Below are 144,179 nucleotides of genomic sequence, written 5' to 3'. Positions count from 1 at the left end.
CATTAACAATCACCCGCCAGGCCATCCAATCCATTGATTTTATAAATACGCCCATTCTAATTTTTCAGGTAGTGTAATCGACATTACAAAACAATGGAGGACTGGAAGGTGATCGTCCCTCTCTGAATGGGGGTACACTAATGCGAATCATTGCGATCTTTTGCAAAAAAAAACGTTTAAGTCTAGTGCAACAAGGCTCTGATACCAATGGTTAGAATTGGTGTATTCCCAAGAGGGGGCTGAATTGGGTATTTAAAAATTTATCTTCTAGATCAAATTAACCAGCAACAGTAATGCATAAACCTAGGGTTTGTCTATGCAATTATAAACTTAATCATTCACAATGATAAATCACAAACAATCAAGTGCTAAAATTTAACTTGTAGAAATTAAAAACAGGCACAAAAAATGTTATCGGGGTTCAGCCAATACTACATACATCCCCGCCTCAAGCTAACAAGCAAAAGGATTCACTAAGTTGCTCACTTCATGGGTGGACCGACACCGTTTACAACATCTTACCAGGATGGTGTACTTAGTTCTATTAACTGGTTCTGAACTAGTTTGGGATTATTCACAGGGTTAGTCTCCATCTTTCGACCATACGTCGGGAATATAATAGATAATCAAATAAAATATTGTGTACAACAAAATATGCTTCTAATACAAGCAGAAGTGTACAACACTATAGCTCAAAATACACTCACATATGATATGAAAATAAGCTCAATGTGAGAATATGATTTTCACAAAAATAATCTTTGAATAAAAATGTGTATAATGAGTGCTCAAATATTTTATGCTCAAATAAAACTTTTTCTCCAAAAATATTTTTCCAAATGAAGTGCTGGAGAGTCTAGGGTTATGGCTCAAAATATTTTTGCAAACACGAGCACGTGAGCCTTTAAATCTTGCAATGGATGTGTAAGATCACAAGTCAAGAATGATTTACTCCCAAGGATATTTATCAAATAAAATATGTGGGAGAAACTATGGATTTACTCTCAAAAGATATGATTTGAAAAATGAATGCAAGATAAGAGTAAAACAAAATGGCCAATATAAATAAAACACGCTCTTTGAAAATGATTTTCCAAATAAACAACTAAGAGAGGATGAAAAAATGAGTATAAAAATTTGAGAGGATTTTTCTTAATGATTTTTCTAATCTCACACTAATTAAGACAAATGAACGGGTATTTATAGACTTGAGGAAAAATATAATTGTTGGGGACACGGTGGGTATTTTGAAAAAAGATTAAGTGAGTTTAATTAAAAATAACCCAGTTTAACCTTGGTAAAAATTGACCAACCCGAGAGGTTCGGTCGACCAAGTTGCTTAGTTCGGACGATCAGGGTGTTTTTGAACTGCAGTAATGGTCGACCAGACTTGAGGCAATTACAAAACCTCCGAGGTTCGGTTGACCGAAGTTGAACGTTCAGTCGACTAGGCTATTTTACAACTGAGAGTTCGATCGACTAGGGCGTTGGGATTTTCCAAGTGCCAGTTCGGTCGGCCAGAGCGTTGAAGTTCATTTTAAGGACAGTCGACCAAATGGTCAAACTTTTGACCCTAGGGAGGTTTGGTTGACCGAAGTGCTTTGTGTGTTGGGGTTTGGTCGACCGAACACACCAACTGTAACGCCCCAGAAAATAATATACTTAGGAATGTAAAATAAAATAAAAAATAAGAAAATAAATAAATAAATAAAATTTAAATTAAGTATTAATTAATTAATTAATTAAACATTATTAAATTGAATTAATTAATTAAATAATATGGTGGTTATATATATAAATATATAAGGATAAGATATATATATATATATATATAAGTATATAATATAAAATTATGATAATATAAGTAATATATATATATATATACATCTCCTAAAGCATCATCAAGCTTCAGGAGACATTTCTTACTGAGATTGAATCAATCTCAGGGACACTATATTGTGAGCACGGTACTGTTGCTAGTTAGATCATGTGCACCCACACTGTTCTGGATAGAAGTGTATGGGGTCCAGCCGACTGCCTGCGTGAGGTTGAAGTAAAGGCGTCGGAACTGCAGCTTTGCTGTGGATGCCTGTAGATGTGTTTGCAGAGGATGTTGTTTTTTTTACCTTGTTTGGGTTGATCATTCAGGCTTAATCCAGCTTTCGGGCCGCATAACCCGTGTCATAGGGGAAGTAAATGGCGTGTTTGTCACATGGATTGTCTTATATGCATATTTGTTAATTTATGTGAATACAGATAATTAATAAGATAACTTCGAGGGTTTACTGAGAAAGGCGAATGCCCTAATAGTAGTAATGGTATTAGAGCAGAGGAAAGCTACTTGTATGGGCGTACAATCTTCCCTATCCTCGGCTAATTGTGTGTGTGAGTGTAAAATAAAAATGATTTAATAAATGTGTTTATCTACTTAGTGAACTGGTTATTTTCTGTACACTAAATGCATGTTGGCCACACACTGACATTAACTTAATCTTTCCCTTACTGAGTTGTGCCTCACCCCTTCTTCACAAACTGTCTTTCCAGGAAATCCTAGAGATCGGCTCTAGCAAGCTATAGGAGTCGGGTGGTGGTGTAAATTTATGTAGGTAGAGTGTATAGATAGAGATTTTATTTTTGTTTAGTTTTATGGGATGTAATTATGAGAAAATGGATTTATTTGTGTATAAAGGTAGTATAGAACTCTGGTAATGGATTTTTGGAGATTGTATCTTTTATTTCTGTTACATTTTATATGATGAATTTGGTATCAGGTACATAGGCGTCACTAAAGTAGCACCCGGGGCCCACGTGGTGGGTCAAGGCGTTACAGGTGGTATCAGAGCCTAGTTTTGCTAGGTTCTGTAAACTTTGATAGTTGATAATTACTAGATATAGGTTGAGATATGATAAGGATGAAAGTGGGTAGATTAGGTTGGGTTTTGGTTTGGAAGCTTAGAGACGGAGTTCCTTAATGGTTTTCTGTGTTTTTCCTGGAATGACAATTTCAGGAAAACCATGGTAAATCCATCGATAGTTTTGTTTCTGAGTTGAGAGACTGGAGCTTAGAAATTTAGGTTAGAACGTTAGGGCGGTCGAGTACATGTGTGGAGTTAGTGTTATGTTGGAGACTGGTATCTTGTCGGTTTTGTGACAGAACTAGGGGAATGAATCTTTAAACTGAGAATTCATATGTATTAGTAATCTCTTCATTTCATACTTGCTTCAATTAGGATAAATGAGGAGTTTTTAAGTCAGTTTCTATTCTATCTTCGAGATGGATTCTAAGGGAAATAACATCGTAGCTGGAGAGGATAATCACGTGGATACTTCTAGTGAGGATGATGTCGATGCTTTGGTAGTGCTGCGAAGTATAGCACAACAGGGTTGGAAGGGCAATCAGAGGGACTTTAGAGAGCAGGATCAGCCACCGGTTGGTCGGAGCTGCACTTTTCAGTAGTTTACCCGGATGAATCTACCAGTTTTTGTAGAAGATGCGAACCCAGTCACAACTAAAGATTAGGTTCAGGAAATAGAGGAACTGTTGGATGTACTAGAGTGCGCAGAGGAGTAGAAGGTGTGGTTTGCCACCTTTAAATTGGTAGGGGAAGCAAAGAGGTGGCGGAGATCGGCATAGATGGTTGAGGAACAGCATCCAAGGCATACATCTATCACCTAGAGCTGTTTTAGGGAGGTCTTCTTCAACAGATACTTCCCTACTACCACCTGAGAGGCAAAGGCTCAGGAGTTCCTGCCATCTGACCCAGGGACCCATGACTGTACAGCTATATACGGCTATGTTTGTGGAGCTAGTCTGTTTTGCGCCTCATATGGTCCTCGATGAGCTGAGGAAAGCTCGAAGGTTCGATAGAGGTTTGAGGTAGGGAATACGTGCACAGGTGGTGGCGTTGTTGACTTAGAGTTTCTCTGAACTGGTGGATAGGACCATGACAGCTGAGGCTAGTATTCAAAAGGAGGAGAGAGGCGCAAACCAGAATAAGAGGCTTTTGCCTTAGGGGTTTCAAACCAGCACTAGTCAGGGCTCATGGAGACGACCTAGTAATTTCTCGGGCCAGCGATAGGATACGAGATCTCAAGCTCGTCAGGGAAGTTTGCAGCGTCCAATCTGTTCTAGATGCCGATTAGAGGCATTAGGGTAAGTGCAGGGGAGGACCAGCTGTCTGTTATCGGTGCAGTAGGCCTAGAAATATGGCGCGGGACTACCGCGCAACATTGAACTATTCACCTCCATAGCATTAGTACCGAGGAGATAATCAGGCACCCCGAGGAGGTCACCATAAGGGGAGTTGAGATTAGAGGATATCCCGATAGTGACGGATTTTCTTGATGTATTCCCCGAGGATTTGCCGGGACCACCTCCTGATCGTAAGGTAAAGGTTACTATTGATCTAGTTCCGAGAAAAGCACCAATTTCTAAAGCGATGTACAGAGTGACACCAGTAGAATTAAAAGAGTTAAATGAACGGTTACACGAATTATTAGATAAGGGTTTATTAGGCCCAACGTGTATCTTGAGAAGCGCTGGTATTGTTTATGGAAAAGAAAGATGGGTCGATGAGAATGCGCATCGACTACATATTTACATATTTCCATAAGTCAACCAAAATAGTGGGGACAGTTTAATCCTAAAATTAACATGCCCATAAGAATATAAGATACTAAGTGAGCAACAATTAGACTCCTATGTTTTAGGGAAATTCTTTTTTCCCTGGGAAGTGGTGTTATCACCATAACCTAAAAACAAACATAAGAATAAGATGTCATGGGCATTACATTGCCAAGTATTCCGAAGGATCCTGTGAACCAAATAACACCTAACAGAATCATCTTTAGTAACTTACCTAGAGGAAAAATCATAATGATACTCAGACCTTTAGCAAACTGCTATCCAGAAGGAAAACCACACATGCTAGGACCTGGAGCTTTATCTCTTTTCTCTATCCTGTGCAAATCCAACTTGGCAATGGGACACTAATTTAACTGCTTAGGCATTGGCTCGGTTGGGTTTTGATTTGTATACGGACTAATGTGAAATCTTCTGTTGTTGTCTGCAATTGATTGTAGCTTTTGGAGCTATCTCCAGAATCTAATCCTTCTACCATTAGCAACTCTCTAGTACAAATAAATGTCACAATTTCCTTCCTAGTCCATTTCACATAAGATTCATGCCGTCAGGTAATGTTCGATCACTAATCATAGCTGACTAAACAACTTCATTAGTATTGTATTCTGTACCAAGAACCAAAACACGTGTTTATTGCATATTGTCCAGTCACTGGAGCCAGATCAGGGTTGGCTTGAGTTAGTATACCAGGACTTAAACTTGTCAAAATTGCAATCCTTGTTTTTCATTGAAGATATTTTCCAACTATATTTTGATATTTAATGTTTGTCAACATAGGTTAGAAGTTGAGTCTTAAAAACTATTGGAAGCAAGAAAAATTTAGAAACCAATTTGGTAGGAAAATGATATTTCACCTTGATTTAAAGGTGTAAGCATGTGTATTAGTTTAGCATTAAAAAGGAATTGGGTGATTAGAATTATAGGGAATGTTTAGAAGCTCATATAATTTTTACTCAAACAAGTCACAAGTTATGATGAGAGTTTGAAGTGCTTTTTATACATTTGATCTGACAGGCTAATGATTGCACATTATGGTCTGAGATGTCCCAATAGGCATGGTCCTTGAAGAGTACGAATCATCATTGCAAGTTCTCTGTTTAAGAATGAGGCTAACCATTGGTGGTTATTTATTGATCATATACCTAGTTGATTGTTTTCAAAAGAAAATAGTACTCATGGATCCAAATGGAGTGAGGGCTTTCTTTCTAACTAACCAACTCTCATATTTGACATCTTGAGTGCTTGTGAAAGGATAGAATGTGGGCACGTGTATAGAGTTGTAACAGCAATGAAGGAAATATACGAGTTAACGAATTCCAAACTTCTTTACCCATAGGTGATGAATTTTTAGATATTATTCCCAGATGATTTATTGGGGCTACCTCCAAGATGAGATTGAATTTAATATTGATTTGGTGTTAGGAACGGAGTCTATGTCAACTGCTTCATATAGAACGACATTAACGGAACTAAGGCAACTTAGGGTGCAACTAGAAGATTTTCTCGATGAGGAATTTGTTTGACCTGGTACATCATCATAGGTTGCATTTGTGCTATTCACCAAGAGACATAATGAGGCTTTGAGGTTATGCACTAATCATTAGAAGTTGAATCACATTATAGTAGGAATTGGTATCAACTTCCAGGGATTGGTGGATTATTTGATTAATTCGTAAATCCAAAAAAAATTTAGGGTTGATTTGCAATTAAATTATCACTAATTAATATTTGAGAATTACACATTTCAAAGACAGAATTGAGTACACAGTAAGATTGCTATAAGTTTCTGGTGTTACCAATCGGGGTTACCAATGCACCTTACATTTTCATGGATATGGTGAATCAAGTTATTCAATCATACTTGGATCAATTCATTATAATTTTTATGGATGATTTTGGGGGTGTTCAAAGACTCAAGAAGAGCATGAACAACATTTGCGGTTAATTTTACAAACATTACGAGAGCATCAATCATATGCTAAATGGTAAATGTGAGTTCTGGACAACTAATACGAAATGTTTGGGTCATGTTATAATCAAAGGAAAGTTATCTATTGATTTTTCTAAGGTTATACCGGTATTAGGTTTTGGAAGATTGGAGATAGGAATTGAAGTTGTTGAGTGTTGTTCTATAGCAAGGGATATTAGAGCAAGATATCAATCTAATCCATCTATCAATGTTAGCTATCAATCTTGATAGGATTGTTTACGAGTTTTAACTCAAAACTTGTTAAGTTAATAATGGATCTTACTTGGGGTGGTATCTAACAAATTTCGAGGGCGAAATTTTTATAAGGAGGGGAGAATGTAACGCCCCAGAAAATGATATACTTAGGAATGTAAAATAAAATAAAATAAAGAAAATAAATAAATAAAATTTAAATTAAGTATTAATTAATTAATTAATTAAACATTATTAAATTGAATTAATTATTTAAATAATATGGTGGTTCTATATATAAATATATAAGGATATATAAGGATAAGATATATATATATATATATATATATAATATTATTATTATAAGTAATACATATATACATCTCCTAAAGCATCATCAAGCTTCATGAGACATTTGTTACTAAGATTGAATCAATCTCAGAGACACGCCCCCCCAGATGTCTCTTCCATCTCCTCTCTCTCTCTCTACTCGATTTCTTTGGCCAAACGGGTGCTGATCGGAAATCCAAAGATACCATCAGGTTTCTACCTCCGCCATCGACATTCCTACTTAAGCGAATTTGTCATGGGAGGGGCGTAAACATATCTCTTGGGGTAAGGTCAATTTTCACGCTTACCTCAATTTTTCTTAAATCTTACGCCCAATTAACGAACGAAAATTGCCAAGAGATTCATGGGTAGATTCTCTACAATCTAGTTGGAGCGAGTTTTCGAGTTGGAGCTTCGAGACACCAATCCTAAATTGGGGGTAAGTTTAACAATTTAGGCTTTTAATAGGCTATTTAGGGTATTCAGAATTTAAGGAAATTTTAAGAAAAATTACTCTGAGGATTGTGATGAATAATATGGTAAAGTTTGAATTTCAGGGTTTCAAGGGTTTTGAACGTTGTAAGGCGTAGGTCGAGGTTTTATCGGTCTCTTCAAGAATCAGGTAAGGTGGATTAAGTTAAGTTAGGATTTTTTTAAATATGAATTTATTAAACTGTTATATGTTTTATTTATTTATTTATTTATTTATTTCAGAAATTAAAGGTTATTTTGAAAACCAACCGTTCGAAATGGATTTTACAAACCTAGGATATTTGGTATGGTATTTTTAAATAAAATGAACGGTGGAAAGCTTGTTTGTTTATATGGTTATGTTAAAATGTGGGAAATCGTGTAACAGGTGATTTAATTGATATGAATTATTATATATCTAGATTTGAGATTTTGAAATACTGAATTATTGTGAAATATTGAATTATTCGAGAAATACTAAAAATGCTTGCGAAAATACTGGAACTGTTTATGAAATGCAGGAGTGTGAAATAACGGCCAGTGGCCAGGTATTGTTTGATTGGCCAAGGGTTATGATTATTATTTGACGGCCGAGGACCGAGTTTTAATTGACGGTTATATGTCGGATTGTATTTGTGGTCAGGGCCAGGTTTTTGGAATAACAGGAAATATATGTGAATTGATATTTTAAATGATGATTTTTATTATCTAAATTGCATGATATGCTTTAGGAACGCTGGGGACCAATGTATTGTGAGCACGGTACCGTTGCTAGTTAGATCATGTGCACCCACATTGTTCTGGATAGAAGTGTAGGGGGTCCAGCCGACTGCCTGCGTGAGGTTGAAGTAAGGGCGTCAAACTTGTAGCTTTGTTGTGGATGTCTGCAAATGTGTTTACAAAGGATGTTATTTTTTTAACCTTGTTTGGGCTAATCACTCAAGCTTAGTCCATCCTTCGGGTTGCACAACCCTTGCCATGGGGGGAGTAAATGGTGTGTTTGTTACAGGAATTGTCTTATTTGCATATTTGTTAATTTATATGAATACGGATAATTAATAAGATAACTTCAAGGGCTTACTGAGAAAGGTGAGTGTCCTAATAGTAGTAATAGTATTAGAGCAGAGGGAAATTACTTGTATGTGCGGATAATCTTTTCTATCATCGGCTAATTATGCGTGTAAGTGTAAAATAAGAATGATTTCATAAATGTATTTATCTACTTAGTAAACTGGCTATTTTTTGTATACTAAATGCATGCTAGCCACACACTGACATTAACTTAATCTTTCCCTTACTAAGCTATGCCTCACCCCTACTTTACAAACTATCTTTTTAGAAAATCCTAGAGATCGGGTCTAGTAAGCTAGAGGAGGCGGGCTAGTGGTATAAATTTATATAAGTAGTGTGTATAGATACAGATTTTATTTTTGTTTAGTTTTATGGGATGTAATTATGAGAAAATTGATTTATTTGTGTATAAAGGTAGTATATAACTCTAGTAATGGATTTTTGGAGATTGTATCTTTTATTTCTGCTGCATTTTATATGATGAGTTTGGTATCAGGTACACACACGTCACTAAAGTAGCACCTTGGGCTCACGTGGCGGGTCGGGAAACTTTGTGCAATTTAGTCTCTAACACCCTTTTAAAGACACCCCTAATCACATATTTGTTAATGCTAAGTTTTAGGGGCTTTTTCATGTAATATATTGGGACCTATGGTCAGCTTATGGTCTTTTGAGCTTACCCTAAAAACCCGGCGTCGATCCACCTTCCTAAGGTCCTGTTGTTCCCTATGGCCAGTCTACGGTCATCATTGAGCTTTTATCCTTATCATGCATGCCATGCAATTATTACTGACCAAAATAAAAAATAAAATGCAATACAATGAAATTCAAATGTCTTCTTCTTGATCTTTTGCTCCTCTTCATGGAGTACGCTAGGTATATGTGCATTAAGATCCGTCTTGGCCTCCATTTCCCTTAAACCTTATGTGTGTGCTGAAATATGAATCTGTTCACAAACTAAGAACACACATAAGATACAGATGCTTTGTCAACATCAAAACAGGGATCGGACTCAAAAAGTCAACAATCTCCCGCTTTTTGATGATGACAAACGCATCAGAGTAAAATGGGACAAGCCTGAAAAGGCTCCCCCTAAGAATATGCATAACTTGAAAATAAACCATATAGGTCAAGCATATTCACAAAAGAAGACATCTCAAATACTATGCATTTAGTTTTATCATTATAGCACAAACACATGCATGCATACAACTCAGATATTTTACCCCATTAAACTATTTACCTTAAACAAAATCCCCCTTTTGGTCAAGCATTTTGCTCTCATATAAATTCTCCCCCTTTTGTCATCAACAAAAGGGTTAAGTAAACGAAATGTGGTCATTTAAAACAAACTTAGCCAAAAGAAACTTCCCAAGCCAAGCACAACATAAGCACGTGAGCCTTTAAATCTTGCAATAGATGTGCAAGATTCTCAAGCCAAAAATGATTTACTCCCAAGGATATTTATCAAATAAAATATATGGGAGAAACTATAGATTTACTCTCAAAAGATATGATTTGAAAAATGAATGCAAGATAAGAGTAAAACAAAATGCCCAATATAAATAAAACACTCTCTTTGAAAATGATTTTCCAAATAAACAACTAAGAGAGGATGAAAAAATGAGTATAAAAACTTGAGAGGATTTTTCTTTATGATGTTTCTAATCTCACACTAATTAAGACAAATGATGGGGTATTTATAGACTTGAGGAAAAATATAACCATTGGGGACACCATGGTTATTTTAGAAAAAGATTAAGTGAGTTTAATTAAAAATAACCCAGTTTAACCTCAGTAAAAATCAACCAACCTGAGAGGTTCAGTCGACCACTTTTGAGGTTCGGTCGACCAAGTTGCTTAGTTCGGTCGACTAGGGTGTTTTTGAACTGAAGTGATGGTCGACCAGACTTGAGGCGATTTCAGAACCTCCGAAATTCGGTCAACCGGGCTATTTTACAACTGGGAGTTCAGTTGACCAGGAAATTGGGATTTCCCACGTGCCAGTTCAGTCAACCAAGGCTTTGGACTTCATTTTAAGACGGTCGACCAAATGGTCAAACTTTTGACCCTGGGGGGGGGGGGGTTCAGTCAACCAAAGTGCTCTGTGTGTTGGGGTTCAGTTGACTGAACACACCAACTTTGTGCAATTTAGCCTCTAACATCCTTTTAAAGACACCTCTAATCACATATTTGTTAATGCTAAGTTATAGGGAGCTTTTTCATGCAATATGTTGGGACTTATGGTCTTTTGAGCTTACCCTAAAAATCCGACATCGGTCGACCTTCCTAAGGTCATGTGGTTCCTTATGGTCAGTATATGGTCATCACTGAGCTTTTATCCATATCATGCATGTCATGCAATTATTACAGACCAAAATAAAAAATTAAATGCAATACAATGAAATTCAAATGTTATCTTCTTAATCTTTTGCTCTTCTTTTCATGGAGTACGCCACGTATATGTGCATTAAGATCCGTCTTGGCCTTCATTTCCCTTAAATCTTATGTGTGTGTTGAAATATGAACCTGTTCACAAACTAAGAACACACATAAGATACAGATGCTTTGTCAGCATCAAAACAGTGATAGGACTCAAAAAGTCAACATTACGCGTCAAAGTTACGTAATTAGGCATTTAAATTCAAGCATTAAAGATTATAATTTTAATTAAATGCCTAATTATGTTCCACATTTTAACATTGAGCTCATCTGATAATTTTAAGATAATTATCCTAGTTTTGTCGAAAAATTTACAGACATTCGTGTTTTATTTTTTTAGGATAATTTTTGGACATTGAGGCAGAAATTAAAAATGTACATGCGTTTGGAGAGGCCGTGTACTTTTAATTTTGGAAGGAATTTAAGCTTGTAATTTGGAGTACAACATCAAATTAAATAACACATGCAAAGTGGGCTTTTGAATGATCAAATTACGTTGTCAATTGCAAGTTAATTGCATTGGACATGCCAATAGGGCCATGAGCCCATGCAAGCATGGGCATATGGGTTGACCGTGAGAGTTACTAAGGAGCTGGGCTTTGAACTCGCTAAGCTGCCCGTGTTTTCTTTGGGTGACAAGACCACGTAGGTCATGCGTGCATTGAAGAGGCGCGGGTTTAAAGGATAAAATAAAATCATGCCTGGGAGGGGGTTTCCTTAGGGGTTGGTTGCCTTTATAAAAGAGGCTTTAGTAGGTATTCTATGGTAACAACTTTTGTAGACAAGAGTAGGGTTTTATAATAGTTTTTTTTAAGTCTTTCTTTTCTTCCCTTGGGAAGTCGTGCGCGGCAGAAGGAGCTTCTTCACATCAATACGACTTTCTCTCTCTCTCTCTCTCTCTCTCTCTCTCTCTCTCTCTCTCTCTCTCTCTCTCTCTCGTCTAATTAGTTGTTTTATTTAACTGTTATTTAATTTTCATTGTCATTTAAATACAACTTTAAATATTTAATTTGTTTTAATTCTTGCATTGAGTATTGGGTTAATCTTTCTCTCTCTCTCTCTCTCTCTCTCTCTCTCTCTCTCTCTCTCTCTCTCTCTCTCTCTCTCTCTCTCTCTCTCTCTCTCTCTCTCTCTCTCTCTTTCATTCTCTCTTTTCTTTTGAATAATTGTTTAACTTAATATTGCTTATTTGAGTTGTGTTTTAACTAAAGTCCTGGAATTTTTAATTTCTGTTTCGTATTTATTAAAGTTCAGTATTAATTTGCATTTTGTTAAGTTCTTGATTGTGTTAAAAATTTAGTTTTGGTTGCGTTAGTGTTTTATCGATGATTTTAGGGTTGCTTGCTTCAGTTAGGTAATAAAGTTTTTGTTTTTAGGCGTTTGCCCGAATATTCAAACATAGGATTATTTTCCGCAGTTAATTTTGTTATCTTCTATTTTATTGTGTTTGTTTTCCATTTCTTGTGGTTAATTTTATGTGTGTTAGGTTTATAGTTTAGTTTTTGTGTCATTTCAATTGCATCACTAATATCTCAAAAATCCCCCAAACTGAATTTGAACCATGTTTAGTAAACTTTTTACACGAGTTTGAAATTAAACTACATTCCCTAAGGAGGCGATCTGACCTTTGGGCTAAGTATTACATGACAGAATTCCTATACTTAGGATAACATTTGTGCTGCTCATTTTTAGAGTGAGTCAATTTTTTGGCGCCGTTGCCGGGGAATGTCAGTTTTAGTTTCAAACTAGTATTTTTCCCTTTTATTTTGTTTTTTCTCCTGGAAATTAAAAAGAAGAAAAAGAAAAAATATTGAAAAAAAAATTACGACTGCACCTGCACCACGCACGCTTATGAATTTTTTGTAGCCCACACGAATCACTGCACTGTCTTACACTGCTTTACATAATGATGCACTTAATTTCCCAATTAAGCATGGGAGGATGTGAATGATACCTCAATTCGAGGGGACAGAATTTGAGTGTCCTTATCAGCACCTAGCGGATTTTGAGTTGACTTGCAATACTGTTATTACTAGAGTTGGAATTGATGATTTACTAAACTTCGTTTATTTCCTGCCTCTTTTAAGGATAAAGCGAAGATGTGGTTTAATTCTATGAGACCTCACTCTATCTCTAATTGGGCTTATATGGAACGTGAATTTTTACATAAGTTTTTTCCCTCATTCAAAACTCGATTTTTGTAGGAACAAATCAATCAGTTTATGCAGAAGGGTGACGATACTTTCCAGGCTTGCTAGGAGAGGTTCAAGGATTTGATTAATATTTGTCCACATCATGAGATTGAATCTTGGAGGTTAGTCAACTATTTTTATACAACTCTTACTCCTGATTGCAAACAATTTGTCCAGACTATGTGCAATGGAGAATTCTTTAGAAAGTAACCGGATCAGACACTTTCATTCTTTGACTACTTAGCTGAAAGTGCCAAACAATGGAATACACAATATGATTGGGAACCAATGACAGTACAACCTCTCAGAGCAATCGGTGGTGGAGGTAAATATGAGGTTAAAGAGGAGATTGATCTCCAAGCTCATGTTGCTGCGCTGGAAAGGAGGGTAGAAGTTATGGAATTAGAAAAGGAGAGTAAGTCTAATCAGATGCAATCAACAAATTGGGTTAACAAAGCTCCAAACTAGCCATTGTTGAACACCTACGATCCAGAATGGAGGAATCACCCGAATTTCTCATGGAGGAATGATCAATTTGATCCATCTTCTTCACAGTTTCAGCAGCCTCCTCAATCTTATGCACCACCTTTGCAGCCAACATATTATATAATTACTCCTTTGCATCAGTATCAACTACAACAAATCTATCGGAGCTACACACTTCCAGGATTTCAATCTAATGAAGCTCCTATTCCACCGACGACGTCTTTTGAGGATAGCACGGCACAGATGGCTAATACAATTCAAGAATTTATACAGATTAACACTTAGACCATAAATGCATTGCAGCACACCATTAATGAGTTGAGTATGCAATTGAGTACCCTAGAAAAATAGAAATTTTTGGCACAACCTTAGCCTGATCCTCAGGTCTACCGGCAACAACATTAACAAGTACATAATGTCTCAAAGGATTCTCTTGAGATAGAGAAGGTTGTTAGTACTCTCAGAAGTGAAAAATAAGTTTTCTGACCTGAGATACCCATTGATGGACAAATAGTTGTCTTGACACCTGATGTTGCAACTAAGACACACGAAGTTAAAGAAGAATTAGAGAAAGCGTTCCCGGAATTGAAGAAGTCAAGCCCAGCCAAATATTCAAGTGCAAGTGACAACCATGGAACCATCATTACCTACTGTAGTAAATGTCAAGGATTGCAATGTCGAAGCAAATCTTTACAACTGTAAGGTAATTGGTGCACCACATGAAGAAGTTGAGCAGAATGGTGAGAGTTCAATTTTCAAGGAACTAGGTAAAAATTTTAATGTTGATGCTTCTGAAGAACTAAAGGTAATTGTTCTGACAACTTTTCCTTAAAAACCAATTCTTAAAGAAGTTTCCTTGAAAGCATACTAAATAAAGATCATTTCTTATCAAAACAAGAAAGTCAAGTTACACATGTATTGTCTGGTATTTTGAAGAGCATTAATTTATTTGCGGCTAACTTTCGTGCAGGTAATAAGACTGATTCATTGTGGTGACTCAAATTTGGAGACCCACTGTTCAATTTATAAAACTGCACCCTCCAAATGAAATTCCTCAAAAGCCTTTGTCAAACAGACTATGATGTTTTTCTTTTCTTTCTTTTCATTTTGTTTTATTTTGCTTTCTTTTTAGGTACATTTTTCCTTAGTTTCAGTTTTTATTTTCCTTTACTTCTCTACCTAGGTATGTCTCTACTTCCATCCTTATGCTTTCACATTGAAGACAATGTTTCACTTTAGTTTGGGGGGTGAGAATTTGCATGTGACACTGTGTGCTTCCATTTGATGATATCCTTATGCACACAAAAAAAAAAAATTATTGAATATGGATGATTAGACCATGATTAACACTGACTTATACCCTTTACATACTTGCATATAACCTAGGAGTTGCACACTTAGGTTATTTATATGTAGTTTCTCTTTATATGGCTAATTTAGGAATTGTAACTCTATGTAGATTGACTAGTAGTTCATTCGTGTTAATCCGATTATATAAACTCTTGTATTTACATGATATCTCATGAGGCTAAAAACACATGTTCATGTGACTCATAGCATTTAGGATTCCTTATGAGCAGTGAGAGAGCACTCGTGGCAACTATGACACCTTGTAAGGTATTCTTGAGCCATTTATCGTTCTTTTGAGTTTTGACGTCAACTCAAAGTTTATGAAAATCAACTTTTCCTTTTTCTGGATATTCTTTGTACACTAGTCTCAATTTTTGATTTGCTAACCTAGAGGTGACATCTAGTAGGGAGATAAAAACCTAGGCCTTGTAGCCTATTTAAGAGAAGGTCACCCCTAGAAATAAACTTATTTCATGAAATTGTATTCGAGCTTAATTCACATGGGTGGTTTGAAGACAATAAAAGAAGTGTAATGATTGTCCTAACTGACCATGAAAAGAGAGAAATTGAAAAATGAACAGAAGAAAGAAAAAAATAAATAGAAATGCATCAGAATGAGGTGAAAGATTAATACCTATTCCACACAACTACAAAAAAAAAAAAGGTCAAGGACACGACACATGTTCTCCACATATGAAGACTTTTCAACTGCTTAATGCCACATATGTATTCAAGGCTGGTTTGTGAATAAGCTGATTTAGGGTGATCTTGGTACATGACAAGTAGGTGAGAAGATGCTACGGTGAAGGACTCGACACATCACAAATAGGTTAGATCCTGTATGTGGAATGGTATGATTGTGTTTCATGTGCATTCATTTAATATTCATCAGAATTGGTGTTTGTGGATGTCACCCTGGAAGCCCTCACGAGACTACAACTCGTCCACTTGGATCGACCTATGTGTTTAAAGCCTTGTTACATTTGGTAAATGCAACCGTGTTTCCCGCAAAAAAGGAGATTGATAGGATTTGGTAGTTTTCTTAGTTTTTGGTTTGCTCAAAGACTAGCAAAACATTATAGCATGTGGTTTTCATGAGTATTGAAATTTTAGTTGCTACTCTCCTAGTCTGATTGCATTCACGTTATTTGCTAGAGACTAGCAAAACGTTAGTTGAGGGGTGCAATTACGCATCAATGTTATGTAATTAGGTGTTTAATTTCATGCATTAAAGATTACAATTTTAAGTAAATGCCTAATTATGTCACATATTTTAATATTGAGTTCATCTGATAATTTTAAAATAATTATCCTATTTTTGTCAAAAAATTTACAGACATTCGTGTTTTATTTTTGCAGGATAATTTTTGGACATTGAGGCCAAAATAAAAAATGTACGTGCGTGTAGAGAGGTCGTGTACTTTTAATTTTGGAAGAAATTTAAGCTTGTAAATTGAAGGACGGCAGCAAATTAAATAACACATGCAAAGTGGGATTTTGAATGATCAAATTACATTTTCAATTGCAAGTTAATTGCATGGGACATGCCAAGAGGGTCGTGAGCCCATGCGAGCATGGGCATATGGGCTGGCCATGAGAGTTACTAAGGAGCTGGGCTTTGAACTCGCTAAGCTGGCCATGTTTTCTTTGGGTGACAAGACCACGTAGGCCATGCATGCGTTGAAGAGGCGCGGGCTTAAAGGATAAAACATAGTCGTGCCTAGGAGGGGGTTTCCTTAGGGATTGGTTGCCTTTATAAAAAAGGCTTTAGTAGGTTTTCTAGGGTAGCAGCTTTTGTATGCAAGAGTAAGGTTTTAGAATAGTTTTTTTTTAGTCTTTCTTTTCTTCCCTTGGGAAGTCATGCGCAGCAAAAGGAGCTTTTTCACATCAGTACAACTCTCTCTCTCTCTCTCTCTCTCTCTCTCTCTCTCTCTCTCTCTCTCTCTCTCTCTCTCTCTCTTTCTTGTTTAATTAGTTGTTTTATTTACTTGTTATTTAATTTTCATTGTCATTTAAATACAGCTTTAAATATTTATTTTGAGTTAATTCTTGCGTTGAGTATTGGGTTAATCTCTCTCTCTCTCTCTCTCTCTCTCTCTCTCTCTCTCTCTCTCTCTCTCTCTCTCTCTCTCTTTCATTCTCTCTTTTCTTTTAAATAATTGTTTAAGTTAATATTGCTTATTTGAGTTGTGTTTTAATTAAAGTCTTGAAATTTTTAATTTCTATTTGGTTTTTTATTAAAGTTCAGTTTTTAGTTTGCGTTTTGTTAAGTTCTTGATTGTGTTAAAAATTTAGTTTTGGTCGTGTTAGTGTTTGATTGATGATTTTAGGGTTGCTTGCTTCAGTTACGTAATAAAGTTTTTAATTTTAGGCGTTTGCCCGAAATTTCAAACGTAGGTTTTATTCCCTATCTGAATGGTTAAACATAGGATTATTTTCTGCAGTTAATTTTGTTATCGTCTATTTTATTTTTCTTGTTTCCCGTTTCTTTTCGTTAATTTTATACATGTTAGGTTTATAGTTTAGTTTTTGTATCGTTTCAATCGAATCACAAATATCTTAAAAATCCCCAAAACTGAATCTGAACCATGTTTAGTAAACTTTTTATACGAGTTTGGAATTTAGCTGCATTCCCTGAGGAGATAATCTGGCCTTTGGGCTAAATATTACATGACAGAATTCCTATACTTGGGATAACCTTTGTGCTGCTCATTTTTAGAGTGAGTCGGATCCCGTTTAAAATTTAATTCAAATCCTAATTTGTTTTCAATCATAATAACTTCCCCTTTCTTTTAAAATCTCACATCTCAAAATTTTCAAAATTAGTTCCTGGCTTACTTTGTAGGGATTACAAGGCCATGTTTACCTCTCTTTTTTTTTTAAATCATTTCCTTTAAATATAAGCTTTTTATAAAGACATGATGTTTATTTTTTGAGTCCGATCCCTGATTTTGATAATGACAAACCGTAAGTTACTAATGTGTGTGCCTAAGTACTTGAATAGATTAATCATTTAGAACACACATATGAAAGTGAAGTGGATGCCAAAAAGACCTTAAAGAGCACATATTCCTAGCATATTCAATGAGAAAATGAAGAGCAAAAGAAGAGACATGTTGTGTTTCATTGTATTACATTTTGATTTCATATTTGAGTCTGTAATAATTACATTGCATGCATGATGGGATGTATAAGCTCAAGAGGTCGTAGTCTGACCATAGGAAAAATCAAAAGACCATAGACAGACTTCGATCGACCGTTGGTTTTTGGGCTTAATTAAAAGTCTCGGTCAACCAAACCCTTAAACTAAAATGTCATAAGCTTGTTCACCAAGGTTTAAAAAGCACAAGGGCTAAACAAAACCATAAATGCTCATTTTTAAGTAGCCTCGGTCGACCGACCGACTTGCATTATAAACACTTCGGTTGACCGAACTAGGTTGAAGTCAATATGTTGATCAAGCATCAGCCAACCGTTCTGTTTTGAACGTACATCCCTCGGTCGACTGAATCATAAAGTGTCTGACTCCCCAATTACTTGGTCGACCAAATATGTTGTTCAAGTTAGGCTTGGTCGACTGAACCTAGATGAGTAGCCGACCAAACCTTTGTCTTGGTCGATCGAACCCACGAAGGGTTCAAAATCGCCTTGAGACGGTCGACCAAACCTATAGCTGAAATTTGCCTTGGTTGACCAAACTTATTAAAGTGCTTGACCGAACCCTATCCTTGGTCAACCGAACCTCTCGGGTTGGTCAAATTTTTACCGTAGTTTAACAAGGTTAATTTTTATTAAACATAATTAAACAATTCTAAAAATGCCTTTTATGTCCTCAACAGTTATATTTTTCTAAAAGGCTATATATAGCCTTTCATTTGGAGAAATTAGCAAGCAATTAACATATTGATTAGCAAAAAATCCTCTGAAATTTTTATACTCCCATTGCTCATACTCTTTCAAATCTGTAAAGCATATTGTTCATTCTCCTGACACTCTTATTTGAAAAATCATTTTGAGGAGAATCATTTGTTATACTCATTGTTTGCAAATTAATTGCAACTTGAGACGGGATTTTGATTTTCATATTATTGTGCATATATTCGTACATCATTCTTGAAGCTTACACTCTCATTGCATATACTTGTTTGATATTGATTTTATTGAGAGTGAGCTAGAGTTTTCCCTTGTGATTTAATTCATAAATTTATTTTGGGAAAACTTTCTTAAGCTTGTGAGTCATTGCATTCTTGTTGCAAGACTCAAGAGTTTGTCTTGTGATTTTAGCAAAATATTTTTGACAAGCTACATTTCCAAATATCTTTTGTGCTTGATTTTTGAAAATCATTTTTGAGATATTTGCTTATGTGTTTAAGATCTTTGATATTACACTTTATGATTGATATAGTTATCTTGATTCAAAGATCCTCACACAAACTCTCTCACATACTGATTGCTATATTTGCATTATACTGAGAGTTGACTTTTAAACTTCATTAAGCTTATAAATCCTATCATACTGAAGTGCAATTAATTGTGTTGTGCGTATTGATACATATTTTCTTATTGAAGAAGCACGTATATTGTACATGGAAATTTATATTTCATCATCAGTTGTATTCTAGGCATGGCCAGAGGGGGTTTTGATCTAACCCGTAAAGATCGATTGTATAGGTTGGGGTTAACCCTGTGAATGTGATTTTGGGGTATTCCTCGCCCAGTAAGGAGAGGTGATCTTGTAAATGGTGTCGCTCCACCCGGTAAGCGAGCATTAGTGGAATCCTCTTACTTGTGAGCTTGAGGCGGGGACGTAGGCAGTATTGACCGAACCCCGATATCATATCGTGTGTTGCCTTATTTTCTGCACTTCAATTTTCGTACATGTATGCTATTATTTATTATTTTGATTATTTTACATACATGGTTTGAATGGTTGAGAAATACTGAGATTGGTTTATTTGTTTAAATATTTGCTCAGTAGTTTTTCTATAATATTGGGAAAAACATAGACAGACCGTAGGTTGTGTATTACTGCTACTAGCTTAGCTAAACCTAGGAATAAATTTTAAATTTCCAATTCACCCATCTCTTGGGATTACACCAAAGTCAACAAATGAGTTGATCTTTTCATCTCAAATTACATCATTTATTGATGTTGATTCTGATGATCAAGAGAAACAAACTCATTCAATTTTAAATAGTTTTTGTGTTTAAGCCTTTGGGTTAATAGGGAAGGTATTTGGACCACCCTCTTCCATCCTAAGAAAACATCACTCATGAAATTAGGTTTGGGTGCACAAAAATAAGTGCTTAGGATCTCCTTTCCAAATACTAATTAGATATTTTTGCTTGCCTTTTTCTCTTTGAACTTTTTTTCTTTCTTTTAGTAGCCAATGATGTTACCTAAATAAAGTTATATAATTTTCAAACATTTTGGATTTTCCTTCATATTTCAAAATTTAATTTTAATTCTGCAAATCATATCTTAAAGATCCCTTTTAAAATTTAATTCAAATCCCATTTTTTTTTTCAATCACAATAACTTTCTCTTTCTTTTAACATTCAGATCTCATAATTTTAAAAATCAGTTCCTGGCTTACTTTTTAGGGATTCTGAGGCCATATTTATTTCTTTTTTCTTTTCAAAATCATTTCCTTTAAAAATATAAAATTTTTATAAAGACATGAGTTGATCTTTACATCTCAAATTACATCATTTATTGATGTTAATTGTGATGATCAAGAGAAACAAACTCATTCAATTTTAAATAGTTTTTGTGTTTAAGCCTTTGGGTTAACAAGGAAGGTCTTTGAACCACCCTTTTCCATCTCAAGAACAAATCACTCGTGAAATTAGGTTTGGGTGCACAAAGGGGATATTCCATCCTCTCACCCTCTTCCTTTTTTTATTTTAGAAGTATAAGGCAAGCATTCAACCATTGATAACTACCATTCCTAGAATGGATGTTGTAGGGTGTCTAATACCTTCCTTATGCATAACCAGACTCCCAAACCCTCAATATTTCAATACGTAGATCATAGGGTTCTTACTCGTAGGGTACTTGGGTTTCCTCGTCTTATCTCTTCCTTAAAAGATGAGGTGGCGACTTCGATTTATCCTTCCAATCTATTCTTTCTAGATTGCATGTCAGACGAAATTTGGTGTTGACTGCTTGGCAACTCCGTTGGGGTTCACTAGAGAGTCTAGGTCATCGCTTTGGTTGATTGTTTGTCCTCTAGTTTATATAGTTTTCTTTACTTGTTTGTTTGTTTTTGTTCATTCTTGTTTCTTTTTTTTAGCTATGTATAGAATCTCGAACAATTAATTATTACTTTTATATAGTAAATATGCATGCCTTTTTTTGTAAATTCTTAAGATTAATTTTTATGATTTAATGTAATGAAAGATTGTAGATTTCTTACACACATCATTCACACATTCTACCACACATTTAACTCTACAGCTGAGTTCACCCCATTAGGTTAGATAGAGGGATGAATAATGGTACTCATAGGGCATCTTGCCCTAGGCTGTATTCACAAAAGTCTTTTCTTGAATTGGAACTTCCTTCACAAGGAATAGTGACTGTGGGGATTTACCTCCATCATCACTAAGACTATTGTAACGCCCTGAACCCAAAACTAGGGTCCGGAGTGTTATTTAAAAAAAATAAATCTCTAATACCAAATAATTATATAGCGTAAGATCTCAATATTTACATACCAGAGTACTAAAAATCTTTTATTACAAGAATATCTCTAATAACAAATTTAAATACATTCTTAGAAATTCTAAGATAAATCATAAATAACAATTTTAATTATTAATCTAAACTACTATTTCTAATCCCACCCACTGTAACGACCTGAAAAAAAAAATGATATTTAAATAATAAAGAGAGAGAGAAATGGAAACAGTCACAGAAGGAGGCAGTCGACGACATCGTACTTTGAGAAAATACTCCAATAATTTATCAAGGCCTCATCAACGAATACAGAGGATTCATTGACGAGGGTACAATAGGACCTCATCGACGAGGATGAGCTTCGTCGACTAGAAAATACCGAGAGAGGTTTTGGGGCAGCCTGTAATTTGTCGACGAGGGAGGAAGTTAGTCGACTAAATTCCTTAAAGACTCATCGACGAGATGACGTGTCTCATCGATGAACCCAGGGCTATAAATTGCCAAAAGTCAAATTTTTTATGGGAATTGGCGCAAGAAACTCCTCTCTCTCTCTCTAAAAACATCTTCCATCAATACTTAGATCAATTTGTGGTGGTGTTTATCGATGATATACTGGTCTATTCAAGAAGTTTCGAGGACCACGAGCATCATTTGAGACTGGTGTTGCGGGTATTAAGGGAAAGGAAATTATATGCAAAATTCAAGAAATGTGAATTCTGGTTAAGACAGGTTACTTTTCTCGGCCATGTGATCTCATAAACATGAGTATCAGTTGATCCAAGCAAAATAGAGGCAGTGGTGATTTGGGAAAGGCCGGGAAATGTTCAGGAAGTCAGAAGTTTTCTGGGATTAGCAGGTTATACCGGAGTTTTGTGGATGGTTTCTCCGAGCTATCAAATCCATTAACACAACTTACGAGGAAAAATGTAAAATTTGAATGGACTGATGATTGTGAGCAGAATTTTCAAGAGTTAAAGCAGTGGTTAGTTTCAGCTCCAATACTGGCTATTCCTTCAGGGGAGGATGGGTTCGTAATATACAGTGACGCCTCTTTGAAGGGTCTTGGATGTGTGTTGATGCAGTAAAGTAGGGTCATTGCATATGCATCCAAAAAGCTTAAAGAATATGAGAATAATTATCCTGTCCATGAATTAGAGCTTGCTGCAGTGGTGTATGCTCTCAAGATCTGGAGGCATTATTTATATGGTGGAAAGTGTGAGATTTTCATGGATCATAAGAGTTTGAAATATTTGTGAGATTTTCACGGATCATAAGAGTTTGAAATATTTCTTTACCCAGAAAGAGTTGAATATGAGGCAAAGAAGGTGGCTAGAGCTTATTAAATATTATGAATGCTCGATTAGTTACCACCCAGAAAAAGCAAATGTAGTGGCAGATGCTCTGAGCAGGAAATCAGGGGGATCTATACTGGCAGCTGTGGAGATTCAGCATGCAATTCTGGTGGATTTGGAGAGATTCAGTATAGAATTGGTAGAGAAGAGTCCTCGGGCAGTTATTGCCAGTCTAATAGTTCAGCCTACACTATACGAGAGGATTAAAGCAGCTCAGGGCGATGATGCAGAATTGGCAGAGGTAATGGCTAGAGTGCGGGATGGTCAGGGAGAGGAGTTTAGCATATTAGATGACGGAGCTATGCGATTCCGTACTAGGCTATGTGTTCCTGCAGATACTAAGATCAGGAGAACTATACTGGAAGAGGCTCATAGATCCCTATACACAATCCATCCCGGCAGTACAAAAATGTACAGGGACCTGCGAGAGTATTTCTGGTGAAGAGGAATGAAGAGGGAGATAGCCGAATTTGTTCAGTAATGCTTGACGTGTCAGCAGGTTAAAGTTGAGCACCAGAGACCGGCAATACAGTTGCAGCCACTGTTCATTCCAGAATGGAAATGGGACCACGTTTCGATGGACTTCGTTACAGGGTTACCACCAGTACGACAGGGATTGAATGCGACTTGGGTGGTCGTAGATCGTCTGACGAAAATCGCTCATTTTGTCCCTATTAAAATTAGTTATTCCATGAACAGACTGACAGAGATATATGTTCAGGAGATAGTTCGTGTTCATGGAGTACCAATATCCATAGTCTCGGACCGAGATCCCCGATTTACTTCACAATTCTGGAAAAGTTTTCAGGAGGCTATGGGTACCCAGTTAGCTTTTAGCACTGCTTTTCATCCCCAGACAAATGGTCAGACTGAGATGATGATTCAGACACTAGAGGATATGTTTCGTGCTTGTGTACTTGATTTCGGAGGCAGCTAGATTCAGTTTTTGCCGTTAGTTGAATTTGCTTATAATAACAGCTACCAGGCTAGTATCGGCATGGCTCCATACGAGGCATTGTATAGTAGGAGATGTCGTTCTCCTCTCTTCTAGGACGAGGTAGGCGAAATGCGAGTTTTGGGACCAGAGATAGTACAACAGGCTTGTGACAAGGTCCGACTAATTAAAGAAAAAATTAGTACAACACAAAGTCAGCAGAAAAGCTACGCAGATACTCGTCGTCGAGAGTTAGAATTTGACGTGGGAGATCGAGTATTTTTGAAGATAGAACCTCTGAAAGGAGTTATGAGGTTTGGAAATAATGGCAAGTTAAGCCCTAAGTATATTGGTCCTTTTGAGATACTTGAGAGAATAGGATCAGTTGCCTATAGGCTAGCTTTGCCGCCAGCTTTGACTTGAATTCATGACTTGTTTCATGTTGCCATGTTAAGGAAGTACGTCCCAGAACCATCCCACATCATTAGCTATGCAGAGATAGAGCTTAAGGATTCATTGGCATATGAAGAAGTACTAGTACAGATTTTGGACAGAAAGGTTCAAACTTTACGCGCTAAAGAAATACAATTAGTTAAAGTTTTGTGGAGGAATCACGCGATAGAGGAAGCTTCTTGGGAACTCGAGAAGCAGATCAGACAGAGATACCCGAAGTTGTTCCAAGAGGTATAGAAGTACTCAGGTAAAGTATAATAGTTAGATAAGTTTCTTTTACAGGTACATGTATTGATTTTAGTTAGTAGATAGTTTTTAGTTTTATATGTGTAATTTCCCAGAAGATAAATGTAACCACGGTATTCATCCGCCACAAGTGAGGGCAGGTAATAAAATAAGTAGACCATTTGCCTTTATGAGATGATAGATGGAGATACAGATAGTAAATTTCGATGACAAAATTTTATAAGGAGGGGAGAATGTACCAACCCAAAAAAATAATGATATTTAAATAATAAAGAGGGAGAGAAATGGAAATAGTAACTAAAGGAGGCAGTCAACGACATTGTACTTTAAGAAAATACCCCAATAATTTATTAGGGCCTTGTCGACGAATACATGGGATTCGTCGATGAGGGTACAACGAGACCTCATCGACGAGGACGAGCTTCGTCGAGGAGAAAATACCGAGAGAGGTTTTGGGGCAGCCTGAAATTCGTCGACGAGGGAAGAAGTTCATCGACGGAATTCCTTAAAGACTCATCGACGAACCCAAAGCTATAAATTGCTAAAACCTAGATTTTTTATGGGAATTGGCGCAAGAAACTCCTCTCTCTCTCTTTAAAAACGTCTTCCACCCCTTCTCTCTTCGATTCCGGCTCTGTTTCTCGCCAGATTGAAGATCTGAGGCCACCACGACGCTCTTGGTGAAGTTCTCTACAAGTTTTCCGGAGCTGATCGTGGGGGAAGTCGGTTTGAAAATCATCCCAAATTCAAGGTAAGGCATTTTATTTAGATTATGCCTTTCTCGTAGTTATAAGAAATGTTGTAGGTAAGAAAATACTGATGTTTTGTTCTGAGGGAATTGATTTTCAGGGTGTTGAGTGGAGAACTCTACGGGTATAGGGCTAGAATTTAGTAGGGGTCTTTCAAAGCTAAGGTAAGGGAAATATGCTATGCTAGGAATTGTTGTAATGTTAACAGAGATTTTTCACATATGTATATACCAGCTTATTACCTAGTTTTACAAAATATGTGTTTTAAATGCTTGTGTGGCCTGAGTGGATATTTATGTGATGAAGAACGTATATAGTTTTTACAGTGTATCATAATATACTGAATACACAGATATAGACAGTATATATAGTTTATATAGTTTTTCCAGTATATGGAGTTATACAGAATATATAGATATAGTTTTATATTCATAGAGATTATACAGAAAGATATTCATGTATATATAGCTTTTATACGAATAGTTTCATAAAATAGATCTATATATATATATATATATATATATACATATACATGTATACAGTTTTACTCAGATCAGTATATATATTACAACTTTATATAGAATAGTATATATAGTGTTTATAGTATGTCATGTTTCCTATTACCATAACATACAAAGTATACAAATAGAGTATATAGACAGAGAATATAGACAGATATACAGAGATAACATTAAGATGCTACAGATACAGTATACAAAGATTACAGTATTTTCAATACAGAAAGATAGTATTATGGTAATTTTAGAAACATGATGAAAATAGTAAAAGAATATATATATATATATATATATATATATATATGTGTGTGTGTGTGTGTGTGTGTGTGTGTGTGTGTGTGTGTGTATGTATGTATATAGTATTAGATCCCTGAGGAAAGATTACAGACAGAAAAAGAATACAGAGCACGGTACCGTTGCTATATACAGATAGAGTGCAACCACATATCTCAGATAGTGTGTGGGTACCGTCAACTGTGCTCGGAGAGTATGCAGCTCCCCAGTTCACTGGGTGGAGGGGGCTGGTTTGACGAGGTAGCAGCCAGTCTCGAGCTTAGGAGTGGATGCAGTTTGACCAGGCTGAGGTAGTGTAGAGTATATTGACTTATCTGGAGGGCTGACCAGATTAAGTCCCTCCTACAGGCCGCACAACCCCATCATGAGGGGTCAAATCATGACATACAGAGTTCCAGGGATAAAATACAGTTATATATATGTATACAGCTTTACAGTATATGATGAGTATAATATGATATTAGCAGTATGAAAAGTAGAAAACACAGATGATACAGTTATATTTTAAATTGTGAAAAGAAAGATATGATTTACGGATTATTTATTGTATTACAATTCAGTTGTTATTTAAAAAAAAAAGTATTCTTAACTTAGTTACCACACACTAGTAATAGCATATTTCCACTTACTGAGCGTCGACTCACCCTATAACTTTAACATTTTTCAGGTGAGCCAGCTGGGCGAGCAGATCAAGCTCACGGATAGAGAGTATATTGACTACCCTGGTTTAAAGGGTAAGTTTGTGTAGGGTTTTGTGCTTTGGGACAGATATTTTGGAGAGAGATGTATTATATAGTTATGGTATAGAAATACGGATTTCTGGTATTGTATGATGTGTATGGATGTGTGGATTACATTTTTGTTGCATAGGTATGATTTTATATTCATATTCACCCTGGTGCCTTCCGAGGCTTGAGTTCCATAGTAGGGGGTATCAAAACAGTTAATATATGTATATAATAATAATAATAAATACAAAGGTCGTTACACCCACGCTTCCGCTGTGCTACTCTGATTCCTGTTTCTCTCCATAGGGCATTTAAAAACTATTTGGTAATGTTGGGGTGAGACACTTTTCAGTAAGGATGGAATAAATTATTATCAGTGTGTGACAGATGAGTTTTAGTGTATACAAAATATAATCATTTGTTAAACGATAACAACTGTTAAAACACTTATAGATTGTATTCACATATGCAACAATATTTTAAAAGCAAGAGTTCCCGAGGATTGGGGAGATTACATGCCCATACATGTAATGCCCCTTTACTTTGGTACCTTATGTAACCTTGCCCATTTAGTCTAGGTGTGGCTACAACTGGTACCTATCAGGGCACTCGCCTTACTTAGTAAGCCCTCGAGTGGAGAGAGTCTTACCTCGTCGTAATTTGTTTATGCATTTTAATTCACATATATGTACTCACACACATTCATCATCAATCATACCACAGAATCCGCATACACGTACTTTTCATAATAACACAGCATATCCAAAATCATAATGTAATCAATTCACCTACACATACTCACACCCACCAAGGTTAATGCACAAGCATTTCAGTATTCATCATTCTCACTGCGTACCGAGCAGATCTCAATACGTGGCCCACACAAGGACTTTCACAGATACAATACACACAACATTATTCATAGCACATCGACAAAAATGAACTCCTCATCCATCTTGCCAACGTTTTTGCCTCATTTATATAAATGAAAATATAACAGACTCCTCATAATCCTACCAACGTTATATCGCAACTTATATCATGGACAATATAACGAACTCCTGCCCCCAAGGTGTGGTTCAGGTGGCAAGGCGTTTCCTGGGAGTGCCGCTTGACGGCTAGCTTGTCAAAAGCCTCATAGGTTCGATTCTTGCCCTTGGGCTCCTGAATTTACCTTCCCTGTGGTGTTGTGGGGCCAGCTCCACAGGGTGTGGGAATAGTCACAGAGTGTAAAACGCACGTGGACACCCGGCAATATTCAAAATATACATATATAAAATGAACTCCTCATTTGCCTACCAACGTTATATTGCGATATGCATGAAGGAAATTAAATCACACAAACATATAAGTAATCACACCATAGCAATCACAGTCGGTTTATTAAAATAAAATATTAATCTTATGCTACATGATTTGAGTGTTTCTCATAATTATATAAACTATTGGAAAATCGGTCGTTTCATACCCAATATCTGTTTTACCGAAAATATAGGTTTAATCATCTCCAAAATTTATTTAACTCAAAATATGTATTTAAAGGAAAAACGGAGATAATTAACCCTACTCACTTTAATTCTTTACAAAATACGTATAATAAATCAAACCAATAATTTTAACCGGTCAAATCATTCAGAAAATCTTCTATAATAATCAAGAAATCAAATACTTTAATTCAATCAGTTCAAATTTAAAATAACAATTATTATAAAATCTCTAAGCTCATAAACACTATTTTAATTATTTCCTAATAATAATAATAATCCAAAATCCAATTTTCATATGCTAGAATATTCAGAAAAATATGTATATAATTCATGTAATTTCATATTACAATTTAATCGGTTAAATTATAAAAATTCCTGACATAATTTATTCCCCTTATCTCACCCCACAAGTGGGGCCTATGACGCTCCTACGACAAATCCACTCTTGTTAAAATGTCGGTGGTGGAGATAGGAATCTAGTGGTATTTTCCGTTCTCCAATCGGCCGAGAATTCTTTGAGAAATCGATAAGAGATAGAGAGAGAGAGAGAGAGAGAGAGAGAGCGAGAGAGAGAGAGAGAGAGAGAGAGAGAGAGAGAGAGAGAGAGAGAGAGAGAGAGAGGAAAGAGAGAGAGGGTCTCTCGAGGGCCTTTTGAAATCTCAATTTGAGATTTCCAATCTCAATCTCTCAAGAAAGTAACTTTCCTGATTTCAGGAAAGTTACTTTTATATAAATTATTATTATTATTATTATTATTATTATTATTATTATTATATTATATATTTATACTAAATAATATTATATTAATATATACCATTATACTATATTCTAGTACTTACTTAATAATTATTCTTATTATGTTAATTAATCACCTAATTCATTAATTAATAATATTTCATTTATTTATTATAATTAATGAATTAATAATATTTCATTTATTTATTTATTATATATTCTTTTCTTTTCTTTTCTTGGGCCAAGTTACTACAACTATGATGGAAGGTTCAGTTGTCCTTCATGGATAGCTAAGATTGATTCAAGACCTTAAGGCCCATATAAAAAAAGATGGAGCGAGAACTTTGCACTAGCATCCATGAATCTATCTTACCCTTAAGACTAGATTCTTTATAGGTGACCTTTATATCACACAATCTTATCCTATTAGGACAATAAAATCCACATATGCAACCTTTTGTTATTTTTTACTACACTTGATCATAATGTTGTATATTCTAGTTTTTGTGCTTCTCCTTCCACTAATAACACTATCCCTCACTTAATCCCATTCATATCAAGCATAACTAGTGTTCATCTTCTCCTTTTCCCTTTCCAATCTCCAAAGCATAGACTTAAAAGTCTAATTTCTCCAAATGCAAATTTACTTTCCATGTACTTAATATCTCCATTTTCTTTCCCTTTTTGGTTATGAATTTTTTTTTGAAAAAAAAACATGATTTTATAAATGTCTTTTCAAATTTTAGGTTTTATCACCAAACTCCTCTATTTTCAAAAAAAAAAATGTTTTTACAACACTTTTAGCCAATTTTTGGGAGGAAATCAAATCGAGTCATTTTCTAGACCCCATTATCTTGAAAGAAAGGCCTATGCATGGACACCATCAATAGCAGTTTTTGTGAGATTCTAGTCTCCGTTTAGATTGTTAGACATATGAATAAGTGTAGTATGGATCCCTATGGGATCTTGTCCCTGTTTAGGGTTTGTTGTATATTCAATTTGGCTTTATTCTCCAATCTTTTATTTGTGGAGTTTTCTCGCAATCCAAGTCACAAAGTATGCATCTACTTGAACTAAATAAGGAAGGAAAGTCTCATGTCAATGAACGACTTGAATCATTGGAGAGAACATTGTCAGAGTTGGCTTCATTGGTCAATATGGTCATCCCAACCACATCAACTTCTAATTTGACTAAGACAAATTTGCAACAATCCACCAAGAAGGAACCAATGTTTGAAAAGATGCAACCGTCGATTGATCAAGATACTCAAGTTCCAAATGGATAGTCAAGGGAACCCAACCATGAAGATTAACTCACTAGTAGAAATTAAGAAACCTCATTGAGCATTCACAACACTATTGATACCTCTACTAGAGCTCTATAGAAAATTACTTGCTTAGGGAAATATAGCACTTCTCTCGTTCAAGCCACAACATCCATCCATTTGGCAGAACTTGAAGGCCTCCTGTGAGTATCATATGGGTGCCTTAGGCCTCGCTAGAGAAAACCACATTATTCTAAAGCACAGGATTCAAAACCTAATTAATGCTAGTCTCCTCATTTTTTGAAGTTACGCGGATTCATGGGATTAAGCATTGGTCTATTAATTGATTAAGCAAAATGGCTTTGCCTTTTCTATATTAAGTTGTCGGGATGATAGTATTGATGAGTTATTTTTTGAATTATAGCTCTTTTTCCTTTGTTTCAAACATTTGTTAACACTACACCTTCACAAGCTTTGCCTATGGCTATAAGGGGACTTGATGTTGACAAGCATCTTTTCTTGAATGAAAATATGAGCTTATTTTTATGCATAATTCCTCTATTTACATCATATTGTCTCACTATCTCACCTCTAATCTCATTCAAACTTACTTACTTGCAAAAAATAAAGAAAAAAAATATATCTTAATGAGTGTGTAGTATGACCATGATTACAAATTAAAGACCCTGGTTAAAGGTACTAAAAGCAACAAATGTATTAGACAAGACAGGAAAGGAATTTCCAAAGGGATTATATGCCAAAGAATGTGAATTTTGAAATTTCTAAGCATTGCACATGTCATCCAGATTGCAAATCAATTTTCAAAAATCTTCAAGACATTTACATTGCAAAATTTTGAGCAAACCCAAGAGTACCATGTTAAGGCTATGTATAAGTGATAGGTGGCCATCATTTGGTCAACCAATAATTCCCTTTTACCCTGCATTACATAGAGTTATCATTTGCTAGCCTATTGTGTAATAACCCGGAAATTTAAATAATTAGAAAATATAATGAATAAAATGGATTAAAAGAAAATAAGGGGAAGAAAGGAATAATTTTTAAGAAAATTACAGGCCTCGTCGATGAATGTCTTGTATTCATCGACGAGTGTCCTTCTAAGATCGTCAACGAACTCAATTTCTCGTCGACGAAGAAATCCCGAGAGACAATTTTGGACACCCTGAATTTCATCGATGAAGGTATCTTCTCGTTGACGAAGACTCTACAGTGCCTCGTCGACGAACCTACGTGTCTCGTCGTCGAAGCCCTACGTATAAAAAGGGTTTTTCTTCATTTTTAGCGTGAAAACTCGGCAATTTCTCCTCTCTCTCTCTCTCTCTCTCTCTCTCTCTCTCTCTCCAAAAAACGACCTCACAGCCTTCTCTCTTTGATTTCGAGCCGATCTTGACCCAGTTTGACGATCCAACCACCACAAGGTTTGTGGGATCATTCTCTTCAAGGCTGTAGGAGCTGATCGTTGGGTTGTGAGGTTTGGGAAACATCCCAAAATCAAGGTAAGTAAGTTATTTTGGGATTTTCTTAAGGAATAATGTTATTTAGAGCATAGAAAGTAGTAAATAAGTATTTTTCTTAAGATTTAAGTTAATTGGAATTTATTTAAATTAAGTTTGGATTTTTGGATTCAAGGTCCAGGTGATTGCCGTGTGGGTATCAGTTCGGGGATCCTACAGGCGTAGTTGAAAGTCAAGTAAGGGAGAAATTTATATATTAAATCAGGTTTTCATGAATTAAAATGGATTATGTGTTATTTATGTATATATGGTTATATGTGGGTTTAAAATGTCAGCCATGAAATTTATGATTTATGAGCCTAGGGATGTTTATATAATTATGTATATGTGAAAGTAAACGAATGAAAGTGAAAGATATTTTCTGAGGAATTAAGTAAGTGATGAAATGTATTTTCAGTATATCAATGTTAATTATGGGTTGGCTTATTTTGTAAGAAATGTATATGAATTTTATTGTTAAATTGTGTGGCATGAGATTATGTGTGAATATATGTTAAATACACGAGATGTAAGTTAAGTAAGTAAAGCTTTATGAATAAAATATGATATGGACAACGTTGTTTGTGTATGTTAAATGCAATCATGTAAATGTAAGACAACTAAAAGACAATCATGTTAGCAGATTCTAGCCCATTTCTATGTGGAAACTAACTGTAGCAGATTCTAGCGCATTTCTATGTGGAAACTAACTAATGATGGCTAAAGACCAGCTGTAATACGAAGGAATGAAATGAAATGTTATACAATGAAATGACAATGAAATGAAATGACAAATGTGAATGATGTAAATGGGAAAGAGTCACTTAAAGTGAAATGAAATGCATAATTAAGCTATGAACATGAATGAATGTGTATGAATGTATAATGATAGAGAGGAATGATGTATTATGATATTAGAAGTTTGTATGTATATAGAACATGTTACGATTGGGCAAGGTGAGCTCTTTGCCCGAGGGCTTGTTGAGAAAGGTGAGTGCACTAGTAACTTCAGATGTAGCAATAGCTGCATAACATACTAGGGCAGAGGGAACCTATTTGTATAGGCGGGTAGATTACCCTATCCTTAAGGCCTTTGCCGATAAACTATTATTGAACGCATGGGTATGAGATTAATCTAATACTTGAGGGCTTACTGAGTAAGGTAAGTGCCCTGGTATGCTTTAGTTGTGACCTTAGGGTTACCTATGTATCAAAGTAGAGGCGTGCTACTTGTATGAATCACCCATATCCTTAAGTAATCTCGTGGGTTAAATTTCTACATGTGGTTGATTAGGTTCAGAAAATAATTTTTGAGTTATGTTAATGATTTGCAAATGTAATTAAAATGATATTTATATACCTCATGTTAGCCACACGCTGTTTTAATATATATGTTTCTTCCCTTACTGAAATGTGTCTCACCCAAATATGAATGTTTCCTTTTTTTTTTCAGGACATCCTCGAGGTCGGCCCAAAGAGCTCAAGTGTTTTAGCATTTTTGAGGATTGTAAAAGAGAAAGGGTATATTATGATAAACTCTGGGGATGTAAATATTCTATGTTTTACGTTTTTATGTTTAAAGGATATTGAGTAGAGAATGGAATGATTGTGAATATACTAGAATGTTTTGGAGATGTATGTATCTATGGAAAATGTAGGTGATGGATAAATTTTATGGATTTCTAGTTAGGACATAGCAAACTCTGGTATTATGAAATGTTGGTATTGTAGAACTATGTTTATGGAGATTATGGTTATGTTTTCCGCTGCGAATGTATGTAAGGATTATGATTTATCAAATTATTATTAGGCATAACGCACCAGACCCGGGGTTAGGGGTTCCGGGCATTACATATTGAGCCTCTTATGAGTCTTTATTTGATTCACCCCTATCTGCTAATAGCCTTGGGTAAGCCCTTAGTATCTCACTTTGTTATAGAAAATATGGAAATCAAAATGAAAAGAGATCATCATTATGCTATCCTTTTATATATAATATATCCATTGCTACTTATTTCAAGCCTAAAGTTTGTTCTTCCAACCTTGGTCAAAGGATCACTCCCATACTGGGGCAAATTATAGATGATTCACCTTTTAAACTGGGAAAACTATTTTTTCAAGAAAGGAAACGTGAAAGAAGAAAAAGAAGTCAAGGAAAATATGAAATGAAAACAAGGAGAAATGGAAAAAATAAAAATAAGAAGAGATGGGAAGAGAAAGGAAAGAAAAGGAAAAAAGGCATGAACAAAAAAAAAAGGTGATCTTGACCAATTTTTACCTAAAGTATAATGAATTTGAGCCTAAAAATTTCTTTGTTTCTTAACCTGAACACCCCTGCCACGTTACAACCAAAGAGAAATTCCTCTCATATAATTGGGACATCCATCAAATTTTTAGCAAAGCACACATGGAATTGATCCTACAATAGGTACATAGGCAACTTGTTAAAGAAAGTAAGTTCAATCCCAACTTTTCAAAATGCAGTTATCTTTTGTACAAGGGCTTTGGGTTTAATATTGAGTTTTTAGCCTAGTTTCTCATTATTTTTATTACCCTAAACTAGCCTACATTTCATATCAACATCGAATTTTGAGGATCTGTTTAGATTGCCAATATTTGGTAACCATTTTGAAATCAATCAAGTATAGAGTACCAAATCATTGGTGCACCTAGCTTGTCCATTTTATCTTTGAAAATGGAATCACCACTTTATTTTAATTTTTAATAAGGAAAAATAAAGGAAAACCTTTTTGAAAGAGATTAGATTTGGGAGTACAATTGTGCATAGAAAGGTAACACTCTAAATTCCATTTCTTGAGAATTCAAAGAGTTAGCACCTAAAACACTCATTCTCATAAATGGCTGCCGCACTTACCTTGTAAGCATGTGTACATCCCTTTTAAATGATTTATTTTAAAAATTTTCAATCTTTGTTTCTTTTAAAAAGAATTTTGTAGGACTTGTGAAATCCTACTACTTTACTGCCTAATCAAACAAACATGCATAATACATACAATGCACAAATAATAAAGGAAAATGAAGAAGAGATGAAGGAGGGATTTAGGTTTTTTTTTTTGGTATGGTTGGATCTACAAAGTAGACTGCCTATATATCCTCAAAAGAGTAATTAAGCCATCTTCCCAAAAAAACATTTGTAATTCAAGTTTTAAAACTTTTTTGGGTTATTTATAAAAAAAATTGGAATTTGCATGATTTTGGTTTCCTTGGAAGGAAAATTATAAAATCCAACTTAAAATCTTAAGCTTTATCTACTAGAAAATAGGCTTTTTAATCCATTTAATAATCACATCATGAATGGTTCATTAAAAAGTTAAATTTTCTAAAAGATATGTTTGGTTTATTTAAGGAGATAACCATAAAAAACTACTTTGAAATGCATGTATTTTTGGAAGGAGAGCCACAAACCCGACTTGACCGTCATTGAAAATATTGCAAGAACCGCTTTTTGGATGTATGACCACAAATAATTTGAAAACTATGCAAAAATATTGATAATTTTTTTAGAAAACTCGTGCAATTCCATTTGTTTTTTTTTTTTTTTTTAATTTTTTACTGTGAAACATTGATTTTCTTTTGTAAAGAAATCATAAAATCTCTCTAAAAAAAATATCAACCAATATCAATCAAAGGTGTTCTATGATGTGTAGAGACACTAAGACACTTGGAATCACCAAAGAAATCAAGAAAGAGTGCAAAATAAGCACTCTCAAGAATTGGCGGTCAACCACATGTAGGGGTCGGTCGACCGCTTGTAGCCAACAACTATAATTTGAAAATGAAAAGAGGTTAGTCAACCGCATACATAAGTCGATCAACCACCTGAAGAAGAAATTCAACATACACGTGATCTTGACAATCTAGCATGCACTTTCTTATGTAATTTTGATAGAAACATGTCTTACTACTATTAACATGCAATTTTAACATAAGAAAGTGGAGAAATCATGAAGCACAAATCATAACATTCAAACAAACACATATATGCTTCAATATATCATAATCAATCATATTCATGAAAATAAACAAAGAAAAGGGCTTGGCATTGACCTTTTTGAAGAAAAAAACTGTTAGGAACCTTTGAGCATTCAGAAAGATGTGACACCAGAAATTTAACGTGGTTCGGTCAATATCAACCTACTTCCACGAAGCACACACCACAAATTCACTATTCGCCGGAAAATCACAATTCTCACACTCTCTCTCCCTCTCTTCCTCCTCTTTCTCCTCTATGCTCTCTGAGCTTCTCACTTGTGCATCTCTTGTATTCCTCAGCCCTCTATTTAGAGAGCTGATATTTAAATCACTATTTAATCACAATTAAACATAATCAATCATAAATGGGAAGTTTACAATCATGGGATAAATGGGGATTAATTGCAAACAGCGTTCCAACTCATCACGCGTCTCCAGCTTCTAGCTCTCCTGTCTCCAGCTACAACAATCTCCCACTTGGAGACGGAGACGCCTCCTCAATCAGTATCATGAATAAATGATGCGCTCAAAATATGTCTTCAGGCATGAACCACGTTAAATTTCTAGTGTCACATCTTTCTGGATGCTCATAGGTTCCTAACAAGTGGTATCAGAGCCCGGTTGGAGTAGAAAATCCAGATCGAAAGTGATCCCAAAATCAGAGCTCTACCAAGTGGCTCGAAACTAAGTTTTGAGGTCATCATCATATTCAGCTCACCAAGACGAAGAGAACTGTGCAAGCCAGAGCTCAAACGGAGTCCGAACGAAGGCTCACGCGCCCTCTCGTGCCTTGCCAGAGTAAGGCGCTTCAACACGCGTCGGTCACGTACCGGTGGCCAGCTCCTCATGCGCCGCACAAGTCTTCTTCTCCTAGACCGTCTCAACCCGACCGAGGGGAAACCCAACCCGATCCGGATACACTCTCACACCGGGTCAAACTGAGAATCGGTTCCCCGACCTGGATCCGACCCACCTCCTCAACGCCATATCAACTGCCACGTCATCCAGTGGCCCCCACCGCCATGTCAGCAGGTGGACCCCACAACCACGTTAACAAGTGGACCCCACGGCCACGTCAACACTGCCACGTCAGCGTGCCACGTTGGCAAAGTTGACCAAGTTGACCAGGTTTGACCTAAAACTTTGACTAAACTTTTCGGAGTCGTTTTGGGTCCGTTTTTCGAGTGACTTGAACCATTTCTAGGGTTTTCAATCGTTCTGGATCCAACAGTGCTATCTATTTAAGCTAATTCCATCTCTAGATTAGCGAATCAAGATGTTGAATGAAAAAAGCTCAAAAATCGAAATGTTCAATGGCAACAATTTTAGTTTCTAAAAGATGGAGATAGAAGATTATTTGTTTGGGAAGGAATTGCACTTACTGTTGAAGGGTAAGCTAGCATCCATGAATGAGGACGAGTGGGAGTTGCTTGATCGAAAAGCCCTCGAAGCCATCAGAATGATGTTGTCAAAATCTATGGCGTTCAATATCAAGCATATAACATTCACCAAGTCTCTGATGGATGTGCTCTCTAATATGTACGAGCATCCTTCAGTCGCAAACAAGGTACATCTTATGAAAAGACTATTCACGATGAGCATGTCTTCAGGTGAAAGTGTCAGCAGGCATTTGAATAATTTCAATGAGTTGTCTGATCAACTCGCCTCAATCGGGATAACGTTTGATAATGAGATTCAAGCCTTACTGATTCTCAATCAGTTGCCTGAAAGTTGGAATGGTGTCGTTACTGCCATCAGTAGCTCCGCAGGAAAATCGAAGCTTGTATACGATGAGGTCGTCAGCGTGATTTTGACAGAGGAAATCAGAATGTAGTCGAACCATGGCTCCACTTTGTGTTCAGCCTTGAATATGGAGAGTCGAGGCAGAGGAAACAGGCATGGACGATCAAACAACCACGGTAGATCTAGGCCCAGGCAGTCTAAATCCAGAAATCCAAGAGGTACTCAGGACACAGGTTCCCAGAGCACAAAAGTTTTTGAGTGCTGGAACTGTGGAAAAACTGGTTATTATAAGAACCTAGTAGAAGTCAGAAGAAAGAATACGAGACGAGGGAAAAGACAAACGCAAATATTGCTTCCGAAAATGATGAGATGTTGATTTTCTCTTTGGAGAGCAAGCAAGAGTCTTGGGTCTTAGACTCCGGAGCCTCATTTCATGCCACTTGCGGTAGAGATTGCCTAGAGGAGTACACACCAGGTAATTTTGGTAAGGTGTACCTTGACAATGATCAGCCTTGTGATGTAACCGACAAGGGAGTTGTGAAGATCAATATAAACGAGTCAGTATGGAAGCTGAAGGATGTCAAATATATTCTAGACCTGAGAAAGAATTTGATCTTAGTTGGTCAGCCGGCAGATGAGGGATACACGACGAAATTCATTGGCGATGAATGGAAAGTTTCAAAGGGTGTACTAACGATTGCGCGATGTAACAATAGTGGAACACTTTTTTTAACCTCCAATACCTCCATGTCTATTTCAGTTGCTGCAAGAAATGATGATAGCAACATCTGGCATCAACGACTCGGACACCTGAGTGAGAAAGGACTCAGGGTGATGCACTCAAAATGTAAGTTGAGTGATTTACAGTCGGTGAAGATTGATACATGTGAGGATTGCATATTTAGGAAACATAAGAGAGTCAATTTCCAGACAAACATTAGTACCCTGAAGAAGGAGAGACTTGAGCTAGTCCATTCAGATATATGGAGACCAATAACCATTTCGTCTACATGAGGAAAGCATTACTTCGTCACGTTTATTGATGATCATTCATGAAAGGAATGGGTTTACTTCCTGAAGTATAAATCTAATGTTTTTTATGCTTTTAAAATTTGGAAAGTGATGGTAGAAAATGAAACTGGTTTGAAAATCAAGAAGCTGAGAACAGATAATGGTGGTGAGTATGTTGACACCGAGTTTAAGAAATTCTGCTATGAGCATGGTATCAAAATGGAAAGAACTGTGTCAGGTACGCCTCAACACAACGATGTAGCTGAGCGGATGAACAAAAAGTTAACAGAAAAAACCAGAAGCATGTGTATGCAGTCAGGCTTATTAAAGATGTTTTGGGCAGAAGCAGTCAACACAGCAGCTTATTTGATTAATAGAAATCCTTCAGTACCATTGGACTATAGTCTACCTGAAGAATTGGAGTAACAAAGAGGTAAGACTTTCACATTTGAAATTTTTTGGTTGGGTCGTATATGTACATGATCATGTTAGGAATAAGTTAGATCTGAAATCCCGAAAATGCACTTTCATCGGTTATGGTAGAGATGAATTTGGATATCACATTTGGGATGATGAAAACAAAAAGGTGATCAGAAGCAGAGATGTGATTTTTTATGAAAAGATGATGTACAAGGATAGACACACAACAGAGTCTACAAAGTCTGAAACAACCTTTCTAGATGTGGATGATGTTTTAGAAGGTGTAAGGACACGTCAGCAGAACACAGAGAATCCTCAGCAGACTACCGAGATTCCTCAGGCAAAGGAACATGTGGAGCAGATTGTTGCACCACCACCTCCTACTCCAGCACCAGAGCTTAGGAGATCTTCTCGGCAGCACATACCAAACAGGAGGTATGTGAACCATTTACTTCTTACAGATGGAGGAGAACCTGAGTGCTATGTTAAAGCATATTAGGCAGGAGATGCGAGCAAGTGGGATTACCCAGCCAGAAGTGTGATGAGATTCACATCGCTTGGGTTTGGAAATGTGGGTTCGCAATGAGGACGTTGCGTTCTATAAGTGGGGAAGAATGTGATACCCCATGGAAGAAAGGCTTAAAAGGATTAGATGTTACTACCCATATCAACAAAGTGCACCTTTCTTTTCTTGTTAGGACCAGAGGAGCCCATGGGTGGGCTTGATACACATGGGTGAACACCAACTTGACCCAAAAGCTCAAGCCATTTGGGTCTCGGGCCCATCCATGTATATAAGCACCTATCATCCACTTTAATTTTCCAATGTGGGACAAGCTCACAAGTGGAATTCTCAACAATCTCCCCCTCACTTGTGAGTTCCAGCTGCTCCCTCTTGAACGAAAATCGTCTCCCTTCTGGGACAACTCTCCAACAGTTGCTCAAGTAGGCCCTACCACTGGCACCTTATGTGCATCATATTGCATTCCATGTGCCTCCGAACCAATCCTACCTCTCACGTCTTGACCCTATTTGGATCCATCCGCAGCCTGGATGATCCTTATTGGCCTTAGCCACACACTTGGTCCTCCAACTGTTAGCACATCAGGAGAATTAGCTTCCTGTCTCGGTTTTTACGATGTCGCTCACCCAAAGTTACGAACTGTCAGCTCTGATACCACTTGTTAGGACCGGAGGAGCCCATGGGTGGGCTTGATACATATGGGTGAACACCAACTTGACCCAAAAGCTCAAGCCATTTGGGTCTTGGGTCCATCCATGTATATAAGCACCTATCATCCACTTTAATTTTTCAATATGGGACAAGCTCACAAGTGGAATTCTTAACAAAAACCTCAATAGATCTAGTGGAAGGTCTCTCACTTAAAAAAAAAAAAAAAAATCACTCCCAAAGCCTCTTTGCAAAAGGAAAGGATTGTGGAATCTCTTGTTTTTCAGGAATTGGCGATCGACCACTTGCAGGTTCGGTTGATTACTTGTAACAAATGACTAAAACATCAAAATTAAGAGAGCTTAGTCGCTTGCTTAATTGCATAGGTTGGTCTACCACCTGAAGAAGAAATTCAATATGCAAATGTGATTTTGATATCCGAGCACGTTTTTTCATATGCAATTATGATAGAAACACATCCTACTACTCCTAACATGCAATTTAACATAAAAAACTATAGAAATCATGAAACACAAATCACAACATTCAAAGAAACACATATATACTTCAACATGACAAAATCAATTATATGCATGGAAATGAACGAAATAAAGGGTTTGACACTGACCTTTTTGAAGAAAAACCCTCTCCAGATCAAGTTGAAGGCCCTTTACTTCGAATCACACTCCCAAAGCCCCTTTATAAAAGGAAATTATTATGGAGTCCCTTCTTTCTCGGGAATTAGCGATCAACCTCATGAAGGGGTTGGCCAACTATCTATAGCCAATGAATACAATTTCAAAATGAAAAGAGACTGGTCAATTGCCTATATAGGGCGGTTGACTGCCTGAAGAAGAAATTCAATATACACATGTGACTTTGACTTCCTAGCATGCTTTTTCTTATGCAATCATGATAGAAACATGTCTTACTACTCCTAACATGCAATTTTGACATAGGAAAGTAAAAAATTCATGAAACACAAATCATAACATTCAAAGAAACACATATATGCTTCAATATGCTAAAATCAACCATGTGCATGGAAACGAACGAAGTAAAGGGTTTGAAAATGATCTTTTTGAAGAAAAACCCTTTGTAGATCAAGTGGAAGGCCCCTCACTTTGAATCACACTCCCAAAGCCCCTTTGCAAAAGGAAATTAAGATAGAATCTCTTCTTTCTCTTCTTCAATAGAAATCCTTCATGAAACTCGTGAATTGATCTTGAAAACCTCACTTTGCCCCCACTTGGACGTGCCCCAAAATCTCCAATAGGAGGTCCTTTTACGGACTTTCAATGGAAGGGATGGAAAACCATTTTTGAATTTGAATTTAAAAAATTTAAATTTACAAATAACTACCAATAACCGCCAATAACTACCAATCATTAACCGCTGTGGACAACAATTGACATGTGACATCAATGGAACATGTTGTTGGCCTAAAATCTCTAGACAATCGTGTGAAAGCAAGTCAAAAACTCAAATTTTAGTCATACCAGTGATGACTAGTTTGACCACCTTGAGGGGTCGATTAACCACCTACAAGATAGCATGAATACAAAAAAAAAAAATGAGGGAGGGTCAGTTGACCATTGTTGAACGATCACCTCATGAAATTTTTGCCTTTTCTCTTTATTTCCTGAAAAGTAAGGTGTAGTCCCAAGAGGGAAGGGTGAATTGGATTTTAAAACTTTATTTTAATTCCTATGAGAATTTCTTCTTGATTAATTAATTTTAGACTTGTTTGTTTAATTCACCAATCACACAAGAACTTAGTTCCTTTATTTAATCCATAACCACACAACTATTCAATCATTCAAGTAATCAATCAACCACAATTTGAAAAGAAAACAACTAATTGATTTGCCAAGTATAGGTCAACTACAACACTATTAGATTGATGAAAGCTTTGCAAGATTCAGCACTCACACATATCAATCAATATCAACCTTTAAACCATTCAACAACAATATATTAGATTCAATTTTCAGCTTTTGTTGTCAGCCCTGGATATGTAAATTTGAATCAAGCCCTGTATTTAATGCAATCCACATCTCAAATCCCAAACAACTCAGTATTTAAATAATCTCTTGGTTAATTTTTCTTTGAGTGTTAACCAACTAACGTACTTCCTTTTGAGGTTTCCACAAAAGTTTGATCAACCAATGTCCTCCCTTTCGATTTTTGCAATCTCAAATCAAAATTAAACATTAAGTTTATTTAACTTTCAAATTATGTAGTTTGTATGATTATCAATTAAACCATCCACGCAATTTAAATATGCTGAAAATAAAGAGTAAGGGAAAGAGAGAGTGAGACCGGGATTTTTATGAGGTTTGGCTTATATCCAACCTACGTCCTCGCCTTTGGAAAACCACCAAAGGATTCACTAAACCAGTTCCTTTAATGGGCGGAACAATACATTTACAACACTCCTTGGGTAAGGCTAGAGCCCGCCTTCTCCAAACGATATCCCCTCGTTCAGTCACTCCTTAACTAGGTTAGAGCCCACCTCTCTAAGCAATATCCCCTTGCTTAGCCAACGATCCAAACAATCCTTGGAATCATCAATCTATAAGAAATAAATCAAATAGATGAGTACAAAGAATTTGCTTCTCAAAGAGTTGATTAGTACAACAATTCAGAACTATATACTTCAAAGTAAATAACAATATGGAATTTAACTTGAAACTTAATAAAGTATATCACTGACTAATTCTTTCAATGATTGAAAGATTTAGAATTTGTAGCACAATTTCGGTGGAAAAAGGTCAGCAAAAACTCAGTTGAATTTGTGCAAGTTTAGAGCAAGAGAGAACCTTGAGAATTTGAGAGCAATTGAGAGAGATTTTGAATTTTTATTGAATTGAATTCTTGGTTCCTTGATTCAATGATCTTTGAGGCTTATTTATAGATTTTAAAAAGTATGTAATTTGATCCCCAAGTGACTTGGGGTATTCCCTAAGTTTTCACAAAGTTTGAGCCCCAAGCAACCTCATTTAAAAAAATTTGATTGTTATAAAAATTTCAAAACAGTCACGTGACAATTGACTATCCATTTTTGGCAGTCAGCTGTCTAGTTAAATTAAAGGGACAGCAAGGTGGCATTCTCCTATCTAAATATGGACAAGCGTCTCAAAATGCACAGACAGTCATCTATCAAGTACTTGACAGTCATCTGTCATGCTGTTAGCTTCGAGCACCCTTCAGTCTTTTTATCATAAATTTTTTATGTGTAACTCCAAATTTAACGTTCTTGGTGTCAAATGAAATCTAAGAGAGAATCCTAAAAATTTCATGTTGAACACATTTTAAAATAAAGATTGCTTGATGGAAAAAAATTGTACATCAATGCGGATATAGAAAAATTGACAGCAATTGATAAATCCTCTTTTTGGTGCTTTTCATTCCAAAAATGATTCTAACCTTTTTGAAACAATTTTTGACCTTATAAAAATATTTTCCAAGTATGTTAAAAGGTATCTAGGTCTAATAAATTAACCTAAGAGGATCATGCATCCATATTGAAATTCTTTGAAGTACTTACATGAAATTTCCTAGACTCTTTCGAATTTTCAATTCTTGAATTCCTTGAGGCTTTTATACTTGTTTCATCTTTCTTTGAGCTTTCATCAAGTTCTCTTTAATCCTCATGCACTCATGATCTTCAAGCTTTATCTTTAAATCCATTTTTGAATTCATGCTTTAAGCTTCATATTGATTATCCTTCTTTGAAATATAAGCTTTCATGAATTCTTTAACCTTGCATTCATCATTGAGTCCTAAAAATACATCACCTAAACAAAGCATGTTAAGTTCTACTTGTTTGTTAGCATCAATACAGGATATTAAGCCTTGTAAGGCCAACATTTCCTTTGATTTTTGCATTTTCACTTAGGTTGAATTTTGTTTGGTAAAAAATTAACTATCGATGGCCACCCCTCTTTTATTAATATTTTTGAATAAAATTGTTAGGATAAGATAGAGATGTCCCATGACTTGATCATTATTTAAGGCCCAAACACTTTGTAGAATTTTCAAATTTGTCAAAATTTGTTTTTTTTTTTTTTTTTTTTTCACCTTCTTCTCATTTGCTCCTTCAAGATGTCTTTTGCGAATGATGAGGTTGGGGAAATGAAGGATTGTTGGAAATTGAGGATAAGGCAAACTTTGGTATGATGGAGAAATCATTGTTCATTGCTCTAATAATACCTTTTCTATTCTTCATGAAATAAATGAGAAATTTAAGCATTAATTGCTTGAAAATGGTCACCCATCTATTTCAAAACTACCTCAATTAATATCTTTGAGACTTCAAAGAACATCTTTAACTGCCCTAGTTCAAATTGAATCGATCTTCCATCCAATATTCTAAGTCTTAAATGAATCATGAGCTTTGATTTCTAAAGCCAATTGACAAGCATAAAATATTTTTTGGAAAACTTCAACCTTGTGACTATTTGGACTAAACCTATCATTTTGCTCGATAAGTTGCCTGCGTACCCTATTCTTGGAGATTATGTCTGTTAGCCTAGGTGGCTACTTAATCATAATTAATGTGTTTTGATGATATTAACCAATTTGTTGTTCCTAGTATTTTCTATCTTTACAGATCATGTTAAGTACAGGTGCAAGTGACAAATACATGAAGTATTGGATAAAAGGTAAAGATCAGACCGAGTAGACGTTCGAATAAGGAAAGATCCGATGGACACTCACTCGAAAAGGACTCAAGCACATCCAAGGAAGCTTATCGTATAATTATATGTAATGGGGAGTGTTTGAGGTAGTATATTTTGTAACTCTTGCGATTTTGATTCATACATGATTTCTGAGTAAGAGTTGAGCAAAATGCATATGCATACTAGGACACATGAGTATTAGGATTTAATTAAATCACAAACTCAACACTCATGGTTTTCAAAGTTAAAATAAGAGTTTGTCAAAAGCATCATATACTCAAATATGTTTTCTAAAGGGACAAATTTTCAAACATCTTGGTATTATGATCTTTACATACTTAGTCTCGGTTTTGTCAAAACATGTTTTATGTCATAAAAAACTCTAAAAGGTCAAGTATATTTTTATAAAGGACATACTAGCATATAAGATATCAAAATAAGCTTTCAATATGTTTTCATAAACAAGATATCTTATATTCAAGGAGAAACTTCATTTGGACAAGTATTAAACATCATTAGACTTAATATATTTCATATACTTCTATCCAAGAATGTTTTAAATCATTAAAAGGCTTATTGGTATGAAAAAACAGGGCAATCGTCAACTAATTAGGTGTTTTCGTCGACTAATTAATCTAGTAGCCTAAATTGAGTTTCTGCCTAGGTCAATCATCAACAAATGGCATTGAATCGTCGGCGAAATGTAGGGACTCGTCGATGAATGGGTTTGACTTGTTGACAAATTTTTCCAGTAGCTAAATTGAGTTTTTAGCCTAGGTGACTCATCGATGAAAAGGCATGATTTGTCATTGACTTGGGGTGACTCGTTGATGATTAACATCGAGACTTGAACACCAACGGCTAGAAAACGGTTAATTCTCAAGAAAATCATTTAGGACTTGACCCCAATGGTCAGATAACGACTAGCTTGGTATTTTGGCTATAAATACAAGTCCACAGACTTGATTAAATAAGTTTTTAAAGGTTTTGATCATTTTAGTGAAAAATATCTTTTGAACACCAACCCTAAGCACTTTGCATATAGTTTATCATTTCAAGTGCTCAATTCTCTCTTGCTCACTAAATTGTGTTTGATTCATTCCTTGAGAGAATAGTGTGAGGTTGATTGTATTTGATATCAGCTCAAGTTAAAGGAGCATCATCTTGTAATCCATCTTTTTGTTGTAAAGGGATTGGTTCTTGTATTGAAGATTCTTGGTGAACCGTTGTTGAAGGTTATTGGTGAACCGACTTGCAAGGCATCTTGATGATCCTTGTGGCTCTTGGTGAGCGTTGGGGGATTTGTTCTCGTATTGTAAGGCTTCACCGCTAGTGAAGGAGTTCCTTAGTGGATTGTGGGATCCTTGAGTTAGTCTCAAGGCATGGACGTAGGCTTGGTACCGAACCGCATTAAAATACCGATGTTAAGCTTTCTCTCCCTCTAATATTTAATTTGTGTCTTGTGCATGATTTACATTTTATATATTGTGATATATTTGCTTGTATCTTGCCAAGAATTTTATTTTGTAGTGAAAACCCAAAATACACAAAAAGAGTCCAGTCACTCCCCTCTTGACTCTACACCTAGGCTGACAATGTCCATCCGTAGTTTAGAGGTTATTGACATGGTATTTTTGAAGTCCTTCTTTTAACAATAAACACTTTTTTTTTTCTTTTTTTTTTAGAGACCATCTCTTATGGATAATGATGAAGTCACAATTTGAAATTAAAAACATATTGAGGTGAAAACATGAATTTTAGTGTTTCTTAAAGGCCGTTACATAATTTTTTAGAACAAAGCTTTAAGACTTAGACTCTTTTGTTACATCAAACTTCTTCAAAAAATTATCTTCGCTTCACAGGACCCTTGGTAGTGTAGATCCTTCAACCTCTTTTTTTGTCTTTGTCAAATGAAAATGTCCTTGAACTTTGTCATTTCCAATTCGATGAGATACCAAATGTCATCCTTGGCATTGAATCTTCCTTTTGTATCTTTCACATGTTTGATCTTCATGTTTCAATAATTTTCAAAAGCTTCTTTATGTATTTTAATTTCTTATCTTTTTCTTTAGACTAGATAAAATTTTCTTATTGTAATCAACAATGTTTTAGGGTTCAAGGAATCATAGATCGTATAAATACAAGAGAAATTAGAAAGGTAAGCATGTTAACAACGATGACCCACCCTTTGGCTACAGGTCAAGCCAAATAAGGGTTTGTGTTTAGCAAATCATTATTGCATGGGAACACCCAATTGATGCCCCCTTGGATCAATTGATGACTTGCTTTCAAACAATTTAGTGAACTCCTTGAATTTGAAATCTTCTTTTGGTACAGTATCCGATCCATGCTGCATAGCATGCGATGATTGAGGAAAGTTGTAGCGAATATTTGGAATCACTAGTCCAAACTCATACAAGGTTTCTCCTTTTGTTTCATTCTCTTGTTCAAACATTCGATGTGTAGTTACCATGCTAACTTCTATAACCTCCAAGTTTTCATTGGCAAAGACTGAAGGCATTGTCTTTATTGCACTAAGAAGACAATCCTTTGGCTCAGCTTCAATGTAAGGCATTACATTTGATTGAATTACCCCAATGTTCTCATCCCCTTTTATAGTAATCAGATGCTCGCCATAAATGAATTTCAACTTTTGATGCAATGAAGATGACATTGCCCCTACAATATGGATCCATGGCCTAACCACTAAAAAATTAAAGGAAGGATCAATTTCCAAGACTTGGAATTCAACCATAAAGGTACAAGGACCAAACTCAACGTCAATGTCAATCTCTCCCACAACTCCTTGCATAGTTCCATTAAAAGCCTTAACTATTGTATCGCTTTATATTATTGAAGACTTGTCTATTTCCAGTTTCACCAGTGTTGAGAATAGACATACATTAAGTGTTGAACCATTATTAACTAAGACTTGTGGTATAATATTTTCCCCATGCTTCACTTTTATGTATAAAGAATTCACATAACCTCTTCTATCTAATGAAATTTCATCCTTCGTGTAAGTAGCATTATTCACTGTCAACATAGCATTGACTACGTTCTCAAACTATTTAACTGATACTTTCTGAGGTATATAAGTTTCTTTCAATACTTTCAATATGGCATTTCTGTGACCTTCTGAGGCTGTGAGCAAATTGAGTATGGAGATCCATGCTAAGCTTTATTCAATTGCTCAACAATGTTGTAATTATTGATCCTAAGTTATTATAGAAACTTCTTGACTTCTTCATCATCATGTTTTTTGTTCTTCTCAATGTTTGCTTCATTTTCTTTTTCTTCATTCATTTTCTCTTTGCACTTTCCCTTTCTTTCCAATTCTTCTAAAGTGTTGCAGTGACTACTTCTAGTCATACCACCAATACCAGATAAATCAACCACTGCTGCTAACTTATTTGATTTTATCACTTCTATTTCATACTTCCAATGCATAATTTTGTTTGAAGAATATGGAAACAGTGTATGGGGTTTAAAAATCAAAGGTTTAGAGTTGGATAGCTTGTATTAAATGATTGTTGGTGTAAATCTGGTGGTAATGGAAGGCGTAGAAGGTGTAGATCGATTGATGTCATGAATTTCACATACTTCAAAAGCATTAATGGATATGTTGCCATAATCTAGCAATTGATTTGTTATCACATTGGGATTTGAAGTACTCATGACTTGCTGGAATTTCAGGATATTGGCATTAATGAGGTCTTGGACTTGATGCTTTAGAGCTAGAAAATTATTAGTATCATAGCCAGGTGTATTCATATGATATTCACAATTCTGATTTGGTTTATAAAATTTCATATTTTGTCCTGATTTCATGGGTACTAACATAATATTCTTTCAAGCTAATAGTAGATGGTATAAGTCAATCAAGGGAATCGAAGGAGTGGTAAATTCTCTTCGAGCTTGGGTTAGGATTGGCCTAACTTGGATTGTTACTAGATTATGAATTGCTGATAGGTTGGATGGTATATGTGCAAATAACTTGAGTTGAATTTGGAGTCTATGCCTTATTTTTAGGAACTACATTCACTTCTTTTCAACTTTCTCCTTCTTGACAAAGATTTAATTCCTAACAACTTGCTCAGTTGATTTTAAAGTGGTATAATCAATTAGTTTTCCATATTTCAACGCACTTTCAATTCTTTCTCCAATAGTTACAGCTGTTGCAAAGTTGGATAAACTTCATAGAATCAACTTGTCATAGTATGCACCTGTCAATGTTTTCACAAAAATGTTGACCATTTCGATATCCAACAATGGTGGATTAACTCAAGCATCAGCCATCCTCCATCTTTGAGCATATTCCTTGAAAGTTTCTAAACTCTTCTTTTCCATATTTTGAAGACTTATTCGATCTATATCAATCTCAGCATTGAACTGGTATTGTTTCAAAAAAATAAATCGGTCAAATCCCACTATTCTTGAATTTGATTCTTCTTAAGTGAAGATACCATCTTAGAGTTGGACTTGTCAAACTTTCATGGAATATTGAATCACTAGTTTCTAGTTCTTAGAATATGGAGCCCTCTTACAAGCATACATCTAAAGACGAATCTTTGGACATCCTGTCTCACTATACTTATCAAAGTCAGGTACTTTGAATTTCTCTGGAATGTTTACATCAGTGAGAGGACATAAATCTTCAAAATCTCTTACACCTCCATTATTGTAACTCTATGTAAGCCATGTTATCCTCATTTTCTCTTCCTTGGTTTTAACTAACTTGGATAATTTTGACTTAGTTGGTTCAATAGTTACCCTTTGTCCAGTTATGTTGATGAAAACAGATTCTTGAATAATTGGTGATGCAACTTCATCCACTATGGGTGACTTTCCTTTTATGAGCTGGACTAGATTCACTATAGACTTTTCCAAAGTCTCTATCCTTTGATCAAATGGAGATTCCATTCTTGCCACATTATCTTCATTTTGACTTGATTCTGGTAACTCCGTGTTTTATAATTGAGCTCTAGTAATTATTGGGTCATGAGTAGCTAGGTAAATTTTCCTACTTGGTGGAATTTTGATTACCCTATGAAGATTTTATGAATTAAGGTTTATAAAGAGAAAGCAAACATTCCACTAAGTAATGCATAAGTGACAAAGATGATAGACTTTAATTGCATAACTATGCAACATATCAAATGGTATTAATATAAGTTTGGATCATCAACCTTTTTAATCAATCCAATTGGAATGTTGTACCTTTTATGCAACCAAAATCTATAAAGCAGAAGACAAAACACACAATAAATGATATGCCCTTAGGGATAATGTTTATGGTTTCATGTGTCTTAGCATTCTTGTTTAACACCAAACACCGAGTAAATGGTGTGGATATAAAGTTATTTAGTGCATGACAAGGCTTTACACATCACAACTTTAAAGATTTCCAAATTTTCTCCAAGAGAGCAAATCAAGTGAAGGAATTTTCATAAGACCTATACAAGAGACAAAGCCCTATAAAGGTCCATAATACTTCTTCCTTCTCCTATATCTTACAAGGTAGGGAATCCAAGATAGGAATTGTGTGATGTAGTGAGGTATGTGAATAGAACACTTATGAGTGCAAATGCATGGACATGGAAAGACATATACATAGCATACAATAACAATATAACACATATACATAGTACACATAACATGACATGGGAAATAACAAACACATAAAATCACACACACACACACACACACATATATATATATATATAGAAAACCACACACAAACATACAAGAGACGGGCGAATCTCTAGTGTCCCCAAAAAAGTCACCAAAGTTATCGACATTGAGGTTTGTGAACCTGTTTGAGTTGTCAACATTTGGTGACCATGTTAAAATCAAACAATTATAGAGTACTAGAAATTGGTGCATCTAACTTTTCCTTTTTATTTTCGGAAAATGGAGTCACCACTTTATTTTAATTTTTTGAAAGGCAAAATAAAGGAAAACCTTTTTAAAAGATATTAGGTTCGATAGCACAATTGTGCATAGGGAAGGTTTAAATTCCATTTCTTGAGAATTTAAAAAGTTAGCACCTTAAAACACTCGTTCTTACGAATGGTTATTGCACTTACCTTATGTGTGCATGTGTGTATGCGTGTACATCCCCTAAAAATGATTTATTTTAAAAAATGCTCTACCTTTTTCTCTTTTGAAAAGACTTTTATAGGACTTGTGAAAATCTAAATACTTTAATGCCTAATCAAACAAACATACATCACATATACAATACATAAATAAAAAAGAAAAATGAAGAAGAGGTGAATGAGAGATTTAGGTTTTTTATTTAATATTTGTGTAATGTATGCATTATCTTTGTTTGTTTGATTAGACAATAAAGTGATAGGATTTTCACAAGTCCTATGAAAGTCTTTTCAAAAGAGATAAATGTTGAGCATTTTTAAAATAAATCATTTTTAAGGGATGTATACACACACAAACACACAAGGTGAGCACAGTAACTATTCATGAGAATAGATGTTTTCGGGTGTCAATGCTTTCAATTATCAAAAAATGGAATATAAAGTGTTACCTTCCCTATATCCTAAGCCTAATCTCTTTTTAAAAGTTTTCTTTTATTTTGTCTTTCAAAAAATTAAAATAAAGTGGCAACTTTGTTTTCAAAGATAAAATGACAAGTTAGATGCACCAATAATTTGATACTTTATACTTAGTTGATTTCAAAATAGTCACCAAATATTGACAATCCAAATGGGTCCTCAAAATGCAATATTGACACTATGTCATTATGTAATGATCCGAAAAATAATGGTATTTAAATAATAAAGAGAGAGGAAAATGGAAATAGTAAAAAAGGGTGGCAGCAAACTTCTTCGACGACGTGGCATTTTGGGCTCGTCGATGAAGGTGCACTTCGTCAACAAGAAGATACCGAGAGGGTGTTTTGACAATTCTAAATTTCATCAACGAGGGGTGAGAGTTCGTCGACGAAGTACCTTCTTGACCTCGTCGACGAGGTGACGTGGCTCGTCGACGAAGGTCAGTGTATAAATAGGCCTAAACCTTATTTTTTAGTCCAAAATTGAGCAAAAATTCGTATTTCTCTCCTCACTTCATCCCTCCTTCCTTCTCTCTAAGATATTGGGCCAAATTCTCGCCGGTTCGACGATCTAAAGCCACCACGACGCTTCTGGGAAAGTTCTCTACAAACCTACCAGAGTGGATCATCGGTGGAGCTACTTTGGAATTCATCCATGGCTTAAGGTAAGACTTTTTATTCAAAATTTGGTCTTCTCATAGTTATAGGAAATGTTATTCACGGAAAAATACTGAAGTTTAGTTCTGAAAGTTGTCATTTTCAAGGTATTGTACAGGGAACCCTACATGGGCAAGACCAACATATTATAAGGGGGTTTCTTTTCAGTAATCAAGTAAGGGAATAAATTAAAGCAGTTATTTTTCCACGAAAATTATTATTAATTGATTAATAGAATTATGTTCAGGAAAGCATGTATTATATTTGAATATTATTAAAAAAATGCATATTTGGGAAAATACTGCTATTATGTTGAAATGTATATATATTATGAAATGCTAGAAAATATGATTTTAGAATAGAATGTATGGTTTTATTCAGCATTGTGTGGCATGAATATTATTTTACATGGAAAATATTATGTTATAGCAATTTTATGAATTAGGTATGTTTTCAGAAATTATGAAATAATGCAGTACATTATGATTTCAAAATACATGATAAATGAATTATTTATTCAGAATGATAAGTATGAAATGTTCGGCGCAAGGCCGTGTATTATGTATGATTTCGGTGCAAGGTCGTGTTTATGAAATGTTCGGTGCAAGGCTGCAGATATGAAAGAAATTGGCCCAAGGCCGTATGTATGTATGTTATTACAGAAAAATGTTATCAATCTACTTATGTTAGATAAGTATATTATCATGTTTTATATGTTATCAGAACCCAGATGATAGTTCAGTTCAGTTATAGGAGCACGGTACCGTTGCTGTACAAATCAGATTATTATGTTTCATATTTGTGCTAACCACCCCTGCAAGTATAGGGGGTGAGAGATGGATAGTCGACGTGGCTTTCAGTGTAGAGTTGTAGATGTCCACCTGACAGTCCGGACCAAGGTGTGGCGAGCCCATCGTACTTACAAACATTTTTGACTCGGCAGTGGTCAGCCAACCATTGTCGGGTCTTGCCTTCGGGCCGCATAACCCGTCATGGGGGTAATACATAACATCAGCTAGCTATACATTCTCAGTAAAACTTTCAGTATTATCAGCTATATCAGACAATTTATGATCAGTATGACTTATTAGAAATATGAAAGTATATGTTTATGCAGTTATGATATGATGAATGTTTTCTAGTATGCAAAAATGTACTGTATATCTATTATAACATTAAATGTTCATGTTGTTATACAGTTGTATTTAGTTTATTTTCCCTTACTAAGAGGTGTCTTACCCCCAACATTAAATCGTTTTCAGGAAACCCAGAAAGACCGGCAGATCGAGACCGCCATTGAGATAGTGTGATACTACCCCGTTATGAGGGTAAGTTTTGATTTAGGGACAGGAAATTTATATTGTGGGTTCCTAGATATGTATATATTTTGTATTTTGGAGATTGTATATAAACATAATATTTTGGAATTTAGTTGACTCTAGCATTATGCATTTTACGGTTATGAGAATGTGATTTATATTTACTGCTGCTTAGGTTTCCGCTATGAATTTCAGATGTGTCCTTGTTACCAACGGGTTCGGGTTGACTTTATTATTAATTATATTTTACTATATGATAAGATAAGCAGGTCGTTACACATTAAGTCCACCTTGATGTCATAGTTTTAGTATGGTACTTTAGGACATTTTGCTCATAATGTATTCTCAAGGTCAAACAAGTATATTGTACAATTTCTCATATTCTTTAGCTCTAGAAGAAGATAAATTTGCATAAAGTTCAAGGAATCAATTGTTTACATGTATGTTAAAAACCTGCAACGACAATATATATGCAAAGTCAACCCTTAACGAAAACCACTTGGTAGAATGACAAGTACAAAAAGGCCAAAGAAATCCAATTGTTAAAATGCCTAGGTATAAAAGTGCAGAAGGCCAAATAGGTCCACTTTGTAAAATGATCAAGTACAAAAGGTCAAATATGTCCATTGACGGAAATGACCACGTACAAAAAGCTAAATAAGTCCACCTGCTAGAATAGCTAAATATTAAAGGCAAATAGACTCTTTTGGCAAAATGGTTAGGTACAAAAGGCTAATTAGATCCACTTGTTGGAATGGCTAGGTACAAAATGCTTAAATAAGCCATTTGGAAAAATATATATGGACAAATAGCCAAATAGACATACTATAGCCCAAGGATAAAAGGTCAAGAGTAATCTTTAGCAAATAGCCTTATAAAGAAAGCCGCCTCCTGAGGTGGCAACATTGGAAATACCCATAAAAAATAAGGTCACCTTGATCACAGACCAGATTAATGTTAATTATGGTAGAAAACTAAGAAATAGAAGGTCACCTTGGTTGTGAAGATGGGTTGGGCAACCTTGGGAAATACTGTTGAAATAGAAATACAACTCAATTAAAAGACTATAATTTTGGGAATATCCCTGGGAAAGAAGGTCATTATTGTTGCTAAGATAGGAGGGGTAACATTGGGATATTTCTCTATAAATAGAAGGCCACCTTTGTTAAAGTATTAGGTAAAGTAAATTTGAAAATACCCTTGATCAGGTCACCTAGGTCAAAAAGACCAGAGTAGGTAATGTTGGGAAATACCACTAAACCTATCACCTTAGATAAAAAGTGAAAACAAAGGCCAAAAACACCACCTCATTTCTAAAAATCGGGGAACAACTCGAATAGCAAAGAAAAAAGACCAAGGGCCATTTAGGTTTTTAAAGATCTGAGGAGCACCTCGACTATAATGAATTTGGCCTTGAAGGAACCTTTACCTAAAGAGTTTAGAACTCGCCTCAGCAAAAAGTCAACTTGGCCCAAAACCATCTTGGCCGAAAGAGTAAGGGACTCACCTTGGTGTGAAAGGCTAGGGAACATTTCAATTTAGATTGGATCACCTTAGAGAAAATTTGATTATTGAAGCAATTTGTTGCTAAAATGAATAGAAACATACTCTTAAGCATGTAGGTATCCTTCGAGGCTCTAAAGTCGGAAGCAAGGGGTAAAATGTATCCTTCCATCGTAAGGAGTCGTTCAACTATACAATGTAGAAACCCTTAAGTCACCCCATAATTAAAAGATGGCATTTGTAACCCCAAGGATATTAAGCAGAGAGAATTGAAAGGTTGTAATTCCTTTGTAAAGACAACAATAAACTTCCCACTTGTAGAGGTGTCGGTCTGGGTATGCACCTAAGAGGGAGGTGAATTGGGTAATATAGAACTGTTTCTTTTCTTTTAACACACTAAACTCAATAATCAGACTAGGTTCCTTGATAATTGGATTACACACACTGACCAATAAACACTAGAACTTTTAGTTAAACAATATGTTAAATGAAAGCACATTCAATGTTGTCAGATTATCGCTTTGGTTAATGAATCGGAATGTGTGAAGCACAATTACTACACATATTACTTAATGAATAAAATGGAAGATATACATGCTCAATATCAAGACTCTAGCCTTGATTCAATCATTTAGTTGATTGATCAATGATAGTGCAATTTCACAGTCTAACCATTTAATTTGATTGATCAAGAATTGTCAAAATAAAGTGCACAATCAAAATGTAAAGTAGAGAGAAATAAGAGGGATAAGAAGATTATTGGTCCTAGACCTACGTCTACTCCCCAAACAAACATGTTGGAGCTATTCATTAATACTTGCAGTTAGAGGTGCTCATAGTTTGGTTACCCAACCCGAATCTCTAGAAATTGAGTTTAACTAAAGGTTTCGGTTCGTTTTTTTTTTTTTTGTGAAATGAAACTAGTATGAGCCCTTTGCTTAACCGATGGTTCGATTAACCAACGGTTCAATTTGGTTATTCGATTTGAATGGATTTTCAAACCATTATAATTGTTTTAAAGAAAAATGAGATATTTTACTTGGGTTTTGATTTAGTGTTTTCATTTACACTATATTTATATTAATCACCCAAAAAATATTTGTGCAAACTATTTTGTAACTTTAAGATAATATATAATATAAATAACACATATTGTATATAAGTGTATTTATCAGTTTGGTTCGGTTTGGGTAACCATTGGCTCGTGAACATAAAATCTAAAATCGAATCGATATTTGAAAATTGTAAAAAAAAAAAAAAAAAAGAACCGAAACCAAACCGAACAAATCAGTTAACTGAAATTTTAGTTTGGTTTGGTTATGATTTTCAGATCGAACTAGTTTTCAAATGTCTTTGAACAACCCTACTTGCAACATTACAAAACTAAGACAATAGTCCTATGTTGTTGAACACAACCCCAACACAACCCTTGGCCAAAACATAGTGCCTTTGTACTTTGGGAACATAACTTGACCCTTGGCCAAAACGTAGTTCCTTTGCTCTCCAGGAACACTGTCCCAACCTAGGATAACTGTTGACTCTATAAGTTTGATCCCGTTTTGATTATAACAAAACCAATGTTTCTCACCTGTACATTGAGATTCTTGAACATGTTTATCCTTGCATGCACTTATGGTAGGAACTCAAGTAAGTCATACGGACTATGAAAATCAAGCTTCATTTATGGCAACTGAAGAATTGAAAGAATGAATACCTATTTGCTATTGTATTTGCATTCATTTTTTGGTCCGTAATAATTTATATGGTCTATAATAATGCACACCTGCATGCATGATAGGGTTTAATGCTCAACATGACCATATATTGACCATAGGGAGCCAAATGACCGTAGCATAGTCAACTGACGCCAGATTTTTAGGGTTAGCTCAAAGACCTTAGAGAGACCCTAGGTCCTTGCATAATCCCCACTATTAACTATGTAATCAGGGGTGAACTTTAAAGCATAAACATGACCTAATCTTAAAAGTGTAAGGGTTTCGAGCCACCGAACTTGTGGGTTGAAAATGTCTCGGTCGACTGAACATGGAAAAGTCAACAGTGTTGACCTGACTTCGGGCGACTGAACCGATTTGAACTAAGTGTCCTCGGTCGATCGAACTCAAATTCTGACTTTTTCCAACATCATCGGCGCCCGAACTCCACGATCATTTCGACCTCGGGTGACCAAACTGAGAGGTTTGGCAGACTGAACTTGGGTTCAGGTGACCGAACCTTGGACATTTTTGAAAATCGCCTTGACCTCAACCACTCGAACTTAACTCCGGACCTGAACTTCAAAAGTAGCTTTTCTACATGTGAGTGTTCGGGAGACCGAACCTATGGCTCGGGCGACCGAAACTCTCCGATTGCTTTATTTTTACTGGAGTAATTAAGGGTAATTAGGGTTAAAATTCAAATTAAATATTTTTAATATTCCCCATTGTGTCCCAACTATTACTTTTTGAGTCCCACCTATATATACCACTTCATTTAACTTAATTAGTGATGATTAGAAAAAAGTGATTAAGAAATTCTCTCTCAATTTTTCATACCCTTTTTGCAATATCTTTCACATTCCAAGCTCACACATTTTTATACTCTCTTTGATATTCACTACCAATCATTCTTTTGATATAGAGTGTAAGAACCCGAATTGTGATAGGTGGGTTTAATTAATTAAGAGAGGGTCAAGATGGTAATTAAACAGGCTTCCTCAACGAAGCTAGAGTTCGTCGATGAAGGCCTTACATTTTTCATCGACGAGGTGCAGGGGTTCGTCGATGAGGAGAAGCCGAGAGGTTTTTGAAAGTGTGATGAATTCAGAGGCTCGTCGACGAGAAGAAGCTTAGGGGTTTCAAAAAAATCGAAAATCCCAAGCTCAACGATGAGGCCATCGTCTCGTCGACGAGTTGTCTATATGGTCTCGTCGATAAGGACGCCATTCGTCAACAAGAAGTGGCCGGGTCAAAGGGCTATAAATAGATATTTTCATTACTTCTCATCGAAGAAATCTCATTTTCTCTCTCTATCTCTCTAGAAACTTTTCCTACTCTCCATCTCTCTAGATTTCTTCGTCGTTCATCATGAGAATCATTAATCCGAAGTTACCACGAGGATCATGGAAGTATTCTCTACAAGTTCTACGGATTGGATTTACGGTTCGACTATTTTTGGGTTTTGGCGTAAAATTGAGGTAAGGCTCGATTTTCATTTCGGTTCCAGTAGTTTTATAGAGAATGGAGTCATGAGTATATTCTGTACTATATATTGTAGGTTTGGGAACTCGGCTCGTGTTTAGGGACCTCGGAGTTCAAGATTTGCCATTTGGGGATAAGGTAAGGGGATTCAGTTTATGTTGGTTATTTTTGAAATCGAACTCGGTAGAACTGTGGTTCATGGTCCTGTGTGCATTTTGATTACTCATTTGGAGGGATCTGATAGGTAAAAACAATGGGTTTTTCATGATTACAATTTTGGGAAAAAGGGGGTATTGGGTTGCATTCCTGATTTTGTTGGAAAAATCGTATGTATATAATGATTTATACTATGTAGTAGGGATGACAGTGCCTTGACTTTATTTAAACTGTATATGTTTGGAAAACCATGATTTTTAGATTATCAAATGGGTGTGGTATGTTTGGTTATATGAGCATGCAGAGGTGTGTTTTGTGGAATGCAATTGGAAATGGATTCTGAGTTGTTCCAGGTACTGAGAGTGTCCGGCTCTATATCCATGGGCATATGAAATCGTTAGGCCATGTTTGGCAAGAGTGTCCGACTCTATATCTGAGGGCGTGAGCCTTACCGGCTGATCACCGAAGGGTGTGGATCCACCAGTTTCTGCCGGTACGATGTCATGGGATTCTAGGAATAACCATGTGCCGGTGACACCGTGTATCATAGGTCAGCTACGGGCTGACGCCGGGTATTGCGGTCTGGCTTCAAGCGGAAGGGTGTGACGACACCGGGTTACTTGATCATGTGTGTGTGTGCTTGTAGGCACTGTTGTGAAACTAGTATTGGAATTGCATTTAACTGTGTATATGTTGGGTATCATAATAACACTCGAATGCCATACATTGATATAACCTGTATTCTTCCTTACCGAGAGGTGTCTCACCCCTGCTGTACGTACATATTTTCAGGTCCTTCGGGTAACCGGAGCTAGCTTCTTGGTGTAGGAGCAGAGTGGTCGGTGTACCGCGGATAGTGTTTGGGTAAGTGTTAAGACTTTTGTTCTCAGGTTTTCATTTTGGGGTATGGTTGATAACCGGGTTTATGTTTTGTGCTATGGAGCCTGGACTCCTGTTGTATAGACTCTGGTATGGTATTGTACAAATATGTATAGAATGACCTTTTTCAGTTGCATATATTTTGTTTGATATGGATGTGTATAGGGTGTCTGAGAACCCTACGGGGTTGGACCCTCATTCATTGTACTGTATCGATGGTATTTTGTATGATACAGGGACATGTTAAGTTACTAATTCACCCCTGGGTCCAATTATCGGGTTTAGGGCGTCACAACTTGGTATCAGAGGTAACAAGGTTGTTAGGTCTTGTAGACTTGGTTAGGCTTAGCTATGAGTACATACTAGAGTGTAGGATGTTGGATATGGGTAGAGTTGGTTAATGGTTGTTCCGTTGCTAGATCGGGACTTGTCGGCGGTATTCCGTGTTTTTCCTGGAATGACGATTTTAGTAAAAGTAGGGTAGACCATTGATGACTTTCGTGTCAGTGTGATAGGATAAACCTAGACCTGGCAGGGAGTAGTTAACATGATTAGTGATAGATAATTGTGTTAACTGTATGTCTGTACGTGTTATAGAAGTCTTGATAGACCTCTATTGTGCTTTCAGAATGGAGCACAAGGATAACGATCTGGGAAGTGGCTCTGAGGAGACTACGAGTGATGAGTCTCCATCTGTGCCTAGAGGTTTAACGAGGCAGGTTTTGTGATAGATCAAGCGGAGTGTCAGGAGATGCGAACACTCTCCTACTGTTGTAGGATGCACCATTGAGAGGTTCACACGCATGCATCCTCCGATGTTCTCTGGGGGACCTGACCCAACTATAGTAGAGGATTGAGTGGAGAAAACTGAGAGGATTCTGGAGGTTTTACACTACACAAATAGGCAGAGAGTCTTCTATGCTACCTTCTAGCTATCTGGGGAGGCGGGTCGATGGTGGACTACGGTGAGTCTGCTGGAGAGGTAGAGAGTCGGTCCAGTGGAGATGACGTGGAGTCATTTCAAGGAGGTGTTCTTTGATAGATACTTCCTGGCTTCTGTACGTGATGCTACGGCGGATGAGTTTTCTGCTCTGACTCAAAGGAGTATGACGGTGCAGGGATATGTGGCTCGGTACATAGAGTTGTCCTGGTTTGCACCGTGTTTGATCTCGAGTGAGTATAAGAAGACTTGGAGATTTGAGAAGGGCCTGAGGAAGGACATCCGCAGATTGGTGGGTATGCTTCAGATCCGTGAGTTCTCAGTTTTGGTGGATAAAGTCACGGTGATTGAGACCGGTATCCAAGAGGACGAGGTGGATCGGAAGCTAAAGAAGAGGCCAGCACCTTCTGGTTCTCAGTCTAGGTCTCATAAAGGATCGTGGAGGAGAAGGAGCAGGGGCTTGGGTTACCGTCGTGGAGGAGGAGGAGTAGAGTTCTCAGGCGAGCCAGTCAGGTGATCGTTGTACCAAGTGTTGTTGATGGCATAACGGTGAATGCCATCATTTAGGGGTAAGTGCTACAAATGTGGTCAATTAGGTCACATAGCTCAGGATTGTCACACGCCAAAGAGGGGTATGCCTTCTTCGAGTCAGAATCGGGGAAGTAATTAGGTATCCCAAAGGACTTATCAGGCAAACACAACTTCGGCACGAGTGTATTCGCTTACTTTAGCGGATGTCAAGCATGCAGGAAATGTGGTGACAAGTACTATGATATTGCTTTTACATAGAGTTGTGGTTTTATTTGATTCGGGCACGACCCACTCCTTTATATCAGTTAATTTTGTGAAACTGTGTGGGGTGGAGACCCAAGTCATGGAAGAGGAATTGGCTGTAGCCACACCATTTGGGGGTATATTATTCTATAGAAGGATGTTAAAGGACTGCCCAATGGTAATTCAGGGGAAGTTGTTACTGATGAATCTTGTGGTATATGACATGTCAGGGTTTGATGTCATATTAGGGATGAATTGGTTGTTCTCCAGTTATGATGTGATCGACTGTCATAGAAAGGTGGTGGTATTTAGACCTCCTAAGGAGCAGGAGTACGAGTTTGTAGGATTGTGTGTGCATTTGACGCCACAGATTTTATTAACATTGTAGGCGAGGAGATTACTCTTTTACGAATGTCAGGGGTACTTGGCTTGTGTGAGGGAACCATCGCGGGATAAGTTGAGGCTCGAGGATATTCGGGTAGTTAGCGAGTTCCTGGATGTGTTTCCAGATGATTTACTGGGTTTACCTCCGGATCGTGAGGTGGAGTTCGTGATAGAGTTGCTGCCTGGTAAGGCACCGATCTCTAAAGCTCCGTACCGGATGGCTCCAGCAGAACTTCGGGAGTTGAAGGAGCAGTTACAGGAATTACTAGACAGGGGTTTCATTCGACCTAGTGTTTCGCCTTGGGGAGCTCTAGTACTATTTGTGAAGAAGAAGGGCGGGTCGATGTGCATGTGCATTCATTACCTTGAGATTAATAAGGTGACTGTGAAGAATCATTACCCTTTACTTCGTATAGATGATCTCTTTGACCAGTTGCAGGGGACACGGGTCTTTTCGAAGATCGACTTGCGATCAGGGTATCATTAGGTGAGGGTTAGATCTGAGGATGTAGCAAAGATTACTTTTTAAACCAAATGCGGCCACTACGAGTTCTTAGTCATGCCTTTTGGGTTGACAAATGCTCCAGCAGTATTCATGGATCCAATGAACAGGGTTTTCCATGAGTACCTGGACCAATTTATAGTGGTGTTTATTGATGATATTCTAGTATACTCAAGGAGTTCGGAAGAGCATGAGAGTCATCTGAGGTTAGTATTACAGATTTTGCAAGAACAGAAGTTGTTTGCTAAGCTAAAGAAGTGTGAATTCTGGTTGAATCAAATTGCATTCTTAGGCCATGTCGTGTCTGGAAACGGTATTTTAGTTGATCCTAGCAAGATCGAAGTTGTGGTCAACTGGGTGAGGCCGAAGAGTGTGTAAGAGGTTTGGAGTTTTCTGGGACTGGCAAGTTATTATCGTTGGTTCGTGGAAGGGTTTTCTAAACTGTCTGGGCCTCTGACTCGATTGACCAAGAAGGAAGTGAAGTTTGAGTGGACCAATGATTACAAGTAGTGTTTTCAGGAGTTGAAGCACAGGCTGGTTACTGCTCTGGTTTTGACCATTCCTTCTAGGGATGGCAATTTTGTGATTTATAGCGACACGTCTCTGAAAGGTCTAGGGTGTGTGCTTATGCAACAGTGTAACGTCCTCAAAATTCTCACCATTTTTTTTATAATAATAAATTACTCCAATACCTGTATGTAAGGGGCACCCCTATGCAATGGGAAACATAAATCACATAACCATATATACATATATATACAATACCAGAATTCAGTATTTTCAACCATAGCTACATAATACATCTCTCTCTCCAGTGTCAACTACCCAAAAATACAAAACCTTACACAAAACTTACTCTATAATTAGGGTGACCAAGTGATCTCTATCCGCGAGCCTGATCTGCTCGTCTAGTTGGTTCACCTGAAAAATGTTAAAGTAATGGGGTGAGTCGACGCTCAGTAAGTGGAAATATGCTATTACTAGTGTATGACGACCGAGTCATAAAATTATAATAATAGTATTTAAAACTGCATGATCTGGAAAATCTATAAAACATATGTATAAAAGCTTAAAACATTTGTATCATCTGAGCTTTCTATCATTCATACTACTATAACGTACTACATACGATAAAAACTATAAAACTGTACACATATACATAACTGTGTTCTTTCCCTGGGACTTTGTATGTCATGATTTGACCCCTAATGATAGGGTTGTGCGGCCCATAGGCAGGACTTAATCTGGTCGACCCTCTAGATAAGTCAATATACTCTATACTACCTCAGTCTGGCCAAATTGCATCCACTCCTAGGCTCGAGACTGGCTGCTACCTCGTCAAATCGGCCCCCTCAACCCAGCGAACTTGGGAGCTATATACTCTCTGAGCACGGTTGACGGTACCCACACACTATCTATATTAGCAACGGTACCATGCTCTGTAAACTATATCTGTCTATAATATTTTCACAGGGATCTGATACTATATAAGTACATTTATATATATATATATATATCTTTGTCGTTCTCTTCATGTTTTCAAATTAATAATAACGCTATAATTTTGTACTGTAAATACTGTAATATCTGAGTAACTGTAGCATCTTGATGATATACTATATAATTCGTCTTTATAAACAGTCTGTATAATCTGTCTGTATAAACTATGCGCTATGTCATTTAGGAAAACATGGCATTCTGTAAATACTATAATATACTGAACTGAATAAAATCTATATAAATTTGTCTGTTAAATATCTGTGAATATCTGTATATAAATATACTATATAACATGATATGCTGAAACACTATATAAATTCTACATCAGGTAAATATCTACTCAGGCCACACAAACATTAAAACTCTTATTCTGTAAAATCTGTATAATAAACTGGTATATATATGTATCTATGAAATCTCTGTTAATAATCTTAAAACTCCTAACATAACATATTTCCCTTACTTTATCTCTGAAAAGCCCTTATTGTACTTTAGCCCGATACCCGCAAGGTTCCTAGCTTAACATCCTGAAAACAATATCCCCCAGAACAAAACATCAGTATTTTCTTACCTACAACATTTCTTATAACTGAGGGAAAGAAAAATACCAAATAAAATGTCTTACCCTCAGATTGGAACGAAATCCAAACCAACTCCACCAACGATCAACTCCAACAGACTTGCAGAGAACTTCGCCAGGAGCATCGTGGTGGCTTCAAATCGTTGATCCAGCGTAAAACAGGCCTGGAATCGAAGAGAGAAGGGGTGGAAGACATTTTAGAGAGAGAGAGAGAAGGAGTTTCTTGCGCCGATTTTTCATCAAAAGTTCGGGTTTTCACTATTTATAGAGCTGGATTCTTCAACGAGACACATCACCTCGTTGATGAGTCCTTTAATAATTTCGTCGACGAACTTCCCCCTCGTCGATGAATTTCAGACTGTCCAAAAACCCTTCTCGATATCTTCTCGTCAACGAGGCGTGGCTTCGTTGACGAGGTCCCCTTATGCGCTCGTTGATGAATTCCCTGTGTTTGTCGACGAGGCCCTATATAAGAATTTCGGGTTATTATCTCCAAAGTGCAATGTCGTCGACGAACACGAAACGTTCGCCGACGAAGCCTGCTGCCACCTTCTATTTCTGTTTTCATTTCCATTCCTTTTTATTATTTAAAAACCATTATTTTTTAGGTCAGTTACAAGCAGGGTAAGGTAATAGCGTATGCTTCTCGACAACTAAAAGAATACGAGAAGAATTATCCTACGTATGATCTAGAATTAGCTGTTGTGGTATATGCACTGAAGATCTGGTGACACTATTTATATGGTGTGCAATGCGAGATCTTTACTAACCACAAAAGCCTCAGGTACTTTTTCACACAGAAGGAGTTGAATATGAGGCAGAGATAGTGGCTTGAGTTGATTAAAGACTACGATTGCACCATCAGTTATCACCCAGGGAGAGCTAATGTGGTAGCTGATGCGTTGAGTCGGAAGTCGAAACATGCTGCGGTATCTGCAATTGTAGCTCAGCATCACATCAGACAGGATCTGGAGAGCTCAGGTATAGAGTTAGTGTGTCGTGATCGTTAGGCTTTCCTTGCTAGTTTTGTGGTCCATCCGACTTTGTTTGAGTATATAAAAGCCGCACAGGCTAGTGATGCCGAGTTAGCTGAGATTGTAGAGAAAATGCAGCAGGGATTGGTTTCGGAGTTCAACATCTTTAAGGGAGGTGTGTTGAGGTTTGGGACCAGGCTATGTGTTCCAAATGACGATGGGATCAAAAGGACGATTCTGGAGGAAGCGCATCATTCGTTATATACGGTACATCTTGGTAGTACAAAGATGTATCGAGATTTACGCGAGACCTTCTGGTGGAGTGGTATGAAAAGATAGATTGCTCAGTTCATGGAGCAGTGTCTGACGTGTCAGTAGGTGAAAGCTAAACATCAGAGGCCGGTAGGGCCGTTGTAGCCTTTAGCTATTTCGGAGTGGAAATGGGAGCATATTTCCATGGATTTTGTGACCGGATTGCCGCCAGCACCTCACGGGCAGAATGCTATCTGGGTAATCGTAGACAAGTTGATGAAATCTGCTCACTTTCTACCAACGAAGGTTAGCTATCCTTTGAGTAGACTAGCATATATGTATGTGCATGAGATTGTGAGAATGCACGGAGTACCGGTGTCTATTGTATCAGATCAAGATTTGAGGTTTACTTCTCGATTCTAGTCGAGCTTGCAGGAGGCACTGGGACGATGCTTACTTTCAGTAGAACGTTCCACCCCCAAACTGATGGACAGTCGGAGAGGACGATACAGATCTTGGAAGATATGTTGCAAGCTTGTGTGTTAGATTTTGGTGGTAGCTGGCTACAGTTTATGTCACTAGTAGAGTTCGCTTATAATAACAGCTTCCAGGCTAGTATCGGGATGGTACCGTTTGAGGCTCTGTATGGTTGGAGGTGTTGATCTCCTTTGTATTGGGATAATGTTGGTGAACGTCAGGTGTTAGGACCTGAACTTGTGTAACAGGCGTTTGAGAAGGTGGGTTTGATCCGAGAGAGGATTAAATTGGCTTAGAGTCGACAGAAAAGTTACGCAGATGTTCGTTGCTGTGAGTTAGAGTTCGAGGTGGGGGTAAGGTATTTTTTAGGATCACTCCAATGAAATGGGTGATGAGATTTGGGAAAAAGGGCAAGCTGAGCCCGAGATACATCAGACCATTTGAGGTTCTTGAGCGAGTGGGTCAAGTAGCCTACAGGATTGCACTACCCCCAACACTTTCGAGGGTCCACAATGTGTTTCACGTATCCATATTGAGGAGGTATGCGTTGGATCCTTCACATGTTATTAGCTACGAGGATGTGGAGATTGAGGATACTTTAGCGTATGAGGAGATACCTGTTCAGATTCTGAACCATAAAGTTCAGAAGTTTCGTACCAAGGATATACCGTTAAGGAAGGTATTGTGGCGAAATCACGAGGTTGAGGAAGCTTCTTGGGAACTGGAAATGAAAATACGCCAGAAGTATCCACAGTTGTTCTGAGTATGTGTACATTTCTCTACTTTGGGTTGGGATAGGTGGTTAGTTGTTGGGAGTGTATGTTATTGTGAACTCCTGAGATGGTTGTATATGTAACCACGATATTCCTCCGCTATAAGTGAGGGTATGTATATGATGTGATGGGATTGCGTTATGGTAGTCGCCGATTTTCTTCGTTAAGTTAAGTGTATATCTGATTTCATGAATGAGTTAATGAATGAGAGATGGCAAATTTCGAGGACAAAATTTTTGTAAGGAGGGTAGGTTGTAAGAACCCGAATCGTGATAGGTGGGTTTAATTAATTAAGAGTGGGGCGAGATGGTAATTAAATAGGCTTTGTCGACGAAGCTAGAGTTTGTCGATGAAGGCCTTACATTTCTTGTTGACGAGGTGCAAGGGTTTGTCGACGAGAAGAAGCCGAGAGGTTTTTGGGAGTGCGACGAATTTAGAGGCTCATCGACGAGGAGAAGCCGAAGAGTTTCGGAAAAATCGAAAATCCCAAGCTCGTCAACGAGGCCATCGTCTCGTTGATAAGTTGTCTATATGGTCTCATTGACGAGGACGCCATTCGTCGACGAGAAGTGGTCGGGTCAAAGGGCTATAAATAAATATTTTCATTACTTCTCAGCTAAGAAATCTCATTTTCTCTCTCTATCTCTCTAGAAACTTTTCCTACTCTCCATCTCTCTAGATCTTTTCATCATTCGTCGCAAGAATCGTTAATCCGAAGTTACCACGAGGATCATGGAAGGATTCTCTACAAGTTCTATGGATCGGATTTTCAATTCGACTATTTTCGGGTTTTGGCGTAAAATTGAGGTAAGGCTCGATTTTCATTTCGATTCCAGTAGTTTTGTAGAGAATGGAGTCGTGAGTATATTCTGTACTGTACGTTGTAGGTTTTGGAACTTGGTTCGCTATTTAGGGACCTCGAAGTTTGGGATTTGCCATTTGGGGAAAAGGTAAGGGGATTTAGTTTATGTCGGTTACTTTTTAAATCGGACTCGGTAGAACTATGGTTCACGGTTCTGTGTGCGTTTTTATTACTCATTTAGGGGGATCTAATGGGTAAAAACTATGGGTTTTTCATGATTATAGTTTTGGGAAAAAAAGGGGTATTGGGTTGCATCCCTGATTTTGTTGGAAAAACCATATGTATAGAATGATTTATACTGTGTAGTAGGGATGGCCGTGCCTTGACTTTATTTAAACTGTATATGTTTAGAAAACCATGATTTTTAGATTACCAAATGGGTGTGGTATGTTTGGTTATATGAGCATGCATAGTTGTGTTTCGTGGAATGCAATTGGAACTGGGTTATGAGTTGTTCCAGGTACTGAGAGTGTTCGGTTCTATATCCGTGGGCGTATGAAATCGCTAAGCCATGTTTGGCAAGAGTGTCCAGCTCTATATCTGAGGGCGTGAGCCTTATCGGCTGATCACCGAAGGGTGTGGATCCACCAGTTTCTGTCAGTATGATGTCATGGGAGTCTGGGACTAGCCATGTGTCGGTGACGCCATGCATCATGGGTCAGCTACGAGCTGATGCCGGGTTATCACAGGCCGGCTTCGGGCCGAAGGGTGTGACGACACCAGGTTGCTTGATCATGTGTGTGTGTGCTTGTATGCACTGTTGTGAAACTAGTACTGGAACTGTATTTAACTGTGTATGTGTTGGGTATCATAATAACACTCGAATGCCACACACAGATATAACATGTATTCTTCCTTACTGAGAGGTGTCTCACCCCTACTGTACATACATATTTTCAAGTCCTTCGGGTAAGCAGAGCTAGCTTCTTGGTGTAGGAGCGCAGTGGTCGGTGTACCACGGATAGCACTTGGATAAGTGCTAGGACTTTTGTTCTCGGGTTGTCATTTTGGGGTATGCTTGATAACCGAATTTATGTTTTGTGCTATGGAGCCTGGACTCTTGTTGTATAGAATCTGGTATGGTATTGTATGTATATGTATAGAATGACCTTTTTTCGCTGCATATATTCTGTTTTATAATGATGTGTATAGGGTGCCTGGGAACCCCATGGGGTCGGACCCTCATTCATAGTACTGTATCGATGGTATTTTGTATGATATAGGAACATGTTAAGTTACTAATTCACCCCTGGGTCCAATTATCGGGTTCGGGGCGTCACATAGAGAGTTGGTATTAGTTGTTTCCCTCTCTTGCACACTAATTGCAAGATTGAAGGGAGTTGTGTGTGGTCATTTTATACATATTTTCACATCATTTCTTTAGCAAATACTTTCTCATACACATACATTTTGAAAAACTATTTTATGAGAGTTTTGCTTGTTTGATCTTTCCCATAGTATTTAATAGAAAAATATTTGATTGGGAAGATCCTGATTTTAGCTTGCTAGTCTTGTCATTCATATTGCAAGACTTGAAAGCTTGCACACACCATTGGATAAATCTATTGCAAGCTTAAATCCTAAAGTATCTGTTGTGATTGTATTTGATAAATTATTTGTTTGATACTTGATTAGGGTTTTAAGGTATTTTTGGATATTCACTTGTTGAATACACTCTCTTGAACTAAATTTTTCAAGATCTCACCTGAGCATTAAATCCATATCATCCGTGAGTGCATATTTATTTGGACTATATTGTGGTACATATATGCTTGTGTAAAAGTGTTTAAATTGTATGCAAAATTTCATGTTCATTGATTGTATTCCAGGCGTGGCCTGAGGGAGTTTGATCTAGCCTGTAAGGATCAGTTATTAGGGCCTTCTTTACCCTGCAAGGAGAGTGTGTAAATGTTGAGGCCAGCCCCGCTTTAATTTGTTCTAGTTGTAAACGGTGTTACTCCACCCGTTAAGTGAGCCGTAGTGGAATTCTTGTGCTTGTGAGCCAAGGCGGGGACGTAGGCATAGTTTCTGAACCTCGATAACATATCTAGTGTTATCTCTTTTTACTTACTTTGCTATGCATGCTTGAATATTTTAATTGTGTAATTTAAATTTCAGCTACATTTATTATTTCATTTCATTATTTGCTTTAGATTGACCTTAGGTTGTGTAATACTATTACTGGATAATTGACCTAGGGGAGAAGAATTTTTAAAATACCAATTCACCCCCCTCTTAGGATTGCACCAAAGTCAACAATAACACCCCACAACCAATGTCGAAGCACTACAACAGCATAGTCCCAATCTGGGAATACACTTAATTGAAAATACCAACATAGTGGTAACCTATGAGGTCTTTTTCTAGCCCACCAAAGAAGTTCTAAGTTTCAAAAATCGTGAGAAGAGCCTTGTTGAAGGATTCAACCTATTAGGCAGAATAAACAATATAAATGCGAAGTTCACAACAACAACAGCAAGAAAACCATATAGAACAATTTTTAGCGTGTAAAACAATATAATGAGTTTAAAACTCGTGCGTGCTGTATCCTTGCATTCAATCAATTCTTCATCTAGTATTTATAAGCAAATGATCACAATCTAGCCAGCTTTATTAGGTTTTGTAGCAAATGCTTGATGAAGCCGGAAGATCTTTGCAAACGAGTTGATTGTTAAATGTTAGCTGAAGAAAGAAACTTTTAGCTATTTAAGTAATCCTTGATTGATTCTCTCGAGTTTGAATTTTGAACATTAGAGCTTGTCATAGAGGAGTTAGAATATGTATAAGACAATATTGAGTAATATATGGGTCAATATAAACTATAATAATATAGTAAGAAGAGGGAATAATTTACTAATTTGCACAATAAATTTTACATTTAGTCTATTAATGAGCTTGTGACAAAGTTTACATATGAGTACATGAGTATGTTTATTACAATGTCTGTTCATAACTCTATTAATCAGTTTGTTCACGAGTTTATTCAAAAGTCTCACTTTCTGTCCATTTAACCTTCAATAAGTGGTGTGTCCAAGTTAAATAATGGGGCCTATATGAAGGGTCAAGAGGACAAGGTAAGAGCCTCTATAAGAAAATATGGTTAAAATTACCTATACTAAGTATTAAATCAAATTTAAAAGTTTGAGAAGGTAGATTAGTCCATGTATATATATATGTAAAGATCAATATAATGTTTAGTGTCCTCAACAATCAATAATTTTGTATTATGTCCATTAATAAACACTAAAATTTTTGCTAATAATCACACAGTTTTATTTTCAAATTGTCACTAGGGGTGAGCAAACAGTCGGTTCGGCCAGATTCGGTTAATTAACCAAATTAATCGAAAATTTTGGTTAATAAATTTTGTTAACCGAACCGACCGAACAAGGAAAGCTACCCGAACCGAACCTGACCGAATTCCTTTTCAGGTAATTCGGTTAACTGAATCTAACCGAAATAATTAAAATTAATTATTAAAGAATGGAATATGTACCTGAGTCACTTAATCGATCCATCCAACTACTGGAAGGGGGATTTGGGATCGGGATCGGGATGAGAACAGAGAACTGGGAAGTGGGAAGTGGGAAGTGGGGCTTAGCCGCCGGCGCTTAGGGCCTGAGCCTCAAGCAAAGCAACGAAGATTGAAGAGACGATTTGCGAAGAAGGAGAAGGAGAAGTGGAGAAGGACGATCTACTAAGTCTGGCGGAGGGAAACAGAAGAAGGACTGAAATTTGAAGGAGAAGGAGAACTGAGGTCCGAGATCGAGAGGGGAGACTAGAGAGGCTGCGGCGCTGTCCGAGACCGAGAGGGGAGATTGGAGAGGCTGCGGCGCAGAGGAGACTTTGAAGGAGAACTAGAGAAGGAAAACTAAGGGTCTGAGCCTGAGACGCCGAGACGGAGTCATCGAGAAGGCAGAAGCTGCGACGCAGATGAGACTTGAGAGTTAAGAGGACACGAGCAGTTGGCCAGTCGGGGCCGTCTGGCACAGAGGAGAGTGGAGAGGTCTTAGCATATATATATATATATATATATATATATATATATATATATCTATTTTATATTTAAATTTTAATTAATTCTTAATTCGGATAATTCCGTTAACTGAATTAAATTTTTTCATAACCGACCCGATAACCGATTACCCGAAATTTAGCGAACCCATAACCGAACCGACTGACCCCTATTTGTTAACTGAATCGAACCGATCGAAATTGATCGGTTAATTCGGTTAATTCGGGTTTCCCCAAATTATGCTCATCCCTAATTGTCACTATACCACTTGATAAATTCATTTTTGTGGATGTCTAATAATTAGAAATAAAATTAGAATCACCAAAGTTCGTGTTATATTTACACGGCCATGGGCACGATTGGAAATAGGAAGAGAACACGGCTACCCTAAACTCTTTGTTGGAGGAGAGATGGAAAGCTAAGCTTCCTCAGGAAAACAGGCGCTCCCAATGGCGAGCAGAAAGCTGGTTCGAGATTTCCTTCTCGCCAAGCAGCCTCTGTTTAGTCAGTTACTCACTTCTCAGCAGGTTCCTCTCTCGTCCTTCCATGTTCTGTATATTATGATTTCTTGGGTTCCTTCCTCTACGGGAAATTTATGGTTCTTTCTCTATTTAATTTTTTGTACATAATACTGTCCCCTGCGATAGGCTTCAACAGCAAGATTTCGATTGATTTCGAATCATCGTCAATTTAGTGTGTTTAATGAATTCTCCAAGCAAGTGAAGGGGGAAGCTGAGAGGTACTCTCTCTCTCGTTTATGTTTAATTGATACACTGTGATGGTCCTGTTAATATTTAATGATCCCGTGTCTAAGTGTACGTTTGTTTTTCATCTCTAGGATTTTTTTTTTTTTTCTAAAATGAAAGTTGAAGCATGTTACTTAGATGGTTTTGTTCATTAAATGAGTGGTTTCTCAAAGAATTTCCCAAGAAAATTATTTCTTAGGGTTCCATTGGTTGGCATGACATACATGACGGAAATTCCGAAGGGCTTGTTCAGTTATGGTAACAAAGTGGCATTTTTTTTTTTTCATAATTTTTTTGAAAACTGAAAATTGAAAAAGAAAACCACTATCCACAACTAAAGATTCCTTTTTTTTTTTTTTTTTTTTTTTTTTTTCCAGTAAATATGTGAGAGATGGTTTGAGGCAGACTGCAATTAGAGGAGCTTGAGTGGTGTTTCACCGTCACAAAAAAAAGCCATTTTCATGCATTTCAAGCTCAAGTAAATTGTTGCCCCACAAGAAAGTTGCTGCTTTCCCCACATACAAGCATTCCTATTCTAATCAAACACAATCTATGGTGTGATTTGCACATGTCAATATTTCTATGTAGGCATAAGCATGGAAAAATTTAGCATACTAGAAATTTTTGCAAATGCCCAATTCCCCGTACGGATGAAGTTTATTTCTTTCCTTTTTCGTTTTTTTTTTTTGGGTGAAGGAAAAGAGTATCCTTAAGACATTTTTTATTCCATCAAAGAAAAAATTTGAAGCATGAGTCTTTTAGTTCATTTGGTATAAACATATCTCCTGTCAGCTTTGTTCCTTTGTTGCATTAGTTTGTGATCTGTAGAGCTTTATTTGGTTTAGCTGCATGGTTATGTATCGTGTAATTATTCAGGGCTGTTTTTGGTTAATTTGCAGTGTTTTTCCTGGTTTCTCAACATTTCATTGTATTTCTTTATGGTTAAGTTATAATTTTGGAGATATACATGTCAGTTTTAGTTGACTATCTAAGTTACTGTATGAGATGTAAACAATTTGCCTTGTTATGGCTTGAGCTCCTGCAAATATTTGAGGAATCAATCAAACATGTTTCTCTGCACATCTCCGCTTTGTATTTCTCATGCTTGGTTGAGCTAGGTTTCTTCTCTGTAGGTTTTATTACTGATTGGTCCTTTTGCGTCTGCCATTTATTTATTTAATACATGGGTTGTTGTTTGAGACATTATCATATTTCATGTACTTGATGACAGTAACCCAGAATTCCAACAGTCAGTTAAGGAGCTAAAGGAGAAAGCAGGGGAGTTGAAAGAGGTGAAGGAGGACCTTAAAGTTAGGTAATTGTTTTGTGATATAGTCTCTCCATGCCTTCTGTTATTTCTGTTGTATTAGTCGATAGGCTGAGACATACTGTTGTATGTCAAGGCTGGGCAGACTTTTTCAGTGGAGGCCCTGAGATGGTGAACTGGCGAATGCAGAACGAAGCAGACAACTGAGCAGCTGTACAAGCGTGTGGATGGTGTGTGGACAGAGGCTGAAGCTACAGCAAAGAAGGTCTGATTCAGATCTTTTTTAATGTGTTGCAGTGCCCAAGCTAGACTGGCAGATAGTAGCACGTTATTTTGAGCATAATTCTAATTCCTAGTTAGTCTATCTAGGTGTTATTGTTTTCATGATAAGCATTTTATGTTTTAAAAGCACATGGTTTCTGGTGACTTTGAATATGTTTAATTCAACCAAAAAAAAAAAAAAAAAAAAAGGAAGAGAGAACTCACTGTCTGAAATAGGTTGTTTGCAGGTGTCATTAATGTTCGTAGTAGTTCTTCATTTTTCGGATTTTTTTTTTTTTTATTTGTGAAATTGAAATCCCATGCATCTTTGGTCCTAATGTTTCCTTCCATGCTTTCCTGCCTTCACCTTCCAAAATGTTGGTTTTTGCTTTCACTTCCACTCATTTTTGTAGTTTGGGGCTTGAGCCGGCAGTGCTTTTGGTTTGTATTCTTCATGAATGGTTGGGAATAGAATGCCCAATTTTGGCCAAGGAGTAAATTTGTAATAAAAAATTAAACTGATAAGAGGCAAAGCCCTCTCTCTTTCTCTCTCACACACATACAGAGATGCATGTGAGGAGATATTCGCGAGTTCATGGTGGAGGAGGGGATGTCCTTCAATCTCATGCTTGAGGGCGAAAGTGTTGACATCCTTAGTGGCTGAATGTGGCAGGGGGTGGGGGTGAAGGATTTCCATTTCTTGGAGCTAGATGAATTGGTTTGGTTTGTGAATTGGATGGAGTTCTGATTCCAAAGATTGACCTCATCCATGGTTAAGGAAGAAGAGGAAAGAGGACAAGCCTCTCTTGTTCCAGCTGAAGTAAAACAATTTTGGAATATTTATAGAGCTCTAAGAAGTTAACACAGGAGGATGGAGATCAATCACTTTCCTTGAGGGCTATGTTTCAGATCGGTGGTGGATATTTCCTTCGCCACGAAGGAGCTTGGATGAAGGATCTTGCCCAACTTCATACTGAAAATCTTTGGAGGTGTTGTTTATAATTGATCCTTGGTAGAGACTCACTTCCTTCGTCAGCTGCAACACCACCACAAGAGGAGACCAAGGCATTTGAGCCACTGCACCAACATTTCCATAAGGCTTGCATCTGATTTAGTGTTTGCATATGATTTAGTGTTACAACGATTGTGATGGAGCAAAGTGCTGAAGGGTCTCTTTGGGAAGGCAACTGAACCCACTTGCTTGTATGTGCATGTAGTGGAGAAGGGTGAGAACTGTGGGGAATGGCAGCATAGCATTTACAACAAATTTTGAGATAATGATGCCAAGTTGTTCAATAGTTTAAGATGTTTGAGCCAATCTCAATTTGGGCCCTGAATGCAACAATACTTGAGGCTTATTGGGAATGAGATTAAATCCATCCAATATCTTCTGTAAACGCAAGGTACCAACCGTTTGAGACAGCCTGGATGCTTCTTTGTAAGCAGGCTCATCTTGCTTTGTGTAGCCCCATTAAGCCCTACAAGCCCATCAAGTCTAAGTAGCTCCTTTCCATTCATCAGGAGTCTTCTTCCTCTGATGTCATTGAGACATTGAGCTTGCAGAAGCTAGCTGTTATTCTGGAACTAAGGCTGAGCTGCTGAGGTAGCAGAAAATCTGGATGACAGCGAAAATATTTCCGCTTTGAGTATCCAAGAAATGGCTTACAAGAGGTGCTTGAATCTTATATTTTGAAGGGTTTTTTAAGATTTTCTTGCAAATGACAGATTTATGAATAGCTTCAACTCTACATTCATTGCTTTGATTTCTAAAAAGGGTGGGACCATTAGAATTATATGCTTTCTTCCAATCAGCTTAGCCCCTGTTTGGGAGCACTTAAAAAAAGTTCTTATAAAACTTACTACTTAAAATAAGTACTTTTATAAAAAAGTGGCTTTTGTCTTATATTGCAACAAACACATTGTAAAAAGTACTTTTCCAGAACTACATTTTTTTGAGAACTATTTAAGTGAATTTTGAGAAGCAACCTAAGGTAGCTTTTTGGCCTCTTATAGTGGCGCTGTTCATAAACGGGGCTAATTTTGTAAATATAAGAAAGTTTAGTGGTTATTTTATAAATTGAAGATAGTCATATATTATTTTATTATGTTTATAATATATTCATTATTAATGAAAGATAATTCAATTTTGGAATGAAGTAGAAGAACCATCTATTAATTTAAATTAATATTAAAAATTAAAAATACTAATATGATAATCATATATTATAGATATAAATAAAGAACAAAATTATTGTCAATGAAAAAATAAAATTATTTTTACTTAATAATTTTTTTAAGTGTTAATTAAATTTAATAATTAAAATAATTATTAATTAAATTGTTAATTAAAATTATATTATTTTATTATGCATTATAACCTAATAATTATTAATAAAATATAATTAAATTCTGGAATGAAAAAAAGAATTATCTATAAATTTAAATTAACATTAAAATGACTAAAATTTTAATTTAGTTATTAATACTATTTTTAACATAAACTAATGTCATAATCATATATTATAAATGTACATTAATAAAAACATTATAGTTAATTAATAAATAATATTATATTAATTTAGTTAATATATTTAAATTTTAATTAGAAAATTAATATAATTATCAATTAAAATTTTAATTATAAAAGTGTTAATATTTTTATTTAAAATTTATTTAAAAATACATATGAGCTATTATAATTCAACTTTGGATTAAACAAGAACTATTTATTGCTTTAAATTAACCTTAAATGAATTAAAAATTTAAATTTAATTAATAATATTGTTTTTTATCATAATTTAATATGATAGTAATATGTTATAAATATACATTAATAAAAAGATTATTATTAATTAAAATAATAATCTTATAATTATTAATAAAAATAATAATATTATATTATTTTTTAATAGAAAATATTTAAATTTTAATTATAAATAATTAAAATAATTATTAATAAAATATTTAATTTTAAAATAATAATTTTTTTAATTTAAAATATATTTAAAAATAATCATATAGTACACTAATAAAAGTATCCAAATACACTTATTTTAAACACAACTAAACGCCACTTATAACTTTAAGCACTTTTCCAATTCAGCCCTACTTCTAGCACTTTTCCAATTCAGTACTAATTATCAACAATTATTAAATTTAGCACTTTTTCTGAAAAGCACTTTTATATAAGTGGTTCCAAATGATTTTGGAGGAAGCATCTATAAGTTAATCTCCAAGGTACTAGTAATGAGATTCAAATAAATCGTTCAACACAGTTATTGGGCAGCGCGAAAATGCTTTTGTGGTAGTACCCAATGACCCAAGTCAAAGAAGGAGATAAGGAATTGTGTGCAAGCTTGACATGGAGAAGGCTTTTAATCATGTTTGTTGGGATCTTATACTCTATGTATTGGAAAGGATGGGTTTTGGAAACTTATGGTGCAAATGGATTTGGCTATTTATCACTACCCTAACCTACTTGATTTTTATCAAAGGACATCCTTTGGGGATTTTCACTCATCTTGAGGTTTGCAGCGGGAGACTCCAGTTCCAATTCTTTTTCACCTTGGTGCTGGAAATTCTATATTTGCTTCTAACCAAAGCTACCAGAGAAGGGCTCTTGAAATGGACTTAAGGTGGGGAGAAATGGAACGGAAATGGCACTCTCTCGTTCCCTGTTAGCGGGCCATATCTTCTATAGGGTAGAGCTAGCCAATTCTTAATCTTAGGTGCATTCTTTTTTGCTTTGAAGAAGTGTCTGGGTTGAAATTCAAATTGACAGCATCTTTATTGAGCTGCTTAGGGCTTCCTCAAGCTGCCAAAATCAAGTACAAAGTTGTTTGGGAGCCTATTGTTGCTGGGAGCACTAGTATCTTTCTATGTGTGGATGGCTCACCCTTTTTAAGAGTACTCTCTCAAATCTCTTGGGTTGATGACTCACCCTTATTATGAGTACTCTCTTAAATCTCCTAGTGTACTCAATGACCCTCCACATCCTAGATTTGGTTGCCAAAAGACTTGAAAACATTTAAAAAGGTTCTTTGGGGCAACACCCAAGAGGACTTCAGATATCAAATGGTCAATTGGGGATATGTCAAACAATGAGTTCAACTGAGTGGTTTGGGGATCAAATCCCAAAAATTACTTTACCTTCTTTAGCAAAGGTCTTGTCGGAAAATGGCTTTGGAAGTTCATGATGGATAGATATCTTCTTTGGAGAAAATTATTGCTGCAAATATGGCACCGATCATCTCAGGTGTCTAAAGATTTAAGAGAGCCATATGTGTGGCCTTGATGGAAGTTGCCTTTTGACCCTTTTCTTCTTGCAACTCTGGGCAAAGTTTTAGCCATTAATAATTTGCAAAAGAGTGGGAAAACCCTGGTTAACCAATTTTTCCCTGTAAAGAAGCAGCTGAATCTACTCTTGGGATGAAAAACCAGTGGGGTTTTGCTCTCTGGTTGGCCAAACATGGGTTACAGCTGGAGAAGGAAATGTGGGCATGGAATTATGGAAAGGTATCCAATCTGGTGTAAACAGAAAAAAGGCTTTACCTTTTACCCTTTTAACCATTGTTTGGGTAGTGTGGAGGGAGAGAAATAGAAGAGACTTTGAAGGAACAGATTTGTCTTACACATGATGGCTTAGTTTTTTAACTAGCTTCTTTAATGGTTTGTGACTTTCTTATTTTGGAAGTTTTGTCATACAGGTGATACTTTTTCGTTCCTTTGTACTTGAGTGGCACTGCCTTGGTATGTGAATTCACCATCTGTTGAAAAAAAGGAGTAGATCTTCCTCCCCCCCCAAAAAAGCTAAGAACAAGGTCGATTGTCAAACTTAACCTGTTCTGGTTTGATGCTGGTTATTTATGACTCTGCTTAGGGGCCAAATCAAAAAGTGATGGACAAAGCACATAGTGGGTTTGAACTGGATTTTACCAGCTCTAATGGAAAATAAAAGGTTGGGGGTGTGAGTATATTTGAAATTTAGTTTTTGATGGATATTAACCTCCAACTGATACTTTCCACATACACCTTTGATCTTTCCCCACTCTTGATATGCCCACTCACACAAAATGTGTAGCCTTCCCAGCATTGTATTATGTGAAGTTGAGGAAAAAAAAGTGTGATAATGTATCTGGTTTAGTCTACTTTAAGATTTTAGTTTATGATATTTTTAAAACATAATTTGTTACTATAGGCCCCTTGATTATTCATTTGAATACCTCTTCTTTATTTGCAGAAGAAAGAAGATATTGAAATTCTTTGTAATGGTAATGTAAGGCTCTCAGATTTAGTTGTTAAGAACGAGAATTTTCCAGTTTGTGCGAGATTCTATCTAGCTTTTCTTACTTGTTAGAAGGCAGATGTCTTCTATGATAATCTATTCTGGGAAAATCCGGTTAGATCTGTCTTTAAATATGGCAATTATTGAAGGAACTATTTTTGTGAGGCTCTATTTTTTCATGGAAAAATGGTATTCACTGCCAAATTATGTTTGCTTTTCATAATTTCTCAAGTAATTTTGTTGAGTGTAGGTTTCTGCCAATGTGAAGGAGAAGATTTCAGCTGCCACTGAGGAGGTGCCCTTGGCTCCCTGCTAATCAAATAAACAAATAATTGCTGCTGCTATTGAACTACTTAAAGCGTAATAATCATTTTAGTTTTGTTTTGATAATTAGGTCAAAGAGACTCTTGGGGTTGGGAAGCAAGAATCTTCAGGATCCACTGCTTCAGGTAAATTTGAAGCTGATGGAAATGATTCAAGGAAGGAAACATCTAGAGAAGAAAAGCAGCAGCAATCTAGAGAAGAAAAGCAGCAGCAATCTCAAGAAGAAAAGCAGCAGCAATCTCAAGAAGAAAAGCAACAGCAATCTGCGCCCAGTGATTCCGCAGAAACATTATTTGGAAAATTTAAGTCAGCCGTAGCTTCTGTTTCTCCAAAGGTCTCTATGACCTTCCAGAAAATAAAAGAAGCAAAAGCCGTTGATTTAGCAAAGAAGGGTATGGACATTGTAAAGGATGAGTTGAGTGGTAACCCAAGTAAGAGGAAGCGGATGAAGCATGCAGCTTCATCCTCATCAACAGGTGAAAGGAGTACAAGAACTGATGTTGTTATTGTGCCCTCAAAACAATCTCGATGGAGTAAGAAGTGGGAAGCGTTCAAGGAAAAGGTACATTAATCCTTGATACTATTCATGAAATGTTACAAAATTCTTATTCTGACATTTTTCCTTGCCTTGCCTTGCCTGTCACCTGATTTGGAGTTCCCCTTTTTAGATGCAAGGTCATCCTTTGTACAAGCATATCAGTGGGTTAAGTGAGCCAGTTGTGACAAAGAGTCAGGAGGTATATCTATGAAATGCTATTTGTTTACCTTTCCTATTTCTGTCACTTGAAGGTCATGTCATCGTGTTAGCTCTTCTAATTTATGCAGGGCATTAGTTAGCACTGGCCTATCTTTTAGAACTCATTTGAGTAGGAAAAGATAAATATATGTAAAATCTCAGGGCATATTGTATCATTTTCATATAACCAAAAATGCAGTTGAAATGCATTAGTAATACACCGTTAACTGATTTATCTTTATTGAACTTTATTTATTTATTTATTTTTTTGTTTACAAAATGTTAATGTCAATGTGAAGCCTATCATTGTGTGCTCATACATTGATAGCCATATTATGAAAAAAATTGTTACTTTTCAAGGCTTTTGTGGAACTTTTTTGGCAGCAGCAAGCCAGTTTTCGCATGGTTGTGCTGAGAAATGAGAAAGAATTACTCAATCCCTTGTGATATGGATGCAATTCCCAAAGGAACAATGCTTTGGTCAGCAACTTGTTATAGAGCAAAATGTATGCAAGTTTCTAATTAAGATTTAAAATCAATATAATTTTTTTCTGTTAGTATTTCATAAGGAAGGAGGAAGAATAAGAACATTATATAGGCAAAGATATAGTATTAGATAGTGAAAGTTTACAACAACAACAACAACACACACACACACACACAGACACTCTCTCTCTCTCTCTCCCTCTCTGGTGTATCATGGCTCTCTCGATGACGAGGCTGGATCAACTACTTTTGCACCCTAAGTTAGGCTGCTTTGAATCTCACAGGTTGGGGTTTTTTTCTCTTTCTTTTTCAATGGTTATCACTAAAATTCAATGGTAACAATGCGGAGGGAAATCACTGAAACTGATTAATGTAATTCAGTTTTTCCGATTAATGATTTGCGCTTTTAGTCATTTACAGCTGAAGAAAATTTCAAATTTGATTTATTTGGTGGCAGAAAATTAGTGCTTTTGTGTTACTCGGTTTTCTGGTAAAAAACATTCTTTTGTTACATTTTATAAGGGGTGTTTATAGACCCTATGACAAATAAATTTGGTGGTTTTACTTTGTTGGAAAGACTCTTGGAGCAAGTGGTATTCTGCGAATTTTGAATGGGGATAAAGTTTCCAGTTGGTGGCATATCTTCAGAAATTTTGAAGTGGGTGGTGACTCAAGTAGCAAAATTTCAGATAGTAACAGAGAAAACTGGAACAGTTATCATCTGAAGTGCAAAGATTGTGGTTGTAGTTATCTGGTGGAGATAAAAAAGGATGGAACTTTGAGGAGGAATGTGGGTGGGCAGATGTTTTATAAGTTATTGCATAAGCCACAATATGCTGATCTTTTGAGGAGCTGTTCAGCAGTTGGTTTAACCTGGAGGTTTTGACTAGAAATGGTAGATTGGTTGGGTAGATAATCTTGGTTGATTTAAGAAAAGAATTTTTGACTCATGACTCATGAGATCAGGTTCGTCAATAGCAATTTCAATGACACCTTGGTGATCAATGCTTAGGGAAGATGGAGTCATCAATCTTAAGCGAGTGCGATGGTTGTGGTTCGGAAGCTATTGGTGTCTTGTTCATTTCTCATTTTTTTTCCCTCTTATTTTATTTGATTTGCTTCTTGTTGGATTGGTGGATGGGTTTCCATCCATGTGTTTTTGTTCTTTCAATTAAATTCTTTGTTTATAAAAAAAATGATGGGAAAATAACTAAATCGTGTTAGATGAAGACAGAATTGATGTAATTATTGCATGTAAATGTACTTATATAAACCTATGAACATTAAATGATAATTGAAGAATCATGAATGGATATGTTTAATGGAATTTTGGATGGAAACTTAAATGTGCCAAGTGGGGAAAGGTAGGTGAGGTTACAACTTATGAGTGGCTGCTTCATGATTTCAGATTCGTGAATAATCTTAAGTTATGGATTCTTTTCTAGTGTAAACATGTGCTTTTCTTGCTCACACCTTATCGAATATGCATTATAAATTTTATAGTAGTTTTTAAGAACTAGCACACTTCCTAACATTGCCTAAAATCTTTAGTTTTTGTGTAACATGGATGCATTTCCATCATATCTTGCCTTCTTTCTTGATGAATAAATTAGGATTGCTTGTATTTTGAAAATTATTTGGTGATAATAATAATGTTTTTATTTCAGATTTTTGGTGAGTGAGTGAAACTTTATTAGATATAAGTAGCACAACAAACTGAAGCAGCAAAGCTGCAAAAGGACCACACAAGGAGGGACACCCTTCTTAACTGGGAAACTTAGAAGAATCAATAAAACATGGCCACAAAATGGCTGGCCTAAAGAAGTAAAGAACACAATGAAGAAACCCTCAACTGTATCTCTGCACCCCAAAAATAAAGAGGAAAAAATAAAACACGAGGGAAAAACTGTTAACAGCAATCAGAAGGAAGAAAACAGCTTACAGCAGCAGCAATATGTAGCTTCTCCCCCACCCAAAGTTTAGGAGACTACTTTGTAAATAAAATCAGTGTGCTGTTTCCATCAATTTTCACATCTATCTTGAATATGGAAAAGAATTTAATATTCTAACAACCCAAACTATACTGCTAGTTAAAGTATATGATTGGTTGGTACTGATTCCTGAAGCTTTTGTTGTCTCTTTCTTTATATATTGTGGGCTGCAGCTGCTGCTCAATGATATTCTTTTTGAGGTTTGGTAGTCTTACTGGTGTATGATGATAATAATGTAGTCTCATATCTCTTATTAAATTTATTATTTGAAAATTATGCATTACTAAAATGGTAGAGATTAGAAATATTGTAGTATCTTTAAATAAAGGCAAAGGTGATACTTGAGGCTGCGCTATTATTGTACTACTGTATGGGTTTTAAAATGTGTCTGGGGCCAAAAATTGACACTCATAGACTCGTAGTTAGGCATTGGAAAATCAGGTTTGCTGCTGGGTAGATCAATCTTTGGAGTTACTGCCTTAATTGTACATAGAAATTTTTTTTGAAGAAAATGTCCAGTTCGTAAAATATTTGCGATTTAGGAAAAGTTTATGATTGGGTCTTTTGTGAGGTTATGTGGTGGATTTAAAAAATGAATGGGCATCAGCTAGATGTATTAATCTCTGGTTAATCTTGTTTATAGGATGTACAATGAAGTCGTAAATTGAGCAATGCGATTCTTTTACCTGCTGTACGCTCGCATTGAAGAGCTCTAAACACTGGTGTATATATATATATATATATATATATATATTTCCAGATTCCGAAGAGAATTCATTGAAGGGAAACAAGGGGTGCCACCCATGTACAGGCAGTGTCACAAGAAAAAATCACCAGTGATACAAGGTGTCAAAAAAGTAGAGAATTGTATCAGCGTCTATCATCTACAAGCCATTGCACCAACTCATTTGAGTGGCAGTCCATCAGTCTTTGATCATAAAAGGTGACGTAGCTGATCCTTCGAAGGTCTTCTATTTCTTTCCCTCCACACGATCCAAAAAATGTTAAGTGAAATTAGAGACAGGGCTTTCCTTCTTTCTTTACTTGTATGTTGCATATATACGGTATACTTCTTGATAGACAATTAGTCCACTCATTCCACTCCAACCCAGGTCTAGCAGCGACAATTTTTCTCCAAAGATGCCTCTTCTCAATCATAAAACTAAAATCCACTTCCCAAGAAGGGACTTATTTAAAAGAGTGATGATCATAGAGGATATTTTTTGAATATCTTACCAGTGTTCAGATTTTGAGCTGATTATTGGTTTAGGAATTAATTTGGCAAGTGGGATTGGGGCTATTAATGTTAGTTCACCTAGGGAGTAGGAATTGACTTTGTTAGCTGGGTGAGGTGTTTTAGAGTGGTTTTTAACTTATTTAGGAGTTCCTTAAGGTGGCTGAGGTGGCTAGGCACTTGGATGGGTGTAAAAAGGTGCTTTTGTTTCTCTAGGTGGTCGTATCACCCTTATTCCGGCGTTTCTTTACTATTCCTTTGTACTATTTATCCATGTTAAGTATCAGTTGGGGTAGCTACTAAGATGGAAAATTATGAGGGATTTCTTTAGCTGGGGGTGGGGGAGAGATGGAGGATGATTTGGTCAGTTGGAAGGTGGTTTACCAGTTTAATGAGGAGGGGGCCTTGGGTCTTGGATAATTGGTGATTAAAATCATGAGTTTTTTGGTTGAACGGTTATGGTGGTTTCCCTTAGTGGTGAACTCCATGTGGTACATAGTTACTAGAAGTAAATTTGGCTTGCAGGTGAAAGGTTGGGATGCTAATTTGGGTTTATAGAAAATAATAATTAATTAAAATAATTTAGTTAATTCAGGTTAAAATTTCTGTTAACTGAACCAATAACAAAAATTCTACAATCCATAAAATTTCTATCAAACTGGCAAAACATTTCAAATTAATTAACTGAATTAACCAAAAATCCTACCTCCAGTCTTGGTCACCATTTTGCTAAGAGGTTCCATAAACAAAGCGAACAGTGAAGGGGAAAGTGGGTCTCCCTGTCTTAAACCTCTTGAAAGACTTGGAGAGCCACGTCTCCATTGATTAGAAGGGATATGTTGGGAGGGGAAATATTTTTCCAAATCCCTTACCCCTCATTTGGTTTGTGGAATTAGGGCTGTAATGAAATAAAAAATTTGACTCTAATTTCCATTTTCATGTTGGGTTTTGTATGAATGAGGGCAGTAGGAATGGTGATTCCCCTGTTCAATGGAATGGTTGTTCCTTCTCATATAGGCAGGAATCAAAATTCCATTCCTAACTCATTTTTTTAAAGACAATTATAGTTCTCATTACATAATAAATTCTAAAAAAACAAAGGTTGATCTTCTCTTAATTGTACAATTGCTGACAATGATGATAATAATTATTGTTATTAAAAAATAATAATTATTATAGTAGAAATAATAATAATTATTATAAGAATAGTAATGGAAAAATAAGAATAATAACAGTTATTAAAATAATAACTATGATTATTATAAAAACAATATAATATAATAATCAAGCAGCAACACATAATTAAAAAATAATAATAATCATTATAAAAATAATAAAATTAAGAACAACAGTGATAAGAATAAAAATAATTACAGCAGTATTGTTCATTATTATTATAAAAAAATAACAACCACAAATAATAATTATTATCATAAGGATAATAAAGTATTATAAAAAATAATGAAATAAAATAATATGTGTTTCATGTGTTGTGAAAACAGTGAGTCCAATGCCCATCTCTTTGTGCATTGCAAGGTGGTATTGCAGCTTTGGAATGGCCTTTTCTCTATGGCTGGAAAAGAGTGGGCGGCTCTGCGAAAGTTGAGGGACTTGCTTCAGGTTAGCTTCAAGGGGCTTTGGAAAGAACAGGAGAGCTTTATGATGAGCAGCCATTTTTTTCTATCCTTTGGACTTTTGGATAGAAAGAAATGCAAGAATTTTCAGAAGTCGATCAACCTCCTCACGACTTTTGTGGGTTAGAGCGTCTTCCCTTGCCTCGTTGTGGGTGCACTCCTTGGGTTTCTTTAGGGGTCTTCCGTTGTCTGACCTCATTAGAGACTGGAAGGCAGCGCTTTTGTAGTGGTCTTTTGTTTGTAATTTTTTTTTGCTGTTCATATGCTGGTTCTTTCCTTGTCTTTAGTTTTTTATAGCTTTTTGTAGCTGGTTGGAGAGGATTCCTCGTCGTCCTTATTTTGTCCTTTTTCTCTCTCTCTCTCTCTCTCTTTTTAATAATTATCTTCTTCTTCTATAAAAAAGAATAACAACAATAAAAATAATAATAATTGCACTAAATAGTAACTATTATTTAAAAATAAAAATAAAAATAACGTAGAGACAAACAATAACAGTAATCATAATAATAAAGTAACAACAACAATAAAAATAATAGTAGTTTATTATTCTTATTTTTGTTTACTTTTGAAAAATAACAAGAAAGTCCAAACGAGCATATTTATTATTATTAAAAATGTAAAAAATATTATGATCTAAAAAATGCAAAAAATTAAACAATAAATAATGTTGAGTTTAAGTCATATATTTGAAATTTAGGAAGTTAAATAATTGTATGTTAAGGGTGTTTTTGAAAAATGACATTTTCATTACATTATGTTGAAGAATATCAAACGTTGGAAAGGAATCAAAATTGCGATTCCTCAGACACTTACTAAAATACCAAATAAGTGGGTAGAAGTAGTACCATCAATCTCCAATGACCATCCTTTCTATCAAATGGAGAACTAATTCCAGCAAACATGGTTGAAAGCCTTCTCCATATCCAGTTTGCGGAGAGCCACTGTCATCCCTTTTTACTCAATCACCGCATTGGCTGCTAAAGTGGAATCAAGAATCTGTGTACCTTCCACAATGCTATTCTAATACAGCCCAACCACTTTCCTTGTAACTTTATTCAACTCTAGGACTACAAAGTTGGTTATAAACTTCTACATTTGGTTTCCACCAGGCTGATAGGATTGAAGAGAAGCTTATTGTGCATTAATTTGAGAACATGGTAGTATAAGAGAATTCACTAGAAGAACCCGACAACAATGCCTCACAAAACAAAAAACTGAAATTTTTTACTGGTGCAAGGTATCTTATTTTTAGATGTTATAAACTTACAACTGGTCAACACTTTGTAAAAGTAATTGTAATCAATGTGGAAACCACCTCGTGTTCAAGTTCCTTCAGGATATAAAGTTTATAGACTCTAACAGGCTGATTTGCATTGTATACTTCAATTTATTCTAAAATTGGAAGTCTATAAACTTCTAACAAGCTGATTATAAACTTCTAATTTCTAATATATTGATTTACAGCCTAAGAAAGGATTCCTAAGAACTCAAGATAGAATTAGACAAAGCAGAAATTTTACTAATACCACATCTTAGAATAAATAAGTTCCAGAAGGGGCGTCATATATTTCAGACTAGACTTGGCTACAGTTATTTAAGTAAGAGAAATCCCATAATCAACTACTACTAACCCTAATACAAGCTAATGATCTATAAAGGTATTGCAACATCTTCCTATTAATCCTATTGAAAAATATTCCTAAATAAACCAAAAAGTTTCTTTTCTGGTCTTCTCCAAAATTCTTACTGAATTTGGTTGTTTGGGAATTCTCTTAAACTGGCTCAAGCTGAGTCCGTATGCCTCCTACTATCTAGGTTATGAAATCCCAAACTTATGTTCCAAATTTGTTTCCTCTCTCTCTCTCTGGGTATGCGCACACATGTTTTGGATTTTCGGAACGTTATAAAAGTTCTATAGTAATAGTCTATCAGAAGATAGTCAGGCTTTTGGATTTTTTGATTGAGGTTGGGGTAGCTGGCCCATGCAGTGTTAAATGCTGAGTAATCATGAAATATTAGTCAATGAAAGATTGACACTTGAAATGGCTGGCGTTTTCCTTCTTTTTTCTTGTTGTGCTCTTCTTCTCTCTATCCAATTACTTTCTTTGTTTATAAAAAAAAGGATGGCGAGTGTTAGTTTTGATGAGTGTCAAGGAACAAGGGCATCTGTGAGAAGCTCAAGGTGACATAACTTAGATAAAAGATTGGAAAAAGCCATCTAAAATGGTTTCCCCTTGCAACAAAGATCAATGAATATATCTCTCTTGAGAAAGGAGGGTTTAGAGATAAGTAGATCAATAAGAGTATTGTGATGGTGAGTAATGACATAATGAGATTTAATTTTAAGACTTTCTAAATTAAGTTGTAATTGTTATTTTTTTGGATTTCAAACTTTATTTTAAAAACATAGTGCTGGTTATCTTTATTGTAATAACACCTAATTTGTGATTATGCGATGTTTCTGTTTTCAGTAATTTTCAAAAAATTAGAATAAAATTTTAATAATTGTGCAATTCTTTCTTGTTATTTTGTTTGATTTAACTACTGTCCTTGGGTTGGATGCAGCTTGCAGAGGACATGCGGGAAAGGTGGGAGACAAGTGATAATCCTGTTGTTCACAAAATTCAGGAGTATGTTGCTTAATCTCTCTACTCCCCACCTGCCTCTCTATCCTCTAATCACCCCCCCAAGGGGCCTTTCACCAGAAAACAACATTCCAATAGTTTTGCATTTTCAAAAATGTAATAATAATAATAATGTAGCTTAGAACTTCTTACGCACTGTTTCTTGTTAATATGTCAACCCTCTATTTTACAGTATTAATGAAAGCGTTTTTGGAGAAACACATGCTGCACTATCATTCAAGGAAATACGGCGTCGAGATCCGTATGATGTTATGCCCTTTGGTGTTATTTTCAGATTATTCATTTAAACTTATTATATTATTTTATAATATTTTGCTCATTTTTGTGTTGTCTAGATCATTCTCATTACCAGAGTTTGTAGCTGAAGTTCAAGAAGTGGTGAAACCAGTTCTTAATGCTTATATTAAGGTAAGTCTTGAGTTAACTCTAGACTCTGAAAGTTTTGTCCATTTGGTTCTATTTCCTCTTCTAAATGTTATTTTCAATGGTGGCTTAGATGAGGGCTGTTGGAATTTCTTGATCTCATAAGAATGATGGATATTTTACTTTCTATAGGGAGATATTGAAACTTTGAATAAGTATTGCTGTCCTGAAGTGATTGAACGGTGTAAATTAGAACACCGGGCTTCTAAAAGCCAAGGTGTCTTCTTCGACAACAAGGTAAGATATATAGTGTTCTCAATCTCTATCTTCCTTCTGTTGCCCTAAGACTTCAATATTTCCTTGTTTTTTCTTTGAAAAGATGGGATTCATTATGTAGCAGATTTCTCATTTTCTTTGCTATCTTATTCACTTATATTTGTTGATATTTCTCGAGTATGTGAAGTAAGTTCCAACACAATTGTCTATGTTATGTGTAGGGGAACTTTTTTATGGTAGTATGGTGTACGTTTCTAACATTAACTATGATATAAAAATATGGCATGTGTTAATCTGTGAGTTGTATAAAATTTCAATTTTGCCCTCTTGAACCATGAGGTCATCTCTTTTTTATTCTCTTCATATCTCATCAGGTTTTGCTTGTTAGAAATTAATTGATTATCACATTTGAGTCATCAAGTGAAGAATTTGTTGTGTTAAATGACAATACATCCTGGACTTAAATAGCATATTTTTTTAGTAGACAAGGGGAAAAAGAAGTCCTCCAATAATGCAACACGACAGCACATAGTTGTGCACAAGGATCCCATGCTATATTGAGGTGTTGCAGGGGCAAGATTGGAGATGCAATTGCCATGAGTTGAATTGAGTGTAACACCATTATGGTTGGGTTGAGAAGAAAAATTACATCAAGTGCTGCTCTCTCAATCTCTTTGTAAATCACTCAAAGAAGTTCCCTAAAGGGTCATTTTGTTCATGGCATCTTACATGTCCTGTTGGGAGATGCAAAGGGATATGCCAAACAATAAGACGCATGCCATGGGAATATTTATGTTTGGTTTGAATTATATAGGTACCTGGGAACCTACATAAAATTCTTAATGTTTGTGTTTAGTTCAGCATAAAAATCCTGCCACTTATTTCATTATGATTACCGAAATAATCCATAATGATGGCACATAATAATATATGATATAAATAGTCATATCTTCTGCACAATAACCTGTTAAAAATTTTCAACCATCATAAATAATCACTCCCTAAAATGTTATATTTACAATATAAAGCAATATATAATTTAATATTCGATCACAATCTAACAATCACATGATATTATAATACTATAATACTATTATACTAGTTATAAAAAATTAAAATATTACTTTATTTATTTTCAATATTATAAAAAGTTATCATTGGAAGATGTATTATGGTGCGTTATAATAATTTATCATAATGTGAAATACATTACCATGTCTTTTTATAAATATGATAGAAAATGAAACATTGCAATGCTACAAGCCTATGTTATATCATAATATAGCTTTATATTATATTATTATAATATAATGAGAATATTGCTTCCTATTTTCAACTTTAATACTGTGTGTGATAACTGATAATATGATATTATAAACATGGTCTTAAATTTCCACCAAAATTGTCAAAATTTCCACCGAAATTTCTGCTTTCCGTCACCCCTGAAATCGAAATGGTGATCAATTTGTCTTTACATAATTTCCATCGAAATTTCAACGAATCATCTAAAATTTATCAAAATCTTGAAATTTTAGCAAAACTTATTGAAAATTTCAACTAAAATATAAAATTTCCTTGGAATTCAAATGTGAAATTTAGCTTTATAAAGTAAAATGTACTATTATATCATTTTTTGAATACAATAATGTAAAAATATTTTAAGTACTATTATATTGCAATATAATATAATAAATATAACATAAATATGATATGTATATATGGGCTGTTCTGTCATATGACCGAATTATTGAGGGTCATTTGATCTCTTACTTTTACATGCCCTTGGGAGTCAGATAATCAAATGTGGGCATTGTTGGCATGGGCTTTACAATGGGTCACCTGATGTCCCAAGATCCTGCATTCCTGTGAAAATAGCCAGTAAAATTTTAAAAGCCATAGCTTGAACACAAGCTATGAAGACAACTATCAGAAACCAAGCAACCTGGCATATCTCAGTCTTTAAAGATTCTACGATTCCTCTTTTTCCACAATCTACAGGACAACAAACCAAGCACATTGATGTAACACCTTCCTTTGCTTATCCTTAGCACAACCCAACATTTCACCTGTCTAAAATCACTCACGCTTGGTGGCCTCATGCACATATCATAAAAAATATAAAAAAGCTTCCATGAAGTCGTGTAGCCATATTGCAATGAAGAAGCACATCATCACTTGTTTCATTGGATGCTAGACCCATCACACACAATGTCCACATAGAGCTCTTGGCCTTCTCACCAGCAACTAACTATTTGCACTAATTCCCTTAGGCTTTGCCTGGAACTTAAATATTGAAGGAGATGAGATGCAAATAGGAATGAAATATAGATTTTCTTGTTTGCTTATCAAGGAAAATGAAATAGAAAATAAAAATCCAGGAAACCAATAAACAATTTTTTTTATAAAATTTTAAGTGCTATTAACCTTTGATTTTTTTTTAATTGAATTTCAATTATGTTTGAGTAAATTTATATTTAATAGAGTTTAATAGATTATTTGAAAAGGATAGAAAATACAATGGAAAGTTGATTTCTTTCTTATAGCTTTTTTTCCCCCCTTCACTTTTCTCTTGCAAATAATTTTTTATCCAAATGAAGTCTTAAGTTCCAGGTCCCAGTGAATGTCTTTATTTTCTAGAGAAATTTTAACTTCCAAAATTACATTGTCCAACAGAAAGAAAGGATTGAGGATCTAAGAAACTGCAACAAAAAGAACGTACTAGAGAAGTTTCCAGAATTTTCAAATTATTAACATCCCCTGCAGAATGGGGAACGAAACCCAAGAGCACATCAGTTGAACTGGCAAGCTCATCAATTTCCTTCTCATTGAAATTTTGAAAGAAATGAAAAATGCATGGGGAAGAACTCCCTTTCATAGGATAAATGATGAAATTGGCACATCATGTGCATGTGAAAGTTTATAAAGAGGAGAAAAAGGCATATAGAACAAAGTAACATTCTCACCTCAAATGCTCTCCCAAAATGTACAAACACACCATCTCCAACTATATAGTGAACAAGTGGAATGAAAAGATGTGAAACCTGAAAGATAAACTTCCAGGGGCTTGCATGGGTAGGTATCAACCTACTCTAGTGTGACAGTGTCTCATAGCCTGTAGCTTACATCTCAAAAGAAGGGCCTGTAGCTTGATACAATTAAAGGCCAGTTGCTTACTTGCGTATGGAGAAAAGTGCAAATGGATGTCCCTATTGGTCTTATTTTTATTGTGAGCCTTGTGAGTGTGTTGCAGGAATTTTGTTTCCAAAAAAAAATCTCTGCAACCATTTCCCACTGGGGAATTTTTAGACACCATTTTCCCCTGGCTCAGATCCCCCTTAGACCTTATCACATCCCAGCTGATCAATTGATCCTTTCTACCATCACTATTACTTGACCATAAAAGATCCCTTGTCAGTTTCTCTAAACTTTGTATTGCGCCTGGCCCCCAAGAGATAACCTTGAAAGTGACATAAAAGAGGAATACTTGTAGGTGTAAGCACTAATATGACTGACATGACCTCTTCCAGGTTCCAGCTTTTGAAGGCGTGAAACCCCTCCTCCATATCAGAAAGGTCACTCTAACCACTGGACTTTCTCCTTTTATGTTGGACTCCAGTCTAAACAATCAATCAGAGGCCTCACCTAAACCTCCTATATGTCCAACAACTTGTGAAGTACTAAAATTCCGTCTAGAATTAATCTTTGATCTTGAACTATTACTCCTGAAACTAAATTCCATTACCGAATAAAACTTCTCCTGCCAATGACAACTGTATGAAACGAACAAATATTGCACTCGTCCGCTCCAGCCCATTTGAGTCAAGAATTTGTACCTCCAGCTTACATCCTCCATAAAAACCTCCTTCAATTCATCATTGAAATTAATCCTTATAACTCACTCTTCATCACCAGGTGGACAACTATCCTCCATCTAGCAGTATTGGCTATCTGATTCAAAATTCCAGTTTTCCTCCTCTTAAATTCTCCATAAAATACCCTTATTTCGAACTTTAATATTTCTTCTTTAACAAACCCCAGATTCTTAATGAGGTTAGAACCTTTTTGACTCTGCTCTTGACACTCCATCCATCAATTTTGCATGCTACTAAGGAAAGTGTGATGCGTTAACATTTTTTCATATCAAGATGTAGTACGTTACTTCACTGGATTTGCTTTGTTAAGAACAGGGAAGTGATCTGAATAGGCTTAAACAGGATTTCCTGGACGATATGGGGAACAGTCTCCTAGTTCTGTAAAGAAAACCTATCAATGTGTGTGGAAACAAGTCTCTCCCCTGAAGATGACCCAGTGAATTGTTCATTAGAAAGAGGAAAATCTCTAATGAAAGTAAAATCAAAATCCCTCTTTAGTGACCATTTATACCCTTAATATTTTTGAAGAAGTTTTAATGACATTAAAATTCCTTCCCATACACCACCAAGGACAACACAAACTAGACTAATTCATCCTCATGGCTGATTCACTAGGACCATAAATAGATGTCATCCATCACCTTTTTTTTTTTTTGAAATTTTATGTTTATTTTTTATTTGTTTTTGATCAGCAAAGGGAGATTTTATTAAAAATAGGCATCAAGGGGATGCCACCCAAGTACAAATTAAACAACAAGAGAGAAACATCTCTTACTGAAAATTATCAAGAAAATTAAGGGTTACAAAGGAGTCCTTTCCAACCAGCCCAGAATGCCAACTAGGGATCATACGCTCATAGCAATCCAATGGTTCATAATAGCCTATATTGGAGAACTAATTCCTTCAAAGGGTCTTCTATTTCTTTCTCTTCACACTGCCCAAAAAATAGCAAGGGGAATAAATGGGAGAGATTTCCTTATTTGATCTGATCCTTTTTCAAGCCCACAGTGCACCTTCAACTGTTCATGCAGCGAGTCCCAGTGACCCGCTTATCATTTGGAACGACTTATGGAGAAGTACTTTTCTAGGAAAAAAAATGCTTATCTAAAAATGTACTCATGTAAAAGCAGTCTAGGATTACTTGTTATAAGTACTTATTCAGATAAATACTTTTCCTAGAAAAGTACTTTTTGCAGAAAATACTTATTTTCCTAAAAAAAAAGTGGTTTGAAAAAGTAATTTTTAAAATAAGTACTCATTTAATTGTAAACCAAGCACTGCTTATTGATACAAGTACTTATAAAAGTACTTATTTGAAAAAGTACTTATTTTTTAGGATGTTCTATACGGGTCTAAGTTCCACAATTTATTGGTCCATGAACAATGCAGAAGGATGTGATCAACCACTTCCTCTTGCTCCTAGCATAACAAACACAGCTGGCATGGAAGAAACTGAGGGAAAAGTAGTGCATATTCCTAGGCTATGTATCAGGGGTGCTGGTGCCGTCGGCCTGCTAGCCGATGCGAGATTGGGAGTTTACGGGTCCACGCCCTTTTTTCTTTCTCCTTCGGGTAGGGTGAAGGGCAGTCCTCTAGTATCTCCGGTTTCGGGATAAGATAGGAAGCATTTATTGAAAAGAGAAACCATTTTTTTGAAGATTGCCCATGGTAAGTTTTAGATTTCCACTTTTTCTTAAAAGCTTAAGCTATTAGGTTGTGGGCCAACGATGTTTATCAAGCTTTAACACCCCCCCTGCACGTGCAGCCCAATAGCACGTGGAGAGATAAGTACATGAGAGAGAACATCTATTATAGGAAACAACTAATTTTTTATTTAAACATAGGCAATGAGACTAGAACCTAGGACCTTCTAGTAACCTGCTCTGATTTCATGTTAAAGTACCACTTTACCTAAAAGCTTAAGCTATTGGATTGTGGGCCAACAATGTATATCAAGCTTTAATAGTAAGGATCTTTCTAAAAATAGCTTCCCATCTAAAAAAAAATCAACCTTCGTAGGAGTTGTTGTTTTCCAAGGGAAATTGGTATTGCTCTCTACTGGGGAGCAAAGGTGTTTGTAGAAAGATTTAACTGTGAAGTTCCCATCCTTGCTCAAAGCCTGCTTCAGCTCATTGGAATTGGCTTGGCGTTGAAACTTATAATGATTGCTGAAAAAAATCTATAAGTATCAAACTCCTACTTGAAAGCATTCCTATTCATGGGAATATCCCATACAATCCCTTGACTAGAACTCCATGTGTTGGCTAATAAGGGCATTTTGTGTGAGTTAGCATGAAGATGGAAGGGAAAGAGGAGCTGAACTAGGATTTGCCGCACTAGATATTATGCTAGAAGAACACATCCTCTCCATTCCCTACACAAAAGATGACGAGAGAGAAGAATTTCCCCTATCCCCTTCCGATATTAGTCCAAACACTTGTACCATGAGCTTTGTTCGAATCTTCAGAGGTTCAACCATTATGATGGGAGATCAAACTTGATAGCAATGACATCCCTCTAGAAATGATTTATCTTTGTCATGTATCTCGAAAGCCATTTCCCTTAAAGGGCCTTATTAAAGATAAATGAGGGATCTAAGGCCAAAGCAGCCCTTTTGCAAATGTTGTTTAACCACCCCTATTTAACAAGGTGATATTTAAAGACCTCACCCGTGTTTTCCTAAAGGAATCTTCCTTGGATACCCTCCAATCTCTTGGCAACTGTACGTAAATATGGAGATTGGATGGAGTATTTTTAATGAGTGAGTCTATCGCCTTTTGACAAGAAGTTCTTTTTCCAATCAGTGAGTTTCTTTTCAAACCTACCCACCATGGGATCCCTAATACCTTTATTCCTGAACTTGGCTCGTCAGGGTGGGGGGGTAGGTAGGTAATAGGAAGGCTCCAAGCTTACAACCAAGGAGACTTGCAAGCAAAGGACCACAATCACAACTCCCAATTGGAATGCTTTCACGCTATTGCCCAAAGTTATTTATAATCCTTAAATTACTTCAAAACTTAGGAGGATGCATCTAAGATTAAGAATTTCCTTAGGCTCATCCTTACAAAAGATGACAGTGTCCTCCGCAAAAAGGAGATGGGTGATGTTCGTAGAGTCATTGTTCCTTCCGATGCTAAGTCCCTTGGGTAGGCTGCCTTCATTTGCATTAGTTATCATAACACTTAAACTTCCACAACCATGGTAAACAAAAGGGGAGAAACGAGGTAACCTTGTTTCAAACCATGAGACAATCTGAAGAAATCAATATGGTCGTTCATTAACTAGTACTGAGAGAGATGGGGTAGAGATACACTGATGGATCCATTTGCACCTAGATTCCCCAAAGAACCATTCTTCTGAGAATGTACCATAGAAAAATCTAGTTTGCATGGTCAAAAGCCTTCTCCATATCCAGCTCACTACTCTTTTAGGCGTCCACAACTTCATTTGGCAATCAGAGCAGCATCCATGATTTGCCTACCTGCAATGAAGGCATGCTAGTGCTTTCTAACAACTTCTGAAATTGTGCTTTTGAGCCTACGTGCAAGGACTTTGGATAGGATTTTGTACAAACTGCCAACCAAGTTGATTGGACGAAAGACTTTAATGTTACAAGCCCCTGGTTTCTTGGGAATTAAGGAGATGAAGGTTGAGTTGATACTACACAGAATTGCTGGTTCTATGGAAATCTTCAACCCCAATGATACCATGCTTGAGAATAGGGCTGCAAACCAAGCCGCTCATGGAGCTTGACTTGATTAGAGTTCGTTTGGGTTCATTTATTATCTAAAATAAGTGATTCCCGAGTTCAATTTTTAGGCTTGTTTAATAAACAACTCGAGCTTGAACACAGTTAGGCTCTGCTTGTTTAAGCTCATGAGCAGCTCAATTAGGCTCGGTAATGAGCTCAATTTTATATTTAATTTGTAAAATATTTTATTTTATTTATTTAAGTTCGTTAAATATTGTTTCACATAAGTCAACAAAATAAACTCAAAAAAGAACTAATATTATTAGTTTATTTATTAAGTAGTTTATTTTTTTATTAATTAAACAAATGTGAAACAAAGGAGGCTATTGAACAATTGGGTAAAATGGAAGACCTAAACTCAATGATAGGTCTCTCCTTCTATTTGTAATATATGTCAAGTACAATTGGAATGTCCATAATACCCTTACTAACTTACACTTATTACAAACCAAACTTTGACAATTAATAATGATGCTAAATGACTAAATAACCATTAACAGTCCCCCTGAAGCTGGAGCATATATATCATATGCTCCTACCTTGTTACAAATGAATTTGACACAAGCACCTCCCAAGGCTTAGTAAACAAATCAGCAAGTTGAAACTCAGACTTCACATGAGTGGTTGTAATAAGCTTCTATACAAGTTTCTCTCGAATAAAATGACAATCAACTTCAATGTGCTTTGTCTGCTCATGGAAGATAGGGTTGGAGGCAATATGAATAGCAGCTTGATTATCACGCATCAACTCCATAGGCTGAGAATGTGGAAACCTAGTTCTTTCAACATGTTCTTCAGCCAAACAAGTTCACATGTAGTGTGCGCCATAGCCCTATATTCTGACGCAGCACTTGACCTGGCTACCACAGTTTGTTTCTTACTTTTCCAAGACACCAAATTACACCGAAAAAGATACAATGCCTGCTTGTGGATCTTTGGTTGGAAGGTGACCCGACCCAATCAACATCTGTATATCTCTGAATTTGAGTGTGACCTTGATCTTGATAAAAGAGACCTCTCCTGGGTGCACCTTTAAGGTATCTCAAAGTGCAAATTACTGCATTCCAGTGACTTGTTCTTGAGGAATTGAGAAACTGACTCATAACACTTGTTGTGAAGGATATATTTGGTCGGGTGACTGAGATAATTCAACTTTCCAACAAGTCTCATACATCGGCCTGGGTTAGGCAACATATCACCCATGTCTAACACTACCTTACTATTGGGATACATGGGTGTATCAATAGGTTTGGATCCCAACAACACTGTCTCATCTAAAAGATCAAGAACATACTTTCTCTATGACAATACAGTTCGTATATGAGATCTCGATACTTCTATACCCAAGAAGTACTTCAATGGTCTCAAGGCCTTGGTTTGAAACTTACTCTATAGGAAAAGCTTTAGGTCTTGGATGCCTCGATCATCATCACCAGTGATCACAATGCCATCCACATACACAATAAGTAAAATCCTACCAGATGGAGTATGACGACAAAAAACAAAATGATCTACTGCACACTGATGAAGGTCAAACTCAAGTACTACAACATTGAAATGGCTATACCACGCCCTTGGAGATTGTTTTAAACATACAATGATTTCTTAAGTCAACATACTAAGCCTAACTCACCCTAAGCAATAAACCCTGGTGGTTGATCCTTATATGCCTCCTTATGAAGATCGCTATGTAGGAAAACATTCTTCACATCTAAATGATGTAGAGGCCAATGACAAGTGGTGGCTAAATAAATGAACAGACGTACTGAGGCAAGTTTGGCGACTAGAGAGAATGTTTCTAAATAATCCAAACCATACACTTGAGTAAACCCCTTAGCAACAAGGCGGGCCTTCAAACGAGCCACAAAACCATCAGGATTGACTTTCATAGTGTATACCCAACGACAACCAACCATAGACTTATCAGGAGGAAGAGGTACCAAATCCCAAGTATCATTTTCATGTAGTGCACGCATTTGTTCAACCATTGTTGTCCTCCACTCGGAATGGGATAGGGATTTAGAAATAGATTTTGGAAGTGCAACGGAAGACAATGTACTAGAAAAACAATAATAAGAGGGTGAAAAGAAATCATAACAAGCAAAATAGAGATTGGATGTTGGGCACAAGTGCGTTTACCTTTTCAAACAACTATATGAGGATTAACATTTTGGGAAATAAGATCATCCAGTGAGGGAACTAGAGGCACAATAGTTGATGCTAGAGGAGGCACTTCCCCTCGCAGTCGCCATGTGTATACCTGCAAATTGGGATGATCCAAGCAACGAGAAGGACTCAAACTGGATGAAGATGTAGGAGGATTGGGCATAGATACAAGGTTTGGATCTAGAAGGCAAGATAGAGGAAGAGACTCATTAAGGTCGACAGAACACAAGGAATCAAACTACTATGGTGTAGACTCAAAGAAGGTGACATCATATGCAGAGAAAAAAAATCGATGTAAAGTAGGACTATAACATCTATATCCTTTTTTGATTATAGGAATAGCCCAAAAAGATACATTTGATAACACGAGGATCCAACTTATCCATTCCTGGAGTTAATTGATGGACAAAGGACACAAAACTGAATATACAAGGAGGAAGGGAGAACAAAGGAGCCTGAGGGAAGATAACTGAATATGTGATTTTACCCCCAAGGACAAGAGATGTCAAATATTGATGAGGGAGCAAGCTGTGACTTGTGAGCACAGCAACACTCCAAAAACTTTTGGTGACATCATTTGATATACGAGTGACTTAAAGAATATGTTTGTTTTTCCGCTCTGCAACCCCATTTTGTTGTGGAGTGTGGGCACAAGAGGATTGATGGATCATACTAGAGCTAGTCATATAAGTACTGAACTGGGAACTGAAGCACTCCTTAAAATTATCAATACGAAGTATCACTGGCATATCAAATTGAGTCTTTATTTGGGAATGGAAGGCACAAAAGATATCAAAAAACTCAAAAAGATCTTTCATTAAATGTAACCAACTCATCCTAGAGTAGTCATCAACAAATGTAACAAAGTACCTAAACCCCAATTTTGATGTGACACGACTAGGACCCCAAATATTGGAATGGACTAGCATGAAAGGACTAACCACTCGTTTGTCAACCTGGGAAGCAAAGGGAACAAGATGATACTTGCCCATTTGACAAGAATCACACTCAAGATTAGATACAAAACTTAATGTAGGAACTAGCTATTTCAACTTATCCAATGACAGATGATCAAGGCGACAATGGATTTGAAGTGGTGTAGCTGCGACTGTGCAGGCAATGGGTGGAGAAGGTGACTCAAAGTAGTAAGGTCCACAAGCCACATCTTGTGCCAATTGTCTTTCTCATCTTCAAATCCTGAATAACCACTGAATTAGGAAAGAATGTGACAGAACAATTTAGTGACTTTGTAATACTAACTGACATGAGTTTGAAAGGAGATTTAGGAATGTATAAAGTAGAAGAAAGAGAGATAAGGAGTAGGATTTATTGTTCCTATCCCCATAATAGAAATAATGGATCCATCAGCAAGGGTAACTTGAGGTAAATTTTTAGGATATTGGAGAAAAAAAATAGAGGTTGGTTGCATCTATTATATGGTCAGTGGCAGCAAAATCGATATCCCAAGGACTAGTAGGAAGGATGCTAGATGACATACAGACTGTAAGATTACTTTTCTGGGCAAAAGACGGAATGTGAGAAGATGCTTGTTGAGACGGCTGATACTGTAGAAACCTTGAATACCCCTTCTCTGATATAGTCACAATACGCGGTTCACTTAAACAAGTGATTAATGAAGGAACCATACTTCTGGGATTTGCAAACTCCATCCTAACATTCCCAAACTCAAACCAATGACCATAAGATTAATTGTTGGAACAATCGGAACAACCACAGACAAGGTGACCAGCCATGAACAAGTCACAAAATAAATCAGTACAATACTGCCACAGCACCGAGAAACTCAGACACAGCCCCAAGAAAGCAATTCATAGCACCGAAACCATTGGAGAAGTGAACCACTGAAACTACCATGGAGAAATCACCAATTAACTTATATAACACTGCCATAGCCTCACAAAAAAAACAGCTTATGAGCACTGTCATTGCTCCAAGAAAGTCACCAATGACTGTTACTAACACCTCCAACAGCTTGATATTTTGACATATGGAGGGAATTAGATCATTGAATAAAAAAACACAGCAAATCCCACTGTTTCAGACCCAATAAACTCAATAACCATTGATAAACTGCTTCATGAAGCATCAAACAACCATTCCTTGGCTGCCGCACTTGATCAATTAAAAAAAGGCGAGATCTTTGTGGAAAAAACATCACAAAAAACTTCAAAAACATGTTAATAGAGAGAATGGATCATTGCTGGATCATTTCAGGTCAAAATCATGCTTGAAAGTGGCTTCACGCGCCGGCGCATGGGGTCGGCCCTGGCAGCCTTCGTCTGGCGCATGAGACACTGCCTGAAGGTGGGATTTCAGTGGGAGGGGGAGAGATTGGCAGTGTCTGTGGGTCACTATGGTGTTGGTTTTGACAAATCTATAGTGGATTTGATGTTCTCGAACTGGCAGTGTCACTCAGAAAATTCCAGCGACTGGTCTGACTCTATGCTGCTGCTGGCTGTTTTCTAGGGTTACAGTGTCACTGAAAAACCTTCTATGATGATGGACATGCAGTGGATTTTGGGTTTTGGGCTTCGGTTTGATGGTGGTGGGAACACTTAGGGTTTGGGTTACGGAATCATGCTCTGATACCATGTTGAATAATTGTGTAAAATGAAAGACCTAACTCAATCATAGGTCTCTCCCTCTATTTATAATATCTGTCAACTACAATGGGAATGACCATAATACCCTTACTAACTTACCCTTGTTAGAAACCAAACTCTAACAATTAATAATAATGCTAAATGACTAAATAACCATTAACAGAGGCTAATATAGAAGAGGCTTAACCCAGGAAGATTTAAAATCTTCCGATGTGGGATATGGAGTTGAAGTGGGGAGAAAGAGAGCATGGGGAAAGAGGCAGAGAGCTGCACCTACATTTTTTTCAGCTTTTGTCTTTTATTAGAAATCCACAATATATTTGCCTCCTCAACAGCTTATAAAAGCTCTTGCCTAGCTACCCATTTGCTCCACCTTCCCCATGGCTGTGTGCCAGCTCCATTGCAGGCCTGCTTAATGTTTTATTACAGTTGTGGACTTTTTTTTTTAAAATTATTTTTTATTGGTTATTCATGGGTATTTAGGGCTGTTTATTGATGGGATTTAATACTCCATTTTAAGCCCAGCTGGCCATGAAAGGCCTTTAAAATTTTTAAAATTAAGTTGGCTTGGTTTGGATTTGTTTGTTTTGTGGTTTAAACTGAGCTGAGCTCGAGTCAAGCCTGAGCCTGTGATTAATTTTTCGAGCTGAGCTTGAGCTTAATTTTTGGAGCTCGAATTGAACAAAGCCTGAGCCCGAGTTAACCTATTCTTTTTCTGAGCCTAGCTTGAACATCTGAAAGCCCTGCTTGGCTTGTTTGCAGCCCTACTTGAGAAGGTTCCAACTCCCAATTCCTTTGGAAGAAAGCCATATTAAAGCCATTAGGACTGGGAGCTTTATCCCCATTCAACTCTTAAGATCTTGAACAATTTATTCTTCCTCTAAAGGCCTCTCAAGGCACAAATCTGTGGAAAATCTAACGTTGCTAAACATGATGCCAGCAATTGTTGGTCTCCATGACTCTAGTTCGGTTTGCAAGGCTTTGAAAAAATTGCCAATGCCTCTTTTGATTTCTCCATCATCCACTAATGTCTTTCCCTCCAGTTCAACTCTAGTGATCATATTAAATCTATGGTGTGCATTAGCTGCTTGGTGGAAGAAACTAGTATTTCTATCCCCCTCCTTCAACCAAAGAGCACTAGATTTTTGCCTCCAAGCAATTTCCTCAAAGGTGATAATTTGGGCATGATCTTTTTTGAGAGCGCCTTCTAGACCTATTCTCTGCATTTAGACCCTCAATGATTTCCTTTTCGTCCAGATCCTTAATGCTGTCAAGAAACTCCTTTTTCCTTAGAGGGATGTTGCAAAAAACATTTTTGTTCCACCATTTCAATTTTCCTTTGAGCAATTTCATCTTTGAGGCAACCACAAAGCTGGCCTTCCCTTCAATTTGTAACTCTAGCCACCAATTCTTGACCTGTTCATCAAGCCCTTCATGTTTATACCACACATTTTGAAAGCAGAAAGGGGTTGGCTGACTTGACTCTAAAAACTCCTTAGAGATTAACTCCCAAGTATAAAAGTGTCAGCAAGTAGTAATTAAGGGAAGTCCCTAAGTCATATCCACAAGTAACAGTGTATGCCTATTCCAAATTTTACTATTATCAAAAAATAAATGGAATTTAAACACTACAACTAACTAAAATGGTATTTAAAATGAAATGGGGTTTTCGGACATAATATGAAGATGATTCTTTTTCTTGATTTTGTATGAGATGGTAAGTTATCTAATCAATGGACTAAATGAAATTAAAACGCAGCATGTTCATAACCCAAGTCAGACATAGAATATAGTTATGTAACAAGTTCAGAAATTCATGCGCCGATGTTCGTGTCACCAACACTATTTTTGTCCCGAAATCATAAGAAATTGAGGATGTGTGTTGAATGAATAATGATTATCCTTGCTTTGAGGAGCTAAACCGCATTCAACAACATCATCTAATCCACTATTTCTAACAATAAATGCCCAAATATAGTGTTCATGCTCTGACGGACATTTTATCAAAGACCTTGTGTGCAACCTTGTTACTTAACCAAATTTTAATCTTTTTGTATTTTAAAACATCCCATGAATGCAAATAAAACCTAAACAACTATGCAAAACCAACGCAACCAATATTACTCACTCAATGATTCATTCAAACAATAAAATAAACAATAGCAAAATTAAACGAACAAAATAATCATACGTTTAAGCATGTAGACAAAGAACCAAATCCTACGTTTAAACATTTTGGAGATGAACTAAACATGAAAATTCCATTAATCTAATAAAACATTCAACCGTGAAACAAACTTAATCCAACAATACCTTAAATGAAACAACTCAATCCAATAACTTAAATGAAACAAACTTAATCCAACAATAAATCAAAATACGGTATTGAAATAAACATGAAATTAAGGCAAATAAAGGACAAAAGACGGAAGAATGATGGAGAGGAGAGAAGATTTCGTGGTGTGGGCGAATGGTGGGGATTCCTCTCTAGGTTCGGCTGCCCCAATAACCCCAATCCGCAGCTTCAACAACTTCCTTCAATAGCCTTCAAAATAAACTCTAAAATGGTGAACACAAGAACAAGGAATGGGAGAATGGAGAGGGAAGGAGGAGAGAAGAGTAGAGAAGAGGGTTCTAATCCTTGTGATTACACAAGGATGCCCCAAAACTCCCAGCTGCTGCTGCTCTCAAACTAATCCTCCCAACCTTCACAAACACACATTCGGCCGCACACACACACACATAAAAACCCTTCCCTTCCTTGCACACTTGCTGCCCTAGGCGCATGGGCCTCTTTGGGTGGCCCATGTAGCTTCTTTTCTTCATAACCCAGCTGCCCTTGCAGCCCAGAAGCTCTTGCACACGGCCTCCACTAAGTTAAACATTTTTTTCATCCCAAAATCAGCCCTAGCCATGTGGTATTCCTTCAAGTAGGCGCATGGGCCTATTTGGATGGCCCATGTGGCTTGTTTCCTCTTAGCTTGGCTACTCTTTGTAGCCCACAACATACATGGACGAATTTGCAACCTTCAAGACCCCAAATCCAACCAAGAATGACGCTTTTAATCTTTTAAAACTCGAATCCAACAAAGGATAGCTGCATGGGCCTTCTTTGCATGGACCATGCTCTTGTTTTTCTTTAGTCTTCATGGTCCATCAAGTGTGTCCTCCTTGTGCATCCTTCGTTGCTTTAAAATATGTGTGCCTTCGCATTGCCCTGCAATAATTAAGCACGGATGTTGTAAATTTACGGGCAAGGATAGGATAATTATCTCAATATCATCAATTGAGCTCAACGTTAAAATACTGGACATAATTAGGCATTTAAGTAAAATTGTAATACTTAATTAATGCATTTAAACACCTAATTATGCAACTTTGATGCGTAATCATTGGCCTCCACTTGATTCCCTGTGTCAATGAGGATTGTAAGGTGGTTTAAGATGGGGTGAAGCTAGGATGGGTAACCTTTAAGAAGTGTTCCTCCCAATCAGAGGAAATTAAGAATCTATCAATCCTTGAATGTGAGGGAGCCTCCCTCGAGTTTGACCACGTGGCAACCAGTGAGGTTGCTGAAATAAGAAGAATTGACGAAATCATGAAACTCCTTCATGCAACTAGATTCATGTCCAGTCCTTTCACGAGGATGAAGGATCATGTTGAAATCACCCCCAATAACCCATGGGTTATCTCATTTTTCTTTCACTTCCACAAGATTTTCAACAAAAAATGTCTGGAAGGCCATTAGCCTTGGCCATAAACCCTAGTAAAGTTCTAAATAAAGTTATCTTCAAGAAACTTTAACAAACAGGAGATTGACAAGGCATTGATGGAATGGTCCAGCAATTCCACAACCAGGTCATCAATATAATGAGAATACCTCCCCCATTATTTGTCGCATTTTGATCAACCTGTTATCCATTGAATTCACCTTCGTTTCCTGAAAACAAATAGCATCCCCTTTCCTGTCATTGAGACACAATCTGATTTCGGATCGTTTTATTTTGTCATTAAGTCCCCTCACTTTCCATGAGATTAATTTCCTCAACATAGGATCAATTTGCCACCCCAGTTGCATCCAGCCTCTCCCAAATCAGAGTTTCCTTTCTGTTTTTCATAATTCACTGATCATTTCAATCTCTTCAATTCCCTACTTGTTCCTTTCAAGCAACTGCCGCCTTGCGGGGTTTTTTTTTTTTTCCCCCAAAAGATGTGTCATCTTCTCTTCTTTTCTTGTCTATTTCCTCAAATAATTGCCTTTCTTTTTCTTGAAACCTTTGAAAGACACACCGATAGCCTTGCTCACAAAGTTCATTTTGGGAAACACCCAATTGGACACCTGCAGATTGAAGTTTGTGCTATCAAGTCCCTTCTCATTTAACTCTCTCAAAGATGGAGAGGGGGACTGTATTCAGCATTCAGCAGATCTGTGGCTGCAGCAGGGATAATTGCCAGATTATGCACCTTAGAAGCTGGATTCAGAGGCTCCCAAATAGAATGGTTGCCAGCCAGAACAGACTTGGCCTGCTTTATCTGGTCTTGCTGGACCTGCTGAGTGGTAAATTTCCCAAAAAAATCCTGCTGCGAGTCCATGGAAAAGAAAGGGCCACAGCTGGAGGGGCAAGGGGTGAAGACAGCAGGTTTACTAGGTGGAGGTGGGAGGGAGACCCAGAAAGTGGGAGGCTGAAAGTGAAACCTCGTGGGCTTGATCAAGAGGGACTTGAATAAAAACCAGGCCCCAAATCCTTGAAGCTTGTGCAAGGGATGGGCCAAAGAGAGTTAGAACCTTGGCAGCCTTGCAGATGACATGCACGAAGGATCACATATCCTCATGCACCTTCTCCACCTTCTTCTGCGACTTGGCGATGGAAGGGCTGATGCAGCCCCGCAGTGAGTGCACGCACATTTAACCTCCGAGAGAGACAAAATCACAGCTCTTTTGGGATCAGCAGGAAGTTTCAACTGTTATGGCTCGAACTGACCTCAACCACACTTTTAGATGAGCTGGAATGCTAGGGATCACTCTACGATCTAGCTCCTTTGCAGCTGTGAAGAACTTGGCCCAACCATTTTAAATCGGGGTCGTTTGGTATCGCGATGCCCTCCAGCCTCCTCTATTGATTTCACTTGGGGCAAGGAACTTGCCAAAGCTTGTTTTGCTTTATTTGGAGCAGCAAAATTTTCACCTTTGACCTCCAGCACTGTAGCCAAGAGGGGGAAAAAGGCCTGATGCTGAAGGAGCTTTGGGAATATTCTAGGGAAGCCAGGAGCCACTTGGTTTCTCCCATGTCCAGAAAGATGGAGATCCTCCTGCCCTTGCGATTTTCAGTAAACCTGAGGAGGTCGACCTTCTCGCCATCAAGCTCTACGTTGAAGGACTTCCTTTTGATGAAGATGGCCAACCTGCCACTGCAGTGCATGGTGGAAAGGGTGGGAGGGGGGGGGGGGGAGAGAACAATAAAAGGCTTGTGTGCTGACTCTTTATCAATTTCATCCACCACCTGTTGTATCCACTCACTTCTATAAAGACCGTCATAGCCTGATCCCTGGATGCAGTAATGCAAACTGGCAAACCTTGAAACCCAAATCAATATACTACTCCCAAAATCTATGAAGAAGAAAGACTCAATGCTTAATCCTCCTGTCCCAAATACTATGCACCTCATAAAAATGCAATATACTTCTTCCAACTTTAGTCTCCTGAATAAGCAGAAGATCAGGAGAAATTATCCTTGACTACTCCGGCATGTGACACCGACAAGACATGATATGGACAGGGCAATGCATAAGCTCCAGAGGAAGGGAAAAAACTTAGGATATGATGGTGAGGAAACATTATTTTATTAATTAAAAAATACATGTTTAGGCATATTTATACTAGCATTTTCAATGTTTTATTTTAATTTAGTATATATTTATTATATAAATATTATTATTTTATTGAAGGATGCTGTTTGAGCATGGAGACTTCGATTGATATTAAGGTTTTGAGAGCTCTATTGCATACACATTTGGAGATGCGAATGTAGTGAACTCAAATGGGCAATGCCTCCATGTGGGGATCTAAACCTTGGAGCCAAACCACAATGATCAAAGTGTAGATTGGTTGGGTCAAATGGTCAATGAAACACCCCTTCTTCCCACCCACTTGGGAAAAAAAAATGAGGGACTTGAAAGGCAATGTCTTGCTAAGATACATGCCCCCCTATATGTCTTAAGGTATGCGTATGTCTCAAATTGTCAGTATCCATGATCTGCTGAAACAATATATATTTTTTAATTTTCTGACTTGTGTCATGTATCCCAGCATTTTGAAAAAGTGTTGATATTCGATGCACTGAGACTTGAGGGGTTTTCGAGTGTTGTTGCTTCTTAGTTGACAACTCTAATAACACCCCCCCCCCCTTTTTTTTTCTCTTTATATCCCTTAGCTCATCCACATTCAAAGTATTTTCACCTCTCTGCACTCCTACCCACCTTCTTATCTCCCTCCTTATAATTGACAGAAGATGAACACCTAGTCAACTCCATATTAAATGTTTCATGCAGATTGAGTAGTTTCTGACACTAATAGGTAAAATGCTGGAATTAGTGCCTAGTCAACTCCATATTAAATGTTTCATGCAGATCCAGTAGTTTCTGACACTTAATAGATAAAATGCCAGAACTAGTGCTTACATTAACCTGCTTGGGTCTTTATAAGGTTTTCAATGATATAAAAAATAGGACCAACATGAATAGAATTAGGCATAGAATAACTGGGGATTGGAGATGATCTGAAAATTGTTTCTCTTGGAATTACCTTCACCCACAACATACATGATAACCTTCACATAAGAACTATATATTGGAGGCAAGTTGGAAACTGTTTTTCTCGGGAATTTTATCTTCAGCCGAGACATTCAGGTTAACCTTTGTGTCTCGCATCACAATTACTTGCTGTGCAGGTGATCTGGACTCCGTCTCATCATCTACATCTTCCTGTAGCTCTATATCATTCCCAATCTCATGACCTTTAATCACTGAAAAGATTTCGGTGAAGAAACTTAAAACTCTTGAATGGACTATTGAAGTTCTGCCCTTGCCCTGCATGATTCCTCAAATCAACAATTCCAAATCTGATGAATCTGATTCTTAGTTTCCTAGGAAGGAAAGAAAAGTTATCCTTAACTTTTTTAATGTCTTCTTCCATATTTCCCATCTCAGCTAAACTGTTGGCCTCATTGGCAGTCTGCGTCCAACTTGAGTCGATTGTAACCAAAACTAAACTAAATCAATCCTATTGCATTGTGGAAGCAGTTAATCATGCACACCACAAACACTTGAATAATCAAATCCTAAATTAAAGTGGGAGATTGAGAAAGGGTGTGGAAATGGTATTTAGTCATTTGGTCCAATGTGGTGTCTACACCCATTCGGCAAGATGACTCCTTGAATAATCCCTCTAATTGAATCTTCTTGACAGCCGAGATCAAGCTGGTGCAAGTTTTCTTCCCAAACATAGTGATGAGGGCTCCTCACTGTCATATGGACTCCTCATGCTCAACAGAGACTTTATGCCTTTACTTGAGTAATCCCATTGATGCATGGGCAGCATCAAGGATCTGCAGCCATGGGAGACATTAGAAGAAATTGAAGAAAGGAAGGGGAGGAGAGGAAAGAGGGGATACAAGGGGAAAACTCACATTCACTTTAATTTAAATTCAACAACTGCCTACAACATGGCTTTCACACATTATTTATAAGAAAGCCTCTAAACACATGAAATTTCACATATACCCCTAAAATTGCATTACATTACAAACATAACCCCGGATACAGAAATATTACAAACAAGCCCTTGGATGCACATAAGACTATCTTGATTAAGCTAAACACATCTACTAACTAAACCCAACAATCCTTGGTCCAATTCTTCTTAAGTATTCTCCAACAGGGATCTTCCCACGGTCTTGCTTGTCCTACATCAACTGTCCCCAAGTTAGAAAAAAATCAATCTCAAATTTTGAAATGCCGGAGGATCAGAAGTAAGAAGCAAACTTGGACTCCTTGAATGCCAGCACTTGAGTGATACAAGAAACCATGTTCCATTGAGAGCATCATAGTCCTTAATTGAGAATTGGCATCAATGAAGTCATTGGGGATGATTTACAATAAGATAAGATTATTTGAAAGACTTTGGATGTCTTCAAACACATTCATTTCCTTGCTTGCAGTGTCTTCAAGTTGAGTAACTCTAGTAGATTCTTGTTTTGATTGATTGGTAGAGCAGGCTTTAAAATGATTTTCTTTCCATTATAAAGGAAGACAAATGTGTTCTCAAATCCTTGAGTCACACCCAAATTATCTATCCAAGAAGAACCATGGAGTACATGGTCAGTATTCATGGGTATGATGCAACACCAAACATTATCAAAATAGTCACCCATTTGGATAGGAACCAAACATCTTTCACAAACATATAAGGTAGTGTTATCAAGCCAAAATGTCACAAGGCTTTGGATGGGGTTCCGGATGAAGTTGCATGCGAATGATCCCGTTTCTAGGAACACATTCATAGGAAATCTTCCATCACAAATGAATTTGCATAACTTTTTCGCATACTTAAAAAAGGTATGAAATCGATATTATGCTCAGAGTATGACAGAAGCCTTTCATTTTTCCAGTAAGTGATCACCATGTTACTGGATTTGTTTATATATACTGTAACTATACATCACCAAAAAGCCCCAACACGATTCACTCACAAACCTGGCTCCTAATTTCGCAAGAACCTCCTTCAAGTCATATGTAGTCTTAATTGTTGTGCTGAAATGTGACCAAATTCACAAAGTAAACAACACAATGATGCAAACTGATTTGTTATTGCTGGCAGTGACAAATCCACTCTAAAGTGCTGATGGTACACTAATTCTTCGATTTCTAGTTTTTTGTGCCAAATTATTGCACTTACTTGCACAATATCAATTTTGGAGCCAAAATATCATGCTGCAAATCAAAATCTTAGGAGAAAACATCAATTTCTTGTGGCTGGAACCAATTTCTTGTGATCTGGAAGTTGCAGAAGATTCTGGCAAGTATTCTCACGCGGTAGTGGTGTGTGGGATGCATGAGTTTCTGGCGGTGACTTTCTGGCGATGATTCTTGGGACGAAGGGAGATCAAGGGAAGGGAGTACAGTGATAGTGGTGGTGTGATGAGAAAATTACAGGATGCCGGGGATTTCGAAGGGCTGTCAACTGGTCAGCTTTCTGCTGGCGCATTGGGATTTTCCGGTGATTGGATTGAAATTGTAGGGGAAGGGGGGTCAGGGTGTTGTGTCTTCGATGGCGTGGGTGGTGTTGCAGGATGGTCACTGGAAAGTGGTGTTGAGATTTGGGACATGGCTGGAATTTGTTCAGAAACAGCTTTCCTGTTTTTTTGTTTTTTTTTGCTTTTTTAGTAATAGTGAAATTTCAGAACAGAGATTGGGTGATGATAGACTAACAGAGGGAGAGATTAATGGAGAAGGAGAAGAAGAAGAAGAAGAACAGAGATTGAAGTTGGGCTCTGATACCAAATGATGCAGGGGCAGCATCAGTGGTTTGCAACCTTGGGAGAGTTAAGAAGAAATTGAAGAGTGGAAGAAAAGGGAAGGGAGGAGAGAGGAGATACAAGGGGAAAACTTACGTTGAGGAGATGCTAGGGGAAAACTTACATTGAGGAGATGCAAGGGGAAAACTCATTTTCACTTTAGGTCAAATTTAACAACTGCCTACAACATGGCTTTCTCACACTATTTATAGGAAAACCTCTGAACACATGAAATTTCACATATACCCATAAAGCTACATTATACAAACATACCCCTAGATACACAAATATAACAAACAAGCCCCTAAATACACATAATACTATCTTAATTAAGCTAAACACAATAACTACTAACTAAACCCAGCAATACTCTATCCAATTCTTCTTAAGTATTCTCCGACCACGATCTTCCCAAGGTCTTGCTTCTTGTCTTATATCACTCATTCAGAAGGACTGCTTGAGTAATCCCTCTAATCCAATGTTCTTGACAGCCAAGATCAAGCTGGTCCAAGTTTTATTCACAAACATTGCAATGAGGGTTCCTCACTGTCACACGGACTTCTCATGCTCAACAGAGACTTTATGCCTTTACTTGGTTTCTTCATGCAATTGAAGCTAGAGACGCACCCTCAACAAATGCAATGTGATGATAGCCTCTCAAGGACACAAATTCTTTACATGAAGAAACTTAAAAAATAGCATCTCAAATTAGGTTAATGAGTTGGTAAAAGAGATTACTCGTTCCGAATTTTGATTTTCAAATGCAATGGTTCAAGTATGAATATTGTGTAGTAGTATAAACAACTGTTGATTATTATGAGACCTGTTCTTTCAATTGAATGAATTAGTTATAATAAGAATCCTGAATGGAGTCATTTCCTCCTGGTTTAAAAAAACACACACTGAATTGTTATATAGATATGTTGTCGTCTTGTAATTGATTCACATCTCCTCTAATGCAGATCCTACATGTATCTGAGGTGGAAGTAAGAGAAACCAAAATGATGGGATCCACTCCAATCATCATTTTAGCGGTCAGCATTCTTTTCAACTTTTTTGCCACAAGTTACTATTGTAGAGAAAATATGCTGTTACTGATGGCTTTTTACCCTGTGAATTTTTATAGTTCCAAACGCAGCAGGTCTACTGTATACGTGATAAAAATGGTTCAGTAAGAGAGGGGGGAAAAGTAAGTGCTGAATTTTCTTTGTTTTATTTACTGCATAAGGGGAAAGAAATAATGAAAGAAATAATGATAGGACACTTGATGTCACTATTATTGTGCCTATAATTAATGCCCATGGTTCAGGTAGTGTTTCAATTATTTAGTTTACTGTTTTTATCTAATGGTACAGTTTATGTTGGATGCCAACTTGAACAAGTTGAATCTTGGATCTGAATCCCTAACAACCCAACACCTCCCCCCTCCCTGGCTAGTAGAATCAAGAATCAAAAAGGGAACAGAATTGAGGCTGGAATTTGATTGCTGTGTTTGGATGCACATGCAAAATGATGATCAAAATGACAATTCTTATTTATTTTCATGCTTGGTTTGCTTGATTAAAGAATAGAATAAAAACAAGGCATTTTCTCAAACTTTCTCTGGACCAAAAGTATTTATATTCAAAATATTTAAAAGCTTATACTAGCAAAAAAACTCCAATTAGCCCAATGTTTTTAAAGTATTGTACTACATCATGCTTGTATAAAGAAATTTGAAATTATAATTAACTTTAGAAATTAATCTTTTTCAAAGATATTTTGTTAGAAAAATGGCATCTTCTGATAAAATTGGGCATATTTCCTGCCAAAAAACTAAGTCTTTTTTTTATAAAAAAATTTTATCGCAAAAGATATATGTTAAGATAGAGAAGAGTCAGTTGCAATCTTAGAGAGAGGACAAGAGACCCTTATGGTAGAAAAACGTATGAAAACAAGACAAAAAACAAATAAGGAAAAAAAAAAAAAAAACTAAACTAAGTAATTAGCAGATCAATAAAACCTCTCTTTAATCCCTTTCCTTTGTAATTGATAGAGCTCTATAAACTTACCAGTTTCTGCTGACCTTCAGTCGCTTTTCTTTTAGCCCTGTTCAATCGAACTTCCTTCCCTCCAGGGTCACCCAGCCACAATACCATATCATCTGGAAGTTTTTGAGCACCAAATCCTGCGCTATCCTCATTTGCAGGAGTAGGTAATAACTGTCCCATGTTGATTAGTCACTGCCAAGTTTACACCCTGGTCCTTCCCTAAAAGATAGCTATATCCTCTCAACCTTCTATTAGAGGAGGCATATAAGAAATATCCTAAAGTGCGACAGAATATTTGGCAACATAATCATTTTTTTTTTGGGTGAATTTCATCCAACAATAGTCCAATATGACATGCAAAATTACTATCATGCTCACTGTCCTCTTCTGAGATATTCCTCTATTTCGTTGTTCGTTCAAAGATTAAATGAGCAAAGAGTGTGATTGGACAATAGGGGATAAGGTTGATGCAAACATTGTTTGGAATAATATGACAAATTCTATTGTAAGGATAGTGAAAGAGGTTTTAGGTAAGTTCAAAGGAAGATACTTGGGTAGTAAAGAAAGTTGGTGGTGGGTGGGATGAATAAGTCCAAAAAAAAAAAAATGCTAAGACAAAAAGAAATTGGTATAAAATATGGCAAAATTGTAGGAATATAGAAAATCTTGAAAAATATAAAGAAACGAGAAAAAATGCAAAAAAACTATCAATGAAGTTAAACATAACATAGAACTTATAACACTTTATATACTAAATTAGATACAAAAGAAGGAGAAAAAGAAATTTATAGACTTGCTAGAGCTAGAGAAAGAAAATGCAAATATTTAGGTAATGTAAAATGTATAAAGGCTGAGAATTGTGAAGTCTTAATTAGATAAGAAGACATAAAAGAGAGGTAGCGAAGATACTTTGATAATTTGTTTAATGAAAATCAAATTAAAAGATTGAACTTGGAAGTGACAAATGAAGAGAGGATTAAAAATAGGAGATTTGTTCGCAAAATTAGAATCCTTAATACTAAGATGACATTAAAAAAGATGAAAAGTGGAAAATCTATAGGATCAGATAAAATACCAATTGAAGTTTTGAAATGTTTAGGGATAAAGGAATTATTTGGTTAACTAATCTATTCAACAATATTATAAAAACCAAGAAAATTCCAGAATGGAGGAAAAGTACGTTAGTACCTTTGTATACAAACAAAGGTGATATTCAAAATTGCAATAATAATTGCAGAATTAAGATTATCTATGATGAAATTATGGGAAAGGGTAATTGAACACAAAATAAAATTAGAAATGAAGATTTCAAAAAATCAATTTGGTTTTATGCGTGGGTGATCAACAATGGAAGCTATTTATCTTTTAAGAAGTTTAATGGAAAAATTTAGGGAAAAGAAGGACTTGCATATGGTTTTTATTGACTTAGAGAAAGCTTATGATAGAGTACCTAGGGAAGTACTTTGGTGGGTATTAGAAAAGAAGGGAGTTTGCAGTAGATATACGGAGGTCATTAAGAATATGTATGATAGAGTAGTGACTAGTGTTGAGACTGGAGGAGGAGATTCTAGAGAGTTTCCAATAACAGTAGGTGTACATCAAGATTCGTCTTTGAGACCTTATCTTTTTTACTTTAGTAATTGATGAAATTATTAGGAATATTCAGAATGAGACCCCCTGATGTATGTTGTTAGCGGATGATATCATGTTGATTGATGATAGTAGGAGCATAGTGGAGTCTAAACTGGAACTTTGGAGAGCCACATTAGAGTCTAAAAGGTTTAGGATAAGTAGGAATAAGACAAAATATATGAAATGTAATTTCAGTAAGGTAAGGAGTAGCAAAGAGAGAAAATTAAACTAGGTAATCAAGAGATTAATAGTACTAATAGAGTTAGATATCTTGGATCTATTATGCAAGGTGAAGGGGAAATTGAAGATGTACATAGAATTAAGACAGGTTGGGCAAAATGGAGGAGTGCGTCAAGTGTGTTGTGTGATCGTAAAATACCCTTAAAATTAAAAGAAAAGTTTTATAAGATGGTTATAAGGCCAGCTGTGCTTTATGGTTTAGAATGCTAGGCAAATAAGAAAGAACATGTACAAAAAATGAAAAGAGATGCGTGTGTTAAGGTGGATGAGTGGTTTAACATTAAAAGATAAAATAAACATATGCACAATAATTTAGGCATAGCACCGGTTGAAAACAAGATAAGGGAGGGGCGACTTAGATGGTTTGGGCATTTGAAACGCAGACCTAGTAGTGCACTGTGAGGAGGAGTGAGTTAGTTATGGTTTCTAGCATGAAAAGAGGTAGGGGTAGACCTAAAATAACTTGGAATGAGGTAGCGAGGAAGGATTTAATAGCCCATTAATCTAATGGAGGAAAATGCTCTGAATCGGGTGAATTGGCGGAGGAGGATTCATGTAGCTGATCCCACCTAGTGCGACCTTAAGGCTTGTTGTTGTTGTTGTAAGAAAAGAAGATATATCAAGAAATAAACCAGAGAGAAGATTACAACCTAGGCGAGGGCAGGAAGTCCTCAATAAAAAAAAAAAAAAAGGGAAAAAATGTAATTCAATAAAAACTAACAAGAATTAGCCTAGATAACCTCTTAAAACCCTTTCCACTATAGTTCACTGAGCACTTCAAATGTTGTAGTTCTCTCTTGTGCTTCACCTTATTTCTACCACCATCAAGACAAACTTCATTTGCCCTGGGATCAGACCATGAACAGTAAACCCATCTTATCCATCAAATTTTGAGCTTCTAAATGCTTCCCAGTAATCTTGTCCACAAGGGTGGGAGGAATTCCATCCTTACACAATTTCTCTTTCAAAATTCCTCATCCTAAAAAATAGAAACCCCCTCCAATCCATCCTATGGAGATGGCAACACATATGATATATCCCCTGGTAAATCTGACAAGTCAGACACATATCCGTAGTGTTCTTGAATCTCATCCAAAAGCGACCTCCCATCACTTTCAAACTATCTGTATCACTGTCACTGTCATTATCTGAAGCATCTGTCCATTTCTCCTCACCTTTGTTAACCCTTCTTGTTGCACCCTTCTTAACAGTTGGATCGTCCACAATACATAAATTACCCTCTGTATCTCCCCTTAAAAATTTTCTTGTTACTCCACTCGAATGATCTCATTTCAATTCCCATCTGTACCACCTTTGGACGAGTACAAACCTTGTGCCCCCTAAACTTAACTGAGTTGATTTCCTTACCAGCAGTTTTTCATCCCAAAACATCAATTTTATCTTGATTCTTGTTCCCCCAACACCCCCCGCCCTCCGCGGGGAACCCAAATATCCCCCCTCTTTTTCCTCAGCATGATTTCCTCCGTTGCCTAAGTCAGACTTGGAGCAGCTCTGAGATTTCTCTAACATAAAACTTTCCTGCATCATTATTTTTAAAAAAATTTCCTCCCCACTTGTTTGAATTTGTAATATACTAATATTATTAAGCACACAATACTAATATTTCCCCACGTTCCTTGCTGATCAATGCTTATACACTCATACCCACAGAGTTTTTTCTTTTAATAATTGTTTGAATTTGTAATATACTAATATTATTAAGCACACAATACTAATATTTCCCCACGTTCCTTGCTGATCAATGCTTATACACTCATACCCACAGTTTTTTCTTTTGATAATTTTTCCACTGTTGTCTCCCCCCCTGAAATGTCCATCTCCTCTTGGTGCAAACTATTACCAAAACATTTCTCATTCTGGTCTCCAACTGATTGCAGCTCCTGCTCTGCCTGAGAATTTCCCCCAACTACTCCATCAACCCCAGGCAATCAGCCCTGATCCTTATACTTGCGCCTTTGGGATTTGGTATTGCAATGAGAAGACTTTAGGCCTCTCTGCTACTTGAAACACCACAAATAAAACACCTTGGTTCTTATTAGAAAGCTAATCAGCTGCATGGGCTATTGCACCTGCTGCCTTGGTTGTTTCAGCAATGTTGAGATTATGATTTTGTTCAATCGATAGGCCTAGTTGGGAAAAAAAAAAGAACTCTTCATTCTTTCCAAAGAATCCCTTTACTCTTACTAGGAAGTTTATCAACCTCATGGGCTATTGTACCTGCCTCCTGGGTTGTCAGCAGTGTTGAGATTATGGGCCTGTTCAATAGATAGGCCCATCTGGTGTAAAAAGAACTCTCCACTCCTTCCAAATAATGCTCTAGATTTGGCCATTATTACCCTGAATATAGGCCTGTTTGAGTGACTGGCCCAACTTAGATAAAGAACTTCCTTGCAGCCCCTTCAGTACTACTAGTCACCTTGACTGTAGGGATCATCTTCTCTGAATGTGTACTCATGGCTTCCAGAAATGAATGCTCAGGTTCCTTCAATTGTAACTCACCTCCACAACAAGAACTGGTCTGACGTTTCCCCGCCATCACACATGACTCCATAATTGATCATGTCATTTACATCCTTCTCCCACCTTGACTCTAGGAATCATCTTCTCTGAATGCGTACTCATGGCTTCCAGAAATGAATGCTCAGGTTCCTTCAATTGTAACTCACCTCCACAACAAGAACTGGTCTGACGTTTCCCCGCCATCACACATGACTCCATAATTGATCATGTCATTTACATCCTTCTCCCACCTTTGCCACTTAATCAAGGACGAAGATCTCTAGCCAACTTGCAAAACCTCTTCACAAAATTTTGCAAACCATCACCTTTTGAGCTGCATGGGATGAACTCTGAAAATCTCCTTCCCTTCTCCCATCTCATTTAAACGATTCGCCATTCAGTACCACACACTAATGCTATGAAAACCTCATTGCAAGAGGCGAAAGATTGACAAGCATTTGGAAAACCACTTAGCAGCCACTTGGAAATCTTGCCCACCTGTTGCATGAGTGATTGTATTTGAAGATGAACAGAGAAGGACTCTGCCCAAGTCCAATCTCTCTAGGACTCTACAACCTTCAAATAGGAAAAACTTCAAATAATGACGATGAAGAAACATATGCGAGGGTCAAAAAGGACGATGAGCTAGATGGAGTTGAGAAAAAGGAGTTTGGGAATGATGATGGGGAGAGGGGATTGAGATTCACCTTAATCTTTGGATGGGTCTGATCTAAGTGAACTGCCTCAAAAAGATATCAAGAGCATGTTTGGTTTAGGCTCCTCGTGATGGGATGTTGGAGGCTGTTGAGAAGCTTCAGAAGGGATAGAATATGGGTGTTGTGAATGTTTTTAGGTAGATTTGGAATAATTGGTACTTGCGAAAAATAATCTGGAAATGGAATAGTGATTCCCATGGGTGGGGTGGAATTGCAATTCTGTTAATTAAGAAATCTGTATTAGTCTGGACCCCATTTGAAGTAATCAAAATACATTGTGGCTCTCAAGGATTTAAATTTACTGGTGGTCATATTGGCAGTTTTATATCTTCCTTTATTATGAATGAGTTTATTTGTTGCATCATATATTGTCAAATATATTTGTTCAACTCTTAAAAGTGTAAATTTGCTTTTTAATTTTTTATACACATGAGAATATATTGGTAATTTAACGTAAGTGTGATTACATTACCTACTTCCTCGCATAAAATAAACATTGGAATGGAATTGACCTGGTATTCTAGACTAGATTCCTTGTGTATCCAAATATTGGATTCACTTTGTTCATTCCAGTCCTGTTTTGATGCCTTGTTTTGTTTGCACATCAATTCTGTTCGGTGAACCAACACATTTAACAAAATCACGTCTGGGATCTGATTTTCCAACCATGATTTCAGCCGTCCAAATGACGGCATGTATGGTATGAAATTTCCTAGGCACAATGGCCCAGATCTATTGTGCATGCTCACTTTTATCCTTACTGCTTTTGTAGATGTGCACTACATTGCTGATTTTAATGCAGACCATATTCAAACCCCTTTCTATCATTTGTAATAAACCCAATTCCGAAGGGCATACCACTCTATTTTTAAATGTCGTTAACCTAATGTTTTTGATTTGATTTGATTTTTTTAACAATTTGAGGAATATTGTATCATTATAAGGCATTTAGAACTATACAATGATAAGCAAAAGGACCTCACAGCTTTTATTTTGCTTTCCTTTCAAACAAAGTCCTACTCCTACCAAGCTTGAACCTCTTGCCAACTTGGAGCAAACCCAACTGATACACTAATCACCTCATTTTACCCACCTTTTTGTACCCAGGAGAGGGGCCTTGGATGTGTTTGATATGGGGGACATGGCATGACTTACTTGTAACAGGATGATGCCACATTACACCCCGTGGGTGGGTTTGAATTTCACCATCCCTTCCTCACCCAGTTCCCTTTTGTTTTTTTGTTTTTTGTTTTGTTTTATTATGTTTTTTTTTGTTTGGTTTTCTTCTCTCTTTAATGGTAGCTTTTGTTGAGTGAACTTATTATCCTGTTATTCCAGTTGTCTGCTAATCTAACTTCTTTTTGGTGAATATTGCATAACAGGATACCATCCACACTGTATACTATGCATGGGCTATGCAACAAATGGATGAAGATGGGGGAGCTGCCATCCCAGTCTGGAGGCTAAGAGAGATGCAACAACTTGGCATCCAAGCCCTCATTTAATTTTTGTGTTTTCTCAGCTTATGGACGTTAGTCATCTCTGGATTTTGTTTTTTTTCACTGCCAGGGAATTTTTTGAGTAGGTATTATTAATTTATTTTTGTCAAGTAAAATATTGACATTGTACAAGTTAATTAAATTTAAATGTTCTGCACCTATACGTAGGGTGGAATTGTAACAGAGCTGGAAGAACTTCCCTCCATCAGAAAAATAGTAAATGATAGAAGAGCCATTGTTCCTTTAACTACTTAGCCTACTCATATTTTAGTTTCATTCTGCCATTGATTTTTCAGTTTGAAATTGAGCAATACTGGTTCTAAGCCATCTGGTGATTGATCAGCAGTTTGATGTGCTTTTCTTGTGTTATTCTTGATAACCCAGCGCGAGTGCCCATGTGCATAAGAAGTTCCTTTGATACCATCTTTGCGAAGAATCGCCGTTTTCAATGTGTGGATAATGCTCTCATTGAGTGCATTGGGATGGGTTTTATTGTATGTACACTTTGGAGGGTTGAGCAGAATCAGACTTTGCCAACAAATCCAAATTTGGTTTCTTATTCGAGTACAAATTGATGACAAGTTGGCCTGTTGTTTTCCGTTGTTCCCCAGATTCTTGTTCTGCTCGCTTGCTATTCCGACTGCTACAATTTTTTTCTTTCGGAGAGGTCAAAAGGATATACTCATTGGAACAAAAAGATTGCTGTAGCATACAAAGCGAAGCTACATGGAATTTTGGCAAGCCGAAGCAATAAAGAAAGAGCTGAGTTGCAAGGAGGATTACAACTCATATACAAGCACTATGTGTTTTTGAAAGCTTTTGAAAAGATGACATAATGGTTTGAGTTGTACTTAAAAAGCCACTTCAATTCCCTTCCAAATTTCTTAGCGAGTATGATGTGCTCGAATTGCCCTTCCTTTATACCACAGCCAATTCATCACTAGGAACCCTCAAAAGACTCGCTAGCTTTCCTAGCTGATCGCTGGGGCTCTCTTAAGAAAGGGCATTTCTCAACGGAAATAACAGCCAATCATCTAGGATGCCCTCGCTCTATGGTTGACAGAGGATTTGGATTTGGCATTCCGTGAATTTAGAAGAGATGTAATATAAAAGTGTAGTGAATATTGTTCAAATTTATTCAAATTCAAGTTTAATACTCAAAATTCATGCTCATAAATATAAATATAGCCTTTGAATGATTTAAAATTTTTCAATAGAAGCTGCAGTCCCTAGATTAGTTAACCTTGAGGCCCATGAACTTGCTACGAGGGCTAGGTTTTCAGGTAAGGTGTCCTAGACCAAGAGTCAAATTCTCTGGAAGTCAAAAACCTCCTCTTAGTCTCCCTTCCTATATTTGTTCTTTTTGTGTGCTAGTTCCTTTCTTGTTATTTCTGCTTTGTTTTTGTTAGTGGTTTGTTTTTTTATTTTTGTTTAGTCATTTTGTTTTATTTAGTCAAAAAAAAAAAAAAAAAAGTGAAGAAAAATAACATATATGGCAAATCAATGAATAAAATTTTGATTTTATATGTGATTAAATTTTTTTTTTTCTAGACTCCTCCTTGTTCTGTTGTCTCTCCTTTATTCTTCCTTTTTTCCTCCTCCCCTCTCTGGTTCTCTTTCTGATTTTGAGTCATAATTCTTGTCCTACATCAATTTGGTATTGGATTAATTACTCTCTTGAATCAAAAAGAAAAAGAACCAGCCCAAAGAACTGCCACGTCTTGGCAACGACAATTTGCGATTCCTCTCACTGTGAACCTCCCAATATGATGTGAAGTTTCTCACCGTCGCATCTATTCTTGTTGTTGCGCGCCCCATCCATCAAGCTTCAAGTCTTCAAATTTGCTAAGGGAAATAATTTCCATTTCTCAAGGTGTACTTTAAGAGGATCATTTTTGATTCAACACAAGCTAAAATGGTGGATCAAATTCTTGAAAGTTCTTTGGTAGTAATGGAGAGATCTATTGGATGTAGCTTTTGAGATATTTTATCAAGTTCTCTCAAAAACCAACAATTAATCGAATTCATCTTTCATTTTTCATCTACTTATTCAAATTGCTTCCCCCACCCCCCCCCCCCCTTACTTCACTTCTAAAAGTTTCTTTTCTTTTTGCTTCTACTTCTACATGTTTCTTTTCTTTTCTCTTTCTTCTCTTTCATTTTTCTCTATTTTGTTCTTTCCTTTTTAGTTTTGTTTTCTCACCAACCAAACAGATCCCCTCTCTGAACTTCCTTTCTTTTCTCCCAAAGACCAAACAAGTTCAAGGATTCTTATTTCTTCAGCCTAAAATCATGAAGAAGTAAAAAATATTTTGAATCTTGAATTTAGATTAAAGAATTCTCGCAATCCCTCATTGTTTAAATATTCTTCGATTGATTTTTGTTCGCAACATCAAATTTCCTGTGGCAAAGGGTACATATTGTAGTATTTTCCAAACGGTTGTCTTAGTTTCAGTTATCGGTGAGATCTTTTTGATGGGTGGAGAGGAGCACTCAGTCACTGGCTGTGACTGAAACTCAGTGAGGATAAATACCAAACAAGTATATTTCAATCTGAAAATAATACAGAGGAATTAAAATCTCTCTCACGGCTCACTGGCTAATCTCTCTCACACACCACATTTTGCTCACATTTACTCACACACAACTCAGCTATTTATAGTAATTATAGAAATCAAATAATCAACAATGGTGGGTGCAAATCTTCAATAGCGGTGGGCTGGTAGGTGGAGTAGGTTGCCTGCAAATCTCCAATGTCCACAACGGTGGGCTGCCGGTCTTCAATGGAGGTGGGCTGCCGGTCTTCAAGTTTAATCTTCAACATCCCCCCTTAAACTTGACTCTCCTAATTTTGTCATTCCGAGCATTGTCTTCAGTCTTGCAAAAATATCATGTCTGAGTGGTTTTGTGAAAATGTCAGCAATCTGATCATACGTTCTGCAAGATATCAATTCCACTTCTTTATTTTTGACATGCTCCCTGATAAAATGATACCGAGTATCAATATGTTTACTTCTTTCATGGTAAACTGGATTTTTCGCAAGTGCAATCGCTGATCGGTTGTCGATGTAAACTTCTGTGGGATTACCTTCAAGAAATCCCAGATACTTCAGTACATTCCTAATCCATATACCATGACAAACAGCTGAGCTAGCAGCAACATACTCAGCTTCACATGATGATAGCGTTACGATGGGTTGCTTCTTCGAAGACCATGTAAACGCTGTATCTCCCATGAAAAATGTGAATCCAGTTGTGCTTTTTCTTTCATCAAGATCTCTTCCCCAATCGCTATCTGAATAGCCAATAAGTCTGCAATTACCTCTTGATGAATAAAACATACCATCAGTGATGGTACCTTTGACATATCGAAGTATTCTTTTCGCTGCATTCAGGTGGGACTGGTCAGGAGTCTCCATGTACCTGCTGACAAGTCCAACTCCGTAGAGTATATCTGGTCTGGTGCACGTCAAATACCTCAAGCTTCCAACCAGACTCTTAAAATATGTGGGGTCAACATCTCCTTGCTCATTCTTTCTCAACTCCAATCCTGTTTCAACTGGAGTTGTCACTGGGTTGCATTTGTCCATCCCAAACTTCTTCAATACTTCTTTTGCATAGTGGCTCTGGGAGATAAAAATTCCTTTCTCGCTTTGCATGACTTCTATGCCAAGAAAATGAGCCATCTGGCCAATATCTGTCATTTCGAATTCTTTGACCATGCTCCTTTTGAAAGCGGCAAACATCTCTGGATTGTTGCCGGTGAAGATCAGATCATCAACATATAGGCAGGCTATGAGCATGCTTCCATCTGTCTCCATCTTTATATATAGCGCATGCTCGTAGGGACACTTCTCAAATCCATTCTTCTGGAAGTAGTCATCAATCCTCATGTTCCACGCACGAGGTGCTTGCTTCAAGCCATAGAGTGCTTTCTTCAACTTGTACACTCTATCTTCTTTGCCCTTCTTTACATATCCAGGTGGTTGATCGATATAAATCTCTTCTTCCAGAAAACCGTTCAGAAAAGCTGATTTCACGTCTAGCTGGTAAATCTTCCATCTATTTTGTGCTGAAAGTGAAATAAGTAATCTGATGGTTTCAAGTCTAGCAACCGGGGCAAAGATTTCTCCATAATCAATCCCTTCTTTTTGCTTGTAGCCTTTGGCGACAAGTCTTGCTTTATATCTTTGAACTTCTCCTTGAGCATTCTTTTTGGTCTTGTAGACCCATTTCACACCAATGGTTTTGCGGCCCTTCGGGAGATTTGTCAACTCCCAAGTTTTGTTCTTCTCGATGGATTGAATCTCCTCATCCATCGCTTTTCTCCATTTGTCTTCTTCGTTAGCTTCCTCAAAGCTAACCGGGTCGCTGGTTAACAATAGACAGTAAAGAGTAACATACTCTTCAATTGGTTCTGTAGTTTCATATAGGTCGGCTAGATTTCGAGCTCCTCTAGGTCTCATGTCTGAGATTTCACGCTCAATTGGTGATGGAGCTTCATTCCTCTGTGGTGAACCATGTGGAGGTGTCTGCAGCTCAGGAATTTGTGGCTCGATAGCCACTTCTCTTGTCTGTGTAGGTTCTTCTCCTTCAAGTGTCAATTCCGCATCTTTGGAACATTCAACCTGGTCCCATTTCCAGGATTCATTTTCTTCAAAGATGACATCCCGACTGTGAAAGACTTTCTTGTTGATGGGATTGTAGAGTCGATATCCCATGGTGCTGTCACCGTATCCTACAAGGATACACTTCTCTCCTTTATCATCCAGCTTTGTCCTTCTTGCTTCTGGGATCTTGGCGTAGGCTATGGAGCCAAACACCCTCAGATGACTCACACTGGGCTTGTGAGTACTCCAGGCTTCATATGGTGTCTTTGTATCAAGACTCTTCGTCGGACACCTATTTAGCAGATAGATTGCACATAACACTGCTTCTGCCCAAAAACTCTTGGGCACATTTTTATCCTTTAACATGCTTCTAGCCATGTTAAGGATTGTGCGGTTCTTCCTTTCAGCTACACCATTCAACTGGGGAGTGTATGATGGTGTGAACTGTTTCTGAATTCCTTGTTGTCTAAGGAATTCCAGGAAAGCTTCGTCTTTGTACTCTCCTCCTTGGTCTGACCGGAGTGACTTGATGCGGAAGCCACTTTGTTTCTCCACAAGAGTTTTGAACTCTTTGAACTTATCGAATACCTCTGACTTCCTTTTCAAGAAGTAGACCCAGGTCTTCCTGCTGTAGTCGTCGATGAAGGTGAGGAAGTATCGATTCTGTCCATTCGAAAATGGTCTTAATGGACCACACACATCTGTGTGTATTAGCTGGAGCGGCATGGTTGATCTCCAGTCGGCTTGCTTTCCAAAGCTGTTTCTATGTTGCTTGCTCAAAATACAGCTTTCGCATATCACATTTGGATGATGGATATTGGGTAAGCCCTTAACCATCTTCTTGCTTCCCAATTGTTTCAAACTTTCAAAGTTTAGATGCCCATACCTTAGATGCCATAGCCAGTCTTTGTCTTTGATGATAGCGCTCAAACACCTTGGCGTATCATGTTGGATGGCGAGCGGAAACATTCGATTCTTTGCCATTTGAACTCGAGTAACAAGCTTTCCTCGAGCATCTATTATCACCATCTGCTTATCACTGAGGCTAATTCGATAGCCTCTCTCCACGAGCTGTCCGAGACTAAGTATATTAGTCTTCATGGCTGGCACATAGTAGACGTTGGAGATGTAAGCATGATCTCCGGACTTTTGTTTGATCAAAACATCTCCTCTCCCTTGGACTGAGATTTTTGAATCATCTCCGAAAGAGATCTCCCCCTGAACTTTCTCATCAAGTTCAAAGAATAGGTTCTTTCTGCCAGTCATATGATTGCTGGCTCCAGAATCAAGGTACCAAACACTCTGGTCCTGAGGAGTTGCATTGTGTGCCATCAGCATCAATGACTCTCCATTTGCATGATCTGTTTCGGCAAGGTTGGCCTCCTCGCTAACCTTTTCTTGTTGTCGTCCCCAACACTCATTACTATAGTGCCCATACTTATGACAATTATAGCATTGAATGTTTCTTTTATCTTCATTCAAACGATTTTTGTATCCTCCCCTTCTTCCTTGTCCTCTGCCTTGTGGGACATAGCTCTGTTGATTTCGTCCTCCTCTAGTGGGACCTCTTCTGCCTCTGCCACCTTCTCTGGAGTTAAAATTTCCAGAATTTCTTCCACGAGATCCTCGGTCTCGTCCTCTTCCTTGTTGTGACGTCCCCCCTTTGTCGTATCTATCTGTAGTGAGGGACAACTTCGTTTGGAGAGCTTGCTCCAGTGCTTTATCATCACTTCTTCTATTGACTTTTTGCTCATGGGCTTGGAGTGAGCCCACAAGTTCTTCTACAGACATTGTTTCCAAGTCTTTTGTCTCCTCTAGGGTCACAGCTATATAATCATATTTTGGATCTAAAGATCGCAAAATTTTTTCACAAATTCTCTCGTCATTGAGAATTTCTCCATTTCTTCTTAATTGATTTGATACTACCATTACTCGTGTATAGTAGTCTGAAATGGATTCAGTAGACTTCATTATGAGAGATTCGAACTCACCTCGCAATGTCTGAAGACGAATCTTTTTTACTTTATCTGCACCTTTGTGTGTTCGATGGAGAGAGTCCCAGACTTCTTTAGATGTCTTCGCGGAGGCAATGATTTCGAACGTGGCCTCATCAAGGCCTTGGTAGATTATGGATTTTGCCTTGCAATCTTTCTTTCGATCGGCTCGCAAGGTCGTTCTTTGAGCTTCGGGCATAGCTGCTTCGGCTTCTTTTGATGTGCTTTCTCTGTACCCATCTTCAACGATATCCATGACATCCTGAGAACCTAGAAGGGCTCTCATTTGAATCGACCAGTTGTCATAATTCTCTCGGGTCAATTTTGGAATGACCGATTGAATAGTACCGTTAGCCATCGAATTCAATATATAAGAAACAGAGAAATGGGGGCTGATTTTGGTAAATCTAATGAAACCAATAAATTCAGAAGATTGAAAAACCTTAAGAACCGGTTTTGGTTTGCAAAGAACCGGTCTAAAAATCACCGAACCGGCTATAGGAAAATTCTGGTGAATTTTTGAACTAACCGGTTTAACTTAACGGCCACTTAAACGGCGTTAACCCCTCCGTTAGGCCACGTGGCGCTTTCTGGGCGCGCCGCGTGTCGGCGCTTAGGAGCGGGTCGGAGGCGGGTCGGACCTCGTTCACGGATCCGGGTTACGGGTTTGGAACGCGGGTCGCTGACCGGGTCGCGGGTCGTAGATCCGGGTCGCGGGTCGCTTTGCGGGTAGGATCTCGCCAATCGGGCGAGGAAGACGCGTGCAGGCGCGTGTCGCGGTCGCCGGAGTCTTGCCGGCGCGTGGGAAGAACGGTGCTTACGTGGGAGGCTCGTGGGGGCGCGTGGGAGATCTCCCTGTGTCCGTTTGAGACGTGATTTTCACCGTTGGAATCGTCTCGAGTCGAATTGCTCAATGGTAGGCTCAATTTGATATTTGGAGCAACTTCAAAACTGAGAAGAAACTTGAATTTCTTCTCTGTTCACCTCTGTTTGGTGAATTCCGGCGTACCTGGACGCTCTGATACCACTGATGGGTGGAGAGGAGCACTCAGTCACTGGCTGTGACTGAAACTCAGTGAGGATAAATACCAAACAAGTATATTTCAATCTGAAAATAATACAGAGGAATTAAAATCTCTCTCACGGCTCACTGGCTAATCTCTCTCACACACCACATTTTGCTCACATTTACTCACACACAACTCAGCTATTTATAGTAATTATAGAAATCAAATAATCAACAATGGTGGGTGCAAATCTTCAATAGCGGTGGGCTGGTAGGTGGAGTAGGTTGCCTGCAAATCTCCAATGTCCACAACGGTGGGCTGCCGGTCTTCAATGGAGGTGGGCTGCCGGTCTTCAAGTTTAATCTTCAACACTTTTCTCTTGTTATTTCTTTTCTTATTACTATCATTAAAAAAATTTCTAATAGTTGGATACTAGAGGAGATTTTGTGTTTATTATTTGTAGGCTTAGTATATGCATTTTTGTGTTTTTGTTTTTTTCATTTGCAAGTTTCGGAATATAAAATATTTTTCAAAAAGTACTATTGCACAGTTTTTAAATTGTTGTCGAGCTTGATTCACACTCAAAATTGTATGTTTAGAAATTTTTAAAACTGCATTTGTTTTAAAAATTGTATGTGTGGTTTCTACTTGTTGTAGTGCGTGATTTAGAAAATTATCTATGTTAAAAAAAACACACACACAAACTTGTACTTTGTCTGTGTAACACAAATTCTTTATACACACAATCGATCCCAAGCCCGGATAAAGGAGTAAGGGTGCGTTAGGTAGCTAACAGCCAATACGTAAAACTTTTTTAGATCTTATTGTCATGAATTCTTACCAAATTCACATATGAGTAGAAGAGAGTTAAATAAATTGAAAAATCTGGATTTAAAATTTGGTACACTAGTATAAAGAAACATAAAAGTGGGGTGGGTATTATTGTAGAGAATGACCTAAAAGATGTCGTAGAAGATGTTAAAAGAATAGGGAATAGGATCATTAAAATCAGGATAACGACTTGAAGTTAGTGAATGTCATTAGTACGTATGCTCGCCAAATAGGATTAGCAAAACATCTTAAAATATAATTTTGGAAAGATATGAATAGTATTTTACAAGGAACACCAATGTGTAAAAAGACAGGAGTTGATTTGAATAGTCACATTAGAAAGGATAATATAAAATATAAGAAGATACATGGAGGCCATGGATATGGAGATAAAAATGAGGCTAGCGACACAATCTTAGATTTTGCCATGTCTTATGATTTGGTTATATCGAATGCTTGCTCTATAAAAAGAGAACACTTAATAACCTTAAAGAGTGGGGATAAAAGAATTCTTTGATTAACTAATCTATTCAACACTATTATAAAAATCAAGAAAATTCCAGAAGAATGAAGGAGGGGTACATTAGTACCTATGTACAAAAATGAAGATGATATTCAAAACTGTAATAACTATCATGGAATTAAGATTATGAGTCAAATGATGACATTATGGGAAAGGGTAATTAAACATATAATAAGATTAGAAATGAATATTTTAGAAAATCAATTTGGTTTTATGCTTGAGCAATCAACAATAGAAGTTATTTATCTTTTAAGAAGTTTAATGGAAAAGTTTAGGAAAAAGAAGAACTTAATATGGTTTTTATTGATTTAGAGAAAGTTTATGATAGAGTGCCTAAGGAAGTTCTTTGGTGGGTCTTAGAAGAGAAGGGGGTATGTAGTAGATATACAGATGTCATTAAGGATATGTATGATAGAGTAGTGACTAGCGTTAGGACTGTAGGAGGTAAATCTAGAGATTTTCCAGCCACAATAGATGTACATCATGGTTCTACTTTGATTCCTTATCTTTTTACTTTTGTAAGTGATGATCTAACTAAGAATATCCAAAATGAGATACATTTGTGTATGTTATTTGCAGATGATATCATGTTAATTGATGATAGTAGGAGCATAGTTGAATCTAAGTTAATACTTTGAAGAGTCACATTAGAGTCTAAAGAGTTCAAGATAAGTAAGAATAGGATAAAATATATGAAATATAATTTTATTAATGTAAGGAGTAGTAATAGAGTGAAGATTAAACTTGATAATCAATAGATTAATAGCATTGATGGATTAAGATATCTTGGATCTATTATGCAAGTTGAACGGGAAATTGAAGTAGATGCAGTACATAGAATTAAAATAGGCCGAGTAAATGGAGGATTGCATCAAGTGTGTTGTGTGATCGTAGAATACCCTTTAAATTAAAAAGAAAGTTTTATTAGACGACTATGAGGCCATCTATGCTTTATGGTTAAGAATGTTGGGCAACTAAGAAAAAAATTACTAAAAATAAAAGTTGCTGAGATGGTTAATGTGGATGAGTGGTTTAACATTTAATGTTAAAGTAAGAAATGAACATATATATAATAATTTAAACATAACACCAGTTGAAAACATAATAAGAGAGGGACGACTTAGATCGTTTGAGCATTTAATATATAGACTTAGTAGAGTACCGGTAAGAAGTGACTTAGTTATTGTGTCTAACATGAAAAGAGGTAGGGGTAAGGGTAGACTTAAAATAACCTGAAATGAGATATTGAGAAAGAATTTAACAACCGTTAATCTAATATAATAAAATGCCCTTGATTGAGTGAATTGGTGGAAAATAATTCATGTAACTGACCCCACCTAGCAATACTTAAGACTTGTTGTTGTATTGATTATTTTTTTTTGTTAATTTTTAATTTTAGAATAAAATTTTATTTTTACTATTATGAGGTTCTGTTTGGATCAAAGATTTTTATTTTGGAAAAGGAAAAGAAAGGAGAATAATGAGGAAACTCTTTTTCATTGTATTTTCCTTCTATATTAAGTATTATTAAAAATTAAAGTTTGTTTTTATATAATTAAAAATTAAAAATTTAAATATTAATGATGTGTAAAATTAAAATTTTTACTCACAGATTTTGTGTATTTTTTTTTTTTTTGACTTTTTCTAATAACCAAACATAAAAATGTAAATTCTTTGATATTTTTTTTCCCTTTCCTTCGTGTTTTCCAAGTTCTCCATTTGGAAATTGAAAAATATGAAGGAAAGAGAAGGAAACCATAAAAGAATCCAAATTTTCATTTTTGGTTATCAAGGAAAATGAAAAAGAATTAAAAAATATATCAAATCAATAAACAAAAATTTGGTTTTGTACACAGTTAATATTTAGTTTTTCTCAATTATTAATCATAATAGAAAACAAATTATTTATAGTAGTATTTGATATAAAGAGGAAATATAATGGAAAATGAGTTTCTTTCTCATTTTCCTTTCCTTTCCTTTGCCCCCACCAAAATCCATGATCAAAATTGACCCTTAATGTAGAGAGAAAATACAATGGGAAATTCATTTTCTTCTTATTTTTCTTCCCTTTTCTTTTTCCAAAACAAAATCTTTGATCCAAACTATTGACCTAAAGGGTAGTTTGGAACAAGCATTTGTTGTGGGAAAGAAAAAGAAAATAAAAAAGAAATTCTATATCAACAAAAAAAAAAAAAAAAAAACCAAACCTTAGTCCCACTAAGTGGGGTTGGCTATATGAATCCTTTTTCGCCAATTTATGCGATCATGGACCATTTCTTTTGATAGATTTAAGGATATTAAATCCTTACTTACTATCTCCTCCCAAGTTATTTTAGGTCTACTCCTATCCCTTTTACTACCCCCCACAGTAACTAAGTCACTCTTCCTCACAGATGCACTATAAGGCAAAAAGAAATTCTATATCAAATACCAATAAAAACGAATATTTTTTCTAATATGATTAAAAATTAAGAAAATCCAAATGCCAAAAGATGTGTAAAATCAAATTTTTTTTTATTGATATGGTATATATATATATATATATATATATATATATATATATTTTACTTTCCTTGATAACCAAACATGAAAAAGTAAAATATTTTTATTAGATTACCACTTTACCTAAAAGTTTAAGCTGTTAGGTTGTGGGCCAACAATGTATATCAAGTTTTAACACTCCCCTGCATGGGTAGCCCGATAGCACGTGGAGAGATAAACACATGATAAATAGCACCCATAATAAGGATTGTAATATTTATTTTTTTTTTAAATTGCGGGCAGCAAGACTAGAACTCAAGACTTCGTCTTAACCCAACTCTGATAGCACGTTAGATTACCACTTTACCTAAAGGTTTAAGTTGTTAGTTTGTGGGCCAATAGTGTATATCAAGTTTTAACAATTTTTTATTTTTCTTTCCTTTCCTCAATATTTTTCAAGTTCCAAACGAGCTAATAGGGATTTTGTCGGATATGAACCAAAGGAAATGCAGTTGGACAAAACACCTTGAACAGATATCATGAGAAAAACAGAGGTATTCTTAAGAAAATAATGTTTTGAAACAGTTTGATCTGTATCATGAAAGCACCTTTATTTGAAGCTCTTCGTGTGCTTACTACTCCTTTCCAAGGATCAATTCCATGTTTTAATTTTGTCATTGTTGTGATAAACATAATTTTTTTTTTTGGCTTCAAGTTGGCATATCATTTAGGTAGAGGTGCTTTGTTCAGACTATTGATTTGATCCCAAGCCCACTTATAAATTTCTATTGCCAAAAGTAATTGATTCTGACTCACTGATTGTAATTGAATCAATTTTATTTTGTAGTTTGTTTGCCATGTGTTACGTGAAGTTTCACTCATTTGGCCTCCACACTTTCCAATATTAAAAAAAAGAAAAGAAAGGAATTACACAATTTATACTCGAGTCAAGTCAACACAGTAGAACACTCAAACTCAATTGCAAATTCTTAAAATTAAAACTTCACTCGACTAATGTTGATTTGGCTATAAAAATAATGCAAGATACATATATTAAAAATATATAATATTAATCATATGCATAAAATATATTATATTACTTTCATAAAATAAAAGTAATAAAATTACAAAAGATTGATTGTGCATGGGAGCATATTACAAATTTAAACTTAACTGATTATCTTACTCGAGCAGGTTAAACATGATTCAAACTTGAGTAAGATTAATTGGGTTGAGTTCGAGTAGCTCGTGAGCCATCTTGACTCACTCATTTCCTTATACATGAGAGTGTAGCCATGTTTGCATAAATGGAACTAATGCATATATGGTTAGTTAATATTTTGTGGTCCATTAGGTTTTCCTTTGGCTATTGCATGAAAAGAAACAACAAAGTTCCCTTTTTCTTTTGGTCTCTAACCATCTTTTCTTTTTTGAAATATAGGTTAATGATCATTTAAACTCATTTCCATGAAATTTTATTATATTGTTCAACCATGTGAGATTTGATTTGAACAATGTTGATTATCATGATTCTCTTGGTCATATGAACACATGTTGGTAAGATACCCACTAGTGGTAAGATACCCATTAGTTCTTCTTACTCATTATTAAAATCCACCTAATATGTTTACACACTCTTAGGTGTCACAAGTTGAGCTTGTTCAAAACATTATACTTGTTTGTTACTGCTTGTCTTTTATACATTGGACGAGTAACCATTATATAAATAGTAGTGTATGTTTTATTCATCAACTGCTATAATATTTTAGTGTAAAATGGGTGTATGACTCTTTAGTCAATTTTATATTTCCAAATGTTGGAGTTTGAATAGCATATAAAACTCTTTAAGGAAGGGTGAGTGTTTATCAATTATTGCACAACTTATTAGCATTTGTAAACGTGTTTAACTTACTTGCCTCATTCACTAAACATACATTGCCTATGGAGGTGTTAGTAATGAATTGAATTATTTTACTACAATTTATCATTTGATTCTTAGTTACTACAATTGCTTCCACTTACTTTGTATTTGATGGTTGTGAATGTGCTCTAGTGGTAAATTATGGTATATTTTCAATTGACTAGTTAAGCAAGAGTGTTATGACTAGTATTGCACAACCCTCCACAAGGGCTAAAGTGTTCGAATCATGATTTGAGGGAATGTTTGAACCCGAACACATACCCCTTATAAAATGGGACCTCTAGAGTTGGTTGAGCTAAGGAAGCAATTGGATGAATTGTTTGGTGCTAGCCCTATCCAACCTTGCAAAGCATGCATTTTATGGCATTTGGATGATGTTTTAGAGGGAACATGATGGTCCATATTGTGGTTGTGTGTAGTCTATAAGACACTAAACAAAGTTGCCATGAAAACAAAATAAGTACCCTATTTTGAACGAAGAGTAGTTTGATTAAATGTTCAAAGCCTCTTACTTTACAAAATTGGACTTGTGGCCGAGCTATTGACAGGTGTGGATTACAAGGGGATGAATAAAGACAATCAATATGACCAATATGACACTCATGAGTTCTTGTGATGCCATTCAGTTTGACCAATGCTTATTCTATTTTCTATAGTTTAGTGAACAATTTTTTCTAACCCACTCCCTTGACACTTTTATTTTATTTTTATTTATAAACTTTTTATTCTTGGTACATGATTTTTTTTGGCCTTGGCCCCATTAGTTGGTCTATCATTGCAAAAATAAGATAAATTATAGTCTATCTAGGGAATGCTGTAAAAAAAAGTGATTTAAGTTGCTAGAAGGGACCCTCGAATAAGTACATTTGCTTAGGCCATGCATGCTTTGTATGATTTTTTTAAAAGACACTTAATTAGTGGAGTGTGTTGTTTGTTTATATTAATTAGTTATTTAATATGAAAAATGGAAACTATGTTGAACCTTTGTTGATTGCTTGGCTATCATAGTCAAATTTACTACATGCAATATACAAGCTTATGACTAATTGCATTTAGCTAGAATTTTCTTAAGTAATTGGTCATTCCACTTGAAACTAGGCGAACCTTTTTCTTTGCTTGGTTTTTTTAGTTTAGTAGTGTCATAAATCAGTTTGTAGACTATTTACCTAGGTTATTGACCTATGATATATCTTATAAAGAACGATATATAGAACATGTAAACATGCATTCATAGACAAACTTTAAACTAAAAAAAAAACATTTTATTTATTAGATAAAAGACCTTGCTTAAACATACGAACAAAAGTTCACCTTCCTATTAACAATAAGGTTAAAACATAAGCTTGGCCTTTAAAGGAGAGCATGGTGGTAGTTCTAGAAACGGAATGACTTGAGCTTGATCTAAGAGGAGGAATGCCTAGGGCTAGGAGACAATAGTAAGTGCTCATATTTCCTATTTTGTTTCACCTCTTGGGCATCATTAGGGGAGATTTGGTATGAGTTGGTGATCACTTGAAGCGGCAAGCCCCTTAAAATTGAACCATAACCAGCTAGAGAGCTCACCATCGGTCGGCTACTCGTTTTAAAGAACATACCTTCAAAGCCACGTTTTCCAGCCTTTAATATAGAGACAAACAGTTGAGGGATGACAAACACTTCTCCTCGGCGTAGTGTTTCATTTAGGGCAATTTTTCCATTGTAATCTACAATTTGGATATGGGCATTGCCTTTAGTCACGTAACCAATGGTGTGACTATTCATTGTGTAGTGCGGCGCTAACAATGCGTTCTTCAAAATGCAAAAATCCAAAATTCAAGAATTAATTAATAGTTCACAGTATATGATTAATATAAATATCAATAATTTTTTAACTAAAATTTATGTAATCTTTATATGATTTTTTGTCAAACTAGATAAATCAAACTATTCAAGATGTTAGACACATTACCGGAAGAAGGTCGAGTTTCTCAGCACTCATGTCTGCAAGTCGAAGGATGGGAAGAGTGTTCTCATTTACAACATTGAGTCTTCCAGCTTTCTTAGCATAAATGTATGCATCCTTTGGTTTATCAATGTTTTGGTTAATTTTCGTCGTGCAAGAAGCTTCTTCCAAGCCATTTTGTTTTTCTGGAACTGTATCTTCTTTCCCCTCTTCATCTTGCTCTTGCTCACTAGGCCTAATCACTTTTATCCCTTCTGGAACTTTAACAATAAGACCAAGATCGTTCTCCTCGTCCTGCATTTGCTTTATAATTTCCACCGAAGTGTCATAGACCTCAGCCAACAACTCTGCATTCAATTCACGGAATATATTTTGGAAGGGCTCATGGTCTTCTTCACTCTCTCGTTGCCCCTTGGGTACCCCACCAGCAAGGTAAAATGCCTAGTCATAAATTTAATGAAGAAATTAATGATCACAGATGATGTTGACGAAATTAACTAGTGAATGAAGTTAATAAAATGAGAAAAACAGGGACGATAAAAAGTTTTTACTCTAAATCTTCGGCCGAGTTGGTTATTCTCGTTGTCGAGGTCATTGACGGAGACAGCAACTAGATCCTCATCGCCGTCGTTTAGGCAGAAGTGGGTTACGCCAGATTGGAGGAGTACGATGTCTCCCTGCTTAACCCGGTGCACTTTTTGGTGCTGGTCTCTTTTAATGCTGCCACTTTCCTTTTCTTTCTTCTCATTGGCCTCTCGGCCACCAGTGCTCGTCTCAGAGTGGTATGTTTCTGGACATCCTGGATATGTTATACCTAGCAAGCCTCTACCTGCAATATTTTCTTGTCTTGTTAACTTCTTTTTGAATATTCTATGAGTTAGAAAAATATATAAATAGAAGGAAAGAATGAAAAAAAAATAAAACCATAAATATATACTGGTTCATATAGCCATATTTGTGTATGTGTCTCTCTATCTAATTTAAGTGCAGATTTGTGCATGCAGAAAAACACACCTCTTTCGATGTAAACGAGGCGAGGTGCAGGATGGAAGTTGGGTAAAGAGAGGGTCTTGGGTTTCAAAGTGTTCTTCAACACCACGGCTCCGACAAACTGGAACTGGTTTTCATTCGGATCAAAGAGCTCGGTCAAGCCACCATCCGACTTGATTTTGCGGGACGGTCTGCTCACTTTGAGCTCCTTGAGCTGGGGTCGCCCAGTTTCGCTCTGGCTGGTCTCCGATGGCTGCGTCCCAACTGCCATGGACAGAAGCAGAGAGAGGAGGAATATCGGCAGGAGTATCCTAGTAGCCATGGAGGGAGATGATGAGATCAGAGGAAGCAGAGAAGGAAGGAACTGAATTGGTGAGGAGTGATGGTGATGAAATATATAGTGTGAAGGATTTGGGGTGTAGTGGGAGATGCGGCGGCTGAGTGGCAATACAAATTGTCTTATTTGCATGGGCATGCAGGCAGTAGCGTTTTCTTCATGTCAAGCTGTACTGGTGTTGGCTGCCACCTCGCCAAGGCTACAACTCATGTGTTATTGTCTTATATATATGTGTGTGTGTGTGTGTGTGTGTGATGGATTCTCCTAGCTACAATGCATTTGATGGCATCTTAATTAATTATCTCAATAAAAAGGCAACCAACTTAATTTATCATGTGTTATTAAGATATCTTATCAATTAAAAATTAACCATCTTCTCCCGTATTTTAATGTAATTTTATACCTCAACTTCAATTATTGAATCAAAGATCACATAGGAATATTAGAGTGTCTCCAAATTAAGTATAAAAAAAAAATTAATACATGCTATTAATTATATATAATTAAAGAACGTACATTATTTATGATTATTTTTTATCTACACTCAATTATAATAATTTACTTTAACCAACATCAATTCTACATTAATGCAACATTTTTGAATGAGGCAATAAATGATCTTTGAAATGGACTTGAACAATACCAAATAAGACTTGGTTCATGATAAAGTTACCTAGAAAATCAAAGCCTTTAAGCTCTATGCAAATTAATGAGCGGAAAAAAAATATAACACATATGGATCCATTCAAATTCTTAATTTGTTTAAGCTAGGTTTATAGATGAGGATTATGAAGAAAAAATTAGCGATATTACTGATAAATTATTTTTTATAATTATTCGACCGTGGCACGTATGAGTAATATCCATTAGAGTTGTTTTGGATTCATCAACATCGATTTATAATTTATATGACAAAATGTTTGATTTTATGATTTCGTTTCTTGGTATGAGTGTTTTAATCTAAGTCTGCAGATGAGTATGGTATCAATATATTAGATTTTATGGAATGACATGGTAGGTACTTATATTAAAATTTTAAAACTATTATGAAAATTATGCTAATTATTTGCATGAATTTATTTTAAATTATTAAGATGAGTACTTAGTTATCTTATTCACAAATTTCATAGTGGTTTTAATAATTAGCATGACATTAATTTATTGACATCATAATTGTTTGTGCAATTACACATGAAACCTTTATCAAACATTTCATGTTATTGTTCATGTGTTTGGTTCAAAATTATGTAAAGAATTCACTACCTTGTAAAATTTCCTTCCATTTTCTGCATAACATAGTCTTATAGTTGCTATGCAAACATTTCCTCATCTTGATAGCCACTAAAAATGTGTTCTCAAAATCCATTTGATGTGCATATAATTAGTAGTTCCAACAATACAAAAGTTTACATAAAAATTATAAATTGCACATATAGAAAATTTTACGAACATATTACTAAAATTTTTTCTATATAGTCAATAGAGACAGTGGTGGCCCCAAAAATATTTCTAAGTAGCCAAACATATATAAAAATTCTGCAAACATATGATTAAAATATTTCTATATAATCAAAAAGGAAAGTTGTGGACCCAAAAAATTTTCTCAGTGGAAAAACATATATAAATGATATATTTGCAAAGATATGTTATTTTAAAACATGTACACACTCATTCGACACTAACAATAATTTTTTTATGTAACAATATTTACCATAAAGTCCTAATCTTTCATATCTATTGCTTTTGAGAATGAGGAAAATGAGTATTTTCAACGAGGGCATTTCTCTACTTTAAATGCAACCTATCATTATTTTTCAAATTTCATTAGAGGACTTGCTCTATTGGAATATATATGGGTTTGCCGCTAAATTGGGTCACTAGATATGAGAAACTATCACATAAATTGGATGTACACAAGGATCTAATATGATTTTTCCATGCATATGCATTTTACCTAAATAGGTATTTTTGTACACATGGCAAAGTTATTTTGAACCCAATATATACACCGGACATATCTGATATTTTCTCACTATGGTTGTATATAGACTCTCAGGCACAAAACAATGTTGGCATAAAATAGATTGCCTTTTTTGAGTATAAATATGTTCAATCACTTGTCAAAATCCTTTTGGATGTAATTTTAGAAGGAACATGATGGTTCATTATTGTTGTGCATAGGCTATGAGGCATCGAAAAAAGTGACCATAAAAAAGGTACCCTTTTTGAAATATAGAGTTGTTCAATTAGTTGTCCAAAGCCTAGTACTTTGTAAAAATTGGCCAGATATGACTCTTATAAGCTATTGGCGATGCCATTTAATTTGATCAATGCTTATATTATTTTCTATAGTTTAGTAAACAATGCATTCTGTAGACACTCAACTTTATTATCTTACTTGCTCCCTTGACATTTTTATTTCATTTTTATTTATACCATTCTTTTTGTACGACTTGTTTTTGGCCCCATTAGAAGATCTACAATCACAAAAATAAGATAAATAGTATTTTACGAGAGGAATGCTATAAAAAAGAGTGATTTAAGTCTTTTGCACACACTCCAATATAAGAACATTTGCTACTGCTAGAGGCCATGCATATGTTGCTCCTAATTTTCAAATGATACTTAGTGGAATATTTTGGTTGTTTCTATTAGCTATTTCGCATGATAAATGGAAACTGACATTAAACCTTCATCAGTTGCTTAGCTATCATAATAATAAAATTTATTACACCTGCAATACAAGCTTAGGACAACTTGCAGTGAACTAGAATTTTCATGTGGAGATGCTCATTCAACTTCAAACTAGGCCAATCTTTTTTCTTTGCTTGAGTAGTTAATTTATCCATAATTTTGTTCCGCATTAAACTAATTTGTTGACTGCTTACCTGGGTTATCTTAATTAACCTAAACTTTATGTCATAAAGAAAAATACATTGAACAGCCAAGCATGCACCCATTAAAAAACTTTAAACTAAAATACGACATTTTATTTATTAGATAAAGGTCTTGCTCATACATACAAACAAAAGTTCACCTTCTGATTTACAGTAAGGTTAAAACATAAGCCTAGCCTTTATAGGAGAGCATGATGGTAGTTCTAGAAACGGAACGACTTGAGCATGATCTAAGAGGAGGAATGCCGAGGGCTAGGAGACAATAGTAAGTGTTCGTATTTCCTATTTTGTTTCACCTCTTGGGCATCATTAGGGGAGATTTGGTATGAGTTGGTGATCACTTGAAGTGGCAAGCCCCTTAAAATTGAACCGTAACCAGCTAGAGAGCTCACCATCGGTCGGCTACTTGTTTTAAAGAACACAACTTCAAAGCCACTTTTTCCAGCCTTTAATATAGAGACGAACAATTGAGGGATGACAAACACTTCCCCTCGGTGCAGTGTTTCATTTAGTGCAATCTGCCCATTGTAATCTACAATTTGGACATGCGCCTGGCCTTCAGTCACGTAGCCAATGGTGTGGCTATTCATTGTGTAGTGCGGCGCTAACAATGCGTTCTTCCAAATGCAACAATCCAAAATTCAATAATTAATTAATAGTTCACAATATATGATTAATAAATATAACTATCGATAAATTTTTAACTAAAATTTTTGTACACTTTATATGATTTATTGTCAAACTAGATAAACCAAACTATTCAAGATGTGAGCACATTACCGGGAGAAGGTTGAGCTTTTCAGCGCTCATGTCTGCAAGTCGAAGGATGGGAAGAGTGAGCTCATTCACAACATTGAGCCTTCCAGCTTTCCTAGCATAGATGTATGCATCCTTTGGTTTATCAATGTTTTGGTTAATTTTCGCAGTGCAAGAAACTTCTTCCAATCCATTTTGTTGTTTTAGAACTATATCTTCTTTCCCCTCTTCATCTTGCTCTTGTTCACTAGGCCTAATCACTTTTATCCCTTCTCGAATTTTAACAATAAGACCACGGTCGTTCTCCTCGTCCTGCATTTGCTTTATAATTTCCACCGAAGTGTCATAGACCTCAGCCAGCAACTCTGCATTCAATTCACGAAATATATTTTGGAAGAACTCAGGGTCTTCTTCACTCTCCCGTTGCTCCTTGGGTACCCCACCAGCAAGGTAAAATGCCTAGTCATAAAGTTAATGAAGAAATTAATGATCACAGATGATGTTGACGAAATTAACTAGTGAATCAAGTTAATAAAATGAGAATGTTTGAGTGATGACAAAAAGTTGTTACTCTAAATCTGCGGCCAAGTTGGTTATTCACGTTGTTGAGGTCATTGACGGAGACAGCAACTAGATCCTCATCACCGTCATTTAGGCAGAAGTGGGTTACGCCAGATTGGAGGAGTACAATGTCTCCCTGCTTAACCCGGTGCACCTTTTGGTGTTGGTCTCTTTTTATGCTGCCACTTTCCTTTTCTTTCTTCTCACTGTCCTCACGGCCACCAGTGCTCGTCTCAGAGTGGTATGTTTCTGGACATCCTGGATATGTTATACCTAGCAAGCCTCTACCTGCAATATTTTATCGTCTTGTTAACTTCTATTTGAATATTGCATTAGTTAGAAAGATATATAAATAGAAGGAAAGAATGAAAAAAAATAAAATCGTAAATATATATTGGTTCATATAGCCATCTCTGTGTGTGCGCGCGTGTGTGTATCTAATTTTATGAAAGTGCAGATATGTGCATGCAGACAAACACACCTCTTTCGATGTAAACGAGACGAGGTGCAGGATGGAAGTTGGGCAAAGAGAGGGTCTTGGGTTTCAAAGTGTTCTTTAACACCGCAGTTCCGACAAACTGGAACTGGTTTTCCTTCGGATCAAAGAGCTCGGTCAAGCCGCCCTCTGACTTGATTTTGCGGGACGGTCTGCTCACTTTGAGCTCCTTGAGCTGGGGTTGCTCGGTTGTACTCTGGCTAGTCTCCGATGGGTGCGTCCCAACTGCCATGGATAGAAGCAGAGAGAGGAGGATTATCGGTAGGAGTATCCTGGTTGCCATGGAGGGAGATGATGAGATCGGAGGAAGCAAAGAAGGAAGGAATTGAATTGGTGAGGAGTGATGGTGATGAAATATATAATGCGGAGGATTTGGGCTGTTGTAGGAGATGCGGTGGGCCGTGTGGAAATACAGGCTGTCTTATTTGCATGGGCATGCAGGCAGCAGCATTTTCTTCATGTCAAGCTGTAAACTTGTGTTGGATGCCACCTCGCCAAGGCTACAGCTCATGTGTTATTGTCTTATATATACGTGTGTGTGCGCGCGCGCGCGCGCGCGTGATGGCTTCTTCTAGCGACAATGCATTTGATGACATCTTAATTAATTATCTCAATGAAAAGTAAACCAACTTAATTTATTATTTGTCATACTAAACTTATCTGATCAATTAAAAATTAACCATGCTTTTTGTAGTGGCAGATCATGAGATTCACATATTTTGATGTAATTTTCTACCTCAACTTCAATTATTGAATCGAAGATCACATAGGCATATTTGGGTATCTCTAAATTAAATAAAGAAGAAAAATTAATACATGCTATTAATTATATATAATTAAAGAACGTATAATATTTATGATTATTTATTATCTACAATCAATTATAATAATTTACTTTAAACAACATCAATTCTACATCAAGACAACATTTTTGAATGAGGCAATAAATGATGTTTGAAATGGACTTAATAATACCAAATGAGACTTGGCTCATGATAACGTTACCAAGAAAATCAAAGCCTTTTGGCTTTATGAGCCTTTTGGCTCATAATTTTGTTCCACATTAAACTAATTTGTTGACTGCTTACCTGGGTTATCTTAATTAACCTAAACTTTATGTCATAAAGAAAAATACATTGAATAGCTAAGCATGCAGCCATAAACAGACTTTAAACTAAAATACAACATTTTATTTATTAGATAACACTCACTTCATTCCTATTAAAGTCAACTACTCTATGGACATACTGGCAGAGATTTATGTTCAGGAGATAGTTCATTCTCATAGTGTGTCGGTCTCTATAATGCCAGACCGAGACCCATGTTTCACATCATGGTTTTGGAGGAGCTTCCAGGCGGCTCTAGGGTCTCAGTTATCTTTCAGCACAACATTTCATCCTCCGACGGATGGCTAGACTAAGAGGGTGATTCAGATATTAGAGGATATGGTGTAGGCGTGCATGCTGGATTTTGGGGGTAGTTGGACCCAGTATATGCCACTAGTAGGGTTTGCATATAATAACAACTATCAGACCAGTATTGGCATGACACCTTATGAGGCGCTTCATGGTAGGAGATGTCGTTCTCCTCTATATTGGGATAAGTTAGGGGAGTGGCGAGTTGAGGGGTTAGAGTTACTGCAGCAGGCATATGACAAAGTTCGGCTCATCGGAGACAGAATCTGTGCAACTCAGAGTTGGTAGAAGAATTCCGCTGATACTCGCCGCAGGAAGCTGGAGTTTGATATTGGAGATCACGTGTTTTTAAAAATAACTCCATTAAAGGGAATTATGAGATTGGGAAGGAAGGTTAAGCTTAGCCCTAGGTTTATTGGCCCATTTGAGAATCTTGAGAGAGTGGGGTCGGTTGCTCATAGGCTAGCCTTACCTCCTGTTTTGTTCAGAATACATGACGCATTTCATGTTTCCACGTTGAGAAAATATGTCCCAGACCCCTCCCATGTGATCAGTTATAGTGAAATAGAGCTCAGGGATACTCTGACATACGAGGAGGTATCAGTGCAGATTCTGGACAGGAAAGAACAGGAGTTGCGGAATAAGAAGATTCCTTTAATAAAAGTCTTGTGGAGAAATCATGAGGTAGAGGAAGTTTCATGGGAACTCGAGAAGCAAATACGATAGAAGTACCCGCATCTCTTCAGTAGGGATCAATAGTAATTAAGAAAAGTTACGGGTAAATATGTAAAATTTCTTTTGAACAGGTTAGTTAGATGTAATAATTTTTTGGTAATAGATAGTATTTTGGTTGTGGGAGAATTTTATTTTATGTGTATATGTAATCTCCCAAAACCTTGAATGTAACCATGGTATTCCTCCGCCACAAGTGAGGATAAGTAATAAAATAAGTAGCCCATTTTTATTTAAGAGATGGTGAATCGCTTAGATGGTAAATTTTGAGAATAAAATTTTTATAAGGAAGGGAGAATGTAGAGATCCAGTGAGTTATAGCAATTAAATAATAAAAGAAAAAAGAGGAAAAGGAAATTTTAAAAGGGGTCACAACATTAGCATTCGTCGATGAAACAATTTATCGGGATCGTTGACGGGGACGCGTGTCTCATCGACGAGGAATTACCGAGAAGGCTATTTAAGGGTTTGAATTCATCGACGAACTCCCTTCTTAGCCTCGTCGACAAAATTACGTGTCTCGTTGATGAAGTTAGTGGTATAAATGCCTCAAACTTGGGTTCCAGCGAGAAAACCTACATGCAAACCCTTCTCTCTTTCTTTTCATCCTCTACCCCTTCTCTCTAAGTTTCTGGGCTGGTTTTTCGCCGGTTCAACGATCCAAAGTTGCCACGCTACTCTTGGGAAGATTTTCATATTTGCTGGAGTGGATCGTTGATTCGGCCTACTTGGGAACCATCCCAAAATTTGGGTAAGTTAGTTAATTTTAGTTTTATTAGGTTTTTGGTGTTTTTGGACTAAGAATAATATGTTAGGTAAGATAATACTGAGATTTTGTTGGGAAAATATCAATTTTTGGGTGTTGAGTTGGCGACCACACAGATGTGATTTTAGAGTAATTCATAGGCTTTTTCATAAGTTAGATAAGGGGATAAATTAAGTCAAACATTTATCAAACATTTATCAAACATTTCATGTTATTGTTTATGTGATTGATTCAAAATTATGTAAAGACTTCACTACTTTGTAAATTTCCTTCCATTTTCTGCATAACATATTCTTATAGTTGCTATCTAAACATTTCCTCATCTTGATATCCATTAAAAATGTGTTCTCAGAATCCTTTTGATGTACATACAATTAAATTATGAATTGATAATAGTTCCAACAATACAAATGTTTACATAAAAATTATGAATTGTACATATATAAAATTTTACAAACATATTGCTAAAATTTTTCTATATATTCAATAGAGATAGTGGTGAACCCAAAAACTTTTCTCAGTGGAAAAACATATAAAAAAAATTTTACAAACATATTTTTAACATATTTCTATATAATCAATAAGGACAGTGGTGGACCCAAAAAATT

General features: G+C 36.5%; 3 protein-coding genes across 4 annotated transcripts; 1 reads left to right on the top strand and 2 right to left on the bottom strand.

Annotated features, from left to right (window-relative positions):
• The first annotated feature begins 71,803 nt into the window (after positions 1 to 71,803).
• LOC131156170 (mitochondrial import inner membrane translocase subunit TIM44-2-like) lies at positions 71,804 to 119,559 on the top strand. Of its 2 annotated transcripts, XM_058109633.1 has the most exons (14): positions 71,804 to 71,970; positions 72,091 to 72,182; positions 73,421 to 73,504; positions 73,646 to 73,721; positions 79,252 to 79,296; positions 79,396 to 79,887; positions 79,994 to 80,062; positions 87,972 to 88,036; positions 88,224 to 88,292; positions 88,387 to 88,459; positions 88,607 to 88,711; positions 111,638 to 111,709; positions 111,802 to 111,864; positions 119,196 to 119,559. In XM_058109633.1, exons 1-14 carry the CDS (start codon positions 71,893 to 71,895, stop codon positions 119,316 to 119,318), a joined length of 1,506 nt encoding a protein of 501 aa, XP_057965616.1. In that variant the 5' UTR covers positions 71,804 to 71,892; the 3' UTR covers positions 119,319 to 119,559. The 2 variants fall into 2 exon arrangements, with proteins under 2 accessions (XP_057965616.1, XP_057965617.1); XM_058109634.1 differs by lacking the exon at positions 79,252 to 79,296 and having other exon boundaries at positions 71,812 to 71,970.
• A 14,360-nt stretch (positions 119,560 to 133,919) lies between these two features.
• On the bottom strand, positions 133,920 to 136,120 carry LOC131156169 (11S globulin seed storage protein 2-like). The gene is made up of 4 exons (XM_058109632.1): positions 135,636 to 136,120; positions 135,173 to 135,450; positions 134,628 to 135,062; positions 133,920 to 134,467 (listed from the first exon to the last, which is right to left on the bottom strand). Exons 1-4 carry the CDS (start codon positions 136,084 to 136,086, stop codon positions 134,081 to 134,083), a joined length of 1,551 nt encoding a protein of 516 aa, XP_057965615.1. The 5' UTR covers positions 136,087 to 136,120; the 3' UTR covers positions 133,920 to 134,080.
• A 2,796-nt stretch (positions 136,121 to 138,916) lies between these two features.
• Positions 138,917 to 141,154, bottom strand: LOC131156168 (11S globulin seed storage protein 2-like). The gene is made up of 4 exons (XM_058109631.1): positions 140,644 to 141,154; positions 140,173 to 140,450; positions 139,626 to 140,060; positions 138,917 to 139,462 (listed from the first exon to the last, which is right to left on the bottom strand). The coding sequence occupies exons 1-4, from the start codon at positions 140,939 to 140,941 to the stop codon at positions 139,076 to 139,078; spliced, it is 1,398 nt and encodes a 465-aa protein (XP_057965614.1). The 5' UTR covers positions 140,942 to 141,154; the 3' UTR covers positions 138,917 to 139,075.
• Between the last annotated feature and the right edge of the window lie 3,025 nt (positions 141,155 to 144,179).

This window comes from Malania oleifera, chromosome 5, assembly GCF_029873635.1.
Source record: "Malania oleifera isolate guangnan ecotype guangnan chromosome 5, ASM2987363v1, whole genome shotgun sequence".
NCBI lineage: Eukaryota > Viridiplantae > Streptophyta > Magnoliopsida > Santalales > Ximeniaceae > Malania > Malania oleifera.
Note: the sequence above shows the minus strand (reverse complement) of the source record. Positions and strands in the feature narration are given on the sequence as shown.

Bases quoted from the DNA above. Each gene is read 5' to 3' on its own strand.
- LOC131156170 (XM_058109633.1), top strand. From the start codon at position 71,893: ATGGCGAGCAGAAAGCTGGTTCGAGATTTCCTTCTCGCCAAGCAGCCT. The intron at 73,505-73,645 runs GTAATTGTTTTG...TGGCGAATGCAG, and splicing joins AAGGAGGACCTTAAAGTTAG to AACGAAGCAGACAACTGAGC. The intron at 79,888-79,993 runs GTACATTAATCC...TCCCCTTTTTAG, and splicing joins GGGAAGCGTTCAAGGAAAAG to ATGCAAGGTCATCCTTTGTA.
- LOC131156169 (XM_058109632.1), bottom strand. From the start codon at position 136,086: ATGCCCATGCAAATAAGACAATTTGTATTGCCACTCAGCCGCCGCATC. The intron at 135,063-135,172 runs GTAAAAACTTTT...ATTTATGACTAG, and splicing joins AACTCGGCCGAAGATTTAGA to GCATTTTACCTTGCTGGTGG. The intron at 134,468-134,627 runs GTAATGTGTCTA...TGCATTTTGAAG, and splicing joins AGAAACTCGACCTTCTTCCG to AACGCATTGTTAGCGCCGCA.
- LOC131156168 (XM_058109631.1), bottom strand. From the start codon at position 140,941: ATGGCAACCAGGATACTCCTACCGATAATCCTCCTCTCTCTGCTTCTA. The intron at 140,451-140,643 runs GTGTGTTTGTCT...AAAATATTGCAG, and splicing joins TCTCGTTTACATCGAAAGAG to GTAGAGGCTTGCTAGGTATA. The intron at 139,463-139,625 runs GTAATGTGCTCA...TGCATTTGGAAG, and splicing joins AAAAGCTCAACCTTCTCCCG to AACGCATTGTTAGCGCCGCA.